General features: G+C 41.7%; 2 protein-coding genes across 17 annotated transcripts; both read left to right on the top strand.

The window, feature by feature from the left end:
* Positions 1–13,752: 13,752 nt before the first annotated feature.
* Positions 13,753–71,586, top strand: P2RY8 (P2Y receptor family member 8). 12 transcript variants are annotated; one of them, XM_087758900.1, is made up of 6 exons: positions 34,766–34,792; positions 36,552–36,615; positions 38,324–38,546; positions 49,634–49,738; positions 63,253–63,317; positions 67,024–71,586. In XM_087758900.1, exon 6 carries the CDS (start codon positions 67,092–67,094, stop codon positions 68,166–68,168), a length of 1,077 nt encoding a protein of 358 aa, XP_087615026.1. In that variant the 5' UTR covers positions 34,766–34,792; positions 36,552–36,615; positions 38,324–38,546; positions 49,634–49,738; positions 63,253–63,317; positions 67,024–67,091; the 3' UTR covers positions 68,169–71,586. The 12 variants fall into 12 exon arrangements, with proteins under 12 accessions (XP_087615025.1, XP_087615024.1, XP_087615022.1 ...); XM_087758903.1 differs by lacking the exon at positions 49,634–49,738 and having other exon boundaries at positions 63,253–63,357; XM_087758897.1 differs by lacking the exon at positions 49,634–49,738.
* A 15,303-nt stretch (positions 71,587–86,889) lies between these two features.
* Positions 86,890–116,304, top strand: ASMTL (acetylserotonin O-methyltransferase like). 5 transcript variants are annotated; one of them, XM_087757578.1, is made up of 14 exons: positions 87,036–87,150; positions 88,270–88,341; positions 88,829–88,960; positions 90,787–90,834; positions 91,475–91,539; positions 93,565–93,626; positions 95,082–95,190; positions 100,430–100,856; positions 103,794–103,956; positions 105,180–105,364; positions 107,359–107,488; positions 108,612–108,755; positions 109,330–109,452; positions 111,122–112,327. In XM_087757578.1, the coding sequence occupies exons 3-14, from the start codon at positions 88,952–88,954 to the stop codon at positions 111,337–111,339; spliced, it is 1,683 nt and encodes a 560-aa protein (XP_087613704.1). In that variant the 5' UTR covers positions 87,036–87,150; positions 88,270–88,341; positions 88,829–88,951; the 3' UTR covers positions 111,340–112,327. The 5 variants fall into 5 exon arrangements, with proteins under 5 accessions (XP_087613702.1, XP_087613701.1, XP_087613703.1 ...); XM_087757575.1 differs by lacking the exons at positions 88,270–88,341; positions 111,122–112,327 and adding an exon at positions 116,048–116,304 and having other exon boundaries at positions 86,893–87,150; XM_087757577.1 differs by lacking the exons at positions 88,270–88,341; positions 111,122–112,327 and adding an exon at positions 115,184–116,036 and having other exon boundaries at positions 86,893–87,150.
* The last annotated feature ends 237 nt before the right edge of the window (positions 116,305–116,541 follow it).

The following is a 116,541-nucleotide window of genomic DNA, read 5'->3' on the forward strand; positions in this document are numbered from 1 at the left end:
TTACCATCGGTGGATTCCTCACACTTGGGTTCGCTGCAAGTGGAGGATGCAGAAATTGCCACACATGCACAGGAGAAGGCCTGCCTCCATTCCCTGCGCCACCGCCCTCCAGATAGGTGCTCCCGTGTTCTCAGAGAACCCCAGTTTCAACACCGGGACTGTAGTTGCATGCCCCAGCCTACCTCTCTCAGTTTCCTGCTGCTCATCCCTAGCCCACGAGCTGCTCCTGCTGCTGCTGCCAACCTCCTGCCCCCATCCAGTGACTCGCCCACTACAGCACCTTCCTGCCCCTGCTCCAGCATTTTAAAACAGGCACCAGGTCCGACCTTGGATAAACTCCCACCACTTGAAAAACCGAGACTGCAGTAACCTTCGGCGGCAGGCTGGTGCTAACCATTGTGTGGACTTAATAAGTTTGAAACATCAGTGGAAACAGGGCAGGAGGTCACCATCAATCCAGCAGCTGCAGTGAGACCACAGCTGTTGTGCAGAGGTGCTATTTCACATTGCAGGTGCTGGTAGCTGCTGGTCCTACTCTGTTTCTTTTATGGTTAAGTACTAGTGTAAAGGCAGAATTGGGAACTACTGCTACTATACAAAAGTTTGAAGTAGTTTGTGCTTTGTAGCCTGACAGCCCCTGCATAGTATGTCACACCTTCTCCTACAAACTTGCACTTGGGCGCGCACAGAGCAGATCTAGTTACGTTCCAGACAGTTTCAGTAGTAGCGCAGTGAGACACTGTGTATGGCAAACATTTTGAATCCTGTGCGTAATGACAGCCCCACCCCCCGAGACTGTGCCAGAAATAAATATTCTGTATTTTAAACTAAAAGAGTAAATCGATGCTCTGAAAAGTTACAAAATGCCAGAACTGAGGTTACTCATGCCATGACATCAGCCACAACTGTGACAGCTTTCCTAGACTGTTTTCTGATATACTCAAAAGAACTGTTACAAGCATTACATTTAATAATTTTGTAAAACATATGGGCAAGAAGTAGTGATAATGTACGTAATTTATAAAAGATGTAATCAAGCATCAGTACTGCAGTGTGGCAAGGGTAAACAGTGTCTCTGCTCAAACGCAGTCCTCTGCATTGGGCAAATGCATAATTTTTATTATTATTTTTTCACTGTCATGAGATACCTAAATGAGTAAATGAAATGTCTGCCTTCAGGTTTCAGAGTCTGAAGTGAAGGTCAGTAAAGCCAGGGTATCACACCTACCACGAAGAGGAAGAACAGGCAAAGTAAACATCAGTAAGGGACAGTATCCAAGTGCAACAGTGTATGTAAATCTGGTTTTTACTGTATGACATTGTCTCTCCCCAACTCTGACAAATGCGTTGCGCTACCGACCTTAAAAACCATCTAGCATGTCTAAAAGCTTGTACCTTTTTTCTGACTTCAACAGATAGTCTAATAGAAGATATCACTTCTGCCTATAAACTTTTTCATCTCTATCTTCAGTAGTTACAACACTGAATCTCACAAAAGTTCACTAGAGGGAGCACTTGTTATTTACATATACGTAATAGATCTATTCATAAACACAATTAAAATAGGCTATAAACAGCAGATGCTAGGTTTTGTATTCATGCCAGAATACAGACCATTCTTCCTTTCTTGGAAGAGGATATAATTCTCCCAACTACGCATGGTCTTATCTGTGTACTACTTCTGCTCTTCCTGAAATGCACCATTTTCTTGACCTTAACAGACATTTGTGGTAAGGCATGCAAGATGTTATGTGGGTGTTTACATAAAATAAAACAACAACCCAGTATAATTCCATTTCCTTTCCTTCCATCTTCCTTCCTCTCCAAAACACACCAAAGAAGAAGAAAACATTTTAGTTTAAAACTTAGCTTTATCTATTGGAGAATGATCTATTTCCTGTGCTCATCTAAATCTTTTCTAATATATAATATCTGGAAATACTCCTAGTACATATCTTTTTAGAAACAGAGTACGTGGCACCCTGTGGTTACTTTCAATGTGATTTCTGTTGTCACTGAACAGGGGACATCTCTTTATTCTCTCTCACACTGAGGGAAAACAAAATGATTCACTGTGCAGTCGAACAGTGGAGGTGGAGGCAGCAACACAGAAGAATCTCTGGGGTGAAGAGATTGTGTAACTGCTGAAGAGCCATGACAATGTTGTTTTCTGACTCTTAAGTAGCCTCTCCCCACAAAGCAAAACTAATCCCTGAAGTGGGTAGGAACAGAGAAATGAACCTGGAGTATATTGTTTTATTTCCCGTGGTAAGAAACGGCTCCATAAATGGTGTGATTTCCTTTCATTAGGTCCACTCTGTTTTGGTTTTTTTTTTTTTTTCATCTAACTGAATGCTGTGTGTCAGTGAAGTGTGTGGGTGTGACAGGTTGTCTACCTTGGAAAAAATACATAACATTAGAAGTAATACATGTGCTGATGTGGGGCAATTTCAATTAACTGGAATTAATCATCACTTCCTGTGGCTGGTTCTCCACAGGCCTAATTGTTGTATTCTGTTTAAAGTGGCAGAATATGACAATATACAGAGACAGTTTCACTCTCCCTAACTTATCCTTATGGCAGAGAATTGGTCTTGTTAGCACAGATTAGGAGCACACAGCTCAAAGCAGGCCCTTTTTACCAATTTATCTCAGTGCACTGTGCTCACTGCCATCTATCTTACACTAAACATAAATGGCAAAATTTCTGCTTTTTGCTTTCACCGAGGAGGAATTAGCATCTGTAGTGGTACTGGTTTATGAAGTGTCTGGTCAAACCATAGTATGCTGTAGACTATAAAACATAGAAATTAGATTTAAGTTACAAAGACACATTGTACTATGCTCGCTAGCAAGATGTATGTTTTAAATAGTTGTAGTACCATGCTGTCAGATGCATTATTGATTATTTCAGTTTTTATACAGGCACCCCTGAGATGCTTTCACATACTGAGAGATTTCAATAGCTATCACTTAAAATAAGTCCAAATCTAAAAGATCAGGAGTTTTTTCTACTTTTTTCCATTAACTGTTTAGGGGAAAATATTTGAATGTGATTCAAATTAACATTTGAAAATTAAGTATTTCCTCCACAATATTAAATGTTACAGATTGATACCAATCATAAAAGCATCTCATGTTTTTATGTACACTTCTTAAATCCAAAATTTTTCTTAGCAATTTATGGAGTGAAATGCAAGAGCTGTTAGCCTACCTCTTTATCTGTTTCTGAAGCAGAGAAGAGCAACGGGTTAATACCAGTAACCCTCCTCAGTAGTATATTTCTCTTTTGACACAGGGAAGAATTCCACAAGAGTCAGTACTAGTGCAACTGTTGACACCCCAAAGACTTTTTTTAAAAGAGGTAAAACTGCATTATTACAATTGTAGAACTATGAATTTCTGAAGAGCTTTTAAGCAGACAAGATCCCCTCTGTAGGTTCAGCCTGCCCTCCCCTCTTATGTTTCACCTAATCCAGAAAGAGCAGAGGTATTTTGGTCAATCTGGCACAAGTGGAAGTGACTATGGCATCAATTCCATGTTTCAGAAGCAATGCCTGTAGCCCAGCCTTGCTTCCCAACACACACATCAGGGTGGTCAGGGAAATCAGTGGCAGCATGCTGTGCTGAGTTTCTGTTATTATTGCTTTTTGCACCTGGCAATCCTTCCTCCTCATTTTCCACGGTCTGATTGTGAAATCTGAAAAGCTAAACAAAGGGAGGATGACCAAGCTGGATCACATTTGGTTTGCTCATAACACTGCTCTTTTCATACTGACAGATACTGTCTATATATCTCAGAATGTGCTGCTAGGTCTCATTCACTTTAAGCTTTACATCTTAAAAAATATCTTATAGTCATTCCTGTTGACCAGACTTTTATCAAAGTTTGTTTCTGGCCCATAATATGTATATACTTCTATATCTATCTCTATACATCTATCTATATATACATACACATACATGTATGTATACAAACTGTACTATGCAAACTGATTGCCCCCTAAGCTCCCTCTGCAGCCAGTAGAGACAAGTTTCCCTACACAAACTTGTGCAGGGAAAGCCTTCAGGTGTTCTGGTGATTCTGTGCTAGGGGATGACAAGCCACAATAGGATGAATTTGTAAATACTCTCCTCCCTTCTCTCCCCAGTTACGTCAGTAGGCAGAGAGACCGCTTCTGAAGTGTTCAGATATGAAAAAAGCCTTGGTAGTCAGAATGAAACTCTTAAGTTATGTAGGTACCACATATGGCTAATATTGGACAGCAATCAACTTCCAGCCAGAGACTAAAAGCTCCCAAAAAGATTAGGTTGTTGAACTTGCCACAAGCGGGCAGATATTCAGGTACTGTTGCTTGAACACATCTCAGTGGGTGTCAGGCAGCCTAAATTGCCTACACCTGAAAAGCCTCCATCACACTCCTGGATCAAGTTAAGACCACATATTTCAGAGCAGTCTTCTAATTGTGGGTTAATTCAGGACATTTATTTTTATTAGCTATTTGATCCAGTTTCCTATCTCCACTTCCTTTGATTTTAGCAACTGGCAGATCAGGCTGGTAAATGTGATGCTGGAAGTGTGGATCTACACTGAACTATGCTCAAAGTAGCATGAAAGTTCAATCTGCCACCAAGATATGAGAGCTTGCAAAGATTCTCGTGAACCTTCCTGTTCCAGGTCTTCCCATTAAATCATGGGAAGAAATAAGTGATAACTGAGACTATGTACACTGAGAGTGGATAGAGTTTTGGGGAAGGCAGCTACAATGTTCTTACCTGTTTTGCAAGAGGAGAATTGGGATTTGTGAGTGACAATACATACAAGTGGCAGTCTCTGTGTGAGTTGTCTCTTTGTAAGCAATTTACAGGGGTTAGGATAAACTCAATCAAGGGTTATAGGAGAATCGGAAGATTCAATTTAGAGCAAAGCTTCTTGCATGTTTTTTGGTCTGTGTCATAGTTGTATTTTCTTATGAGAAGCCGTCAGCAATGCTGTCTATATAAAAGGCTGCTGTGAAGACTCTTAAAGAAATGTGATGCAGCTTTGGCCATCAAGCAAAAAGCCTTACATAGGAATTTATAAAATTCTCATGGTCTTTTTCAAGGGCCTGGAGTGTGCCTGCAGGCCTTAACTGCCCTGACCAGCATCACCTGGGTCCCCCACTGGTGGATCCTCTGCCCAAGGGCCCCACCTGAGCAATGGTGTAGGTAGTTCTGACTTGCTGACTGGATTCCTGGATTGACCTTGAACTGGACTTGGCACCTTGCCCTGGATGATGATCACCAGGCAGTCAGAGGAGCCTATCTGTCACCACCCTGGCCCTGCTTGGGTGCTTTGGGACAGTGCCCTGACTGGTGAAGGTTCTGCCCCATCAGCGCTGTAAACACCTGTGGCTCCTCTTGCCTCATGGAGAGACCACAATCTTGCTGTTCCCTGACAGCTGGCTCAAGCCTTGTGATAAGTGTTCTCAAAATAAGCTGTGACAGAAAAGGTGGGCATTTGGTGAATTTGAAAACTGTTGATAATCTATTTAAGCTTTACAGACAACTGGATGAAAATTGTGAGTTGAAGATGTCTTCTGAGCCTTCAGTTTATTGAGAACAGTATGAAGCAATGACTCTGCTAAATGCTTATTTGTGATAACAAATTCATAGACTACTTTCTGTTCAGCTCTCATTAGGATCTTTGATCTTTGACCTCTTACATAAGAGGTAAGTTAAAACAGGATTCAGCAGTTTTCTAAAGTGCTAGTGTAACTAGGAGGAGTGGTGGCACCTTCTCAAAGAAAGAGAAGGATCCACAGTGGTGCTGACCATCCACCAAAACCTGGAATGCTAGGAAGGGGCGAAATGCATCTCCCTGCCTCCACCTTGCCTGCTGGGCCTCCTCTTTTTTGCACTTCCCCTTCACTATCACATACAGAAAGGCAGGGTAAATGCCTTGTCATGAAGGAGGACTTGGTTTCAGAGGCACACTTCCTATGTGCAACCCTTCTCTCTTTTCTGGGACGCTTGACTGCATTCACAGCAGTGGATAAGCTCACTGTAGAAGTTCACCAGGCTGTTGATTAACCTGCACCTGGCGCAGCATCTTGCTGGCACAGCCTCCATCAGCCTGGAAGAACATCCCCATGGGACCACTGCAAGCACTGATACTGTGATCAACCTGCAGCTGGATGTGGGAGCTGCGGGAAGATGCAGCACCTAATTAGCCAGAGCTCCTGGTGGCCCATAGTATGGACAGATGTGGCTAGGTTCATCTGGGCCTGTGACTCCAGTGCTTGTACAAAACAGCCTCCTCAAACACCATGGTGTTTCTTGCAGCCCCCCCCCCCCCCTCCATCACAACTGTCCTTGGTAGCTTGTGTGTCGATAGATTCCACAGCAGATCTGTACCTCTTGCAGGGAGTCATCCTGTTTCACCGAGGTGGGTTGCTTCACCCTCCCACTCCCCCCGAAGAAGTTGCTGTGAACTGTCTGATTCTTCCTGCAACAATTATCTGATGCTGTGGCCTCTCAGACAGCATCTTACAGAGCAGTTCACAGCCATGTTTTAGAAGGGTGTTATGGGCCTCCTCCCAGAGCAAAACCACTTTGCAACACCCAGAGGTGAAGGAACGGATGGAAAGAGGACTTCCTGGATTTATCTCAGATTTGGTTTCTCACTTTGTCTTGTCTTATGATCACTCAACAGCTGAAGCAACCTGTCCCCAACCTGGCTCTGCTCAAGCGCTACAGGACAGTGAGGGCTCTGCCTACCTGTGAGGTCTGAGTTAACATTGGCCACCTGAACTTCAAAAGGAAAGAACTGCAGGCTTTTCATTCTGAGTCAGTTTGTGGCTATTTTGAAAGATTTCAAAGTAAGACATTGGCATCGTGCATCATGGAAGGACGTTTACAGAAAATGGCAAATGATTCTGCAAAGTTTAGGTACCGTTCTACCAAACCTCTGTACATAAAATAGTTCTTATACATGCTACTAAATCCCAATGACTAAAATATAGTTAGTAGTTATCGTATGTTTTTTGTTTTTGTTTTTATTTATTTGATTTTTAACAGTAGTAGTATTCTTTCATCAGGCAACATAATTTTCTGCAAGAAGAAAAGCTTATCTTCTGTTTCCTTTCCATGTTTTCAAATTTCTTTCCTTCTTTCTGTGGCCAACATTCAATGAAGACTATGGAAAAAATAGGTTGTATTCCAAATCTAGCGTAAAAGCCATCACTGATGTGCTTAAGAAGCATATTGTAGGATATATTGCATATAAGTACGGTGGTCCTTGGTACCCATAGTATGAGCTGTTTCTTTGCTGAGGTCTGTTAAAGGCTATTCCTTTTAATTTCTTCTGCACTACTGTTGCAATTCAAATCTCTTCAGTTTCACTTACGGCTTTCTGTAACAAGTCCAAAGAACACAGAAACTGTAGTCTGGGTTGTTCTAAATTGCTGATTTCTATGGTTAAAGGAGCAGCTTTGATTCTGTTGCTTGTTTTGCAACTGATTCTCATGTGACTCTGGGCAAAATACTTGCCTATATGAGCACTGTTTCTTACAGACTTTATCAACCAGAGTAGACCTGAAAGATGCTAGGCAGAGGCATGTATTTTCATTTTGCAGCTTACTTTGAAGTGTATAATAAAAATGAAAAATAAAATGGGTATCTAACATTTTTAAAAAAATGCTGATCCCTGTGACAAATAAATGAAGGTATTTCTGCAAGGTTTGTATGATAGAGCATGAGAAGTCAGACATTGCATGTCCGAGCAACAATTCCTGCAGCAGTCAGTAATGTATTGAACCCTATCAGTCATGATTGCTAGCCATCTTTATTGTGGGACAGAACTATGAAGAAAGATATGAGTGCTGTAAAAACTAACCTGAGTGAGAAATGATGTGTTATCAGGAAGTGGCAGAAAATGTAAAAGTAAGGAGAAATAAGGCTACTAGCTCTGTTCCAGTGACATCAGCTTCAGGTATAGTGTAGTTTGTCTTGACCTGCACCACAGGAAAATCTGACACAGCATCTCTGTGTAGGATTTATTCTGCCAATGTCTAGATACTCACATAAATCCTGGTAGTTTCCAGTATTCTGGCAGCGAGACCCACAACATCACTGCAGGTGAGCTATTTTTCCTAACTGGTGATTCTGCAACGACTGAATGGAATAAAACTTTTTTCATTACTTTTCTATTTGACCTGCACTTTCCTATTCTGTTTGCAGTAATATTATAGGCATGATGGGAAGAGGAGCCAGAAGGAGAAGGAAGTTATTATAGGCTGCCTTATATTTTATATCTTTGGGCAGTAATAATCTCTGATATTACAGACCCATTTGAAGGGTAAAGCGACAGTTTTCTGCAAGTGAGGAGAGAATAAAAGGATTCTTATCAAGGAATTTTAATTATAAAAGAAGCAATAAATTCTAGCTTAACAGTGTATTTTCATCTACATATGCTACAGTCTAATTGTTGTCTCTCTTCCAATTTGGTATGAAATAGCGACGTGAAGCAAGCTTTGTACTGAAGGAAGAGAAAAGTTATTGATGTTAGTGCAAGGGGACCTAATTATGAGTCACAGGTGTCATGGTTTAACCCCAGACAACAACTAAGTACCACACACCTGGGGGGCTGGGGGAGAGGATCTGACGAGTAAAGTGAGAAAACTCGTGGGTTGAGATAAGAACAGTTTCATAATTGAAATAAAATAAAATAATAATTAAAGAAAAAAAATGTAATGAAAAGGAAAATAACAAAAAGAGAGAGAAATAAAACCCAAGAAAGACAACTGATGCAAATGAAAACTATTGCTCACCACTCGCTAACCGTTGCCCAGCCTGTCCCCGAGCAGCAGCCCCCCGGCCAGCTTTCCCCCCAGTTTTACATGCTGAGCATGACGTCATATGGTGTGGGATATCCCTTTGGTCAGTTGGGGTCGGCTGTCCCAGCTGTGTCCCCTCCCAGCTACTTGTGAACCCGCAGCCTCCTCGCTGGTGGGGTGGGGTAAGAAGCAGAGAAGGCCTTGACGCTGTGTAAGCACTGCTCAACAATAACTAAAACAGCTCTGTATTATCAAGGCTGTTTTCAGCACAAATCTAAAACATAGTCTCATACTAGCTACTATGAAGAAAATTAACTCTATACCAACCAAAATCAGCCCAAAAGGATATGATTTAGAAAGGGAAAATGTCACAATTGCAAAATCCTTTAACCTATAAAAAGGAGAAGTCATGATAACAGCCAGATTATTTTGTTTAAAAAACTTTATAGGAAATAAATCTGTCTGGGCAAAGCCACAAAGCCTAAGAACTTTTTGTCTGTAGCTTCAATTGCCCACTTTACCCTTTGCTGGTAAACATAGGCAGTATAATAAATTGGTATCTCCACTAGATGTCAGTGATTTTTCTCTGGCTTCACAAGCTTGCTAGCATTCCAGAGCACTTGTTACCTCTATTAGAAAGCCTTTCCTTATTGAGCTAAGGGCTGGATTTTTTTTCATGTTTCTTTCCTTCTGATTACGAGTTTAAATATTTTACATATATATGGCTTATTGTATGTTGTGGATTATGGTATTGTAAGAGGACTTGAAGAACTGAAATTCTATGTCAGTGATTATCTACAACTTTATCATCCTTCCCTGCAGAGCTGGGCTACCCCAATTTTCTTTGAAAAGATGGATGTTGTTTCTGTAATCTCAACCAGTTTATCAGGGACCGTGACTCTTTTTAAGCAAATTCTCCTGATCACAAGCTTGCAGGAAAGTATAAAGTTTTAGGCAAACGTTTGCAGTTTGCTGAGCTCAGCACTCCCTTTTTGTGCTCTGCTTGTCTTTCACTGACATTCTTGCATGTTCTTACTAAAACAGTGAGTTTGGAGAGTAAAACATCAGTTTGAGAGTAAAGCAGCATCTTTGTAAGAATAAAATCTCGAGGCCTGCCAAGTCCTAGTGCATGACAGCTGATAGTAACTCTCTGCAGTACGCAGAAGAAAGCAATTTGATAGTTGAAATGCTTGTCCAAAAAACTGAAATTGAGTTTCCTTCCCTATCAAAACTTGTGTATAAAGCCTTTCCAGCTAAAGGAATTAAGCATTGTGATGCTTAAATTTGAAGTGTGAAGCCATTGCTCCATATGGGCACACCTGAATACAGTGCATGGAAGGAGACACCTTACATGAGGTTCTAAAAAGCCAGTTGGAAGGAGCCTAAACTAGTCAAAACTGAAACCAGGTATGGATTTTGGGTCTTCATCTCAGCTTTCTGCAGGAGGCAAGTGCTGAAGGTCTCTCAAGCAGTTGCTTTTTTTCCTTAGGATCCTTCCAGTGGGAGGATCACAGGAACTTCATGATTCATAGGCTCCCTTGGGTGAGGTGGGAAGCCTAAGTTCATTTCCCATCTCAGCCCAAAGGGAAACAAGCCCACAACTGAAATCATCAGGGCGCATTTTTACAACATAGTTAAAACAGAATATTCTTAACACAGAAGCAACTGCTCACTGTTATGAACCTGAGGTGTTTGGTTTCTAGCAAGCTCTACCTTTCAATACAGGCTCTGGGCACCAGAAATGTGGTAGTGTTTACTGCTGGTCGAACTGATGAGTTTAAAAGATAAATGAAATTGGTGTTAGCACCTAAATTGCCGAGTACACAAAATTTGTTGTGAATCCCTTTCTCAAAGGTCTGTTGCTCAGTCAGCAGTTACTGACCTCAAAGCATGAATCAGTGGGTGATATTCTACAGCCGTGTGATGCTGAGGTCTACGTCCGTGTGACACTACCTTTAAGAAGTACTTGGGGAAACTTTCATTTGCCTACACAGTGTTTTTCAATTATTTTCACATCAGCTTCATCTCTTTTTCAGGTATTTTATTTTAGACCGGGCCCAGGCATCCTCTGCTGAATTCAGTGATGCTGGTCAAAGACAACCATGTCCGCTGATCTGTCAGTGCAGCAGTTCCTATGAGCACTCTCGCATACAGAAGGCAGACGCCAGACAGCCAGCTCCAGCCTAGCTGACCCAATTGATTTTATCTGTGCTAATGGGGCGTCTTGCCCCATGCCTTCTCCTTCCCCCAGCTGCCGTCTGGCAGTGGACAGATGGTAACTAATTCCTCAGCCAGAGTTGGGCAGAAGTCGCTACCTCAGTTTAAGATGTTAGCAGCTGCACCTATCTGTTTGGCTCCTCTGCCGGAGATTAAATATCACAAGCAGAGGCAGGAAAAATCAATATTTGTTTACACCTCTGCTGCCCTCATGTACAGCCCAACTTAGTTAACTATGCAGGAGCTGGAGGCAAATGCCACATTTTAGTCTGCTGCAGCCAATGCTGGAAGAGGTCATTTGTAACTCTTGACACAAAAAGTGAAGTAAACTATATATGTAGCAATTGAAGTCAGTGCTTCTGTACATGACTTTGGGTTCTGCACTGCTGCCAGATTCAGAATCACTTTAATTAAATTGCGTACTAGTTTAAAGTAGATCTGGGAAACAGCAGAAAGACAAAACTTACCTGGTTCTTTCTCCATCTCTCTCTCACCACTTCTCTGTGCAGGAAACTGGCTGCAAATTTTGATGTTGCACCAAAGCAAAGAAAATTGCTTGTATAGAGCAGTGTCTTTTAGGAAGGCTTCTGTACATAGAGTGTGTTGCTCTCTTCGTTGACCTCCATTTATAATCTAAAAAACACAGGAGTTCAAGCAGTGTGCCCCAAAGTAACTAGGCTCTCACAGCAGCAGCTGAAAAGAGCTGTATTTGACTTATGATAAAACAAGAAAGTGAAGAGTAATGAAATACAGGCAATACACAAAGAATTCATAGATAACAATAGTATAAAAATTAGCTTATATAGATAATGACTAAGCAAGAAAACAAATATTAATATTCAAAACTGAAGTTTCACCTTGAAGATCACTAACAGGACAACAGCCTAATTAATAGAGGAAAAATTGAATGTAACTTAAATTGAGAGAGTAAACTTCAAAGAGGGTCTTGAGGAGTGCTAGGCATGGGCACTGTAGCATAGACACTAGCCCAGTGAAAGAGAGAGAGGCATATCTCCAAGCAAAGCACCTCTTTTACTAAATCAGAATTGTATTAATTAGGGCAAATTATTATTATTATTATTATTATTATTATTATTATTATTATTATTATTATTATTATTATTATTATTATTATTATTACCACTATTTTTACCAAGTATTCCTAACTGTTATCAGGACTAATACACCTAAAACTAACATGAAGTTTTCTATTCTATATAAAGAACTCTGAATATCTACTGGTTTTAATCATCACACTTTCTGACTTCTACTTCATGGAAAGCCCCAGCTTACTTCTCACTTCTGAATCTTCTCACCTCTGATGCTTTCAGGTTGTTGTATTTCTTATTAGCATGAACAAAGGCAAGCTGGACGTATGTAATTTTTTTTCATTTTTACTAATGCTGTGGAAGCTGCTATGTACATTACTACCCCAATCTATTTTGGTGCTATCTTCTACGGCTTAATATATGAAGTTCTCTTAGAGGAGCTCATGTTAAACAATCGATCTGCTAAGGAGCAAATAAATAGCTGGGGTAATAATTTCTTTCAGCATCCCAGCTAGACCTTGAAGAGGACATCCTGTTCCCAATATCTCAGATGTTTGCACCAGTCAGGAGGGATTCTTACCTGATGTGATTAACATGAGGCACTACTGCTAATGCAGACAAGTTCTCTGGTTTAACGAAAGAGGAAAACAAATGCAAAGGCTATCTTTTAGGAAGAAGCCTTAGCATAGGAATGGGATTTACGGGGACAACAAAGGTCTGCTAAGGATCCCATAGCCACTGTTGGCATTGCTTAATGTGATGTCTATGTCAGTTGTCTCCAAAGCAGGGTGCATACACCCCAAGGAGTGTGCAAGACAATCTACTGGGGTGCAGGAAGAAAATATTTTTGTACCATTAATCAGTGAAATAAAAATATAAGTTTTTAAAATAGTGTTTACTTCATCTTTATCTCATCCTTTTTAATTTCTATTTTTGTAGATTTTATAATGTGCATAATATATTAATACAGTAGTACACATATATAACTTATTTATAAATAAAGATACATATATTGGGGGTGTGTGCTCAAAATTTATTTAATGTTAGGGGCGCATAATCAAATAAGTTTGGAGACCACTGCTCTGTGTCATATTGGAGCCACCTTGCACTGGACGTCTGTCTGACCAGCTGCAGAGCATGAGGCTTGGTACAGTTTAAGACATCCTCATGTGGCTAATCTCAAATACGTAGCACTATTGAAACAGGTTACCTATTTTTTCCACTATGGAAAATTAATCTTATGGGTGAATGACAGAGACAGATCAGGCTGGTAACATGGAGACAAACATATTGCTTCCCTCATACTTGTGTTCATCTTCTTCTTGGATTGCACTTAATGTTTTAAGAAATTTTTTGCAGCTTTCCTTGCTTTAAAGAGAAGGTGGATATACATTGGAATGTCAGCATTGCAAAACCATATGCCCGTTCTGGAAAAATACCTCTGGTGGTGACTCCAGCATTTGTGATGCAAGGTGAGTGAAACAGCCATACAGCGCTCCATGAGTAACGGGTGCATCTTCCAAAAATAGATTTTTGAATTGGGGAAAAAAATATGTATCCTTTTAGCAAATATTCTAAAATAGCTTTGTCAGTGATTAAAAGAAATGAAAAGAGGAAGTAGGTGTTACAGTATAACACATGTTTTTATTGGCATCCTACAGCAGAAATGCATTCAGTGAGAAAAGACTGAAGAAATTCAATGTGTGTGAAAAAATCAGGTAAGAAAATAATTTATTTATTAAGAATTTATGAAGTCATTAGGAGCAGAAGTAACTCTTTACAGTTTGACTGACAAGAGTGTTTCATTTGTGGTAGTATTTATTCAGGTTTTGTAGTTTGAAGAGATTGAGTTTGTCTAGTCTGGAGAAAAAGAGTGTTTGGAGGGCTTATGCAGGAAGGAGCTCATTCTTTGTGTTCAGGGTGGGTAAGGCAGGACTCCCAGGCTCCAGACTGAGTAAAGAAGAGTCACATCTGGAAGATTTTTTCTTTTTTCTAGTTTAAAGGTGGCACTTGAACAAACCATCTGAGGAAATTTTACTCCCCATCATTCTTTCTAAGAAGAAGTTAGATAAGCATTTCATGTCAGAAATTGAATTGATTCTGCCATAAGGAAAGGATATGAACAAGTAAGACACCATCCAGCCCTATTTGTTTTGTGAAACTGTGATTGCAATTTCTTATGTTGTCATTTGAGTTATACAAGGCTAAACCAGGTTCTGGTCTACCTTTAGTTTGTCTGTCAGTGAAATAAATTCCAGAAGAGTAAAACCTCCCAGATGAATATTTGATTTATAAATTCCCCAAAGTCCCATGAATTATAAGTGATGTGCTTTTGTTTTGCTATGTTCATTGTATAATTATGTAACACTGTGTTGAACTGAGTACTATAACAAGCCACATTTTATTGAAAATGTCTGTATGGAATTTAGGCCTGACCATGGTTCAATAAAGGTGTGAAAAACTTCCCTATTTAAGGCAACAGCTCTTTTCTGAAAACAGGGTTTCAGTGTTATAACTACTGATCTAGTTAATTTATTTAGCTAACTATGTATTTAGCTCTTGCTGAGTTGTGTATTTCCGCTCGTGTTTTATGATGCCAAGTAATTGACATACATATATCCATCTCAGGAAAAGGCTGAAGTTTTCAGAACTGCCTACATAATTTAAGAGCCCAAGTCAGATTTTGCCTTCTGAAGTCACTTAGGCTTCATAAAGAAACACTTTACTCAGCATCCCTTTCCAAAGACCTGCTAGTGCGAAACGTGGGCAAGGTGCCCGCAACAGCAGAAGTGAGTAGGGTGGGGACGCGTAACAACGAAAACCAAAAGTCAGATAGCTGTTCAGTTTATTTTACTTGTGCTTCATGGGTTTCCTGCAGGGAGAGGGACTGTTCGTGTCTGTCTACATGCACATGTGTTCAACAAGCTGCCATGAGGGGAAGCGAAACTGGTGTGGTGAGAGTGAGGGAAGGTGGGCGAGATGTGGATGCTGGAGGGACAGTGGAGCAGAGGAAGGTGACCCAGACTGGTGCTGATGCACCGTGGCCAGCTGGTAAAGGTGGGGAGAAAATGGACTTTTCTGCAGAAAGCTTTCACTGTTCTGGACAGACATCTGTGACTTTACACTGTGAAGAGGCATCTGCACATTTGTGCAAAGCTGGTAAAGATGTCATCAAATTAATACTCACTGCGTTCAGAGCTTGAGAATACTCAGGTTGGCAATATATAGAGCTTTTCAAGTATTTCAGGTAGAGCCAGTCAACTATAATGAGGCAAAAGGTTCTTTCCACAGAGAAAGGCTATTACAGAAGAGGGTTTTTTGGTGTTTTTGTTTTTTTCCTCTGGAACAGTTAGTGGGAAAAAGTCTGGTTTCTGTCTTCCCTCCACTGTTTTCAGTGTAGGGCAATTACTTGACTGCTTAGGATAAACCCCAGGGAGCCACTGGAAAAGTACAGTAGTTTTCACCAGTTTCTATATGACTTTTTTGAGAAGGATGACATGTTAGGTAAGGGAATTGATATCTTCTGTAGAAAGTCCCATTAAAGGATTAAAGCAGAGTCTGAAGTCTTACAGCTTTTCCTCTCCACTTCTGTTTGGTATGATGCCATAACCAGGGAGTTCAACATCATAGCCTGATACCTTTATCTGTCTACTGAAAGGATAACTCCTAATGAGAAATCTCCAAAATACTTCCTTTTCTCTTCAGTTGTGCTCTTTCGATCAAGTGCTTGCATCTTCACACACACACACATAGTAGCTGTATTCTGATTTTTTTCTCAGTTTTTTTGTGCCCTGACTTTTATTTAGGAAATTACTGGAGCCTGTAAAACCAAGTATGTACACAAATTAGAGTAGCTGAGGAGTGAGCAGAAGAACACCCTTTTTGCTTTCACCATCCCATAAGGATGTCACAGGGGCCGTGAGGGTAGGCTGCCCCACAGGCACAAGCCAGGAGCCAAGGCTGGCAGGGCAATGCCCTCCCCAACCAGGGTCCATCCAGCAGCACGCAGCGAGGAAGCAGGGATGGGATGGGGATGGTGACCAGGGCCAGCCCTGAGCCCTGCAACTGCCTGGCAAGGCCACTGTGATGGGGCAGGTGCAAAATCCAGTGGGGTGCAGTAGGTGATGGTCAGCAGGTATGAGGCTGGGCACAGACTGTGCTGTAGCTCAGGCAAGGACCAGGGCTGAGGATTTGGTCACAAATGCAGTTCCCAAGAAAATGGGAGACGTAAAGCTGCTCCAGTGACACTCCCAGTTCTTTCTGCCCCGGCTCTTTCCCAGCGGTGTGATCCCAGGTTACCCAGCCGGGCTGCAGCAGGGCTGGCCTGAGCAGGGGCAGCCCGGCCCCAGGGAGTGGGAAAGGGCGGCAAAGCTGAGGGCTGCACTCAGGGCCTTTGAGAATGGGGGCTCAGCAGCAGAGCTGGTCTGAATTTTTCCTGCGAATATCACTGAGAAATGCTGTTGTTTTACCTAAAGTGTCTTCCTGGAAACATATTGCATTATCAACAAAGTCACTGGGTCCCAACTGCATCTCTCAGGGTCCAGGAGCCTGGGGCCAGCAGCGTGAAAAAGCTTTAGGGTCTGGCAGGGGCCAGTGTGGCCATGGCCTGAGGAGCCTGTGCTGGGAGGAGAGGGTTCAATGTATTTGGCTGTGCAGCAGGCAATGGGCATAATCAGTAACTCAGTAAAATCCTTGAGGGTTTGCTGCCCCAAATAAACATGAAACTTTCAGAAACATCAACCTCCTGGAACAGGGGCAGCACCCAAGGTGTGCTTCATCTGAGAAAACATCATAATTTCTTGGAATCTTCGGTTTGTGAGAAATTAAAAAAAAAAAAAAAGTGTCTTTGTGTATAGTTTTGCTCTGACTCAGACCAAACCCAAATCTTGAAAGCGCACGAACTTCCCAGAAACTTCAGAACTCTTTCTGATCATCTCTGGAAGGAGGCTTGCTCTGCCACTCTCCATTTTGTTCCTTAGAACAAAAAAAGTTGATTTCTGTACAAGTTTTTTTCAGGAAGCATATTGTTCTCTTGTGGCTGAACTTTTCAGAACAGAACATAAAAAACTTTCACAGTAGAGAAGAGAGAGGAGACTACAGCTGTAATGACGTAGGATAGATTGGAGCAGGTAAAATCCTTGAATGTTGAGAACATCATCCTTATTTGCATTTACTTCATACAGCCACAAAGCTAATGACTTTTTCTAGCGTGGTATGGACTTACTGCTCTCAGGAGGGGATAAAGGCAGATAATTTCAAAATATCTCTCTCTACAGGCAGTGGTTAGACCATAACAGAAATGTTAGTTGATAACAACGGGACTTATTTGTGTTTCAATATGAAGTTTCAATGTGCTGCTTGATACTTCAGTGCACTAAAAATATTGCTAAGGATATTACTGACACGAGTGTGCAAATGAGCTTCATATCACTCGTTTTAGATATTAAAGTGTCTTTCCAGGCAGTGGTGTAGCTCAAGTTTCACACAGGTAAAAGGTCTAATCTGAACAATGTAGAGCTTTTCCACTTCTCACCAGAGCAGCTTTTTTCTTTTTTATTTATTTATCACTACCTCACCATTCACAGGCAAGTGTAGAGATGTGATTTGGACTAAATCTGTGCAATAACAGCTGCCTTGCCAAAACCATCTCAATATAAAAGTCTTAATGGAGTCGAGGAACTGGTCTGTATAGTCTGGCTGACTCCTTTTAAATGGCTTTTACTTTGGGCAGTTCCATACAGGGAGGTGGGTTTAGCTTCAGCTGGGCACAACGAAGTAAAAATTAACAGTGTTTCGTTCTGGTAAGTTCCTACAGGGAGAAAACTGAACTTTGTTGGCAGTGTAAGTGCAGTTTCATTTATGGATTGAGAATGCGACCCAGCCATGCCATAAAATGAAAGCCAATAGACTTGGCTTTCTATTGCCTCATGCATGTATGTGTGGTGCAAACTACCTTTTCTATGTACATGGCAGGAAATAAATCCTGCCTTAAATAAATTGATTGAACAGTGAGCTTGTCAAATTGTTATGTGTCCTTGCTTGAAACAGCTTGAAACTGGTTCTGTGCCAGTGAAGCTGCTCAGAGGTAAGGATGGCTTGAAGTTTTTAACTGTTGGATGTTGAACTGACTTGGCAGTAAATCAAGATCCTGGCTGTAATTTATAGACAAGTCATGAGCTGGCTGCAGAGGTCAAGGACCCCATTGCTGAAACACAAGGAAGGGAAAAGGAAAGCAACAAATAATTTGCAATTCAGTGCTTCCTTTTTTTCTGCCTTCTCATGCAGATGATGCAAAGTCCATTTTTCAAAATCTGTTTGTGAAACAACTGAAAAACCGCTCATGGTCCTTACTAGTGAGGAATGCCTAGCAAAAGGAAATACAAACACTATTTTTTGTCTTGTGTTGTATTTATGAGTTTAAAGTTCAGCATAAAATCAGCATTAAGCTGTTATTAAGATGAAAAGACTTATAGCACCTGGTCCGAGCCAGAGAAAAAAAAGTCCCTTTCTTCAGAGGTGTTTCAGGTCTTTATTACTGTCACAAGAACAGTAATATGGGAATGAGCTTTCAGTTACAACCCTCTGTTTGGGGGTCAGAAACTTGCCATTTCAGTCATACATCAAAGCCATGGCATTAAACATGTTCTTCCTGTCCTGTCTCAGCAGCAGTTCCCTGGAAATGAACAGCGGGGGTTTTCAGCAGGTGCCACTGCCTCAGTCTTGGGAATCCAAAACTGAGTCAGCACTGTCTCTCTTGCTATGACCCCACTCAACCCGAGGCAGCCCTCCATCTAGCTGAGACGAGGGCACTTGCCCCTCTGTTCTCAAGTCTCTGACACCTTCATCCAAGGATCTCCTCTGACCTGACCCCAAGCCATCTGTGCTGAGCCCCAGCCCTGGGAGCGTGTCCCAGGAGCTCTGAGGCAGGTGCAGGTGTTTTGCTTCCAACATCTAGAAACTCTGTCACACCTCAGCTGGGCATTTTAGGAGCCTACTTTGAAATGGCTATATTCATGTTATCCCAATACCTTGCATGAGAACCGATTCCTTGCAGCATTTGCGAACAGGACTGGCTCACTTTGGAGTTGTTCATTGGACAGTACTGAATTTTGATAACTGTATTGTGGGCCATTGCTTCTTGGGCTTTAAGATTTTTCATATAATTTTTTTAAAGCTTTTTGAATTATACTTCAGGGCTACCTGGGCGAAGCTATCAGGGCTCAGCAATTTTTTCCCAACTCTCTTCCTCTCACTTGCATCAAAGCACCAAACAGCCCAAAGAGCCCCCCAAAAGTGGGATGTATGGAGCATCCCTTCTCACCTTCTGCCTATACTACATTATTCACCTCCTGCCTCCAAAAGTGCCAGATTTTCCTGCTGCTTGCAGCTCCTCAGCCCTGCGAATGAGCTCTATCCAGAAGGGGAAGTCAGACACCTTGGCAGGAATGAGTCAAATGGAAAAGGGACAAAAGGAAGTCAAATGCTCGGTATAGATGAGTAAACTGTCCTTCTTAGGGAGTTGAGGAAGGAAATGGAAGGCCAAGGGATGAAGATAACCTTCTTTTAAGTATTTTACTGTCTAAAAAAGATTGTTAAGATATGTATAGGGGAAAGGGCATGCTAGTAAAAGTAATTGTGAGGACAAGTGGAAAGAGAGAGTATTACTGGATGTCAGAGCTCACCTCCCACTCTAGGACAGCAGATATACATATTTCCATCCCAAGCTGTGTGCTGTCAGTCTTGATATCTGCTGACCAAAACCCAAAACTTTTTTACTATTATAACATCAGTTTTCCTGCTCATTGCTGATAAGCACAATCTTTTCAACACTGAAACATCAGCTGAAACTTTTATCTCAGGAATGAATACATACTCTTCAACACTGAAGGAAGGAGAAGTCAACGGGGACAGTGTCAAAAAATGTGTGAATTGTAACAATAATTTCTTTCTTGTTCTTTCCTTCATGTTTATATTGTTTCTTGAAAAATAGAATACAGCTCCAAAGAACAGGGTAACAACAAAGTTGCAAGAATTATCTCCTAGGGTTGATTTCTACTACAACAAAAAAAGAGTGCTTATATGTGGAATAACAGATTTCTACAGAGTCTGGAGGAGCACAAGGCCCTTGCTGGAGGTACCACTGTAAACTAGCGATGGTAACTCTTGTGCTTACATGGCACCACCTGGTGGGTAGCTACACATCACTACAGCTTTCAAATCCTACATGCATGATGGCAGTTGCTGGACAAGTTTTTTGCATTTTGTCTACAGCTAGACTTGCGCTCGAGCCCAGATGCACCCACACCCCAGCCCATGGTCAGGCACAGGTGTAGCCGAGTCCCCAGGCCTTTATCCCAGTGTCCCTCCCTTCTCTGGGTTTCAGAAGGATGGGGCACAGGTGAGGTCAAGTGTACTCCAGGCTTATCCTCTTGCAAATGTTTGAGCCTGGTTATCCATAAATACTGAGTCAGCACTATGGCTAGGCTAACGTGCAGATACAAAAGAAATGGCGTTGTGGGGCTGGGAGTGCATAAACCCAGCTCCTGCTTTGATGAGCAGTATCAACAAAACCTGGTTTTATAGCATGCATGATTGGCATTAGTAGTCCTTTACATCCATACAGGCAAGTAAAGCTGAGGTAGCCGAGCAATAGCCACCCTCTGACTGAGGCAGATGCACAAAGGAAAAGGGGGAATATGGTTATGTAGTTAAAGAGCAAACTTTCTTACAACATTTGTGCAGAGGGAGAGTGATTTTCATGCTATTATCTCCTAGTTTCCACAAGTTTGACATTCCAAACTACTTTTAAAAATGTCATTTTACATTTAAAAAATGCTTGCCTTCCTTTTGGCTTTTCCTGTTGATCTGGAAACATTTAGCTAGCAGACTGTATCTCCATGCTGCAGCTGCAACAATATCTTTCAGAGAAGGATTCACCTACATCTTGTACCAGCAGCGTGACTTCTCCTGTGTCAGTGCAGCTGCCTGGGATTCTTCCACCTGGTCGTATTCGAAATGGCTGGTGGTGCTGGATTTCTCTCTTTTCCCTGGACGGATTTTTTTTGTGGATAAATGGAACTGGTTTAGTTTCAACTCCAGATCACCTCAGATCCTTTTTTAATTGCATTAATTGCTTCCTTTTAATTATAATTTGAATTTTCTTCTTCCCCTTTTTTTTTGCTCTTAAGTTTTTCATCCCCATAGTTGCAGAAAAAGGTTTGAAGACATGAATCTTAGTGAATGACAACCCATAAAGGAAGTATTTAAGAAATAATCTGATCTTTAAAACAAACTCTTAGTATTTCTCACATTTAGGATTTCTAGATGCATGAGACTGGTAGTAGGACGTCCAGGTAAAAGTGTTAAGGAACAAAAATACAGTGTTACTTTCTGGTCCCATGCTCGAATTCTGCCACATTTAATTTGAAAGATCTGTAGGCATAACTAGCAATACCCTGGACTTAATCTGCTAGAGCATCAGTTGCACCAACTGGTACTAACTCGGATGCATGTTTTCAATTATTCTAACCTATACACCCACAGAAATGAAATAGTTATATCTCCTTATGAGAAATGGGGGGGAGGAAGGGGGAAGAAAATCACTTTTATACTCATCTCTTATCAGGTTTCGTCTAAGCTTAACTCTAAAATAATTTAGTTTCATATACTGAGTATACCAAGTTTGGGGAAGCTACATGATGAATATATGTTCAGCAATGGCAGTAATGAGTTTAACTCATTAAAAAACCAATGAGTTAAGACTTGCCTTTCTGGAGTAAGTCACAAAAGATGGGATTCAGCTCATATAAATTAAACAGTCTAAAATATAGGTGTCTGGGTTAATCTTGTAATGAGATGGGCACTTCTAGAAAGAGATTTCATTTTATTCCAGGACAGCTATTTCAGAGAGATGGGACAGACCGCCCTCCGGGCCATGCCTCTCTCTTCAAGGACAGAAACCTAGCCAACGACGGTCGGCAGCTTTTACACAGCTAATGTGATTCTTATCCACAAAACTGTTGCAATGTCAGTTGATTAGCACTTGAGCTTTAAAGTCACGCTTATCTGGCCTGGCAAGGTAATGGAAGATGAAAAGGAAAATGGTATTTTAGGTAACAAGACAAGGGTGAAGGTAGCTACAAGCTATAGCTGAGCCTAAGATAAATCGTTCATTGCTAATCTGACCATCTTGTACAACTGGCCAAGTCCGAGTCAAGTAAAGTAATGGTGGCAGTGAAGAGGAGGCCAAGGGAAGTGTTTGGGTTGCAATTGCTCCTGCACGTCTGCAGTTCAGTGCTAGCCTGTGTCTGGGCTGTGGCCAAGAGGTGGCAGGTCCCCGCCAGCGGTCAAAGCTCCCTAGTTTCCGTTGCATCTGACAGTCAAAGCAGAGGCTGGACAGGTCCTTGAAGACCTCTCAGGCTCCCCGAGTTGCAGTCTCAGCTGCCCTGGGAGTGGCACACTTCGGTTTTGCATTGGGTCAGTGGGGCAGTGTGTGCCCTGCAGCAGTTTGAAAATGTATTTCCCGGGACAGAACCCCGCATTGCATCCAGCCAGAACCTGCTGAAGGGAAAGAAGCTGGGGAGAGGGGGGATAAGGAGCAAAGACTTTGAAATCAGCAAATTTGATTTTCCTGAAGCTGACCTGGTATAAGTTACAACAGAGGAGCATTGCAGGCGCTTGGAATAGCGGTTGGGTTGGCCATCCCTCCTGCTGCTTCCCTTCCCTGGGAAAGCAATTGTTTGCTCCTGCCTTGTTCTGGCAGGAGCAGGAGGATGTTTGCTGTTAGGGAAGGGACATCTTGAAAGCGGAGAGCTGGGGACTTTTGCAGCGAAGGAGGATCTTGCTGCATATGGGAGCAAGGGTTTCATGCTCATGAAGGTGCATGCCTTTGTATGGGGGAGGAAGGTGGTGTCAATCAAAGCTTCTACATGTGTGATGAAGAAAATTGGCCTTCCGAACAATTAAATTTAGATGCATTCAGTGTAGCTCAATGAGCTGCAATTACTAGCCTTAATTTTTATCCTGTTTGCTCAAATTCTTTCTCCTTTATAAGTTTTGGTATTCCCTAATGCTTCCTCATTAGGGAATGCAAACTAACTGTGTCATAAAATTGCTGATTTAGAAAACACATTTCATTTTTCTCCATTGTTATGAAAAACAATAGATGGAGCTGGAACCGACAGGAAGTATCCCTTATCATTCCCAGCCACAGGCTCGTTAAAGACTCAGCCTCTCACATTTGCAGCTATGTTCCTAGAATCAGAAATTACAAACAGCCCACTGCATCTTAATAAAAGCTGAGCCTGCCCCTCATCTATGTGTGTGGGAGTTGACAAGGAAGGTGAATAATATCCCTCATATCTGAGGTGGAGCAGGAGGAATCTGCAGGGTAGGAAATCCAGTACAAATTAGTTCATGCTGTGGGAACCAGGGAAACACAAAATATTTTGATCTTCTGGTGGCTTACATGTGCTCGGAGACTTGAAAATCTACCTGCCTTCTAGCTGCCACTGTAAGTTCAAAATCAAAATCCTTGAATTTCCCACCAAGGCCCTAAAGTTAAGGTTAAAGATACTTCAACATTAGATGGGGAAAAAGAAATGAAACCCAGAGAAAGTTTGCTTCGGGTCCTAGCAGGGGCCTTTTCTTTTCACAAAGCCATAGTGCCAGACTTACAGAGGAAACAAAGAGTTCCTGGAAAGTAATTTTTTGGTTTTTTTTGTTTTTTTTTTAATTGTCCCTTTTCTCGTTTGGCTCCTAGCTGCTTCTTAGGAGTTTGTTCAGTGCTGAATTGGTCAGTGAGGACCAAGGAAAATGCTGATGCAGATGCTTTTGGACTGAATTTTTACTCTCAGTCAGCCAAACAGGCTTGTTTCTCTGCCACTGGATCCAGCTTCCCCAAAGGAGTCCAGGTCATGTATGAGAAGAAGTGGCTCATAGCAGTCCAGAAGGTTGGTCACCTCAACTGGGATAGCTATTGGTGGTTTCAGTGTGTCCATCAGAGCTACAAAAATATGCTGGGGCCTTCCTCCAAACATCTTCAGATTCATTTGCTCACTCACGGGTGTATTTTACTGCAGCTATAGTAAATGCTCCCACACTTGCCGCCGGTCAAGGAGCTGCGAGCCCCACTCAGTGACCTGCTCCCTTGCCTTCAGTGAAGGGTGACGGGGCTTCAAGCTGGCATTTGGCTGCTGCCATCAGGCCTGTAATATTTGCGTGTGACAGCATATAGCCTGCGGGAGGATTTCAGTGCCCATCAAATAATTGAAGACACCTGCGTTCATTGCTTCAGGAGCTTGGCAACACAGGAGAAGTCACCAGGAGGCACTGTTACCTGCCTCCTCTCGTGCTGGTTCGAGACTCACTTCACACCTCACTAACTTTGCAACAGCAGGAGCCATGGCAAGTGCAAAATTAGTTTTTCTGAGGTGGAGAGTGGGTCCTCTTGGGAGGAGGGACAAAAAAGTGAAACCCTGCACAACGCAGAGGGAGGAAACCCAGGGAGGGAGGGTGGGACCTTCACTGCATCTACACAAGGAAGGTGGGTTTCAGCCTCCAAATTCAGCCTCCAAATTCCTCCCACCCCTCTCCTCCGGCTGCTGTCATGGCAGGCTGTGGGGTGGGGAGCAGCAAGCAGTGACCCCCCCCACACCTTCACGGGGGTGATGGGAATCAGTGAGGCTGAGCTGCTCACTGAAAATGAGTGGCTGGGTGGGCTAAAAGCAGAAGCTGTCTTTAGGCTGATTGCCCACCTCTAGCATAAAGCAAGGTAGGTGCTGCAAAGGTATTCCTAGCAGCTGTGTTAACAAGTGGTTCCCCACCAGCACATTAACCTAGAATAGTCTGGTGCTGGGGCTGCGTGTTTCCTCCTGCCACCACTCCATTTTGCAAGCTGCAAAGCCACAAATGCTCTGGTCACAGGTGGGAGACAGGGGAAAAGGCACCTTGCAGTGCTGCCTGCAGCACTAGTGCCTGGTGATGCAACCCAGGACCGATGAAGTGCATCCCTTCGTGTGTAAACAACCAGGTTTTTACCCCCATTTGGGACAATATGCCTTATCCAAAACTAAACCATAGGTTTAAATCCCACTAAATTTAAAAAATCTAAACATGTAGAGCACCTTCTAACCAGAATCCTGTTAGCAAGAACTGGACTGAATCTGGGGTGCCAAGAAAAGATGGGACTGGGAGAATAGAGAGGAATAATAATTAAGTAGGGGTAAAAACATACATTAATGGAAATATTTATTTGGTAGAACAGCTATTCAGAGTACCTAGGAGAACATCCTTTCCTGAAGCACTATGTACAAATGCCTAAACTGCTATTACAATTGGGAGACATACTAAACACTGCAGAAAATAACTTTAAAAAAAATTATTTATGGATGAAAATGCATAGTATTCACTGAGATGAAAATAAAGAAGTTTAAAGGTTTCTGATGTGAGGGAACTTGTTGCTTAAATTTATAAATTTATAAAAATTTAAAAAAGAAATAAAATGTGTTTATTCTTTACCCATTTGGCCTTCTTTCATAAAAAAAGGTCTTCTATTCTTATCTAGAAGTGTAATTTCAGAAGAGATCACCAAATCCATCCTACCTGTGGCAGCATTAGCTAACAAAACAGGGGAGATGCCCGAGAGCGAACGCTGCACGCCGCCCTGCCAGGCCTCTGCTTGCTCGCTTCCCTGTCAGCCCAGGCTCCTGGCAGGTCCCCTGTGGCCTTGGCTCCCTCTGTGAAATTCCCCCTTAACCTGACCAGCAGCGCTTCGCTGCATAGCATGAGAGCCTACGTTGCCTGCCGCCTCCGGGAAACAGCCGGCTCTTTGTCCCTGCTATCTGTCACCCTGTGGCTGTTGCCTTCTGCAGAAAGAGGCGATGCTCTGGTTCAGGCCACACGCAGCAGCCTCAGCCGCTGCCCAGGAACTGGTCACTCGACGTTGCAAATGTGTTTGTTTTCAGCACAGGAATTGCAGACAGCAGCTCACTTTGATGTGTTTGTTGCCCTGAACTATGTTTTCCTTGAGAAACACTGCTTACCTTTGAGATGCTGCTTTGGCTCACAGGTCTTTTTGTGCTTTCGCCCCCCTCACTAGCAATGGCATCGCAATTATTCAAAAGCTTCTTACTGAAAACTTCTGACTTCTCCTCGTACACAATTTGGGGAAAGCAAACAGCACACTAGTGCTTTCAAGTTTGTTTTGTGTAAGATTTTTATGATGTGCTATATGCTTGATACAGTGATAACAGTAATCCAGTTAGCCTATGTTGCCAAACTGAAGAGTTTGTTTGGGGTTATATAAGCTTTCGCTGGCATTAAACAGTCTCCGCTTTGATCCTGTTGTTTATTATTGTGCTGCAAAAAGTTTCAACAAAAGGCACAAATGAAGATCTGCAGATGCATTCCTGAGACATGCAATGGAAATGAAGATATGCCAAGAACTTCCTGAGAGAAGAATTGCAGAACTGAAAATATATTTAATCTGGAATAGATACACATTACATTTTTATTTGGGACCTGAAAAGACTGCTATTTTAGAAGTCAGATTGCAAAAACCACAGAAGAGTGTACGCTGCTGTCTGCCACAACATGATTGCACCTTCTTTGGGAGACAATTATTGGCACTAAATACAGCTCAGTGTAAATAGCAAGAAAGGAACTGATCTTCCTTGGCATCAGAATACTCCAGCATATAAATGTCTCTGAATTAGAAATGCAAGGTATATGTTAGTGCGGGGGCCCTGCACCCTGCTGGCCTACATTTCTTGGGCTTAAAAAAATTCTTCTAAAGCTTCTTGCCCATTCACATTGTTAAAGGAAATGTCTGAAGACAATACAATAAACATTTGGTCATGCAGCAAAGAAATATCTGGACTGAGAGTAAAATTCATTGTTGCCTGAGTCAAGAGTAAGTACACTTGAGTTGCCAGAGCTGAATGGCAAAAAGACACATAGATTAGCTTTAATCTGTCTACATAAATTTGGTTTCCTCTTTGCAATCAGTGTTCGCATTGCTGATACATTCAGTGTTAACACATTGTGTGTCTGTTTTCTAATGGTGTCAGTGCTTTTATCAGCCGTTTACGGGCATGACCCATCATGTTATGTAGCCCCTGGTATCTGAAGTACATGGCAAAGCATAGCACAGCAGAAAATCAACCTGGTGCTTTCCATCTCTCCTCCCTGCAGGCACTGGCCTTACAGCCTCACCTGCTGCCCAAAGTTTGGCCCTAGGTCCGTGTCCGCTGCCAAGGAGCACCAGCCGCAAAAGCGGCTCCGTGGGCCTCGGCTGCGCCCCGTGGGAGCCCAAGTTGTGCTGCAGCTGGAGCACTGCGGGCGTCCAAGCCAGCAGGTTTGCATGTGAGGCCCCTGCTCCTCTGGAAAGCTGCAGCTGAGAGGACACCTGCCACAGCAAGCGCCCCAGACAGCTCTCCTCCCCAGATGCCTGGGCGCTCCTATAAAGGCTTCCTGAGCCATCCTGCTTCCTTCCTTGCTTCTTTCCCCTCCCCGCTGCCCTTGGTGCTCACTGCACGACCAGAGGTGCTGCACCCCTTGCACTCCCTCTTAGCTGTCTCCCTGCGCGCCTTGAGCATCCCAAGAGCTATGCGTGAACTGGGTTCTTCCCTGAGTCACCTTCTCTGCCCTGAGTGGGAGTGTTTTGCACGCACAGCTTTGCAAGCAAAAGCAACGAGGACGTAAGGAGTAAAGCTGTAGCCCCATGAGGATGGCCGTAAGCGTGGAATCATTCCAGGAGCTGCAGTAGTTTTACTCCCACCTCGGCAGAACTGGGAACACAATTTGACCCTCACTTTTTTTATCTGATGGTCAGCAGGAATAATTACAAGATTGAAAGCACTGCTTGATGCTTGTATCATAGGAGTAAGATCCAGGTTTCTGATTTGAGCTGCAATACAGAGCCCTTTGGAAATATGCATCACCTAACTTCTCTCTCTCTCTCTCTCACACACCATTTCCTTTGTGCAAGAAATAACACTAAATCTTTTTGTATCTTGCTGAAAGGATTTCTTAGCAAATGTGCAGCTGGAAAAATCAAAAGCTTTTTTGGGTGTAACTAACTGCCATACGATTAATAATTAATGAGCAGTAAGATCATCTGTTTTTTTTTCCCCTTTTCTTTGTCTTAAAAAGAAGGGGAAAAAACAGATTTCTGTTGAGACAGGGATGACACCTTTAAGCAACGGTGCATGATAAATTAAGAAACTGGGTGGAGTGCTTCCTTCCTGCAATCCGTTTGTAATCAGTGAGAAGTTAAGAGACAAATAGGACATCTTACATAACATCTGAAAAACAACCTTTCTACAGTAAAAAAAAAAAAAAAAAGGAAAGGGGGTCTCCCACCTCCTAAGTGGGCCTAATCCTGAGTCCTCTTAAAGGCCTGAATGGTGGTCCCCCTGCCTCGGCAGGTGGAATCACTGGTGCTGGCCAGCTGATAACTCTTTCACCTTTTGTTTTCCCTTCTTGTTCAGTAAGCAGGCTTGTTTCTTGCACACCTCTTATTGGGGGTAGAAGTAAATGTGTTTTCAAGGGATTTTTGGTGTCAGTCAAGACTTGACAGCATCTGCTTACCCAAACATGAGTGAATGTATTTTCCCATCAGCTGCACCACCCTGTATGAGACAGCCACAGCCTTGTTTTTCAGCACCCGCTGCTCTAGAGTTGATGGCTGCTCTGAAACATATACTCTGCATATTCCAATTTGTCACATCCTACATCTGGGCAACAAAACCAAAAAAACCCACTTTCCAAATAGGTGCAAAACAAAACTGAAACACTTTAGTTGTTAAAGACAAAAAACAAAAACAAACCCAAAGCATTAAAAAGCTATTATTTTTAACCACAGAAAACTACTTTGCTTCCGTAAGATGAGTATATTGACTTTTGCAGGAGCTGGCCATTTTCCTCCCTGTTTTGTCCAAGAGTTAGAGAGCACAGTTACAAGGAGCTAGGAAGCTGGGTAGCCTGAAGAAAGTCTTTCCCGCTTGTGCATCCTTCATTGGGGTTGGACTAGATGATCTTTAAAGGTCCCTTCCAACCCAAGCCATTCTGTGATATATCCATGAACTTGGTTAATCAGGGACCAGGCAGACAGGAAGCATTGGTTTCCTGACAGTCTGCACACCAGTCACTCGACTGTCTGGGTTGGCTGAGGTCTGGCAGAAAACAAGCCTTGCTTGTGGCTAAAGTAACCAAACAACCTTGGTGACCACCAGCAGAAGTGTTGCTAGAATCTATATGTCCCTAGTAACATGTTTTTTGACTAAAGCCTTGGCCTTACTGACTTCAGTTGGTCAGTCCCCAGGTGTTTCAAGGCATGCTCCCAGAAACTGAGACCAATATGCCCACTTTGGGAAAACTTTGGTTGAAGTGGTCTTACTAGCATCTCCTAGGAACTATGGGGCAGAGGACCAAGATGGAGTTCGGTTCTAGGGCAACACTCAATTCCTTCAACCGTAAGAGTTTAGAGGGACCACCAGACCACTGCCTTCTGCAGAACCATAGAGATTTGTCCCTTGATTTGACCAACTTTCTGGGAGAGCTTCAGAGAAATGGGTGTGTGGCCGTGTCAGCAGAGCGCATCCTGTCTGTCTGATCTTGGGGGCTCAGCTTAAGCAGGTGCCTGGAGAATGGCAACAAGTGAGTGCATTTTCCTCCAACCCAAGTTACATGGCTTCTGATCACTCTGCTTGTCTCGGTCTGGGAGAAAGTTCCCTCTGCAAAATGCAGCAACGCAATGGACCAAGGCCTGGATCCTGCCTCCTCCCAACCCTTCTCCCATGGAAATAACACTTGAGGTGCTCAGTCCTGAGTCCCGTCCTTAGGCTGAAATTTAAGTATATCTTTAACAAAGATAAATGACAAACAGAATTGGACTTTATATGACTGGTGGAAAAATACCTCCAATAATTAAATACAAAGGAAGAAATTTTGATCCCTGCTTTATTTCTTATGTGGGGATCATACCCTGAAATAGAAATCATAGCAAGGGGAAGTCACTTTTAAAGTCTGACTGAGTATCGGGATTATCAAACTGAAATCTGCCTAGTAGGGGTTAGTCAGACCAGCAATCAGTCAGCAAACATGCAGTTTTCTCAACGATTTCAAAAGCAGTTATTAGTTTTCTCAAAGCTGAGTCAATTCAAGCTAAGGCTCTAGCCACTTTGTGCTGTGCAGGTGGTTTTATTCAGAGTGAACTTGTGTACTGCTGCACTTCGCTGTAGTCTGCAATGATCAAAAGTGATCAAAACTGCAATGACAGGGTGGTCAAAACCTTAAAACGCCTGGCATACCGAGGATCTGGGATAAAATTTTCAAGAATTTTCAGTGAATCAAGAAATGTGTATTTTATTTTGAGCCGATGAAAATTTTATTTTCATCTTTTCATTTGGGAATTTTTTTCTAAAAATGTAAGTGCTAGATTCGCAGGGGTGCTGTGAGGTGGCAGCCACAAACCTGGAAGCAAAGCTCTGCTCCTTCACAAAGCGGGCTTCAGTTTCAGCTGCAGGAAACTGAGGCACCTCTCGGTTCTCGAGCCAAGCATCACCTCCCTCCCAGGAACAGTCACCAGTCACCAGACCGCAGATTCGTTCTGCACAGAGAGTAGTTTGATATTTTATACAACATAGAACAGGAAAGACAAATTCTGCGTCTGGACTTGCACTTTGATGCATGCCACAGTGCATCTGATGAGCCTGGTTATTCCTGATTTGCAGGCTGTGCTCCCTGCCTACTCCTACCTAAGGGCTTTTTCCCCTTTTGCCTGCTCCCCTGCTTTTCCCTCCCCCTTGGACTCCCCTCTGCCATCTGTCATCACTCTCCCTCTCTTTTTTCCCAGACTTTTTCGCATCCCTTGCTTGCAATAAGGTCTCACTCACCTGTTCCCACTTTGCCTCCACACAGCACAGGAACCCTTGCTCAGACTGCAAGAAACACACATGCCAGGAGTCTCGTTTGGAGAATGCCTCCAGTTTTGCGTAGAAACCAAAGGGCATGTGTGAGTGTGTTTGGAGGGGGAGATGTTGAGAATCTCAATGTCTTGAGACAGTTCGGTTCTGGGGTGTAACCAGGACACTCACCTCAGTGTAATAAGTAGAAAGTTTCCCTGGATGTGATAGAACAGATCTAGCTGGGGAGATCCTGACCCCAAACTACTTTGCAGTCCAGTGACTGCTTCTTCTGGGCACCAGGAGCCAGAGCCACATTCAGGTTGCCCTCAAGTTTGGTGCAGGTTCACCCTAGAAGAAGATCTCTGCACTGGAGATATAATGAGGAGCTTTCTGACATCACTTTAAAAAAAAAAAAAAGTCTAAAATAAATATTACTAGTCTAAAATGTCTTACACAAAAGTCATGTCCCTGTCTCTCAGAAGAACATATAGTCAAAGTGCAGATTCTTACCAACAAAGGCAGGAACCCAAACACTCATAGACTGCTTGAAACACCTCCAGGGAGGGCTCCAAGATGAACTCCTGACCCTACTGAGCTCAGTAAGAAGCTGACTATGGACTTAGAGATGGCTAGAACTTCATGCAAAGGAAACCGATCTATAAAAATTCACAGCATTGCTCATAATCATTCTGCAAGACATGATTAGTCTTCAGAGTGATGTTTTCTTAGCACCTAATTGCTTGCTGAGGAAATTTTTATATGGCTAAATGAGTCCTACCAAATTGATTACCTTGTAGTAGTAGTAATAATAGTAATAATACAATTATTAAATAACTAACTTTTAATTATATTATATTACAATATACTGTAGTATATTGTACAGCAGCATTAATTACTGCTTATACTCATTATATCATATAATACTCCAGGACTGTCAAATTTCATATTTTTTTACCAAAAGTAAATGCTGGGGTTTTTGTTCCAAAAGTTCCTTTCCTCAGTTTTATAGGGGAAAGGTTCTTTAAAAATGGTAGTGAATAAAAGTTGTAAAATTTCAAATATTTGCAGCCTAAAGGATCATAAAGTGGAAAAAAAGCTGTATTTCTAATTTCTATATTTGAACTGAAAGAAGATTGTTGTTAAAAAAATAACAACCTAGGAAGCAAACCAAATCTCATTAGTGTTTAGGAGGTCTGATTCAATATTTTTTGCATGCTTTGAGGTTATGAGACTGAAACTCCTTCCTGTTTACCTGTAGGCTCATGGTGAGAAGCAAGTCTGGCAGCTGACAAAGACTGACAGTTGATTCAGTTTTGTATGTGAAAGTGAGAGGAGTCAAGGCAAGAAGAACTTGAGCCTCTGTCCTGCAACCACGTTTAATGTAAAACTCCCCCATGATCCTGCATATGAAGCTATATAATAAATAGACCTAGCCCGAGGAATCACCCGAATGCTTTGGCCTCCATTCTTTTTTGAATGCAACTAAGCACCTGCTTACACCGAGGATCCCAAGTATGCCCATTATTTTTGTGGTAGACTGTGAAAGGATGAAAATCAAGTGCAGGTCACACTCCTCAGTGTCTTGCAGGAGCATGCCTCAGGAGTCATTATTACTGGAAATAATCCCTAGGAAGTCAATGGAAGAACTTAACTTCAAGAGAGTAAGGATTTTATTTGTTGCTTTTATAAAATCTTGATTCCATAAAAAATCGTACAAGCAGATATATATAGCAAAAGGAACTCTTACTTGGCTGTTAAAACTCCCAGATAAAGAACCTTGCAAAGGTCTGTTTCTCTCCATTGCCTATATTCAAGAATGCCTTGAATCACTAGCTCTGGTGTAGACATTTGTAGTGCAAATGCCCAGAGCTAAGTGAGATAATGCCACCCCTGTCTCAGATTACCCAAACACGAGGTCTCTGCACAGGCTCAGAAGCTCTGCAGGCTGCAGGCTGAGGTACCAGATGTGCTGTCATCTGAGGCAGGGAGGAAGCACGCACGGTGTCTGCCTGCCCGGAGGAACCTGAACCCTGTCCAACACGGGCGCAGCAGTGCTCTCCAGGCAAGGCAGGGTGGCTGTGAGAGGTGCTGGGGAAGGTGGTCCCAGTCACCCTCGGTGCAGCAATCAAGAATACTGGCCCAGGCAGTGGAAGACCCTTCAGTCTGGACAGGTTCAGGCTCCCTATTCCCACTTTCTGCGATAATCCCCTAAGCACACAGCTGGGATGTGTACTCTTTTCAGTGCTTTCAGTGAAGCTGGACAACTCTGCTGAGAGGAAACCAAGATCAGAGTGACCGGGTCTTGTAAGCAGTAATAATCTAAGGAGAAACCTCTTTCTGAAACCCACCATCTGCTGAGAGCTGGACAATGCTGAGCTCTGGTCCTTGCTACTAAAGTCATTTCTGTAGTTCATACAAAGCCTCTCCCATGGAAAAGTCTGTGGAGCACAGGCTCACTGACACATCAAGTCCTGCTTTGTCAGCTCAGCTTTCCTGAGAAGAATAGACTAGATCCCTACCTCTTCTAGCTTCTGTGGACTTTTGAATGCTTTATGCCCAAAACATGGATTTAGCTCTTCTCAGAGAGAAGACTAAACCCAAACCATCATAGCTGGGTGCTTGAGCTATGAAACCGTTGTATAAAAGTTCATGCTGGTGACATTTCTATTCTCTCTTCCTCTACCAACATCCCAAATGCAGGGAGTGACACTTCCCTCCAGCATAAGGTTTTTAAGATAAAACACACACATGCCTAGGAGAAGAGACTTCAAGGCTGTGGAAAGGACACATATGCACATATGTCCAGTGCTTGTTTTCTAAATCATAAAAAAAGGAGAAGGGCACAAAACACACGTCTGTCTTCAGTGTTACAGTCTGCATAGTTGGAAGTGTTTTCTTTCTCAGCCTGCTGTTCTGGAGGGGAGGTGGGGGGAATCCATTTGGGATGCTGAGCCCCCCTGCACCTGCACACAGAGACCGGGTGCCACCTTAGGTTCAGTGTGGAGGTGCCTGCTCCCCAAAGGCAGCCTGTCCTCCTGCCTGTGCTCTTGTGTGGAATTGGCCTTTACTAGCTTTCAGGCTAATGGTTTTATATAGTCCTCAGGCTCAGAAATGCCTTTCAGTCAAACAGGTATGTTCAGCCAAGGGAAACAGGCTTTTAGGGGCAGAAGGGTTTTTTATGCACAGAGGACCTAACTCCTGATGTTCCAGCATGCCTGACTTTCACCTAGAGACCCCCTGTGCATAAAAGTATCATACACCATATGTACATCAAATGCGTGTCCAGACTGCACTGGATGCTGCTCCTTTAAATAACTTTTTTTTTCTTGCTTTGTTGGGCACGGCAACGCTGAAGTCACGTTGAGAATATTGCTCTAAGCCTCTTCTAAAAATGAGAGTTAGGTGCTTGAGCCATTACTTTGTCATTTCTACACTTCATCACATAAGCTTCACTCAACAGTAAAATGTACTTGGTCACAGTTATGCAGAAGACACTGCAAATTCTCTCTTCCATGGAGGTGATCAGAGTTGTCTCCTCTGGCCACCTGCATATTTTCAGTGTGAAACAGAAATCATGTGTAGGACATGGCATTAGTTACCAAACTGAAGTGGAAGGGTAAGATGCATTTTTTAACTGTCCTTGAAGAAGCGAAGACATTAGAAGTGAGGAAGGAGTTAATCGTTGCAAAATACACGGTCATTTCCTGAGCCCTGTGGTTGGATGAGTGCAAACTTTCAACTATTTCTAATTCTTCTCTGTCATTTAAGAGGCTTTCAAGGTGCACTGTACATCCCAGACCAGGTAAGGAGTACAGCTTTTCACTTCTTGATTGTTTATTCAAAATTGTTTTTCAGTAGAGTCAGACTCAGTCAAGACTGATCTGTTCTCCCTCCTATTATTTACATCCGAAGGGAGAACAAAGTTCATTGCAATCCAAGAAGTACATGTGTGTCTTTGTGCCAGATGACTGTGAGCTGTAGAAATAAAAAAAGAACTGTATGGTTTAGTAATGATAATGAAGAAGTTATGTTGCACATAGTCAGAAGTCAGAATTATTACAGCAAATACTGCAGTAAAAGAGAAAGAAAACTCTTACCACCAGTTTTACGGAGTTCACTCTGCACAAACCACTATCAAAATAAGGCATTCTCAGGTGTACAGTTTGCTTTAGTAAGGAGAGTAGTAAAAATCACAGCGTATCTTCAATGGTATTTTTAAAAGGAGGAAGAATGAGCTTCTACATATTGGGGTAGAAAAAAAAAAAGATAGTTTTGGACCAGTTTTATTTGTAAATCTGGACCTGATATCTATCTTTAGCTATTGCAGAGTCACATATTGTAGTCATCCTGAGACTCTTCCTGAGGTTTGCAGCAACCAAACATACACAGAGAAGTGACTGTGGAACCATATCATAAAACAATATAATTTCATCAGGGTCTTTTGATGCATAAAAACTGAACTCAGACAGACGGGCACCAGAAGGAAGTCTTGTAACACAGTGCACTCTTGCATACGGCATTTGTTGTCTCTTAATAGACAGGGAGAGAGACTATTTGCGTGAAGGTTTTTTTAATAGTTCAGAAACAAGCATAAAATAGCCATCTGTAGGGCAGTTATTTTAATAATGTGCTGTCACCAAGTCATCCTACAGAAAGTGAAATTGTAGATGCCGTGAGGATCACTGGGTGAAGTCATACACTGGAGATTCAGGTTTTTGGCATTTGGGGTTTTTTTAAGTCTTTGCTTGTAATCAGTTTTAACGTTTGGACATTGGCTCCTTGACTGTGCTCAGTGTTTGGTATAAACACTTTCTGGATTTTATACATAGCGGTCGGGAGAATCTAGCTAGGGTTTTCAAAAGCATTCATTTGATTCAGACACATAAGTCCCGTCAATGTTTGGACTGATCGCCAATCCAATCACTGACACCTTACTTGTGAGATTGCTACTACGGTGGCACGGACCTCTGTAATGAATTGCATCCTTAAAAGACTCTGTGAGCCACAGAAGTTTTGTCATTGTCACCTACAGATGGGGAACTTGGATGAATCCCAGTTGACGCCAGACCTGTGCCCTGTTTTTTGCAGCTCCCCAGTGCAGGTGATCTGATCAAGAATCCCAGGTCTCCCCTTGCAAACAGCTGTAGGTCAGTTTAGACACAGCCAGAGAGCATGTCACCATTCTGCTAGGGAAGAGGCTATGGCATGGGTAGAAGCATTTGCATCATCCTTAGTTTTCTCTGTTTGAGTATCGATGCTAAGCAATTTCCTGTTCCTTCCAGCTCTGTATGGCCTTAGCTGCTAAATACTTGCAGCCTATGCTACAGCTTGCTAGATGAAAGCTGGCTGAGGCATGCCTACCCATCCTGCAGCCACATTTCCCAGTTACTGCATAGGCACAGATCAAGGGAAAGTACTCAGCAGCTTTGTGTGGGAAGAGCAAACTGAACCCAGGCCTCCCCTGTCGCCGACCAGCAGCTTACCCACTGCTTCTGCCTTCAGTTTTTAGTGTCCCTTCAGGTACATTTATAGAAAATGTGTATTCACCTTCTGTCTTTCAGGATGGGTTTGGGTTCAACTCAGATACATCTGCCTGTGGAGACAATTTTGCTCTCACTGATGACTGTAAGTGCAGAAAAGGCCAGCTTAGGTGATTTAAAATGTTTGCTCTCAGTGCATTCTTTCAGCATGAGTACCTTTGTTTCGTGTGGGAAAAGGGTGTACTCCTCAGCTCTCTGTCGGAGGGAGATGTACATTATATGTAGTGGCATAATAGGATGGAAAAGAAACAAATCCTAGAAAAGCCATTATTTGTATGGTAAATGTGGTCTCCCCCAGTAACTACTGTGTTCTGGTCAAGTGGCTAGAGGGGAGAAACCCAGCAACCCACAGCCCAGCCTCAAGAAGTTATCCTGGGCTCCCTCTGTCTTGCTCAAAAATGAAGAGACACCAAGACTGTTTCTCAATGTATTTAAGAGGTGTGGTGGTGTTTTGCACACGTATTGCCGTCTGACAACTTTACTTCATATTTACATAGTTTCCAGATAAAAAGTTGCTTTGAAGCAGAAGTCCAGGGGGCTTCACCACTGACAACTAATGTTTGCAAAGCCTCCAAATGGACAGAGGAATGTTTTTCATATCAGGTATATTTATTGACACTGTTGTCATGTTTTTAACAGTGTGCAAAATGAGCTTGAAAATGGAGCTTTCCTCTGAAAAATTACTTTATAGAAATGGGAGCGTGTGGCCCTTGACTACTGCCTCAAAAATTCCTGGATGAAATGAGGTCATTTTATAAGTAAATGTCTTTGGGACTGTTTGGGCTTGTTTACTCTTACTACCAGCTCTCGAATGGGAAGGTCAAGTTGGTGTTCCTCCTGGGCTTACTATTTATATGCAGGAAACCTGAGAGGGACTCTTAGCCTGAGAGTTAGGGTTGTTATTTTAAAATAGGTTTAAAATGGGTAATATAATCCAATTTTTGTCTAAATTTAGGTGCTAATCAATGAGAAATATCCCACAGGGTTCATTTTCTATATCCTTTGAATCTGGTAATGTCAGTTTGATCTGGTCTCTTTTCATAGATTTTTGATGGGAAGCCTTCCGTCCTTACTGAAATTTTCCATTGGTAGTCTTAGTTTTCAGTGTTGTTGAGTATTTAACTAAAGCTAAATACTCAGACAGAGAAAGAGAGAGAGAGAGATCTGTACACGCTTCATGCAACAGCTCAATTTTTTTAAATGCTGGATTTTAGCTCTCATTGATATCATAACAGAGAGATTCTGCTTTTTTGCACACAGACTGATGAGGGCCCATGAGTTGTTCAGGTTGGGGCAAGGCATCTATAAGCTTGTTCATCAAGAGCTGCACATTTTTGTCACATTTTCACACAACTGCATGAGGAATTTAGGTTCAGCAGTTGGTGAATTGAAAATAATTTTACCCTCAAATCCTTGCTCTCCCAACTGCTGATTAAGTCTTGAAATAACAACAGAAATTACACACTGGTACGGTCACGATGAAGTAGCTAGCGTTACTTACTACCAGATACGCTGCACCTGATTCAGATATGCAAAAATAAGAAGGGAAAACATCAAGTCATCAAAAAGTATGTGCTTTTTTATCTCTTCATCTTCAGATGTGGATATAATGCATCTTTAGTAACCCTGCACAGGTACATTTTACAGCTAGTGAACTGTGTTTTAAAGCTATGAAAGGCAGTGTTATCAGTGCTTGTCACTGTTCGGCATTATCTGTAGGTGTGCTCCTTTTAAAAGATTTCTTTTAGTAACCACTGATTCTTAAAAGATTTTTTCTTTGCTGCTTTCTTCAGCTCTTACTCATAGAGGAAATCTGATCTGCTGCAGCACGGAAGCATCAGCAGTGACCACGGCGAGACAAATTCCTTAGGGAGCTGCCTGTAAGTCTGATCAACATTTAAGATGAAAAGTTTTGCATTTTCTTTGGCAGGATGTTACACGCAGAGTTTAGCTGTATGAGGCAATTGCTGAAGCAATAAGAGAATATTCAGGAATACAAGCCTCTGCTTTGAGTAGGTGAGTAAGCACAAAGAAAGGAATCCTTTTGTAAAGACTTTTTATTTCTTCCCCCACCCCCTCATAACTTCTCAAAAATATGATCGATCTTTGAAATTCTCTAAATCATGCCCAATTGAAATCCTGTTCTCCCAGGATCCTGAGTACACTGAGTAGACCCCCACTTCTGGGCTACAATGGTTCAGCCGCTGAAGGCGGGGAGAATAAGCCTTTTATACTTTTTTTACTTCACCTTGTGACAGTCAAGCAGTGCAGGGATCAAAGGGAAATCCTCCTGGAGAACAGTGGGTGATGAGAGGTAGGGTAGGAAACTGGATAAGCAGGAACAGAAATGGTGAGGGAAAGAAAAAAAAAAAGAGAAGAGGAAAACTGGTAGTATGAAATCAAGGTAGATGAGGACAGAGGGCGGTGTCTGGACAACAGTTAACGGGAGAAAGACGGACTTCGGGTTACATGCTACAGAGGACATAAATAGGTTTCTAGAGGACAGCAAGGCATGATCCTTTCAGCTCTTTTCCTCGAATACTCTGGAGGAAAAACCTGAAATATCCAGGTCTCAGTAACCGAAAAATATATCTTCAAGGCAAAGTAGGTTTGTCTGCACCCTCTAGTGGTCTAGACAGAAAATCCGTTTTTACCCAACAGTATTTTGCACTACATCCATTTGCTGGGACCAGTCATATCCTGGTCTTTAGCTTATTTGACATATCTGTAATAACTGCTCTCAGCCTCTGAGGCATGATGGCTACATCCAAACTCCTTGTTGGGAATGGTCTTTGGTCTATGATAACTCGTAAACTACACAAGATGGTTGTGCGAGGCCCAGAGTTGTTTGAAGGAGCATTAGTTGGTGTGAAACAAAACTGCCAGAACTGTAACAGCCCAAGGAATTGAATTTCATGGCCTGAGCTCAGGTTCCGACAGTGATTAATTTGCTAATATTGACATACCCTTCATGTAGCAACATCTCCCTTGTGCATGTGGTATAGTCCTCAGCCTCCTAAGTGTAAATACTACAGAATTACTTCAGCACAAAAAAATCAGTCAACAGCCAATTCAGAGGGAGATCGTTGCCTGTCTCCTTGACTAGCTCTCATCTACTTGCTGCTGGAGGATACATGCTGACTGAAAGGTAGGACTACAGGAAAAGGCAAAGTAGCCTTGTGATTTTAGTGACTGAATGATGTCCCGGGAAATGAGATTCTGCCAATGATTCTGCTTGAAAGTCTTGTGTGATGCTGAGAAAAGGGCACCTCCATAAGAAAAGGATATATGAGAAATGCTTGAAATGGAGCTGGGGTGGAACTTCAGAGTTTCAGCTCCAAGTGGGGACAATTCTCATACAGCCTCTGACTGCTGAGGAATTATATCCTAGTAATTGCTTCTCATAACATAAGATAGCAGCACTTGAGGTAACAGTACTTAAGATACTTAAGGACGTGTATAGAAAAGGTATTCATCTGCAATTATAGAGCAATTGAATTTTGACAGAACTGAGAGAGCTGGCCTAGTGCCAGTTAGGAGCATGCTTAAAGCACATCAGTAAGACTATGTTTCTTCTTCAGAAATACAAGTACTTTCTCTTCAAACACAGTCAAGGAGTAGGAAATAGTGTAACTCCTCCTCTAGAGCGCTCTCCTAGGAGAAAGAGCATGCACATTCAACACTCTCTTTGGAAAGTATTTAAAGCCTTATCCACCTCCTTCCTTTCTACCTAGATAGTATGCTAGCTACCACAGTCTGGGCTGATTTGCACCTGGCCAATTGAACCTGGAAGGACAAGCAGTGGTCACTGGGCAAAAGAGAGGCAGATTCCTGAAATATCGTTCAGCTAGAAGGCAAAAGACCTCATCTCTAGTCTCGTCTTCAAAGACACTATTTCATATTAAGTAGTCACTGGATATCCCCAAAGGCCAAACTGAAGAGTAGATACCAGGCCACATCCTCTACCTTGCAGTTGATGACTGCCCCTGTCACCCGGCTAGAGAATCTCTTGCCCCCCTGCATAGCGTTTTCGTCTTTCCCTCAGTTGTCATATCTATAATTTTTTATTGCACATCTTTGATGTGAAATATGGGCAGTACCCTGCAGTTTTGTGGTTAAAACAACCTCCTGCTCAGATAATAAGTCCCATGGTCAGACTTGAGAGGCAACCTGAGGCATCTATTTCCTGACCTTAACTGCTACTCTATCATTTAGACAGGGAAGGGAATTGTTTCTCTTCTATCAACCATCTTAAAAGACTGTAGTAAATCATACCCAGTCCCCAGAAAGAAAAGGCAACAGGGAATTTCCATAAAAGGAATCTGCACAAAGAGGTTGAAGGCTCAGGTCTCCCAGTACTTTTCCTGCAAGAGAAAGGATGTTCTGTGAGACTCATTTGGAATTTTTTCCAAAGGCTCATGTTTCCAAGGCTCATCCATAGTGTCGTCCAGATGATCTATGTTTGTGGCATGTGAAGAGTGCTGACTTCACACTGTTCCTCACCATTTTGCTATTTCAGATCCCTTTCTGAGACACCTAAGTCTTCATTGGTGCCTTAATTCTTCCACCCATGTGATGTTTCTCTTACAGAGCCTGAAATCCTGTTTCAGATCTGGCTTCAAGAGGTTAAGCTTTCATAAACAGGCACCAACTGCGAGTTCCTCATTTTCAAATGCTTATTAAAAGACACCTGTGTCTGGCTTGCAGAAGTATTGAGTACTTACAGATCCAGATATAGTCAATAGAAATGTGGCTTTGAAACAGTAATGTTTTATATAATGCCAAATGCTCTTAGAAATCAGGTCCTAGGCAACTGAGGGCCTCCAGTCCTCACTTTCCTGTTTGTAATACAGGGTTAAATAATCTTCGTGTTAGAGGAAGGCTGCAAAGAAGAAATTTGCATGTCTCTCTGATGCTACAACACTGGATGCCACAAAAATGCCTGCAAATAAATTATTTGGTATTGAGGACAAGAGTTTGAACAGTGCACTGTAACTAGGGCACAGTGTCACTCATTGAACAATGAGGAGAAAAAGGTCTAAATCTTTCTAATGGGATATTTTGCCTTTGGAAAATTGCTGGGAGGGCATTGGTTCCAACAAAGATCAAATGGAAATGGGCAGGCTTAAACTTGTCCATTTTCCAGCCAGCTGACTTGTAAAGTGTCTTGGCAGCTGGGTTGATTGGCTCTCTTCAGCTTGTTGCTTCCAGCTTTTCACTAGCAGGATCATTAAACTGCAAAGCAACCAGGGGAACTTGGTGATGAAATTCTGGCTCCCAGGCTCTTCCGCTGTTTATTTGTCCAGGCTGCTAGAGCAGCAACCTTCCTGAGGTAGATGAGCATTGTGAGTATTTTGACAAGGAAGGAAAAGACAAGACATTTTCATAAGGGACGCCTTCCCCTCCCTTCCATCTCAGGTCTCTGCAAAGCTGATGATCTCAGTTACACAGTGCTTAAATAATCAGTGCATTGATCAGAGCTGTTGTGATCATTAGAAAAACATAGTCAAAAAGTTTGCAGCTTATCCATGATTGCAGATAACAGAAGTTGGCTGCTAGTACAAGAATGTGAGACTCAGTTAAGCAGAGCAAGATCAAGCCCTTAAGTTGAACTAAACGCTGCTTTGCACATTGCATACAGCTCTTTATCAGTCCAATTCATGACCTAAATCTGTACATGCTTGTCAAAGAAAATATCTGGAAACCACTCTTCACATGAAGATGTGCTTTCTCAGTCACACATTTCTCCCATGGGGCATAAAGATATCGTTAACACTTCTAAAAGGACGAAGAATGAAGTTTCCTGCTAGGTGTCTGGCTTTCGTGATCTCAGTAATTCTCTGCTGTGTAGATACATAACCTTAAAATCTGGTCTTGGTGGATAAAATAGCCTCCCAAACTCATCACTGAGATGTTTCAGGTTCAGCATATGTTAAATGTTTGAGACTTTAAATCATATAGACTTGTGAAAGTTTTTTTCAGCTTTTTAAATGAAAAGTTTGCCATCAACACCACTCCTCAGAGAAACTAACAGGACATGGCGCAGTTTTACATGTTATAGTAGGCTGATATAAGCTTGCTCAACTCACATGTCTATTTCTGCTAATGTTTGTGGGCTGTCTTGCATGAGTACATGATTACCCCCACATGAGAAAGGCAGAGATCATAAGAGATCTGGATATCAATAACATATATCGTTGGTCTACCCTCAGCTTGAAAATGTTTACACTGAGTGGGGTGGATTCTCAGCACCTCCCTGTTTTTGCTGCTGCAGTACTGCAAAAACGAACTTTGAAGTCTTTCACAGCAGTGGATCACTTTGTTACATGGCGAACACCAGCATGTGGAAAGATTATTCCTATGTCAGTTAGCAGTAGGAGAGCAGAGAGAGACAAATTGTACTACAGAAATATCAGCTCCTTTGGTTGTGCCTACTATTCTGGCTGCTCTAACTTGTCTCTGGGACTAGTGTAGTCACGAGCGTAGAAGGAAAAATAGGTGGCCAGAAACATCTTTACCTACTTCTAAAGAGCGTGGGGGCACCTGGGGATTTGATTTCCTCATGTCTGAAATAAAAAACATAGTGTTGCCGTTGCCATTGCCAACAATTTCACAGTTCAGACTAACATGCTACAGGAGATGTAAATGCTTCTCTACCCTCACGTGTCTCAGCAAAGAAAAAAGTTCTTACCTTCCATATATCACCAGCTTAAACTTTTCTAGTAAATCTGAAAAAAAAGAAATTAATAAGTAGGGGTTTGTTCACAAAGGACTGGCCAGAAATTCAAAGTGTGCCAGGCGTTAGAAATAAAGTCACACTTCTATATCGAAGATATTTTTGTGCCCAGCTGTGGGCCCAAGAGAGCCAAATGCTAAATGCTCTCACTTCCTGTTGCCTTCAATGGAAGATAAATGTATTCACTGGGTCTTGGCCAATTCATAAATGGGGTCTGTCATGTGTTGAGTCAAGCAGGATTTGGTGTAGGATTTGCAGACTGGTTTTTGTAACAACATGAAATACTCTGCCATTTATTCTGAGCTACAATTTTATTGCTTTGATCCCAGGCTGAAAAAGAGATGGGTGAGAGGCATTTTGAGCAGTTAGCATGAGACTCACAGTGACACTCTCCCAAAAGGGGAGATAACACCAACAAGCTCTCCAGTGGTTCTGTAGGCAGTAAAAAGCACTAGCCTATTTTTTTCCTACAATTCTGTGACTTACAGTGGATTACTATATAGTGAAGATTGTCATTATTGTCATTGCACATGTCTACAACCTTCTCCTGAGTTATTACAGCCATGACACACAGAAAACCATATGCAGTTGCAGAAATCAGGGAAAGGAACAAAAAACATTAGGTGGAATTATAAACCCCAGGCTTTCATCAAATTCACCAAATATTTTTATGCAATGCACAGAAACTTAGTTAATCTTGGGACCTACACCCTTTATCAAATTTGACTAGAATCAACCAACATGTTCACATTTATTGAGGGAGAGAGGGGAAATGAAGACCTGTGAATATATACCAAAGATCCTTTTCAAAAAAAGCTGAACAGCAGCTGGGCTCGGTAGTTGTTTGGTTTTTGTTTATATTCTTGCTTCTAAATTAATGGTAAAGTGAAAAAGTGGAAGCATTTGATGCCTGCTCTGGCTGGCAGTCACCCAGGACTCCCACATCCCCTTCTGGATTCTCCCACATCACATCCTTCCCCTACAGATGAGGCCACATGCCCACCCACAAACCTCATTTGTCAGGTAAGAAGGTGTACTGAAAAACCAGAGTCTTTCACTTTTAAGTCCAAGCAGCCTACGCTGTTTCTGTGAACAGTATTTATTGACTGGCTCATAGAAAGCATTGCCTGGCCCAGCATCTTAGTGCACATTATCCCCATGGTGGTCCACAGAGTCCTGGCCCTCGCCTTCTGTTTCTGCAGCCCAGTGCCATTGTGCCCGTTTATGTTCTTTTAGGAAGAAGACAAACATCCAAGCCTTCCCTGAAATAGACTCAGTCTCTGCTTTCTGTGTCAACATTAATGCCTCAATGCTCTCCTCCTCTGGAGGAGAAATGTGCTGTAGAGACTTGTGGGTGCTTATTTCCTTTTTCGAGATCTGAGCCGAAGCTTAATTCTCTTGATGTGTAGCCATCAAAGGCAGCGAAGATAGACAACTTGCAGTGATGTTGGTGAATAAAAATCTTAGACTGTTACGTGCTGTCTTATTGTTTCATGCACAAGTGTTAAATGAAATTATATAAAAGCAGAAAGTCAAGTTTGCAGCAATTAAACGACTAAATAGCTCTGAAGATCAAGAGGAAATATTTTCAATTTTATCTATTTATTTATTTTAATTAATTTTATTTACATTTATTTCACTTATGAAATAAACTAATCCTAAACCATCCCTAATCTAAGTCCTTTTCCATGACCACTCACACTGGTGAAACACTGTAACGTAGATTTTGGCAATGCCCTACGTACAGACAGTTGCAAATGACAGCACTTTTTTGAGCACACATCTGCAGGACACAGTGACTTTAGCGTTAGAACTTTTTTTTCTGTGTTAGGGCTACAATGATTGTACTGCTGCTGAATCACTACTGTCAATGATGACAAATGACAAGAGTATTTCCCCAGTGGAGAGACAGACAAGTATAGTATAATTTTTAAAAAGCCAGCATAGCGTTCTTAGATCAGAATTATAGAGTATATAAATGTTCTTTGCAAATCAGTTTGTATTTGTCTTTTTGACACTGACAGTCCAGCTGTCTTTCATGGCAAACCCCAAGGTAAAGTACTTTACTGCACTTTCTCTGTTTTATATACTTTTGATCTCATACATCTCAAATTAAATAACTGGGTAGAAAAAATGGTGCTGCCCTACACTGGAAGGCTTTGGAAACCAATCTCTCTTCTCATTATTAGAAATAGTCCCTTCACTTCATGTTTCAGTCTGGGTGGGTGAGAAACCTGTGCTTGCTCTTTAGCTAAAAGTGCAGAGTTTCCATTTCTGAAGTTCCCATTATATTTTCCACTAGTTCTGAACACCCCTGCCCCCCAGAAAAAGAACACCTAGTTTGGGACTCTTCTGTGTTGTTTATACACTCTCTTTAAAATGTTATCAAGTCTTTTTTAACTTTTTGTATGCTTAAAAGCAGATTGTTTCAACCACTACTTCCTTATTTCTCCTCCCTTCCTCTTAACTCTTTAATAGACAATCTCTTAGATACTTGTGCTTTTCTTCTTCGTTTACAGTCTATGAAAAAGTTGATCCATACATCTTCCCAACAACTGGGAGTATGAAATCCAAGCAAATTTTCAGGTAGCTTCTCATCAGAAAAACAAGATGGGGCCGAAGAGGTGACAACAGTTTGGTAGGAATGGGGTTTTGTCAGGCTTTTACCACTGAGAATCTTATGGTCTTCTCATTCATCCTTCTAATAGTGTTTTATTTTGACAAGCCTACATCACATCTGCATCGGAAGTATCAGGATGGTTTGCTATCTGCCACCACACAACACTAAAAATGACCTGATCATCTGCTACTTTCCTCAAACCCTGTCCTTCACAGTGATGCATCCACGCACCCGCTGATACGAGTTAGTCATACCAGCAATGACAGGATGTTGCAATAGATGAGGTCTCGTGCTGCAGTGAGAAGGTGTGTGTAAACTACTCCATGTATGCCCCATGAACCTAGTTAGGTTAGTCTCTGAGGCCACCCTGCCCCACGTTGTAACTCCATGAGCCCAGCTTTCATTTTTACTGAAGGTCTTTCCTCTGGCCTTAAAGCGGGAGAAACAGCTTCCTAGGTATCTCCCTGTATAATTGCCCCTCCTGGTAGGTAAATGTAGTCAGTGTAAGTATAGGCTCTTTATATTGTTCTCTCCCATCCTAGCCTGGGGGAGGGATATGTAAAGGACCTCATTAAGAGGCAGAGCAAGTAGATATCTATACGCCTGTGAGCCGAGACTCATCAACCTTCTCTAAACAACCCAGGAAATCAGGCACGTTCGTGCAACAAGAAACAGCCCTACTTCACTCCTGCCTGTCAGGAGGGAAAGAAACACGAGCACTCAGCCCGGTGATTTGCAGTGAAGGCACCATACGCACCTGCCAGACTCACCCTCGTCCACCCCAAGTCCCTTATATCCAGACTATTCTGTCTGGGAGAATGCTATAAAAACACAGAGTTGAGCCAGGTAGCTTTTGTCTGCTGAATGCCTTCCCTAGTCTGCTGGGACAGGATATATGGACAGGATATCTGTTCTGAAGGAGCTTGGCAAGGGAAAAGTTAAAATGTCTGTGGACATACCTGTTCTGGGAGGACTGGTTAGCTGATTGAGTGGCAGTACAGTATCAAATACCTGCCAGGATTTTTGCCCTAGAGAAAAGCCATTGGGACTGCCACAAAAGAAGTCAAGGCAAGTACTTTTACTTGACTGCCACTGAGGCTTGCAATAGACACTGCAGGCAATCCATCCAAGGTGGGACTACGCTCGACAAGGGATGATTTAGCTGCATAAGCCAAGGAGATTTTTCTGCAAAAGGGGTACAATCCCAGAAGGCAGAGCAAGGCAAATGTGCATTTGTGGCTCACATTATATGCCCAACATCAGGCCTCTGTGTGTTCATATGCCTGACCTACTTGTTGGCATTCACCCCAACCTCACACTAAAGGAGAAAAGATTTCTTCACAGGTGGAATTTCCAATATCTGACCTTAATGCTAGCATTGAAAAAAGGCTTTAGGAGCCTAAATACTCTCTTGTCATCACTGTAAGTGCTGAAACTCAAGACTGAGGTCTTCAACTGCTCAGCTTTTGCTAAGGGTGCCCAACATCAAAACTATGAAGCCCAGTCACTCAGTGCTCAGAAGCACATATATCCTAATACCCGACTCAGACTGAAAGCCTGAAATGATTCACAGTTGTGGAGTGGGGAAAAACTGTTCCTCGTGCTGTATCATTTTGAAGACCCAGTATACCATAAATAGTCAAAGCACTTACTGGAGTAGATCGTGCATGGGATACAGCCAGAAGAAAGGTGGCAATGCCATGTGCCCTTTAATCCTGTGGATGCTTAGAGCATTCTCTACAGACTAGGAATGTTTACCCAATCTGATTGGAACCAACCGTTCTTCCAGAAATGCATTAAGCACCACGTTGAAGTTATTTATCTACAACTTATCTTTACTCTTGCACCTGAATTTGTTCCAGTTTGCATGGTGCAACTGGGATATAAAGTCCATGGGCGAGAAAAAAAACTGCAGTGTTTTGTTCAGTACCTGAGAAGAGGACATCCAAACTGCAGTCCTATTTCAATGTAATTTATATGTTTTATATGAAGTGACTAATAGCAACTCTTATTGCTTGGTGGGAGGTGTAGATTCAAATCTCATCACTCTGAAGAGAGAAATGAATTCATATCTCCCACATCCCCATTGAGTGATATTTGAGAAATGTGAACAGTACTGTTGTTGCTGGTTTGGATCCTTCCATTTTTTGTGAGATAAGACTGATGGAAACACCTCGCTCCAGGAGAAATTTCAGTTGTAATACATGGTTGTAATACATGGTCTCCTTGAAACCCTCAGCAAAGTGTCGAAAGCTGCAGCTTTCTCAGGGACGAAGGTGTTCCCTGTTGTCTCGCTTGCTGCTCAGTGTCCTGGTTTTCTGGATCTCATTCTAAAATGCCTAATTGTGAGCCAACGAGGTATGGGACATCTCAGCTGGGACCATGGCAGATGCCTCTGTCTCCTTCTGTTTCTACAGCCCGGGGTAGAGGAGGTGTGGATGGTGGGTGCTCTAGGCTCTCTCCGTGGATTTGCATTCTGTATTAACTGCCTCTAGGTACTTGTTGCTTTCCTGTGTCTCTGTTGTTTTTTTTTTTTTTTTTTTGTAATTGAGCAAAACTAACCACAATCTCTTCTTACACCCAATTTCTAAAGAAACTCTTTTAACTGGTTTTCAGCTGAACTGTGCCTTTCTTGAGCTTGACTAGTGACAAGAACAAGACATCAGAAATCCAGTGTACAAAGTCATACCCTATCTTTTGTAATATGAAGTATTCAGACATTTGAGAACCAGAAAATCCTATTGTACCTTGAAGGTTATGGAGATTTTTGCCATTAGGATATTATTGCATTATTATAATTTGGGCAGAAAAAAACCCACTACCTGTAAAGAAAGAATTTTCTACTTTAATAATTGAATTGGGAAGTCTCATTAATTGGATATCACAATTTAAAGTACAAGAAAGTGCTCAATTTAAAAAGAAACATATCTGAACAGTTTTGACAAATGCAGTCCCTTGAATATGGCTTGAACTGGACATTCAAAAAGGTGGCGCAAAAACTCACTCATTGAAGAGCTTTCTGTCATAACTTTTGAATGATTTAATCAAGCTTACTGCATTGCTTTAAGAAGTCATTGAAAGGTTTGCAGAGATTATAGCATATGAGATATTGATGCCTTGTCTGGGGAAAACGTAGTTATAAGCCATGAGAACAAGTCTACTGATTCCAGTATATTAATGTTAATTAAATGGATTAATGCTTTCTGTAAAACTGGATACAGAACATATCTAACTTCTTGAGGCATTCTAGAAAAGAATGGAAAATCTTCTAAGTAAATGGGTAGCGTATTATGACACAGTTTTCATCTTAGAGTAAGCATGCAAATATGGTTTTTACAGATTGCTTCTTCTGTTAAATAAAAGCAGGTGCTGTGCTGGCAATTGCAAAAGCTGCTTGTTCTCCTTATAACACTTGGAGCATTTCCAAAGCAAGACACTAATATTTCTTAAGCCATCATCAGCGAGGTAACTGAGCAGTGCGAATATATTAGTATTATAAAAAAAAGGAAAATTAAATCAGAGTAGGAAAGTGAGTTTTTAAAAGGCATCAAGCAAGTGAAAGAGAGAGCACTGGAATTGAAGACGATCTGGTTATCATCCTCAAGGACACACCTACAGTCTTGTCAACTCTCAGAAGAGTCCTGCTTCTTAATCATCTACCTCTTGTTATTGCAAGGAGGCTTTTCACAAAAAGATATAGAGAAGTCGATAACATTTTCATCTCCTTATTGACATGGCTTTCTGCAGGAGTGATAATGAGGAAGCTCGTTGTGGGTGTTGTCCTCAGCCCAGCACTTTGGAAGTGCTCTTGGAGTGCCAGAGCCATCCTTTTACACAGGGATGTTCAATAAGGTGGGTCCTTACTCCAATCTAGAAAGTCATAGTGTTTTGGTTATCGTGCTATTGCAGAGGTCACTGACATCCTGGTCAAAGCATTGTTGCTACTTTTTCATTGACAGTTTTTGTAGCAGGAGACAAGCTTGCTTTTGCTTTTGCTTTTGCAGAAAGGTGCACGGAAACCAGTCAGGAATGCTACTGCTAAGGACTGATTCCTCAAAAATATTTGGATGCCTAATTCCTTTTGAGGACTTAGGCCAAAATTAGCATCTTTCCCAAATATTGTTTTGCTGCAGGTGCTTAAAGAAACAAGACAAAAAGGGCAATAACTACAAGGCAAAGAAAAGCCAGACATTTAATTAAATGTAAACTAGCTAGTTGTCACTCTTTGCTTCTGTCAGATTATGAATTTGAGTATAGCAAGTAAGAACAAAGCAAGAATGAAGTATAATCCTATTATTCTGGAAGACTACAAAATTTATTGTTTCATCTATAACTAAAATACGAATGGCAATGGCAAGGAGTTGGCATGTGATGTGACCTAAAAATAGGAGACTAGTATAAACACATGTTCAGCCTAAAAACTAGTCTGTCTTGTGATTAGTGTGACCATTTCAAAATATTTCCTGTTGTGATTGTATAACCTTTACAAAGAAAGGATAGGTTTTATGTGATGACTTGCTAGGTGTCTTCTCTTTCTACTAGTCTTGGTAGAAAAAGGATAAATTTCTTTTACATTAAAGAAACAGGTAGACAAAACTAAATAACAAGCCTTGTTTTTTTGTGTAGGGTAGTTTATAATGCTCTAAAAACTATCAGTCTATGCAGTGCAAACACAAGAAACTTTTATGTGTAGTTTATAGTACGTCTTAGAGGTAACATCTATAGAGATGGTGTGGGAGTGGTGGAAGGTTTGAACTGAGGAAACCGCTTTTGAAATGTGTTTTTTTGTGTTTGTGTAATTTTTTTTTAAAGAGTTTCAGAGAATTGAAAGAGGAACCTGCACTGAGCAGCTAGTCCTAACTGGTACAAAACTTTCCCCATATCATGTGATGAAATATCTTTTATCACTGCACACTTATCTTTGGTATCTGAGATGTTAGAGCACTATGGCTTTGCTTACCTGCATGGCTGGCTGGCTGGTGTCAGAAGGGGTTGTGAGAATTTATTTTGCCTTTCCAGGCTCTGTTATGAAAATGTAATGCACAACCTTTACTAAACCCCAATCCTCAAGAAAATGGATTTATTTTAAAGCTTAAAACTCTGCTTTCCTTTTCTTCCTGTCTCCCTCTCTGTATACGTGTATGACAATGCGGCAGAGCAAGAGACAGCAAAACACACATAGAAAAAGAAAGGATACTAAAGCTGCTCTCCTGGAATTTACATTGCCTTTGTGTTTTTATAAAAGACTTGCTGAGATGTTAAAATAAAAAGGACTTGGACCTGTTTCCTTCAGCTCCCTGAATGAGTTTCAAAACACAGGCTTTTTCCATCATTTGCTTGCCAAACCACATTAAACCCCCTGTGGGCTGTAACGCTAAGTGACTGTCACAGGCATCTGTGACTCCATCTCACATGCCCCGCCGGACCTCTCCACTGCCTGGCTGATGCCGCACAGAGAGGCAGGCTGGCCACCATGTGCACGTGCAGAAACTGTGCCCCAGCCGCAGGTGGTTTCAGCAGGGCTGGGGAGAGCATAGGCTTGGCAGGTCTGTGGGAAAACCCTGAGATAGCCCCGAACCCCTGAACTTCCCATGAGAAAGCACGAGCCATAGGTCCCAAAACAGAGCTGGGAACTAAGAAGTAGCAGCAAAAATTAAATGACCTCCACTATTCTCAAAAAGAGAAGTGAGAAAGTAGTTGATGCTGATCTTCCTTCACAGCGGGCAGGGGCACAGGTTGTGTTTTCAAAAGCACCAGCTCGTCTCTATTCCGAGGAAGCTGAGGGCATCCTTAGGGTTTCAGAAGAGAAGGTGGCTGCTGTGGGGGCTGCAATCACATTTCAGCCATTGCCAAAGCATCGGGTGCCTGCCAGTGAAGGAGCTCCCAGCAGCAATTCTCCTTCGAGATCTATGGCACTATAAGAGAGTGAAAAAGGGAACCAAAACCTTTCGAGAGGGAAGCCCTCACGAGAGCCCGGGTTTCAAGCCTGCTGTTTTCTACCAAGTCTCATTTCTTATCAGATATTTCCATGTATTATGCATTTCTTTGGGGCCAACAAGTTGTGGTTTTATGCTATGTCGATGCTAATAGATTAATCAGCTCCAGAGAAAGTTTTTGTTCGCTGGAACGTGCTTCTCTGCACCGTTAGCTCACAAGAAGGCTCCCTGGTGCAGATATGGTTTGTGCTAGCTGACTTCTCCCCACTGGCTCCCAAGCATGGTTCAGCAGCCAGGACCATTGCGAGCAGGCAGGCTGCATGCCATCGCCCTGCTGAAGAAGCCTGGTGGTGTGGGCAGATGCTGTCCCTGGCCAGCCGACCTCCACAGCAGAGAACGGCCCCAAGTGCATGTGGTTTATTAGTACCAAGCAACACTCAGAGTACCAACTAAGGGCCCTCTCTACCTTCAGTCAGAGCAGATGCTCTTTTGGGGACAGGAGAAGGTGTTTTTAAGAAGAAAAGGGATTCTTCAGTGATATCAGAATTTCCTTTAGTACTTCTCCAAGACCTAATTCTGTACCCATGTAGCAAAGGGCCAGGCTCACCAGTAGGCTCCCCTCTCTGCTGGGCTTTGCCATTATCCAGCGCTGCTTGTGTCAATGGCCCAAAGCAATGGCTGGGACAACCTGGTATGTATCTTCCAGCCAAGCACTTTAAGGATGCAGAAAAAAAAAGCAAAGGAGAAACTCTGTCTCCTTAGATATGTCCACTAAACACAGGTAGGGTCAAACCTCACACACAGACATAGAATACTATTTTTTTAATTAAGCAGCTGAAGTTGTAGACATTTATTTGTGATAGGCTACAGGCCAAAGCTCTTGGGTGTCCTGGGGAGGGAGCAGGAGACCCCAGGTCGGTGCTCCTGCTGCTGTGGAGGCCCAGGATAACAGGCCTGAGTCAAGAGCTGCTTCTCCTCATCTTGCGAGGAGCTCCCCTCTGGATCCTTGAACGGGTGGTTTCCACGAGGAGTCACACTTGTGGTGCCTGAACACACACATCACATCTTGGCAGATTTGCCCAGTTTGTTTAGGGGTATTGGAAGGGTTTTTTTATTTCCGTGTTGTTTGCTCTGACAGCTGTTTTTCTATCCCAAGCACATCGCTGCCACATCTACCATCCTCCTTATGTGATTGATGATACAGTCCTGCAGTTACAGCCTTCAGCCCATGGAAATTCTGTCTCATTTGTCGATGAAGCTGAGTTGTTTACTGGATGTGACACAAAGCTTCCTGTAAGACAATAGTACCGATCCTTCACTCACACGGCCTGTTTTGGCAGCGCTGTATCAGTGTGCGCCCTGGTCATACCGTTTCCAACAGCTACTTTCTTTCATCAGACTTCTCAGATGCCTAAATTAGGTCAGATTCCCAGCTGAAAACCAGGGCAATCAGCCTCAGCATTTTTATACTTTTTACGTATCTGTAGAGACACAAATATCTGGGTTTTTTTTCTGGCTGACTGTTTTATGTGATCTGCTTCATACACTTCACACGTAGAAACTGTTTGTCCGGTTCCTTCCTGGACTTTATTAATACCTCTTCCTGTCCTTTTTTCTAAGAATACAGAGGATTTAATAACATTCCCACCCCTAAGTGTGTGTCATCCTGAACTATATGCTTTTCTGTGCCAGTTGGCTTCCTCTAGTCTTTAGTTTAAAAACTATAACCTTAACTTTTAGTAACAGAAGCCTTGCACTCTTTTGGTTTAGGTCAAACCATGTTTTCCTGAAGAGGCACTATCTGCACCAAACATTTGCTTTATTCTTAGTACATTTATACCATTTTCATATGCATCTATTTTCAGGTCACACACTGAAGCTGCAGGAAAGCAGTACTATTTCAGAGCACGACACTTAGAGGTCTCTAGGGCTCCTAACAACCCAAATTTTGCCTCCAAAGAACTGTCTCCTACTGCTCTATTGTTATTAGTATCTTATTGGAGCATAATTGTACCAGTCTTCAAAACTACCTTAGAGTTTGCCTTTATATATCCCATTAGTTTCACAGTCTTCAGCTCCAACGGGCAGTTTTCACACAAATGGAAATATCTATAAAGCCCATAATCAGCTCCCCAAGGGCTAGAATTCCTCTCTTTTTTATCAGGTGATATTTTAATCTGTGCCACTGAAGGACCTCCCATCTGTAGGAGCTTTTTCTCCAGCTTGCCGTTCCTCTGTCAGTAAATGTCCGTTCTCCTCAGAATGGCAGGGACTGCTTGTCCATGGTGGGACTGCTCCTTTATGGTGTGCTTGCAAGTTTCTTCAAGCGTATTTCTTTTCTGCCAGATTATTGCATTGATTTTATTGTGTTAGTAGGTTTTAGCAGAACATGAGGAGTTTAGTTTCCTTTTCCTTTTAAACTATTCAGGTGAAGGGAAGAGTGTTTGTTTTGTCATTTTCAAGTGCCAGAGAGTAAGAATATTGTGTTTCCTTTTCCCACACCTGAATTCTCACCACAGTCAAGTTCTTCTCTGCCCTGTAGACTCATTTTGAGAGCTCATGCCACCCAGGGGCCCCCTTCTTCCTCTGATAAAGCCGTATATTTTGCTTGAGGTCAGACCCCAGCCTCAGCTAGACCTCAGCTAAACCTCAATAGTTTGATCCACAGCCAGGAGATGATTACTTAAGGGCAATTAATTAGCTGCCACAGTGTGTGGCACCTGACTGAAAACTGAGTCACACCAGACCTTATGTGTATAGCTATGTTTGGAATCACCTAAAGCTTGCATTGAAAATATGTGGATTTGTTTTACGATAAAACCTTAAAAATTCTAAGTTCTCCAGTCTAGGGGCTAAGCTAAGCAAATTTTTAAAAACTAATGCAGTTTTGTGCATTTGTCCTTGTACTGCATTTCACAGAGTTAGTATACTTTTCCAGGTGGTTGAATTGTAGGTGTCACCTTAAAAGAAAATTCTCTTTAAGACCGGCTAAGCTCTGGAGCCAACATTTTTCTTCATAGTGTTTTGGACCTGTGAAACTCAAACTTTAAATTTAGTCTGAGCACTTTTTACATTAGGACGTGGAGCTCCTCTACTGTAGGATTGCTTTCCTTTCATTTAAAGGTTTATCCTACTAACACTTAATATCCAAATAGCTGAAATTTCACTTAAACTAAGAAAGTTTAAAAACAGAAGAATGTTATCAACTCTATCTATACTATGAAACAAGAAAATAATATCATATATTATTATATATGGTCATACAATATAATATAAGATATATAATATCGCGCACATATATATGTACACACGCACACATATATACGATGAATCAGTAACACAGGCTAAACCATCATCTGATAAAAAAGAAAGTCTAGCACTTGAGGGGTTGATTATGGGGTTTATAGGTATTTCAGTTTGTGGTACCAGTGAAAAAAATATTTATAACATACATACATCGTATAAATGATGTTTAATATAAAATATTACATCAGTATATTATCATAATAATATCTCATACATAATATTCATTTTATAAGTTGGATAAATAAGAATGCTTACCTGTCCTCACGATGGCTTACCAGCTCTCCTTTACTTTGCTGGTGTACCCTGTCCTGAGGTGCTGCCTGCATCAGAATCACGCTAAGGCTGCTCTCACCTCATACCGGCCTGCGCTGCTTGCATGTGGTCACCATTTAAAATATCTCGGCTGTGTTTATTTACCTTAAGCATGTGAGCAAGCAGACAACTCATGGCAGAGACAAAATAGGGCACAAGGTGGTAGTATATTAGCTGTAGTATAGTATGTCCTATGGTATAGTAATGAATACACTTTCTCATGTGGTAACCTGGAGCCATTTTGCAAAACTTTATCCCAGAGGGGTAAGCAACTTCCTTTGTCTGTACGAGTGAGATCAGATACATGGAGTGGGTGATGAGATATGGATTCACACCTTTGCTTACATTGCAAGAATATGTTTGCTTGCCCATATGCTTAAGAACAGCAGACCACAGATATATATAGTAGAAGAGATTGTGAGATACAGACTGTTCACAAATGGAATAACCAGAATTCGCTCTATTAAGTCAGAGCTAAATGCCAAGGTCATAAAAATTACAGTTAAGACACTAATTTTTAGTGCACAGATCAATAAATAACACCCTTCAAAGCACAGCATCTTCACTTTCATTATTTTTTCTCAAGATGGCAAGATTCCAGTAATGATTTCCAGAGCAGCGATGACCCAGATATCTCAGGGCATTTTGCTAGCAATAAAGAGGAACTCAAGTAAAGCCAATAACAAGCTGTTGCAATGTATTGTCTGTTGATAAGAGCAGAGACTACCTCCTCCAACAAAACCAGCTGCAGAACACGTTTGACTTCTGCCTGTGATTATTTCATAGGTAACATTCATATACTAATATATCAACATATATCTTGACTATAATTAGGGCACTTATATACTTGTCAGTGCAGAAAGAGTATGTTAGACAAGGATAGAATCCAATTTTTGTCTTATTTATGGATTTAAGTTACCTAAGTGCAGTGAGGACTTGAGAGGAAGACCAAAGCCTGAATATGAGGGCACTTGCAGTTTGGTTCAGCTGAAGGGCTGAACTTCAACTTGCTTGTCTCACCTGCACTCGAGGACCTTCAGAAGAATGAAATGATAGCAGATGCGGTTTCAGGGTGCTATTTCTGTTGTATCTCTTTGTATTAGTTTGATAGCTCAAGTAGTCACAAAGAAACTGAACAAGAGGTGAAGCTTTTGTTAGAAATCTTTTTTGTTTTTTTCCCATTTTATAATATCCACTTCTTGTGTGTTACCAGTCATACCTCCAACTCGCAACAAATTGCCAAACTGAAAAGAAGTCAGGAAAAAAGTGTTAAGTGGTAAGTCAGGGCAAAAATAATAATAACGCTGGCCCTTTCTTTTTCCTTTGTGTGCACATACCAGACTGCTTTTAAAACTAGGTCATACAGTATATCTGCTCCTGTAGTTAGCTGTTTCTGAGGTTCCTGGTACCTGTGCACTGTGCCTTTGGGTAGATCTGTTCAGCACCATTCAGGCACGTGTGAATTTATACTGTGCCCTGTGGCAGCCACGAGCAGTGCAGCTGCAGTTATCGATGCTCAACATAAGCCGTGAGTTTTTGCAGAGAAACCAACTTTCAGTTCTTTCAGCATGTGAACGACGTGAGCTTGCATGAGCTCGGACAGGATGAGCTGGCTTCTGCCTATCGAGCAAAGAGCTCTGAGGTGCTGTGCACGTAGCACACAGACCTGCCTCAGACTTCACTGGGAGTTGCATGAATACCAGATCTGCAGGACTGGTCCTGAGATAAATGAATCCTGGTCATACCATCTGGGCTCCATGGCGGTACTGCATGTGCCCTAAGTTGCTCCTCTCAAGGTAGATCCAGGCGATGCATGGATATCCCAGTGACACATGCCCTGATCATTATATGACCATAATTAAAAGGCAGAATAAGCCAGGGTACCGCATGATTGTAGCTTGAATACTATTGACTGCTGATGGTAACGTTGAAAAAATGAAGACACTTTCTCTAGCAGAGAATCACAACCATTTGTAAGACCATATACACGGGCAACTGAACATCACTCAGGAAAAATACAGTGATACAGCTCAGTAGAACAGATACGACTGAGGGTTCGCACTCTCAGCTGTGACAATAAGCAGCAGGAGAAACTGTGCAAAGGAAAGAGTCGTGACAGAGTAAGATTTCTCATGGAGATCACCCGAGGTGAGACCCAACCACTGGTCCCTTCAGGCAAGGCTGGGAAGCATTGTCCACAGCACTAGGGAACGAGGAGACAACCACAAAACTCACACGTTTCTCACTGCCTTGGATTGCATACATTGCTGCCTACTGGCCCTTCGTCAGCCCAGGCACACCTCTCCTGCTGAATACATGTAGTCACCTATTTTCAGTGAGTATTGACAGTGGGTCCAGGGGAATGAGTGGACACAATATCAGTTCTAGCCACACAAAAGATCTTCCAGCAGCCCATTTTTTGTATCAAAGCCTTCCAGTAAGAGGCACACTTTGACAAGAAGAAAGGCTCATTCTTTCTGTACCTGTAGCTCTTCTGCCCTTTCAGGAGCAGAGAATCAGATATGGGAGAAAACTGCCAAGTACTTGTCATTTTAGCTCCTACAGAGCTCGTGTATTTTTCAGCCAAGACTGTTTTCACTAGTGCTGATGTGAGAATCACTTCTAGAACTGATGTGTGAGCCAGCAGAATGCCCAGTCTGCCAGGAGTTCACTGCCAGTACATTGCAGAAGGCATCTGGGGAGAGATCAGAGCAGTCAGTCCTGTAGGTGGGCTGTCAATAAAGGCTAAATGAGATGTGCTGAGCAAGTACAGCAACAGGACAAACAGAAGACAAAATAATTCTCATTCTGAGTCCCAGCTGTGGCATCTTTGCTACACAAACAGTTTTACGATCGGGTAAAACTGACTGTAGGTTTTGACACACAGGTGGAAGAAGACAGATGCAGGTAAAATCATGCATTTAGTCCTATTCTGTGCCAGTTCATTTTCACATGGAAGTTGGCCTGGTCATTTTAAAGTGGAAATTTAGTGGTCCAAGTGTGAATTACGTTTTAGTGGACTAGTTCAGATTTTGACAGAATCCAGGCAATTACAGGCCTCCAGGAAACCAGGATCTGAATCAACAGGATGTTTAAAATGGGCTGGATTCAGCTTCAAACACCTGCATTTACAATGGAAGTGACTACATATGAGCCTGTTACAGTCACTGGAGATCCACCCAGTACAGTCAGTGGCATCCACACTTTCCAACTCATCCTAAAATAGACACTTGGATTTCTATGGATGCTAAATCCATGGCTGTAGCAAAGACTGGGCAAGAAAGGTGGCAGCTATACCCAAACCCTGCTACTTAATGCTACTGCTCTGGAAGAAGAGTTGTATATTCATATAGATCTTAGTTAACAAGAGGAACAATAATTCAGTCTGTATTTACAAGTCAGCAGTTGTTATGGATCCAGTGTGGGCTTTTTGAAACGTGTATTTACCTAGGAGGTAGTAAGAGGTTTTGTACATACTGAGACCAACTAGTGGAAGTAGTGGAAGAAGGCCTATCTGAAGACAGCCTACATGCTCAGCCAAGTTCTTTGATTCACCCCTAAAAATACTGTTTCCAATTTCTGGCCCTAGTACGTTACATGAATGTTAGAATTACCCTACATTCTTTTCTCAAAACATTTCCCAATTATCATGCCAAATTATCCTTTCAGCTGCACCTGCAAAACTTGGTTGACTGTCCTGTTTATGGACTCCATCATATGTTAAATCGATCAACAGCTACAGACTGTCATATCCATAGTGCAAGTGCAAGAAAAAGCAATGTGCGAGCTTTTTTTTTTTCTTTTTCTTTTTTTTTTTAATCTCTAAAGATAATCTTCAAAAACACACACACAGCTCTACCTCAATTCCTTTGTGGACTGAACAGGAGAGGAAACGTTCAAAAAGAGTTTCACAGAAAAGTGAGATGAAAAGATAAAAAGTACAGATTTCAAAAAAGAATATATATATACACACACATATGTAAAATGCCAATTAGACCATACAGATTCAATGTAAGACCATAGAGTTTTCTGAAGATTGAGGGATTCTCTGTTGGGAATCTGTAATATTGTCTACCACAAAAAACCTTGTGCAAACAAACTGTTACTTCTTTTCCTGGCATTTGAGGTCAGAAGGAAAATGATCGACTACACTTTTTCCTCTGACTTTCACAACAGCTATGTGAGGCAATTACTTGTAATAGGAAGTAACTGCAGACGGGAAGCCATTGTCTGTCAATCCTGGACATAGACAATATTTGAAAGATTTAAAGTTATGAAGGAAATCAGTTCATGTGCTATTTAAATTTAGACTTGATTGGGCACTTTCTGTGGTCAAAGTTCTATACAAACATAAATCTTCATCATCTTGATATAACTCAACATTGTATAATAATAGTTTAGGGGCAAGCTACCTGCAGAAGAGCCCTCTGGCACAGGATAACGTCACACCACCCAGGATGTCCACCAGCGTGGTTAAAAGGAGCTTTGTGAGCTGGTTATCCATGGCCGTGCACCATCTGACAAAAACTGTGGTTGAATGAAATCAAGGTTCCCCACCAGGCATCAGCAATATTTCAGTAACTGCTTGCATGCACGCTCTTCCTCCATGATACATGCAAGATAGCATTATTTCACCAAGAGGCAAGTTACCTTGTGCTGTTGGGAAATAAGAGCATGCACATGGGCAGTGACCACAGAGGAGTGCAAAAGTCCTGTAGAATGAATTCGTGGGCTGTTACTTTGAATTCTTAAAAGGGGTTGCCTTAGCTTTCCTAATCCTTTTATAAGTATTGGGCTTGAAAAAATTAAGCTTACAAAGTCTGTGTATGTAGGAAAGACCAACATATATATAATATTCTAGTTATTAGCCCATAAACTGGAACTTCTTTAAATCCGGTTTAGGATGCTCACTCTGACTGAAATTTAAACCAGCCTAGAAAATCTATCAGTGGAGTTATACAAGTTGGGTTTCAACTGACTTAAGGTTTTGCTCACAGAATTTTTAAAAGCTGACTATATTGCACACCAATAAAGAAAACTGCAAACTGCTTCATTTTGTAGTGTAACTAGCACTCAAAGTCATAGAACCGCGCTTCCGATGTGAGAGGTTTTTGTCAATACTGGCCCACACCCTTACTATTTCCATAAACCTGACTACTGCAGAAATGAACTTTTTAAAGGCCACATTGACTAGTTTCACTCTGAACAGGATTATTGACACAGATGACAGTGGCTGTGTTTATGCAAACCTTATGCAAACTTTATCTAAATTAGTATGAACGTTGCTAACACCAGAACAGAATCCTGATTTTGATAATTTATGGTTAGCAAAGGTGAAGGCTCAAGTTAACTAAAATTCAACTATCAGCAAAGCTGCATAGTCCAGGACAGACACAGGAAGTGTAAAGGTAGCTATATACAGTTAATTTTACTACTTCGCTAGTTCTGAAGAATCGGTACAATATTTCCTTGTGATGTTTCTTTGCCTCTCACCCGTGTATTGCATATACATGCAATATATAACAATGTATGTATATGCATAACAATTCACTAATTCACTTACTAAGAGTGAATTTCACACTTAGGAAGACTTCTTTGGCTGAATCTTGGAAACTGCCCACTTGTACTCTCTGATGCTGGAGAAGAGAAGCACTCTCTAATAGGCAGAAATGATAGGATTATTTTTCTTCACTTTTGAATAAAGCTGCTTTTGTCTAGATTGATAGAGCTAACAAGCTCAACAGGCAGGTACCCCTCCACTACACTAAAGCTGGTAATACTTCTACCTTTTTTTTTACTGAAAAAAGAGGGGTTTTTTACCTCTCAATGTGAAATCCTTGTGGAGAGAAGACACTCTTGTTTTACCTTGCCCTAACTATTTGAGGTCAGAGCTATAACCACCATAGGGTTTACTTTGACTAGGTGTACTAAGATAAAGACTGAAGTTTGTCTCCGCAAGTGTTTTTGATTAATATAGAGATTATACAGTAACTCCTCCATTGTAAAAAATATGCCATCTTTTGCAGTGAAGGCATACATATGCTTTTCTTGTGTCCTTTATCTGAATAATCTTTGGTGAAAAATAAGAAATAAAGAACAGTTTTATTTTTCTAAAGCTAAATGACATAGAAGGTCAGGAATATTGCAGCTAGTTAGATGTTTTCAGATTTGTTTTGTTTGCTCAGAAATACTTGTACATACAAGTGCACAAAGGGTAGAAGTCTCATTTCCCAAATGTACTTATTCTTAAAAGAAGATAAGCTAAAGCCTAGTGTGAAACAATGCCTTTGCGATAACTACAAGCTCAGCAACAGTTTCCGATCATTGCAAAAATGATACTCAGAACAAAACAACAGAAACAAATAAAAGACATCAGCAAAAAGAACAGGGAAGGCCCAATACAAAGAATTTTCTTAGAAGACTTCTTAGGTTCAGATCTTGACTGAGTGAACCAAACCCTTGGCTTTTAGAGATGTACAAATGTAACCCTGCAAGCTAAAATTTGCATAAAAGTTTATTGCAAGGGTGAGAAAGAACCATCCAGACAAAACCTGCAGCTTCTTTCAGTAAAGCCCATGTTCAGTCTAAGGAACACACAAGCATAGATGCACTCATTTACATGCCTCACTTTGATGAACTTGAACATTTGCAGAAGTGTTTCTCTGAATTGCATCAATGATGCTTTAGGAACAATAACTGAGATGTGTTACAAAAGGGCACTTTTTCTTCTTGTTCCTCATATTAAAACACTTTATCTAAATATCAAAGTGTTTGTCACTTTTCCCACAACTCAAGATGACTAGCTCCTGACTCCTTGCCTTTCTGGCTCCTTCTTCTCCTCATACTCAGTCTATAATAGAAATTAAGTGTCTGTTTTCTGTGCTTGTCTAATATTCTTTCATCTCACTAGCAATACAGAGAGTCCAGGAGGGTTTGAATCACTGCACACTGAGGATCCCTAAGTTTTCACCAGTTTTAGCTACATTTAGGTAGACATAAACTATCTTAACCCTTTAGCTCTTGTTACTGCTTTGTAATAGTATTAAACTGAGCAAGTAAAAAAAAAATTCTTTTTCAAAAAATGCAGTCTTTTGAGAAAAAACAAAATACATTCTTTGGCCACATTTGCATCAATTAAAAGCTGTTAATATGATTTCTCTAAGTGCTTACAATAAGATTTGTACTTTTATTTTGCTTCATTCTGGGTGTTTGCAATTGAGTTGAAATTGCATTTCAGTTTGTTTTTCCTGTAATCTGAAACATGCCATCCTACATTCTTCAGCTGGAAGGGTGTCTTTCCAAAAGTATAGCAATGTCAACGAATTTATGAATTAAGACCTTTTTATTCTACACAGTAGTGCTTTGACAGGTAGTGAACCAAAAATGATGAAACAGAATGTGTTTTGGAGGCTTTCTGCTGCATTGTATGTTTTGAGATTTATTTTTCCATCTCAAATCACAAAACAAATCACAAAACTTTTTATAAAATGGTAATTCTGGTTTTCAGTTGGCTCACAGGCTTTTCAGTCTTTTTCACAGGTGCACTTGATATCGACAACAGGAAGAGAATACATCTAAGAGAGGGAACACATCAGTTTTATTTAGTAGTCCCCCAAAAAGAAAGTAGACACATCTCTATTGTTACTCTTCCACGGCAAAGAAATAACACAGTCCTCTTCTGATTTTTTACTGTTTGATTTTCAGTATACTCTTTAATGTTTTATTTGTCATCTTTTGTCAATTGAAGGGAAAGGAATCACCATTCCTGTCAAAAAGGCACTAAGCAGCTGTCACCTTTGCTTATCGTTACAGCTCGGATGAAAACCTGGTGTTACTGAATTTCCAAGTGAGCTTTCCGTTCAGTGTGCCATGAGCCAGTGAGTATGAAGAGGAGCAAAAAAATCGTCCCTGAATTTGGTAAAGGTTATTCCAGAGGCTGTAGGCGCCCTTAGTACCTAATACAAAACTAAAATACATCCATCCACTAAATGTTTCAGAAATGAGGCAAGCAGAAAAGCTTAACATTTCTCTTTCTATGTCAGAAGCTTGAGGACTGATATAAATGGCAATAAGACTGAATCTTCTCACTTGAAGAATATTGGGGTTTTGTTTCAGTCTACTTGTATGTCCATTTGTCTGTTGTAGTCTAAATATAGCTCTCCCCAAAATCAAAGCAAAGCCATGTCTTTCTAACAGGGATATTTATGTAACAGAACTATATTTTTACAGATTATCCATATGAAACTTTAGCTGAGGGTTGATGTTTTAAAATTACCCTGCAGCAAAGTTTCTCTTGCAGAGAATCCATGCAAGCTCCACTGATTTTGAATTGTGTTGGAAACTTGAAACCGAAAGGAAGTAACTCATAAAATGTAAGGGGAATCTAATTCTAATCCTCATAAAGATTACTTTCTTGCTTGATTTATGACATTTTCAAGTTAAACCACAAAAGACAGACAGAGATTGTGGTTGCAGTTGGGGAAGGACGTAAAGTTACCCTGAGCGAGATGAAAATATAAATACTGCGTTAACTAAATCCAAATAGACACAATAATGGGAGAGTTAAAGTATGTTGAAATTCTACATTGTGGTTCCATCAGCTTAATCTGGGCATTTATAAAGCAAAGCATCACACGTAAGGGTGACTCAGAGCAGGAATTTCTGTTAGCCCAGGCTTTCCTGAACAAGGAAGTCAGGATTAGGGCCCCAGAAGGATTTGGCAAAAGGAAAGGCAAAGTTCGAAGGAGGATTTTCTGTACTTCATATTTCCCCAAAAGGCTATTTGCCCTCAAGAATAACTTGCAACAACAGTCTTGTGTGCTTTGCATGACCCCTCCTACCCTGAAGAAGACACTAGGGAACCATTGCATCGTTCTTCTTTTGTTCCTTGTGATGGACATCTTTCTTACTGAAAACCATGCCAAGGGCACCTACCCTTTTTGGAGAGCTCTTGTAGGCACATAACCACAAAGTCTGGCGCCTTTCACCCCTATTCAAGAGATGGCTAAATTTGGGAGGCACTTGTGTTTTACTGACAGCAGTGTTCCACAAGTGCATAAAATTTGCCTGTAGCCAGGTCATGAATCCTGACACTGTTTTGCATACTGCAGCATCTATGCATGCATTTTTTTATCATCTCCTTCTTATCAGGATGTGCTCTCAGAAAAAGCAAGTTTAGAAGAAAATTTTTTTGTGATTTGCCCTAACACAAAACTGAATGTAAGAGGTATTCAATAGCTTTACGACCAGTGTGACAGATTTAATGGAAATTTTCACCTATACTCCTACTTCCCAAGTACATACAATTTCTACACAAATAGTATCTAGAGGCGAGATCCCTTAGCCTGTGAGAGCAAATATCTTTCATTTGTAAAGGCTTATTATTAGAGCTCTGTAGATACTTTGATATAGAAAAATTTTCTGTTTGTTTTGGGAAGTTTAGGGTTGTTAGGCACAAAGGGGTGCCACTTGAGAAAGATTTTTGAGGCAATAGAGTTCAAGAATAGGTATTTGCTATGGTAAGTCATAGGCAGAAGACTTGAAATAGATAGCATTAAGGGTTTTTTCCAAGAGCTTTATGTCAGTGAGTGCTTTTTCAAGTTCCCCTGAAAACTGAAGAGTTAGTTTCATTCTTGATATAGCTCCACTGACAAGAACAGAATTTCATCTGCAATGGATTTGGCTCAAAGGGGTTTTTGCAGTTGTGATCATGTGATGTGCTCATTACTTGGAACATGGTTGCTCTGCGTCATGTGCATGATATATTAGGAACACATCTCTGACTTCTTTGCAATTCCTATTTTCTTGTGCCTTTTTCTGGGCTTCCAACAACTCAGCTAGAAGCTCCTGAAAGACGGCAACATTAGTTAACATCACGTGTTTGATACTGACTCTCACTACTTCTGAATATTTTTAGCTGACATTTGAAGCACTACGTCAAATTGATCAGATCAAGAAACAACAGAAATAAGCCCCCACTGAGCTTCTTGCTGCCGTAGCTGTGCTTTTTCTCGATCTGCGCTCAGTTTATTTTTAGAATTGAGGATCTCTCTACTGCACTACAGCCTTCAGTAGAGACTTCACCTTTGCCAGGTCTCGGGAACCATCCATAGTTATTTAGTGAAAGGTCTAGCAAGTTATTCAGTAAGACCCTCTGCCAGAAATCACAGTTTCTGTCAGAATGGTTATTTCCAGCTAGAGTTAGACAGCATTGAGGGCTGACCTCTCTGAGGGACTGACCTGTTACACTGCTCACGGGCTATGACCACACAATGAAATTAAAGATCTTATTTAACTAGATCTGAGATTAAGTGACACCAAGCGACTGGCACCTACGTTTTTTTAATCTTAACTCCTACAGCAGGTGTGTCTTGCAAAGAGATGCTTGGATTAAACAGTGCAGGTGACCAGAGTCCACAAATAGGAGTGTGTGCCTGAACCCACTCTCTACCCCTCTAACAGAATAGATGTGCCCAGAGCGGCACCCTTTTCAGGCCCGGCACCCTTTTCAGGCCCCTATTGCCACTCTTCACAGAACTTACTGTAGCTCTGTCCTCTGCCTTTCTGGTCATTCATTGCCATTTCTTCACTTTTTTGACCCTGTACTTTTGTGAAATTGCATCCCTGTACTTGCAGCTTAATGAAAGTAAGTATGCATGCATATAGCACATTGAGGCTGAGTTCTTGTTTGCAGCTGCTAAGTGCTGCTACACCATATAAAATAAATAATCTAAACCATAAGCTATTGCGTCTGCCAAGAAAGATCTATATAGGCCAGACAGTGAAAGCATGGTTTTGCTTTGCAGACTGCAAAACTGAAACTAATTTTGCAGAATTACAGGTGATGCCAATAAGACAGCTGCAAACAGAACATTTTTTAATAACTTGCATCTTGCAGAAATTGAAACTCAATAGCTTTTTTTTTGTTAGAAGAGTCTTGTTACTTCTTTATTACTTCTTTAGCCTAGTCCCTTCAGTCTGCAAACAAGTCCAAGCAACTGCAATCTGTCCCTGGTTCTTGATTATACATTGTGTTATAGAAGAATTGATTGCATGTTCTCCTTTCCACAACTAAAAAAAAAAAAAAATTAAAAAATCCAGCACTTACTTGGAATAAATCACTGTTCAGTTGGCCAAAAAAAAAAAAAAGTCAGAAAATATTGTGTATGACAAGAAGCAAGGTCATGGCATCCAGTGTAGACAGGATGGATTTAGGTCATGGAGATCCTATGGCATAGTGTTCTCATGCAGACATCAATTTAATTTCAATTTTTTATATGTGATTTTCTTTATGCTACAATAATGTAAGAGTTGTGATAACATATAGACTGCAAAAAGTACCAGAAAGCCATTCAGCAAAGAAAAAGTAGCTGTTCAAAGCTAGGAAGAAATGAGACTGGTAAATCATTACCATGATTCGGAGGGAGGAGAGAGTTTTCAGGAGATAATTTTAATGGATTCAGTTCATTCAGAGATAATCTGTGAAACTACATAGGGCTTTTTCTTAGTTTGATTAATGGAAGAAGTACGCTCTTAATTTCTGTTTTGACATATTGCTTTTCTCTCTTGACATTTGTTCTCTAGGTTTTTAAGCCAAGTGTTCATGATATGATCCAGCTGGCTTATAGGGATCAACAACCCCCTTTTGAATAATGGTTGGAAACGAATCATCCCACCTGGACGTTGAAACGCTGGCAATGCTCCAGAATAAAGCTATCTCCATCACCCTCTCAGTTGTGTATACACTGGTGGCTATGATCAGTATCCCTGGCAATTTGTTCTCCCTTTGGGTGCTCTGCTGTCACATCAAACCCAAAACACCTTCTGTTATCTTCATGATCAACCTAAGCATCACGGACCTCATGCTGGCCAGCTGCTTTCCCTTCCAGATTTTTTATCATATCCAAAACAATCACTGGAGCTTTGGCAAGACTCTTTGCAGCCTCGTGACCGTGATGTTCTACTCCAACATGTATTCTTCCATACTGACCATGACCTGTATCAGCATCGAGCGGTACATGGGTGTGGTATATCCCATGAAGTTGATCAAGTGGAGAAGAAAAAGATATGCCCTGGCTGCCTGCCTAGGTATGTGGATTTTGTTGCTACTAGCCTTCTACCCACTTGAAAGCACAGATCTGACCTATGAAGTGAAAGAACTGGGGATTATAACCTGTTTTGATGTCCTCAAATGGGATATGCTGCCCAACTTCGCAGCCTGGGTAGCCTTTCTCCTCACGCTATTTGTCGTGCTCTTCCTGATCCCTTTTGTTGTAACAGTTGGATGCTATATTGGCACCATTCGGAAGCTTATTCAGACATCGAACAGATATGGTAACAGGCAGAAGACTAGATCCATATACCTGGCGATGATAGTCCTTTTGGTATTCATCACTTGCTTCGCCCCCAATAACTTTATCCTACTTGTGCATATGATCATCCGCCTGTTTTATGGCAGGAGTTTGTACCCTGCCTACAAGTTCACCTTGTGCCTCAGTTGCCTCAACAACTGCATAGATCCCTTCATTTACTATTTTGCATCCAAAGAATTTTACCAGAAATTCATGCAAGTGTTTCGCCCTAAGGTATTGCTCAGCGACAGTTTGGAAAACAGAAGGGAAAGCTTATTCTCTGGCAGGACCATGTCAGCCAGGTCGATGTCAAGCGGACCTATGGATGGGTTAGAGGGAGTAAAGGTCTATTTGCAAAGGCAGGAAAGTGTTTTTTAGCCTTAGACATCCCCAGAAGAAAGGCACCTGTGAGATTCATAGGTAGACACAGAATACATTTTTTTTGAATGGCTACCCTCAAAACACCTTGCTCCAGTGACGAACTCAAGCCATACGTATATCATGCATCCTACTTCTGTATTTTCTGGTAAGAAATGGAAGCATTGAAGGAACTGAGTTTATTCAAGAAGGCACTGAAAGAAACCCAACATTGATAATGAGGTGTTGGCCTGGAATTAGTCCTACTGCATGAAGACAAGGGATAAGTTTAGAACAAAAATTACTTTTATGTTGTATGATTTCAGTATTTAACCAAAGGCTTGTGATTCTCAGTGAATGTGAAATATAACTGTATATGAATTAGAGCATAAACTGAAGTTGGATTTGGGGTAGGGGAGTTATTTTTCTAAGCAATATGTGCTGCATTTTTTGTTTGTTTGTTTGTTTTTAATATATTGCTTTCTCTTTTGTTGTATTTCCATAAAAGAATGAGTAAACATAGCTTGTCATTTTACAGTTAATGCATAATGCATAGCCACTGTGAATTCACCACAACACTCACCCAACTCTTTATCAGAACCAAACCACACTAACCTTTGAAAAGGTTAGATTGACTCATGTTATTTATTTCAATTTTATATAGCAAAATTTCTCATGCAATGAAAGGAAAGCTAGAACTATCAATGTTTGAGACTACTTCAGCTGCTGAATGGATTATATTTTCATTTCTTGAAGTTATTAATTTCTCAGGACAGTGGGGAGCAGTTGATTTAAGAAAACATTTTCTCACATTGACCTACTACAGTAATAATGCTGCTGCTCATATATAATGGTATCAAATAGTCATTTTCACCAATTCACTATAGGTTATACAGAGAAGCGCCATCCTCCTTAGCAGAGAATTTAGCTTTCTATAGTGCATGAACAATGAGTTTATCTTCCTTATGGCAATGGTGTGGATTATTATCCAGATCTTCAACTGGATATATGAGAATTCAGCCACAGACTGGAGTGATTCTGTGCCAGCAGAAACCAGCTGAAAACCTATCCCTATGGCCAGATGTCAGAAACATACTTCTTTCAAATGGGCAAACAGAAAGAAGAAGAAAAAATGAAAGCAAGGCTTTAGAATGGGTGATGTACCAAATACCCTGGAAATAGGTAATGGCAGGTTGATTATGCAGTCCTCTGTTTGGGACTCCTCTCTGAAATATCCTTTTCCAGCTTGTCTGGATATACTGTGTCATGTTTTAATTATCCTCACATCTCAATAACTGCCTGTGTGCTTGGAAAGACAACTGCTACAGAATATGTACTGGGGACAGAAAAAGGCAAAGTTTTTCCTGTAGTATTTACAGTTTTTTACCTACCTTTGGCCCTTATTGACGGAGAAGAGCCAAAAAACACCTGACAGAGCCAGACAAGTTTCCCCTCACAAGTGAGACAAAGATATACGGTATCCTTTTGCTGCACTGCGCCTCCATCCAACGCTGAGTAGGAGGCTGTCTTCAACATCGTGGATAGTTGGTTCGGACACCACATGCTAGGTCTGCCTTGAGCAGACCCATACTGATTTCTGAGCTCCTGTGCCTAAGTAAAAGACAACACCCACGGCCCTTAAAATCTGCCTTTTTTCTTTGTATGTGACATGATTAACACACAATTTTCCACCACTAATCACACAAATTTCTTCACGATAGAGGCTGGATAACCACAAAATCAACTGTGAGATATTTGTATATCCTATCTTCTGCTAAAGTATCATCAGTTATTGGCACAGGATAAATGTGAGTGGACCTAGTACTACCTTTCAAAAGCCATCTGAAGTGTTTTGTGGAATTTCACAGTGTTAGTTGTAATTGATCTGCACATTTTCTGCCCACAAGGCCAACCTTAGTGATACATAACCCGTCCAAACCTTCCCATCAATTTGCCTGGAAGCTACCCTGCACTACCAGCGTGTGTGCTGGGTGCGCATGTGCAGTGAGATGGGCTTGCTACTTTAAATCACCTCACGTGTACTGAAAGAGAGGAGCCCACAGAATATGTTGCTGTGTGGGTCCAGGGCTCTGAGCTCCTGTTCAGCTCTAGCACATGCTCCAAAATGCCTGCTTGCACCAAGACCTCCAAAGAAAGAACAATGGCTCTTCCTAAGCCGTCCCACATCCGTCAAGCAGAAATTCAGTTAGTTTATTTATGTTTTGCAAACCTGTGTATTAATTTAGCAGTGCATGGTTTCACCTTGCTGTTCAAGTCCCTTCACCATCCACTTTCACAGAATTCCAGCTTTCTCACTACCAAAACTGTTTTCAGCATTTTGCTGTGGCAGAAACTTTTTTGGAGGTTATACTGAAATCTCTCTCTTTTTTTTTTTTTTTTTTTTAAACATGCAAGTATTTCTACAATGAAAACCATTACTTCTTTTAGCTCTAATGCAGATTTTCACTCTGTTTTATTTTGAACCTGATCCTCAAGCACTTAGTGCCTCCTAAAATGTTCTGCAATGTGCCTGAACTGTAACTGACATCATCAAATAGAGCCAAAAGGGCAGAAATGTTGCACTTTGGACATCAACTGCTATATTTTGAAAAATATGGAGTTGCTCCTTTTGCAAGAGAGAAAAGATGCTCACAACTGACTGAAAATGTTCTTCTCTCAAGCCTCATGCAGCTCTTCATAGCCCTTCATCCCTCTTCTGACATTGTCTAAAAAGGAACAGGAATCTCTTCACGCCAATTGACTAACTAGCCTCTAGTTAGCTCAGATTAGGCAAAATTCCCATTTGGGTCAGCAGGATTGTTCCTTGAGAAAGGAATACAGAAATTAACCCAATGACTGCAATCTTTTGAGTCCGACGGTGTATACTGTGAGGTTTTGTGGGGGGGTGTTTAGAGAGGAGGAGAAGAATTATTAAAGTGGCCCAACATACTGCTCTTTGACACTGGAAACATGTCCTTCTGGGGCACCAAAAGGTAGCAAGACTTCTACCCTCCTTGGTCAGTGGGTATGAGTTGACATACATATATATATATGTAAAAAAAAGATATACACATAAATATAGATTGCCATTTGAGAGGTTATTGAGAAGTTCATGTCTATATCACCTTTGGTTTGGGGAATACGGGTCCTGGGCGACACGCTTACTTGATTGCCTCTGTAGTTAATGTAATTTTACTCAGAAGACATGAATGCATAGGCTTCTGTTTAGTTTTGGGTTTTGTTTTTTTGTGGTTTTTTTTGTTATTGTTTAGCAATATTTAATCTATTAATATGCTTGAAATTTTTTATATCTATAATAAGAAAAAAATAAAAAGGACATGATTTAAGATTCTTTCCTTCGTTTGCACCTGCCATGTGTGAGAAAATTCCAAGCTTAGAAGAGGCCAGGGAAATCAAGTTATGAAATAAAATTAATCATCTCTTTCCCATTGCTATTGTGCTTTTTTTAGATTTCTGTATCATTTTAAGTCTTATTTTTCCCAAGCATTTTGAAGATTGATTCTTTTTAACTTGCATACCTATTCATCTTTTTCTTTTTTTATATATATCTTAGAAGCTGGCATTGGCATACCGCCTTCACACAAATTTTAAAAGCAGCAATATTTGAATGAGATGTTGGCTAACTTGGAATCCTTCTCCTTGCCCAAAACGGTGCACCAAATACATATATTTTTAAATTTCAATGCATTTCTGAAGGGGGCTGGCAGCCAGGGCCCGTTCCAGCCCCAGCCAGGCACAGGGCAGCCAGGCGGCACCGGGGCAGCCCCAGCCCTGGGCATCAGGCACCTCCCTGGGGACAGGCCGAGGCCAGGCTGGGACGTGGGCCCACAGGTGGGCCTGGCTCAGCGGGGCCCATGGCCGGGCAGGGCAGGGCTGCGGGGAGCTGGAAACCGGCCCTGCTGCGGCATCGATGGGGCAGGGGCTGACAGCCCTGCCATGGGGTCCTGGGCCCTGGGCAGGGTGCGGGGAGCCCTGGGGGCCTGGGCAGGGACAGTCAGGGTTTGCGGTGCCTTGATAAACGTTCCCTAGATTGACTGTGCTCCATTTTGGGTTCAGTGTCTGTTTGGCTACATCTATGCTGACACATGAGAGGGTCAGAGATCATCCTTAAAGTCATCTGATCATTTTTGTCATTTTTTCTGGTTCAAAGTGTTTAAAATAATGAGGTCTACATTGATACCCACCAGAGTGGTGTTTCTCTAAGGAGATGCTTAGAGTATATGCTACATACCCAAGGGTGCGCATGACAGCATGAATGTTCGAGGGTGAAATTCAGCATTTGTAAGTCTGAAGTAATGCACATGGGGTAATCCAGTCATAGCTTTGTGTACAAAATGATGTTGTTCTGCAGTGACCACTATGAATCATAATACATAATTCCATGCATCAGCTCGGCACTGTAGAAATCCATGGTTCACCCAGACTTTGTTTACTTTGTGCACTTCTGGTCTTTTCATCATAGATAGGATCTACAAGAACTGGAAAAGGTCAACAGAAGTGCATGTGGTATGACCTAAGGTATGAATTTAAAACCTTAGAGTTAAATAGTTTAGGACTCTTCAGCTCAGAAAAGAGACAATGTAAGGTAAGTAGGAAAGACGTCTACAAAATCCTCAATGGAGTGCAGAAGCTGATAGGGATGAGTTTCACTGCCTTTGCCCAAGCAAGAACTGGGGAATAACATATTAAGCTGTGGTGGGTTGATCCTGGCTGGATGCCAAGTGTCCACCAAAGCCACTCCATCACTCCCCCTTCTCAGCTGGACAGGGGAGAGAAAATATAATGAAAGGATCATGGGTCAAGATAAGGACAGGGAGAGATCATTCACCAAATACCGTCACAGGCAAAACAGACTCAACTTGGGGAAATTAGTTTAATTTATTACTGATCAAATCGGAGTAGGATAATGAGAAATAAAACCTAATCTTAAAAACACCTTCCCTCCACCACTACCTTCTTCCCAGGCTCATCTTTACTCCTGATTTTCTCTACCTCCTCCCCACCAGCAGCGCAGGGGGAGGGGGAACGGGGGTTGCAGTCAGTTCATCACACGTTGTCTCTGCCGCTCCTTCCTCCTCACGGGGAGGACTCCTCACACTCTTCCCCTGCTCCAGTGTGGGTCCCTTCCCTGGGGTGCAGTCCTTCAGGAACAGACTGCTCCAGCGTGGGTGCCCCACAGGGTCACAAGTCCTGCCAGCAAACCTGCTTCAGCGCAGGCTCCTCTCTTCACAGGGCCACAGGTCCTGCCAGGAGCCTGCTCCAGCACAGGTTTCCCATGGGCTCACAGCATCCTTCAAGTGCATTCACCTGCTGTGGTGTGGGGTCCTCCACGGGCTGCAGGTGGAGATCTGCTCCATTGTGGACCTCCATGGGCTGCAGATGGACAGCCTGCCTCACCATGGTCTTCACCACAGGCTGCAGGGAAATCCCTGCTCTGGCACCTGGAGCACCTCCTCCCCCTCCTTCTTCACTGACTTTGGTGTCTGCAGGGCTGTTCCTCTCACATATTCTCACTCTTCTCTCCAGCTGCAGTTGCAGAGGTTTTTTTTCCCCTTCTTACATATGTTATCACAGAGGCGCTACCACTGTCGCTGATGGGCTCAGCCTTGGCCAGCGGTGGGTCTGTCTTGGAGCCAGCTGGCATTGGCTCTATCGGACGTAGGGGAAGCTTCTAGCAGCTTCTCACAGAAACCACCCCTGTAGCCCCCTGCTACCAAAACCTTGCCATGCAAACCCGATGCATAAGCTAATGAGATCCAGGCTCAAAACCAGGAAAAGTTAGTATCTCATCTCATACCTCATAGTATAATTGGGGAACACCTTGCCAAGGATGTTGTGGATGCACATAGTACATGGGCCCGCAGAGAGACTGGGAAAGCACCTGAAAGAGAAATCCATTGTAGGTCACTAAATAGGCAAACAAGAACAGACTCAGGAAAACCCCTAAGCTTAAAATGGTCAGAGGTTGGAGGAGTATTAAGGGGAAGTGACAGGATATGATTGCCCTGTTCTTCCTTTTCTTGAAATGCCACTGCTTGAGGCAGGACACTGTAAGCTAGACAGCCCTTTGGCCCCACTCTAGTCAGTCTCACGCTCCCATGTAAGGCCTGCCTGAACTGCCTTGGAGCCTGGCCTCTTCCACCCTGCCTGCTGGGGTGCTGCCAGTGGGGATTCAGCGGGGAGCTTTGCCTGCTACTGTCTTGGAAGAGGCTATCCCAGAGTCAGGGAGGGAGCTGAGAGTGCCCCAGGGGGAGCCCGGGGCACAAGCTTGGCCCTCTTTCACTTACCCCTGTTGACAAGTGACAGAATCACAGGATGGTTGAGGTTGGAAGAGAACTCAGGAGGTCACCTTGTCCAACCCCCCTGATCAAGCAGTCCCTCACATTCAGGTACAGATGAACTCGTGTATCGCCCTTCAACAAACCCCTCTGGCTGCTGGTAACAGTTAACTCATTTTACTTCAAAGCATATCATTATTAATTCCATTTCTAACATCTTTTCTCACCTCTGTTCTCAATTTTCCATCACCTGACTCTCAAGGGCTGCTGCTGTTGGAGCTGACTAGCAGCAGACCTCATTGTCCTCTTGGGGCAGGGCCATTCGCAGTTGCTGGCTCTCTTTCAACTTCTCAGCAGCCTAGTCTACTGTTAAAAGCTGTCACAGCTGCATTAGTCAAAGAGTGTGATTCCCTGGCCTGAATTGTCACAAATACACTGGCAAGACCTCTAGTGTCCCTTTGCTGAAAGATCACGTAACACTAGTCTCTTTTTCAATGACCAGACAAGTTCTTCCAGAGAAGCTGATTTAAGATAGTCTCACAGTATCTTGTCCTGGCAAAGTCCATTAGGAGAATCAGTTTTATTGGGTAATTTTTTAGATTTAGCTAAAGCTGCAATTCTTTTAAGTGCCCAAAATGAAAATTCTAATATAAATGACTCTCACAAGAACTATTAGCATATAAGCCTTGGTCATTGTACTTAGTAATTAATTCCATCCTGAAAAAAAAAGGACCTCTTTATTGGAATAAATCTTAAAGTCTTAAAAGGAGTTATTGAGAGCAAAATTTCAATCATACTATTCATCTTGATATATTTGGATTACATTCATTCTGGATTAATTTTTTGCAAGTAAGTGTTCTCTTGTCAAACCTATAAAGTGTAATTATGGAGCGCATAATAGAGTAGAGCATAATGCTTAGTTGAAATATCTTTTTTAAAGCTTGCTTTTTTATTTGACAAAAAAACCCCCTGCCTGTCTGAAGTCTGGACTCCTACTGAACTCCTGGTCTTTCATGTCTTGCTTGCAAGTCTTATGAGTTCTAGTATTTTTCCTTAAAGACTAAACAGCTGGAATATGTTATCATCAAATAAGGAGACTCTCAGGCCTCTTTAATTATAAAACAAGAAGTTCAGGGCTGCCAGACAGAATACCTTTCTAGCTTTTAGCATAAATAAATACATCAACCCCCTGCTTGACTATCTTGGCTCCTGATGATGGCCTGCAGTCAGTCTTTTTCTTTTCCTTCTGCAGAAATTTTCAGCACTGGGATAGTGATGGTCCTCTTTCCCCAGTTTCTGCACCACTGCCCACATCACCTAGCTCTGGCATGCCAGAATTACTCAGATGCAGAAAGGAAAGTGTGCATGTTGTCCTGCTGGGAGCTGCCAAGGCAAATTGTCCTTTGAAGCTTTACCCGATATCTTCCACACCCTTAACTGCTATTGTTGGATACAGTGAGGTACCAGAAAAATGGGGAAGTGTTTTGTTGAGTGCCTTAAATCTGAGGAAACTCAAAGGTTTGGCTCCTCTGCTGTATACCTGAGCAGCCTTGTCAAAGGAGAAAGGACAACAGACTTAATGGAGTCTTAATTAAACAGAGTCAAAATAAAGATGGAGAAAGACTGAAGAAGTAACCTCTGCGGCAGTGGAGTGGAGAAATACAGTAAGTAAGAGTTTGGAAAAAGATCCAGAAAGTTAGTCTCTGCAAGAGGCCAACAGCAGTTAGAGAATGTCTGTAAATAGTTTTCTTCATAAACAGACAGTTTCATTTTAGAAACATGGAGCTCCTTCAGTATGAAAGCTGGAAGCAGCAGCAAATCTCCAGATCTCTGCTGTAAGGAATGTGATTAACGGACAAATAAACCACTACCTAGATACCAAGCAAACACCTCACAGAGTGACTCAGATCTCTGGAAGTGTGGGCTTGCCAGGCACAAAAGGTGCAACTTATCTGATAAAAAGTAGATATCAAGCGTTGCACTAAGCATCTTACTGCTTGGCGGCGTTCATGCTGACTGCCTTCTCTGTTTCCAAAACATACATGATAGTTGCTTTGGCTGTTGGTTGCATTCAGACATCCAGAGGTTGGTAGACTTCCGTGTTACCACAGACCCACACCACAAAAGCAATGTTGGTATCCCAGGACTCCTGCCACCTTCTTCTTGACAGCTGTCTTTGGATTTTGCAATCTTCATGCTTGTAACAGCAGCTTGTTCATCTGATGGAAAGCCACACTGGCTCATGACCTCAGAAATAATATTGCTGGGGACCTCAGCAAACACTTAAATAGGCTGCAGGTCTTTCTCACCTCCCCAAACCCATACGGCTTCAGAAAATAAAGGCAAACATATAAGTTAAATGACTGGAAGCCTCTTCCCATCACCTACCTCTACAAAGAGACTGTACCACCTTCCCAATTAGAAACTCTCTATGGAAGTGCAATGGCTTTTTCTTCTTCAAAAGTTTCAGCACTGCAACAGTGATGGTTCTGTTTCCTCAGTTCCTCATCACTGTCCACAGGCTGACATTTTTTCTTTCCCTATTTCACCTTGCTTTCCATAGTATATGCAGAATGCATCAGTATCTCACCCCATTCTCATGAATAATGCAAATCACTCTGTACACTTATACCTAAAATGTCAATATATTTGAGCTTTTTTAACAAGGCAAGTGTTCCCACATATTGCTGCTAAAACTAAACCTTTAAAGGAGTACAAAAATAAGATAAAATACAGCAAATAACTTCTCTTCAATTGATAAATCTGATCATATTGAGAATATAGAAGACAAATATAAAGCCTTTAATCTGACAATATTTAAGTTTTTAGTTTCATATTCAATAACGTTATTTGGGTCACAGGGTGGAATTATTCCTGTTCTTACAACCATGCAGATTTGATGGAGGGCCCTTAAGCTCCATTACAAACATATCTTTGCACCTGTTAGTGTGTTTATGATGTCCCTTTATAGCTCCAATCTCAAAGCATCTCTTTCAAGATATTGCTAGACCTATTGACATTATTAGCTGTGATTGTCCCTATACGTACACACACGCATACCCAGTGATATTAAGTAAACTTTATACATAAAACTAGGACTTCGAGTGTTTGTGGTGCGTGGTCTTTAGTCCTTAGAAGTTACAGCTCTCTACAGTTACGAGAAAGTTAAAAGTATACATGCAAATACGTAGAAAAATCATGGGATGCACTGCCCTCCTGTGGAGATTTAAGTAACGAACATATTCTTAAAAGCTCCACGAATGTTCTTGACCTTGGAGCGTCCCAAGTTCTTTTCTGGAAGAGCTGGGTTTCCAGCTGAGCCAATAAACCTTCTCTCTATCTTATCTTCACTTTCCCTAACTTTATACCGTTGTCTTTGCAGTAATCATTATAGTGCACAAGTAGATGGACGACTTGTTTTTCGTACTTAGGCAAATATGTATTTATATCTTACATTATATATGTGTACATGTGATTTATATAAATACACACATACATAGCATGTGCATATTGTGTATATAATATATACATTATGTACACACGCACACACATTTTCTAAAAATATTTTATGAACTTGTTTATGTGTTTTTCAAATATAAAAAATTCAGAAACAGTGGTCTGTATAGTTTGATATACTATTTATTTTTCTCTAGAGATTGTGTAAGTGCTAACAGGAGTGAGACTGGTGGAATGCTGAGATTAGAGGTGGAATTATCCCTGCAGCACAAGCCAGCCACGTGACTTTAGGAGAGGCTCGGGGATTCAGTATGATCCGCTGCCCCTCAAACACACAAACACACCGGTAACTAGGGATGTTGTCAGCAAACACTTACCCTCCTGTCCCAGTGGTTACAGGGTTATTAGGCACTGCCCTGTCTTCTCCTCTGAGGATGATTGTTCGCCTCAAGCTAACAGTGCAGAGAAAGCAAGCTGCAGATCAGAAGTTGCTTTCAGTGGCAGACGCTGGGCTGTGGCAACAGCTGGGAAAGTGTCCTGGTTTTGGCTGGCATAGAGTTAATTTTCTTCCTAGTAGCTGGCATAGTGCTGTGTTTTGGATTTAGTATGAGAATAATGTGATAAAACACACTGATGGTTTAGTTGTTGCTGAGCACTGCTTACACCAGTCAAGGACTTTTCAGCTTCCCATGCTCTGCCAGGTGCACAAGAAGCTGGGAGGGGGCACAGCCAGGGGGGCTGACCCCAACTGGCCAAAGGGCTGTTCCATACTGTGTGGCATCATGCCCAGCATATAAACTGGGGGGAGCTGGCTGGGGCACAGCAATTGCTGCTTGGGGATGGTCTGGGCATTGGGCAGCAGGTCGTGAGCAATTGCATTGTGCATCACTTGTTTTGTATATTCTTTTATCATTATTATTGTGATTGATTATTATTTTCTTTCTCTGCTGTCCTATTAAACTGTCTTTATCGCAACCCATGTGTTTTACCTTTTTTTCTGATTCTCTCCCCCATCCCACCAAGGGGGGTGGGGGGAGAGGGTGAGCAGCAGCTGCATGGTGCTTAGCTGTTGACTGGGGTTAAACCATGACAGAAAGGCAGCGCTGGAAGCATATGTAACTGTGATGCTTCTTCTATATCGTGTAAATTGGGATGTGCTTGCAGCACACCTTTTTATCCCAGATGGGGCTATAGCACACATTTGATATCAGAGGGAAACTAGCAGGAAGGAAGCATTCTTTTCTCTCTTCTCTCCTGTGTTACTGCTGTGGACCTGGCAGCTCGTCCTCTTGGACAACACAGGGACAAAACCTGTCATTCTGTGCCTCTCTCACTAGGATTTAGTTGTGTTCACAGTGAGATTTTTTCCAAGGGTCTAGCCTTCTCTGCCTTGCAACACCTTCTCTGTGGCAGAGGGCAAAAGCAAAGCAGTTAGTCTGAATCCCTGACATCCCTTCTTTAATAATTCTTGGAAGGAAACTCCTTACACACTATTTAAATATGCTGGCCAAGGATGCTGCACCAGGGCTTGGATAATGATTTCTGTGTTGCTAAAAGATGCTTTGTGAATGGCCACGTTCTCCTCCTGGGCATTGCTACATCCATGTTTGATGTAGCTGCTTCTCCTTGTCCCATGAGACAGACATGGAGCTGCCTGAGAGACAGGCTGGTGTTCCTCTGGTACTAGATATACTGCGCTCCCTTAGCAGTTGTGAAGTTTCCTCACAGGCAAAGTATAATGTCATTTGATAGCTATGTGGGATAAACATCTTGAAATTAAGTATATGTAAAAACATTTACAGGGACATTACATACTATACAGCCCATGTATTTAACTTAAAATCTTATTTAATCTGACTTCCTGTGGTTTCCCCAACATACCTCTATATGCTTGTAACACCACTCTACTTCAAACAGAAAGGAAATTACGGGAAGTGATCATGTAGACACACTGAGCTATTGCAGGCCTTCCAAGTTGGATCGAAGAGGAGGAGGGAGCATTTAGACCTGAGCTGAAGAAAACTGAATTGACAGGGGTTCTTAAAAACGGACTATGAGAACACAGAGCTAAACAATAAGACTGGTGAAAGAAATCTAGGGTACCCACTCTGAACGCGCTCCCTGAGTCTGGAAAAATGGCACTTGAAGTCTTACGATTTTCCAGTAAAACTTCAGCAGTACTCTGCAAGAAACAATGACTAATTTGAGAGTCAACATGTACTTCTGTTCTATATACCTTGCAAGGATATGAATTTATTAAAAAAATCTAGAATATCCCTTCATAACCCACAAATCTAGTTGAACATGTAAAGCAGTCTTAACAGATCAAGGAGATGATAGAATGTTACAAAGCGGGTAACTCTTTGCTCAGGAGACTGCTAGCTAAATACCAGTTGTACATAAAAAGATAAAAATAAAACATAGCACAGGTAATGTTGAATGATACAATGATGTTTTTAAACAGAGGAGAGTCCCTGATGATTTGCTGATGAAATAGAATCCATCTTTAAATCACTAATGTTTTTCTCCCTATACTAATAGAAACAAGAGATATTAATTACTTCATGAACTGTGCAGACACATTGGACTATGGCAAGGATTTCAATGGTAGAAAGAGGCTCCTTGAAAAACAAGTCTGAGCTCTTGGAATTAATGAGGTTATCCTAGAAAAGCCAAGTTGCCTTGTGAAAGGTGAAATGTTCATTCCCTTCATAGCAACGTCCCTAGGATTCACTAACTTCTTCACAATGGAAATGCACTGTTCCCCAAACAAGTTGATCTTGTGCTTGCACAGGTGACTCACCCAAATAATATATCCAGGTTGAAATACATACACTCACTGTGATACACATAAAAGCAGGCACAAGAATTTGATTATCATAGTGCTCTTTACGTGCTTGAAGGTATTACTGTGATGGCCATAGCATAAATACAGAGACAGAAAAGCAAAGAAGTCCAGAACAAAAATATCGAGGAAAGGTCTCTGCAGTTCAGAGCTCTAACTGCTATTTTGCTTTTGTTCAAAATACCTGGGTATTTGAAAAAGTCAACAGTTTCATAACCAACCTTGGACAAGCTAATCTTTGACTAGCATAGTCAGCCAAGACAGAAACTTTTCTGATAACTGCTGGTGTCATTGATCTTCACCCCGGTCAGCTCGCTGCAGCCTCACACTTGTTCTGCCTGACTCTTGCAAGGCTGCAATGGAGCAGTTAATAATGATTACTTGTCAGACCTCTCCCAACTGTGGTAGCTTATGTGATGTGATTTAGCTTTCCTCATAGGGTTCTTTGGATTGACATTTAGACTAGCATAAATAAGATAAAGGTAAATGAAAACATGTATTTCAACAGCTTCATGGTTTTGTCTTTTAAATAAACTAAATCACTCTTTGTCATGTAAGTTTATCAGAATAACAAATTTAGTAATTACCACTCCTTAAAAATAATAATCAAAAGGCCACATCTCATTTTCTTCACATAAAAAATTCTTTTAGTGATCTCCATTTTTGGACATTGTCTGAACTTTCGTGGAAAAGAATCTATAGAAATTCCACATATTTCTTTTATTTATTTATGTATTTTACTTCCAAAAAGCCTGTTGTGCAAATCAGAGAAGCAGTGTACAAGCAGAATTCAGCCAAGGGAGGCAAGTCCTGCTTGTCTTACTCTGGAGTTTATGGGATGCCACACATAAGAAAGATGAGTTATGCTGCATGCATCTCTACAGGCTTTACAGAATGACTAGAGACAGATCTGTATTCTGTTATTGTCTATCAAAACAAGCTGGCAGGAACAGAAGACATTCTTTCTTGTCAAGGCTGTTCTTTATACATATACATACGTTGGGTTGGAGTCACAACTTCATTGCTTCGTTTCTGTGCCAGTGAAATTATACTGGAAGACTGAATAAAATAAGAAAAAGAAGAAAATCAGGCCCATTGGTTTGAGATAGAAAACTTTGCATTATTGTCTTACTCTTTTGGAGTTTCTGAATTTCGTTTACCATGCTTGCTTATATCCCACACTCAGCAAGGCACAATAGAGAAAGATGACTCCAGGTAAGAAGTGTGTCCCAAATTCTAGGAGCATCCATGCAATTGCAATTTCCTTTTCTTTGGTTGGCATTGCAGTCACATTGAAGATGTACACATATTAGGATTTACAATTATGTCAAACCTGCAGGCATTAGGGGTAGGGACGTAATATTTTTCCAAGAGGAATAACTCCACATCTTTGTCCTATGAGTGCCAGGAGACATAGGTTTCTGTTACTTGGTGATATCCTTGTCCTTTTATTCAGTCAAAAATTATATTAGTATCATATGAAAGATACACTGATTTCCATTTCTGTAGTATCTTTCAAGCCTCCTTGTTTGCAAGGATCAGTGTCACAGTTCACAGCCCTGAAAAAAGAGCAGTGAATTTGTTCTGACAAGCTCTACGACAAGCACAGACTATTCCTCTGTCTGTTTCACACAGGCCCTTTCTTTCTAGTCAGCTCTCCAGCTATCCCAGAACTATTTCCAGTATTATGGATTTGCTGAGGAAAGCTGTCTATATTCACAGTTGTATTTAAGCATTTTATTTCCATTTCCAATTTAGTATAATTTCCTTAGGTTATTAGCATTTTTTAATTATTTGAGCAAAAATGTCTTTAAAGATAAATTTCCAATTCTGCTCTTCAGTCACTGCTGCCCCCAAAAAATCTAATATTCATAGAATCATAGAATGGTTTGGGTTGGAAGGGACCTTAAAGATCATCTGGTTCCAACCCCCTGCCATGGGCAGAGACACCTTCCACTAGACCAGGTTCCTCAAAGCCCCATCCAACCTGGCCTTGAACACTTCCAGGGAGGGCGCATCCACAACTTCTCCGGGCAACCTGTTCCAGTGTCTCACCACCCTCATGGTGAAGAATTTTTTCCTTATATCTAATCTAAATCTACCCTCTTTCAGTTTATAGCCATTACCCCTTGTCCTGTCACTATGTGCCCTCGTAAAAAGCCCATCTCCAGCTTTCTTGTAGGCCCCCTTCAGGTACTGGAAGGCTGCTATAAGGTCTTCCCCAAGCCTTCTCTTCTCCAGGCTGAACAACCCCAGCTTTGGTCTTCTTGGTCAGGTGGCCTGTAGCAAACCCCCACTATAATGCCACCTATCCCTGCCCTCCCTTTAATCCTGACCCATAAACTCTCGGTCGGCTCCTCATCCACCCCCAGGCAGAGCTCCCTGCACTCCAGCTGGTCATTGACATAGAAGGTGACACCCCCTCCTCGTCTCCCCTGCCTGTCCTTCCTAAAGAGCCTGTATCCTTCCATTCCAACACTCCAGTCATAGGAGCCATCCCACCATGTCTCCACACCAACAAGATCATAGCCCTGCAGGCATGCGCACGTCTATCTCCTCTTGTTTATTCCCCATGCTACGTGTGTTTGCATAGAGGCACTGAAGCTGGGCCCCTGATGAAACTGACCTACTGGCTGGAGTGGTGGGAATTCCTTTGTGCTGCTCTCCAGGTGCTCTCCTCCTGACCTGTGATCCTTCTCCAGGCTCTGGGCATCTATTGCTGGCACTGGCATCAAACTGGTAAGAATGGGATGGACTGAAGTTCCCCTACCCTAACAACTTTAGTTTAAAGCCCTCTTCACCAGCTTGGCAAGCCTGTGACCGAAGATGCTCTTTTAAATTCTAGTACTCAGGATAATGTACGACCTGTTAAGTTATGGTGACAAAAGGCTGATCCCCATGCACCACGACAGCAGCAGGAGGCCCAAGGGTAGGGGAAGGCCCAGCGGCCCCACAGGGGCAACAGAGCCCCTGCCCCAGCCCCTTCTGGTGCCACAGGAGCCCTGTCTAATGTCTGCTACCCGAGGGGTCCACACCATGTATAGGTAGAATCATAGAATGATAGAATGCTTTGGGATGGAAGGGACCTTTAAAGGCCACCTAGTCCAACCCCCCTGCAACTGGCAGGGATATCTTCAACTAGATCAGGTTGCTCAGAGCCCCATCCAGCCTGGCCTTGAATGTTTCCAAGGATGGGGCATTTACCACCTCTCTGGGCAACCCGTTCCACTGTCTCACTGCCCTCATTGTAAAAAATTTTTTCCTTATATCTAGTCTAAATCTACCCTCCTTTAGTTTAAAACCGTTACCCCTTGTCCTGTTGCAGCAGGCCTTGCTATCCCCATCTTTCTTGTAGGCCCCCTTTATATATTAAAAGGCTGCAATAAAGTCTCCCCACAGCCTTCTCCTCTCCAGGCTGAACAGCCCCAGCTCTCTCACCCTTTCCTCATAAGAGAGGTGCTCCAGCCCTCTGATAATTTTTGCGGCCTTCCTCTGGACCCTCTCCAACAGGTCCATGTCCTTCCTGTGCTGAGGACCCCAGAGCTGGATGCAGTACTCCTGGTGGGGTCTCACCAGAGCAGAGTAGAGGGGCAGAATCACCTCCCTCGACCTGCTGGCCACGCTGCTTTTGGTGCAGCCCAGGATACGGCTGGCCTTCTGGGCTGCGAGAGCACATTGCTGGCTCATGTCCAGCTTTTCATCTATCAGTACCCCCAAGTCTTTCTCCTCAGGGCTGCTCTCAATCCCTTCATCCCCCAGCCTGTATTGATACTGGTAATTGCCTCAACTCAGGTGTGGGACCTTGCACTTGGCCTTGTTGAACCTCATGAGGTTCACACAGGCCCACTTCTTAAGCTTGTCCAGGTCCTTCTGGATGGCATCCCATCCCTCAGGCATGTCGACTGCACCACTCAGCTTGGTGTCATCTGCAAACTTGCTGAGGGATGTAATTACCTTGCTTGTAGGTATGTATGTGCATGTGTGTATATATACATATATATATATGTATTTCCCACTAAGAGACTTTCATCCTGAGCAGCCAGCAAGGGGAACAGGTAGAGATCTTCGGTGTGTTCATGTCTGTGTGAGCGATGAGCGTGCCTGCCCGTGTTGCCCTGTCTGGTTTGCCGTGCATCCATGTATACGTGTTGCACAGTGCGCGCGTGCCTGCTGGCAGTACGCACCCAGCCCTGCTGCTGGCGGCACCTGGGGCCATGGAGCTGCGGCAGCCTTGCCTCCACTGGGCTACCAGATGTGACAACCCCTAACACAACCCGTGAGACATACGGTCCATGAAACAGCTGTCAAGAAACCTGATTATTCAATGCAAACTGCTATTTTAATGAATAGATGTATTTTTTAATGGTACATATTTCACTTTCTTACTAGCTGACTGTGAAAACACATAGCATCACACTATTTTTGGGAATAAATCTGAGTTTTTATGTTGAACTTTTTCTACTTGCTTAAAAGGCCCAATAGGGGATATCTACGACTTGCATCTAATCAGCTCTCCAGCCACTCCTCCCCAAACCTGTAGTGTTGCATGGGGTTGTTGTGACCCAAGTGCAGGACCCGGCACTTAGCCTTCTTGAATCTCATACAGTTGGCCCCGGCCCAACGATCCAGCCTGTCCAGGTCCCTCTGTAGGGCCTTCCTGCCCTCCAGCAGATCGACACTTCCACCCAACTTGGTGTCATCTGCAAACTTACTGAGGGTGCACTCGATCCCCTCATCCAGATCATCAATGAAGATATTGAACAGGACTGGCCCCAGTACTGAGCCCTGGGGAACACCACTCGTGACCGGCCGCCAACTGGATTTGGCTCCATTTACCACCACTCTCTGGGCTCAGCTGTCCAGCCAGTTTTCAACCCAGCGCAGAGTGCACCCATCCAAGCCGTGTGCAGCCAGCTTCTTCAGGAGAATGCTGTGGGAGACAGTGTCAAAGTCCAAGTAGACAACATCCACAGCCTTCCCCTCATCCACTAAGCGGGTCACCTTGTCATAGAAGGAGACCAGGTTAGTGAAGCAGGACCTCCATTTCATAAACTCATGCTGGCTGAGCCTGATCGCCCGGTTGTCCTGCACCTACTGTGTAATGGCACTCGAGATGATCTGCTCCATGACCTTCCCTGGCCCCGAGGTCAGGCCGACAGGCCTGTAGTTCCCCGGATCCTCCTTCCGACCCTTCTTGTAGAGGGGCATCATGTTTGCTAGCTTCCAGACATCTGGGACCTCCCCGGTTGACCAGGACTGCTGATAAATAATGGAGAGTGGCCTGGCCAGCTCCTCTGCCAGCTCCCTCAGTATCCTCGGGTGGATCCCATCTGGCCCCATGGACTTGTGCGCATCCGGGTGAAGGAGCAGGTTGGTGACTGCCACATCTTTGACAACTGGGACTTCACTCTGCGTCCTATCTCCATCTCCCAGCTCAGGGGCCTGAAAACCCTGAGGATGACCAGTCTGACTATTACAGACTGAGGCAAAGAAGGCATTAAGTGCCTCAGCCTTCTCCTCATCCTTTGTGGCAATGTTTCCCTCTGCATCCAACAAAGGAGGGAGATTCTCCCTGGCCCTCCTTTTGTTGCTGATATATTTGTAAAAACATTTTTTATTATCTTTAACGGCGATGGCCAGTTTAAGTTCTAGTTGGGCCTTTGCCTCTCTAATCTTCTCCCTGCATAACCTCACAACATCCTTGTAGTCCTCCCGAGTCGCCTGCCCCTTCTTCCAAAGGCGGTAGGCTCTCCTTTTTTTCTTGAGTTCCAGCCAATAATAGTTCCTTCCGACCGAAAAAATGAATGATATCGCCTCTTTGCCAAATACTTCATTCAAGAACGACTGGCGCGGGGGAGGCAGGGTGCTAAACGCAGCTCCTACGACGTGAAACCAGCCTGCGGTGCCTGGCCCTCTACCCTTGAGCCTGCCGTTTGGGGGGTACAGCCAAGGACCGGCGAAGCCGCAGCTTCCCGTGAAGTTACCCCGCCCTCACGGCGCTGCGGCCGCCAAGCCGCCTTCCCACACGCCGAGCCCGACAGGGGAGGCCGCCCGCTGGCCCGAGGCTGCCGGGGCCCAGCGGCCGAAGCGAGGGCCCAGGCAGGGGCGGGCCGCCGGCCGGCCGGCCGAACCCGCTCCCCTCCCCGGCCCCGAGGGCTACCCGCCCGCCTTCGCCCTGCGGGGCCTCCGCGGCTCGCTGGGACTGTCCCGGCCCGGCTCCGCCCCGCGGGCCGGCGGCGTATAAGGCCGCCGCCACCACGCCCTCGCCCCCGATCTGCGCGGAGCGGGAGGCGGAGGCGCGGCCGCCGCCATGGTGTTGAACCCGGTGCTGGGGAAGCTGGTCAGCAAGCGGGTGGTGCTGGCCAGCGCCTCGCCGCGCCGGCAGGAGATCCTCACCAACGCGGTGAGTGCGGGCGGGCCGCTCCCCTCGCCTGGGCAGGGCAGAGGGCCGGCGGTGCGGCCCCTCGGGCCCCCCAGCCCCAGGCGCTGCGGGCTGCGCGGGCGGCGGCCGGCCGTCGGCCGCCTACCGCCGGGCCGGGCCGGGCCTGCGGGGCCCGCCGCCTCCCGGCCCTGCCGCCCGTCAGCTCCCGGGGGCTGCTGGCAGAGGGCGGGCACAAGCCCGAGCCGTGCCTGCTGCCGCAGCTGGGTTTACTGTGTTCGGGGGCGACGGCGGCGGCCCCACCGCCGGCCTTGCCCGCGCCCGCCTGCCAGCCTGGGCAGCGGCCTGCAGGGCCGGCGGCCTCGGCAGCTTCCGAACCGCCGGGCCGGCCGGCTGCCGTCGCGGCTCTGGCCCCTCAGCTGCACCCCGGCCTACCTGTGAGGTTTTTGGTTTTTTTGTTTTTTTTTCTTTTTAATCCCAATTTTTTTTGGTCAGGTTTTCTCTGTAAGCAAGTACATGTGCATCTGCTTTTTATATAATCAGATGAATATGAGAGTGGATTAAAGTATTCTGCTGACTGGGAGATGGTGTAATCAGACAAATAAAAAGACTTGCTCAGGCTGAAAAATGCCGGTGTAATTACTTCTGGCATATAATAGAAAAGTTTGGAAGGTCTCACAATAGACTGAAGTAATTAAAAATGTACTTCCGTTGCCGTTACTTTGGATGCTTAACATCTAAACTTCTGAAAATTCAACTTAGGCTTCTGAAACGTATGAAAACTTAATGGGATTAGTAGTATGAGTAGGGGCGGGAGGCAGTGGGAATAAGGTAGCTGTTTCTTCTTTCTGTGAAGCACTTGTGGTGCACAGAGGAAGCCGTGGTCCGTAATTCAGATCATTCAGCTCCTGTGGAGGAATATGTCGACCTCACTGGGCAGGCTGCAAGAGGCTATGGAACAGCACTGGACTGTTGTAATGCATCTTTTTAGATTCAGATTGCTTAGTGTTATTATTCTTTATGGGAGAAGTTGAACTTAAATGGGAAAAAGTATATTCTTTTCAAAATACAGAGATATGGGAAAGCACCAAGGTTCAAGCATGCACTGAGTTATTAGAAGCATAATTTGTCTGCTGGGTATAGTAAATTTACAGGTATAACCTGGAGGCAAGAAGTAGGAAGAATATTTTTTTTGACAAAACCATACAGAAACAGGTTGGTTCTTCTTGTTTTCTGTTTCTCACATGTATAATAACACATAAAGTGTGGGTGGTAAAGCGCCTGTAAGAATGTGAACTCACAGTGCACAAGTAGTGCTGTGGATGGATTCAATAAAAAAAAAACAGTAGTAGAGTAGTCTATTTATGAAGTGTGTAAGTTTTATACTTTTAGATTTTTATAGAAGAATAATGGTGAAATTAATAATGCGATTAGGTTCTAATAAATAATAAGGGTAAAATCAAGGAAGGACGCCAGTTTAAAAGTTCTTTCTGGTTGGGTTTTTTGTTTTGGACTGCTTGCAAATTATATGTATACACCAAACACTGTAATAGAAGCAGTGTTTTTTCCCCTGTGTGTTTGGGGTGGGAGAGTGTGTTAAAGTGGAAAGAGCAAAAATCAGATTTGTCACTTGCTTAATATGTCTTGGGAACAACCTTTAATAACAAGATGAGGTTGACTGCATTGCTTTCCTTTGTTACAGGGCCTGCGGTTTGAGGTAGTTCCATCCTGGTTTAAGGAGACACTTGAAAAGTCATCTTTTGCAGCCCCTTATGAGTATGCTGTGGAAACAGCAAAACAGAAAGCTCTTGAAGTAGCAGACAGAATGCATGTAGTAAGTTACCGGCTATTTCAGCAATGAGATTTTTGTCTTTTAAGTGGTGCATGTTACTATGACTTAATTTGCATGTGCTTCTTAGGTGGTCTCTGAGTGCATTTTCCCCACTAAAGGGAAATGTAAGTTTTCTGTCATTTGTGAAAGATAGCTTCCTGAAATTAACTCACCTAATCAAAAGAAGGTCTCATGCCTGCAGTTCGGGCTTTCCACAAACAGAAGTGGCCTGCATCTCTTGTCAGCAGCGCAGCTACTCTTGCTTGGGAGATATATACTTGGTTGTTCCTTCCAACAGTCAGGTGTGTGTCTGGATCTTATTCTGACACAGGACCTGTTCATTCCAGGTATTTGTTGACTGTGGAGGCAGATTCTGTAGAAAAACACACTGATGTGAATCCAGTGCTTTGCTGTAGCTTTCATTGAACAGTAGTTCAGTTGAAGAGTTGTGACAAGAGAATAGCTCAGAATTTGTGAGTATAGAGGTGCTGGGGGAAAGCAGAAAAAGAAGACGCATTCTGTTTTAGTTGTGGACAAAGAAACAGGGAATTTCATTTTAAGAAGGGAGAAGCTGATGTGATTTCAGGTTCTGTAGTCAAGGCATCCATTTTGTATCCTAAATGTTACCAAAACCAGTGGTACAACTTACACCATCAGTGGCATATTTGACTTCTGCCCTTAGCTGTGATCGCTGTGTTTGAGCACATAAGGCTGTTCTCTACCAGAACATATTTAGAAGTCTAGCTGATTAGGTCTCACAAAATGTACCATAATAAATTCTTAATGTAGCTCTGAAAGAGAGGAGTAGGTTTGTCGAACCTATACTGATGGCAGAAAAGGAATGTCGAACACTTTAAACCGACACTGTTGCCAGATGTCATCATTCTTCAAAGCAAATATTGCATGATCTCCAATGTAAATCGTTATCCAGGTTTCCGTCTACTTCTTTTCAGAGACTCGTGTGACATTGGGAGAGTGGATTTTAAACCCAGCCTCACTGACTGACTTATATTGGGCTTTTGTTGCAAAACGCTATGCTGGCGATAAGCTAGTTCAGTGGATCTCAAAATGCTTCTTCATACTAATGATAGCTTTAGTTAGTTCTACTGTTTAAAGCACATCAACAGCCTTTCTATAGAAGAATCACCTTCCTACAAAGTTTTTAATATAATGATCACAGTTACAGACAAATTGCCTGTCTTGCTGTACTAAATAATAACTATGTACCTCATAACATGCAGGTAAATCAAAACTCAGCTGTAAGAACAGATTACAGTTTAAAGCCAAGAAAAGGCTGCAAGGAATCTTTATATGCCCCCTACCTCTCAGTTCCCCAGAATGGACCATATGTGTTCCCTTTTGAGAGAGAGAAGCAAAGTGTAGCTAAAGAAAGTTTGGAGGGTTTTTTTTTTTTCAGCAAAACTTGGCTTGGAAAAATGATCCTATAGGGCTTCAACATTGTACTCCCTGATTTCCATACACCGGGCACTTCCTTTAAATGAATTCTGTGTGCCACCTTGAAGATCAGGTTGACCTTTGAGAATGCGGTTATTTCTTTGATGAATACATTTGTTCATTAGTAACATATTTGGGCAAAATCGTGACCTGATAATGGCCAGCTCAAGCCTCCTGTTTTCCTCACTTTTATGGTGATATGAATGATTACTATTTTGTAAACAGTGCAAAAGGACAAACAGTGTCTTATGTTCAGGTCAGTGTAGAGCCCTACCTGTAAACCAGCAAACTTATGTTTTCTTACGTTAAGTTTTAAAAGGTTTTGTTCTTTCTACCTCTTTTGAGAAATACCTTCTTTCTTTATGCCTTTGCAGAAACACCTGAGAACACCTGATGTTGTCATAGGAGCAGACACTATTGTGGTAAGAAGTCTTACGTAGTTTAGCATTGTTTTATTTTATGACAAGTGTAGAAAATACTTGTATGCTTAGATTTAAAGTTAAAGTTTGAAAACTATCTTCACTGAGAAGTTATACCTGCAATATGATGTGTCTCTTGAGTTTTGTGGGTGCGGGTTTTAGTTTTTTTTCCCAACAAGACAATTTTTGGTATCTTGAGTGGTAGAAGCCTTGCTGCTGTTTTTGCAGAGACACTAGTATTGCATAAGTATTGCCTTGGATCCTCTAGTATGTAATGGGAATTCTTTTCTCAGGCCACTGTTGAATGTCAAGAAGTCCTGATTATGTGAACTGCTCAATGTTGTGCCTTGTAGTGGCCATCACTTTATACCTGTCATCTCCACAGAGACAGTGAATGGTTAAGGACAGAAGAAGTTGCATTTCCCTTTTGTTCGAGAGCTGCAGCCACTGGAGGGTAGAGTCTTGCACTCATTATGTGCTTGACACTAAATTGCCTGTTGTGGCAAAGTACCTGTGCTTCTTGCTCTACTCTGTAGACTCACGTTTGAAGCCCTGGCTGAAATCATGGTTTAAACGTAATTTCTGACCTCAGTTGCTGAAAAGTAAGAAAAAGCAGCACACTCACTCTGTCTTTCTGTTTTAGACTGTGGATGAGCAGATCCTGGAGAAACCAGTTGATAAGCAAGATGCATATAGGATGCTGTCCAGGTCTGTAGTTTTAAGTCAGATTCCAAATGTGTGTATTAAGCTGTTTTAAAAGGAGCTGTACAGATTCTTTGATGTATATGAAGAACTCCGTGGACATAAATTTTTCAATCATTTTTAAATAGTGTAAGCTAGTTCTGCCACTGAAAAAGTTAGACCTGCTTTTATGTTACCCACAGCTGCTTGCTCTTGCCCATTCACTTTAGGAAGCTGTTCAGGGACATAATGAACCGTTCTGTTTTCACTTGGATTAGTTTTCAGTGTCACTTACCACAAGACTGTATGTATGCTTCAGCTGGTACAGGAGGGGGAGATATGGAGAGAAATCATGATGGGAAAGAGGACAGAACCATCCTAGAAGTGGTCTGAGGCTTGACATTTAATGGAAAAATATTGTGTGTACAAGAAAGTACATGGTGATACGTGTCCATGGGCAATTGCTTTAAATTCTATAGTTTAACTGAGGAAGAAAAATCTATTTCCATCAGTGTTCTCCATGGATGGTGGGCTGGTGTTTTTAGAGGCTTCTGCTTTTTTCCTAAAGGATGCTTTTCCCTACGCACTTATTGTTATCTTGTAGCACTCTATTTTTTAAGAAACACCAACTAAATAACTCTAGTCACCTCCTTTCTGAAGGATGAGATGTGATGAATCCACTAGTTATGCTTCTGTTTTGTAGGGGGAATACAGAGAAAGTGCGCTGCTTGTTTCATCAGTTTACATTCTAACTCAGGCATCTCCTAAAGATAGGATACAAGTGGCGTGGTAGTTTTTGGATAGTAAGTCTATTTTAGATTTTTTTTTTTTTTTTCATTGATGACTTAGAGTGAATTTTTGATCCTTTGTGGCATGTTACTGACTTAAAAGGAGTAGTCTTAAAAAAAAAAAAAAAAAAAAAGTGGCAGCAGCATATGTTATTAGTAGGAGATTCCCAAAGGAGCCTGTCTGGCAAGAGATTTCTCACAACTGTTTGTGCTTGAAATCATGCCAAGTTTGGTTAATTCAAAAATAGGACTTTTTTTTTTTAACAGCACTTAGTCTGCTTCTAACACACGCAAATGTTTTGGCTTTTTTTTTTTTAAGTTCAGTAGGTCAGTCTCTTAATCATGGATATGAAATACACTTAAAATTTAGTTTTTTAGAACTCATCTTAATTTTTTTCTGTATGAACAGGAAAAAATGCAGACGATATATATTTGCATATATCCAAGGTGTCAGATTAAAATTTTCACTCAGTGTTTCATCTTACAATTTATTATGTGGAATCTTGTGGGGGATAGTAAGAGTGCGACATGCTTCTGATATATCAAATAATAGCCTGGCTAATCTCTAGGAGACTATACCTTAATTAGTCTCTTCAAAGATTCAAGTTCTCATGCTATTTATTATACTTGCATTGCTTACACATTAGATTAATAAATTTAAAGCCCTCAAAATTAATCGGCCACAGTGTGGCGCTCTGAAGCCACCACCAGAGAGAGCACATGGGTCTGGGGTAAGTGAATATAGGCTCTCTCCCTCTGTACTCTGCATCTGTTACTCTGACTTGCCATGGGATCCCTGGGGGCCAGTCTGGATTAAATAAGTAAGTTAACTCTAGTTGCCTATCACTTTTTTAGTCTAAGTTGCATCACCTAGCTATTTATTGCCAGCTTTCAGTGAAGGTGCCTGTAATGGTAGTGTTTATGCTGATTGGCTTTTTCTTATGCATTTGAAATAGTCACTTCTCTTTATGTATACTAAATAAGCTGATACCATGGACTACTTTTCCAAATTGTGGACATCAGTACAAGTGAGATTTTGGAGACTTGAAATGACTGAATCTCTTTATAGTATTTTATTATTTTGCCAATGTCTTTTCACCTATAATTGAAATAAAAAAAAAAGTATTTATTTAGGATACATGTCAAGTGGTGTATTAATATAATAGTCTGTTTCTCAGGCTGCAGCAACATAATCACGTAGAACACTTTTGCACATGACAGATTTCGTAAAAGTGTTGCTTAATGCACATTTTTTCCCTGGCAGGTTGAGTGGGAAAGAGCACAGTGTGTTCACAGGAGTGGCTATTATACATTGCAGCAGTAAAGGTACATGTGTCATTTTATTAAAACTCGGTATTTTCATTAAAAATTATTCTCAGAAGGGCTTGTACAAGTGAAGAAAAAGGATGGAAACTGTGCTTAACTCTTGTTACAGGAATAGTCAGTGATCCAGTATCCTTCCTAATATGCTAGCACAGTAGAAAGAGAGCTGCTGCAAAAAGTAAAACATGTTATCAAGGGGTTCCTGTGAGCAATCCAGCAAGAATAATAATGCCTTTCATTGCTTACTCTCAGAAGACACTGAAAGTGCACACAACTGCGGTACTGATGCTATGACAGCACGTCTCATTTGAAGTTTACAAATTTAAGCCACATCATATTTAGATGAATAAAAATACCATAAGTCTGCATATTCCCCAAGTGATGCAATCAATGGAAGAGTTTTCTAGTATATATTTTTAGTTTTAGTTTATAGTTACAGTGCTGTTGTTAAGTACCACGTATATGTTACAGATGGAATTTTCATCTTGAGCTGATTGATTTTTATTTTTTTTTATCAATACTGAAAGATGTAGTAGTCTTGTCTTCATATGCAACAACTTTTTTATTTCATCTGGGTCATTAAATGTTTTTTCAACACTAACACCATTAGCAGTTGGCTAGTATTCTTCCCTTGGTCTGTCCTGTGGGTCTTTCTTAGTCCTCAAGAATTTCCACTGCTGTCAGAACACTGGTAACAGGAGATGCTGACCTTGATTTTTATAGGAAAGAGAAGAGAGAAATAATAATCTGTAATGTGCATGCAAATTTGTGCAAGGCTGTTTCCTTTTAGACATGTTTTGGAAAAGCCTCCATCTGCAATGATACCAGATTCACAGTGTACCACATGCAACAGGGTCCACACCCAGGTGTGCAGTGCTTTAGTACACCTCTGGCCTTCTCTCAACCACTTTCTAGATACAGAAGTCTGAAATAATCTTGTTATTTCTTGAGAGATGGCATGAAAATGACAGTGATGGTTACTGATGGGATTGCTGGATGCCTGAGTTTGCAGTACAGATACAGCTGCACATTCACGTTCAAGCATTTGTAACAGCTACATGTTTAACTATGATGTGTTGTTAAGAGTTCTTTGACAACAGTCATGAAGTTAGAAGGGTGTTTGTAATCGTCTTTGTACTCAGTGCTGGATGCATATGCTGGATGTGTATGCTAGCTCTGCATAAGCATTGGTAATTTAAAAGTGCATCCCACCCAGGGAGAGCAACCTGTTAGCCCCAAGACAGGACTGCAGAGGTTGAAAATGCAAGCTTTTACTTCTTTGGGGAAGTTATGAGTCCAGTGTCCCTAAAGAGCATTATTAGTCATTTCATACATCTGTGTAGTGTCTTTAATTTTTCCCAAGCAAAAATGTCGAATGAATATGAACTGAAATAAAACTGATGTTGTGCTCTCTAAACTACAATTTCTGTTTCTAATAAGACCTCTTCCTTTCTGTAGATAATCAGCTAGAGACAGAAGTCACTGATTTCTATGAAGAGACTAAAGTAAAATTTTCTGACCTGTCCGAAGAGCTCTTATGGGAGTACATTCATAGCGGGGAGCCAATGTAAGTAAGACCCTGAAGCTATCACACAGTACTTGAAAATAGGCCTTAGGGTATGTTGTTAGCCACCAGCATAAAACATTTTGTCCTGTATTCTGTGAAATTTTTCTGTTTGTATATGATAAATTATAGTATGGGTGATGCAAGGTGGGTATTTCTGCTCTTCTTGTCTAGAACTATCATTCCTCCAGGGAGAGTGAGCTACCTTTTTGGTACCCTAACAAATTTGAAAAGTGAAGACTGTTGAAATACTCTGGATTAGAGCAAGCACTCATACGATATATGATTACCTCTCTGTTAACAGAGGCATTCAGGGAGTTTGGATACTTGAGACAATGGATAGTTCTCATTATAAAACAGGTGAATAGAGTGAGCATTGGATAATCAGGGTATTGGAGAACTTTACTGAAAGAAGCTAGAACTTGTTTTATTTAGTTTATCAAAATGGCACTGCTCTAATGCAAGAAACACCAGCTTAATTTTCACTTACTCTCATGGCCAGCTTATACATGTTCTTATGCCATAATTGTCTCTCAGCTTATGTGTTTCCTCTACCTTTGCAATATACTAGTTACTTACAGACAACATTGATTCCACAGAAGAAAAAGGATGAGAACAGAATGCCTAACTACTCCTAAGATGAAGTTGGCTAGGTTGTTTAAAGGAAAAAAAAAAAAAGAAAAAAGTACTTACTTGGACACAAGAAGGGAATGTTTGTGACTTTATGGAATTTGCCTTTCCTTTGTGTTAGTTGAAGCTTAGCGAAGACAAATCAAGTCATAGTTACCACTATGGACTGCATAGCTGATGATCTGAGGTGGACTTTTGACTCTGTAACTTCAATTCTGACTGTGTAAGAATATCAGTTGTGGTGTTTTTTACACTCATTTGTGCTATAAAACAGTACAGTCATGTTTTACTGGGGAAAGATGAACCAGTGTAGACTTTGGATTTATTTAAGTGCTTCTGTGTGAATGAGGCATACTTTCTGAATGTGTAAGGTTCCCAGCTTATTAAAGAGACTGAAGCAAAATTAGATTATGCAGAGAAGAATCTTTTGGCAAGAATGCAATTTGGAACAGAAATTCCTAGTTAGGATTTTGGAAGGTGATCTTTAGTATGCAGCTGATCAGAAAGTTGCAGTTTGAAGGAGAAATGGCCATGGATTTTTAGGAAGAATATCAGGTTGAAAAATATTTTTGAATATTCTGATTATTTCCTCTGGAATAAAATATGCTTTAGTGGCGCTGTGCTGCAGCAAAATGGCTCATGGGCAGCACTGGGTAATTCTGTTCGTTCTGCTAAGCAGGGTGTGGGACAGCAAGGGTTTCTCAGGGACCAAAGGTTCAGAGAATGTATTTCATTACTTTCTGGAGCAGAAGCCAATCAATCTATTCATACAATCAAGAGGAAAGGCATTTGCTCTGGCCTTGGGAAGGAACTACAAAATATAGTGCCCTATAAATTTTGCAAAACAGTAAGGAGAAGTCTCTCAAAGGGTTTTGTTTTGGTTGGGTTTTTTTGTCCCCTCCTCTGTGGCCACTCATACTGGTTACACATTTATGTACATACAGGTTTTTCTAAACACTATTGCAGTTGAAGTGACTTATTTGTTTCTTTTTTTTAATGGCGACTTAATTTTGTGAAATCATACAACACTTAATGATCACATGAAAAATTAAAAGAAAGTTGACTTTTCTGTGCTGTTGAGGATTGGATTGAGTTCTTTTTATAGCAGGGACAAAATTGGCATATAGTAGTTTAAAAGTCAGACATTGGTGACACAGGAACTAATTCTAAAAGTATATAGCTGACTTAAAGTGTGAACAAGGGAGGAAGGAAAAGCACTATCTCAAGGTAGACTGTGATGAGGCTATAAAAATGCTCAAAAATTTTGGCTGCAGAAAGATGGCCTTTCCCTTTCTGGTTTATTCCTGTTCCTCTTAACAGCCAAGGATTTTCCTGCTGGCAGGGTCTCTCTCTTCTTTTCTGGGTCTCTGTAGAAAGAGGGCTGGACCATAGTAATCCTAACTGTTTTGGGCTTGTGTAATGACCAGACATAGTTTCTGCCAGCCTCTTTGACCCAGCTTTTTATTTTGTAATCTTTCCCTTGTGAACAACTTCCAGTCTGAGCATCCTCTGTGGTTTTTGGTAGCTCTGCTCTGAATGGTGGCAATGAAACCAAAGGACCCTACTGCACTCTGGGAAAGAGGTGATTACATAGGCTGGAGCTCTACAGTTTCAGACTTAACTATGAAGCAATAAAATGTAGAATGTAAATGTCTAACTTTCTTCCCTTGTATGATTTCTCTTAAGAGTTATTTCCTTCAAAGCTATAGCAAATGTATCTTTTAGATTTTATGAATAATTACACTCTCACAGCACAAATTAGCTTATGGATAGCTTGAGGTTATCAGCTCTTAGAGCATAAAAGCAAAAATCTTCCAGGTGCAGGATTACAGAAGTAAGGAGAGCTGCACTGTTCTCATAGTAGAATTAACTTTGAATATTGTTTTCAATCTATCAAGTTGCTACAGACTCCTCTGTATGTAATAGTGGTTCTACATTCACCAGAACTTTCTGGCAAATCTCTTTCTTGTACCTGCCTACTTCTGTTCCTTTGCAAGTTTCTTTGCAACTGGAAATGCATCTCTGACTGGTTCCATGGTGTGTGTATGCTGACCGGGCATCTAGCTGTTGCCTCTCCCAAGAGACAGGTGACCAAATTCTGCTTCTCCTTACCTCTGTCATGCCATTAGTTTTTGTCTCTGCTCTACAAAACCACTAACTTTGTATTTAAAGGAACTAAAGGTGGGACCTGTCTAATTTGTAGACAGGTAAATTGAAGATAACTAAGCTTGGGTATCCAGTCAACTAACCAAGAGCTGATAGAGATGCAGGAAATCAGTGTACAGCTTCTAATGTATTTGAAATGTTTGCTTCAGTAAAGATGAATTTTGTCAGTGATGTATCTATATCTTTAGTGAAGCCCAGTCACTAGCTCAGATGGACTATGTCTAATGTGGCTGAAATGTGTCTATATTTCTACTAATGCGACTGTACGGGCCAAGACACATGTATAACTGTCATACATGTGTTACTGCCTTTGGAAACCCACCTAAAACCCAACCAAGCATCTCCTTTCATCTGTAGCAGCAGTAGTGCTTGTTAGTGCACCAGTGGTTTATTTGATCATTGGCTCTGTGTTGAACAATGGGATATTGTATACATGGCTATACCATTTTGTGGTATGACTAAAGTTAAAGTTCTACAGCTGATAGAGGTAACTCTTGAAAAGCACATTTCCTTTATTTTACCTTTCTTAACATTTTTTCTCCCATTGTATTGTGTGTGATTGTTGGTTGGGTTTTTTGGTGTTTTTAAATCAGTGGATGTTGCACACATTCCTGCTGAAATCATGTATCCCCTACAACAGTCAGTTACTGAAAAATATTTTGGTTGCAGCAGTGATCTTATTGTTTATTAAAAGGTCTTCAAAGTGATTTGTATTTTCTTTTATTATAATACAAATTAACTGATGCTGTGCATAGTGTTATAAATGAAGCCTTAAAGTTAGTGCTATGCTAATAAAACTTTCCAGTTACAAAAGCCAGTCATACTAGCCAGAGCTAGTTATGAGAACTCTTTAAATACTGATATATTCTCGGGTTTAGTGTGGAAGACACTTGTTGAAAAATCAATGAAACTGTTACTAACGACATAGCCTCATGCTTTTAGACTAGAAGCTGTAGTAAAGAATCCTACTCAGGATCCAGTGCCAGAATGTAAAGTTCTGTATAAAAATGAACAAGGTGTGGCCAGTTGTGTTAATGTCCTTGCTGGCAGTATGATACCACTACTTCTGATGGTCACGATGTTTTTTGCCTCCCTGTCAGCATATACCAGAATGACTTCATCCTACTGGACTGCTACATCATTTAAAAATTAAAACACTTTTTAGTCACTAGAATATTTCTAATTTAGATGGTGTAAGTCTTAATGTTATAAAAGAAGGAATAATTTAAGCAATAACAAAGCTATGCAGTGGTGCTTAAAATGCAAGATTAAATGAAAAGCCCCTTTCCCTAGTTTATAGCAATTGAAAAATCCCATTTGCTGTGATACTGATTCCTCTGTTTCCCTTAGGAGATGATCTGAAAGGGAATCCAGAAATAAGCTCTAAAAATGTAAAGAGCAAGTTCTGATCAAATCGTAAGATGAAAAATCTGCAATCTTCTTTGTGTAGTAACCTTCTTTCACAAGTAGTTTGTGTAATTCCATCCTATCTGAAGTTAATAGATCTGAGACTGACTGACCTTTGCTTTCAAAGCTTGCTATCTTAGGCTTTCAGATTCTGGTGTTATCATGTAGTAAGCATACTTCTAACTGCCTTGTTCCTTAAATGTGAATTGTTGGGTTTATTGCAGCTTATCTGCCTGTATGCATTTCCGTTCCACACAGTGGAATTTGCCTAATTACACCTAAAGACAAATTAGATTTCCAAGGTTACTTTCTGTGAAAATACATTCCTGTGCCAAATGAATAGTATTACCATGACATCTAAGTGCACAGTGTTGTGAACCGCAACTCTACTTGTATCTCAGAGGGTTGCACAAGAATTGGGTACGGCTGAATGGGATAGTAGTGGATTTTGTGTTTGAATAGGTTGCTCCTCCCCAGGAAAGTCCCATCTTCCTGATCCTCATTTTAGATATTCCTATGACTGAGATCCTCAAGGTGCGTACTGAAATCATTTGAGTTCTGAGTTGTCTTCTTCAGTGTGAGCTCCTTGTGGAGCTAACATATTCCTAAAGGCCCTTCAGCCTCTTGTGGAATAGAGCTAGTGTCAGTACGCAGCTGGGTCACCCGGTGGCAAAGTTGGTCTCAGTGATGCTTGCTGTTACCTTTTTGGTAGCCAGGACTTGGAGAATGCTGGGTAGCCTATGGCAACACAATCTAACTGCAGTCAGCTGATGCACCTCCTGCCTAGGTGACTGTGGCACTTGGACTGTCTGAAACAAAGACCTTTAGACTACTCAGCCTTGGTAGAAATACTGATCCATATATTTGTCTTCTGATTTATAAATTGAAGTGTTGAGCCTAACTAGTAGATTTAATCCACCTTTAACTTGAGTACACTAGTTTTTATTCCAGACTGTGCCGTACCAGTGGATTATTTGTGTTCTGTGCTGCCATTACTTTTAAACTTAGATATATGTCATTTTTGCTTTCTCTCCTGCAGGGACAAGGCTGGTGGATATGGAATCCAGGCCCTCGGAGGAATGTTAGTTGAGTATATCCACGGAGACTTCTTGAATGTGGTGGGATTTCCTCTGAATCACTTCTGCAAAAAGCTAGCAGAATTGTACTATCCACCCCCTAAACATAATGTACAACATAAAAAGTATGACTCTATCCCTTCTGTGGACACTTTTGAGAACCTAAGTGATGGAGAAAGTGAATCTTCAAATTTCACAGAGCAGAAAGGTGCTAGTAAGTTGGACAGCGGTGGGATGTGTTCCTCAGGAGCTATTTACAATTCTGAAAACAGTTCTAGTGTCAGAACCGGTTTTATGGTACCTTTGGAAAATCAGAATGGAGTGTCGGAAAGTGCAGCAAAACTTCCATCTAAAATTCTAGAGCTGATGGATGGTTTTAGAGCTTCAAAGGTAAGGGAAAAAATAAAACTACTCATTATATTGCTGATATGATTGTTTCATTGGACTTCAACATATAGCAGGCAATGTGAAATACTTGAGCTGGGGTAAGAATGTATTAATAATTAGTATAAAAGGACCACTGAAGTACCAGAGAATCTAAGATAGCTGAAACTTCTGGTGCAGCGCAAATGGGTTTTTTTGGTATTTGCTTTTATCCGTTCTATGAAATTTCAGTTACCCATTTGATAAAAATTTTTGTCTCTTGAGTTGAGAGGAAAAACGGGGGCTTTTGGTTTGTTTTTTGTTTTATATATTTTTTTAAGTGATCACAAGAGCACAATCAAGCAGGAAGTTACCTGTATATACTCTGCAAAGAAAGCATTTAATATGATTAACTTACCTGACTTAAAACTGTGACAAGAATTGTGTATATTATATTTCCTTTCTAACTTTTAATGCTTAGCATTAGGATTCTGTGGAAGATCTTAATTTTTTTTTATTCCCTGTTAAAGAGATTATTTTTTTTATACCCTGTTTCATGTTCCCTGGTGTGTTTAGGTGATAATCTCCATGCAGTATATGATGGAGACATACACATACGGCTTACAAAGAGAAGGTCACATGCTCTGTGTAGCAACCTAGTGTGATGGGAGATGAGTAACTGGACTTTTTAAGTGCTGCCAAGTTTTCTACTCACAGCTCCAGTGTAGTGAAGACAGTGGTGAAGGAGAAATGAACACCAATCATTCTAATAGATCACTGATCTCCATCAAGTCATTCATGTTTTAGGAAGAAGTGAAAAAACTGCTAAAGTGGCAGTGAAATGACAAACCTGGAACTAAAAATATAACAAATTTGAGAGGGGATGGAGGGAAACACGCAAGACAGTGGACAATGGTTTTGCTGAAACAGTGGAAAGTTCTACATGGATCTGAAGGAAAACCATAGTGTGGTCACTGTAGATCTGCGGGCATGCTGCTTGCAGGCATGCAAAACAGTATTGAGAGATTTGGAATAAAGCAGCCTTGAGATTGCTGCGTTTGTGAACTTCCTTGTGTATCTGTAGGGAGCGAGTTTTGATGTATATGAATGGGTGAGATGATGCTTAGCGTTTCTCAATTTAAGTAAAAAAATACGGAGAATCATCAGCATTTTCTTGCACATTACATACACTGTTTACAGGGACGCGATGCTGAATTTGGTTTTGTGCAGTGAAAGATGGTGGAGGCTGTAAATAGAAGTAGAAGCTTTCCTTTCCCACTAATCCAGTGTAAAGTCATAGTATGGAGTGCTGAGTTTCATGTTGAACTAGTGGGAATTTTTTTTTTCCTCATGGCTTGCATCTTTGTAAAATTAATTACCAGTTGCAATGAACACTTCCTGTGATCTGACAAAACTCATCTCTCCACTTGTAGAATAGGGGTAAGAGCACAAAAGCATTTAGTTTCACAAAAGCTCTCAAGTTCTATTTCATTTTGATCCTTGAGTGTTGTTTGAAGGACTTCATAAAGCAGAGTGACATCTCCTGCAGGTGAAGATGTTGCTGCCTGTTTTACTCTGAACAGCTGCTGTTGCAGAACAGGAGGGGATCAGGGTTAAATCATAGTTTCTCAAACTTAATATGTTTTGAATTTGCATAGTCTGATCCGTACTCAGACATTTGGGCTTTTTTCTTCTTTGATTTCTGTGCCCCCCCCCCCCCCCCCCCCCCCCCCAAACTCAGAATTGCAGAGTGGTAGAAAGAGTGATTTGGGTCAGCCAAGTTTTTGACCCTACCTTCTCACCTTCTCTTTCCTGTTCTTACAGTTTCCAGGTGGTATCAGTCCAAAGATTTGGCAGGTCTTGGAAGCCAAATGGTTGTAGACTAGATGCAATTGGCTCAGTATCATGAGAGCCTGGATTATAATAAATCCCAGCTATACGTTCTTATTAAACTAACAGGGGAAACTGTAAAAAGAGGATGAAGATGATAAAATATATAGACATACAGTACCAGACCTTCTTCTCAAAGTTAATCTCTTTTTCTCCATTTGATTTTTATTAAACAGAATGTTGATCCATTTTTTTTTTCCTTGACTGCCTTTGATTTTTAAGTACATTATAGTTACCTGCAGTTGCAAAGAAATGGATTCTGTGATTGCTTTCTGTGCTTCCACTCTTGTGCTCTACATAAGTTCCTTGGTTTTAGGTGTTTTAACTGTTTCAGAATACTGAAACTGCAGAATTGCAAATTAATTTCAAATGGAGAGGTGTATATTACCACATATCATTAACTTTCCCATCTGGTTTGGTTAGCATACCTCTACGAGTTCAGTTAAGTTTTTCAGCTTAGACAGCTGCATTGCCCATGGGTTTTCCTTCACCATCAGGCACTAGCTGTTCTCTCTTCCTCATTCCATATGTACATGTCCTATTAAGGTGTGCATGTAGTACAGTTGTGCTCTGAAGTTTTATTCTTTTTTTTTCTCCTTAATTTTTATTAAACAAAGACCAATATTATAGCAACTGAGGCTGTTACACTGCCTTAGTGGAGTTTTCCAGTTCCTTACATTTTGGGTAAATCAAATTTAATTTGATCTTTTGGCATTGGTTCAGATGCTTGAGAATGTTTGACCTTATGGGACAAGCTTATAGATAGGGATACGCTAAATATCTGAATAAAGAGCTGGTCTTCATATGAAATCTGTAGGCTGCATTCCAGAATATTTTAAGTTCCCTTCTCACCCAAACACCTCTGTTAAAAATTCTGTTACTTGACTAAGATAGTGAAACTCTCTGAGAGGGAAAGAAAGGTATAGCAATTTTTAGTAGCTTTGTTAAACTGTTTTGCCCTTCTTAAAGAACAGTAGTTGTGTAGAATAATTCTAGGCAAAAGGTATAGTTCTTCTGCTTCTTGATTGTAGTCTTTTAAATGCGGCATGCTAACAGTTTTTTTCCTACATGTAGGCTCTGTTTGTAGCCTCTAAGCTGAAGATGTTTGATCATCTGAAAGATAAAGGTCCACTGAAGGCTGTGGATATTGCAAATGAGGTTGGAACCTCTGTGTGTGGAACAGAAAGACTCCTTGATGCATGTGCTGCTCTTGGATTACTGGAGAAAACACCACAAGGTGACTTAATTTCTCCTCCCCCCAACTCCATATAGTACTGAAAGACATAGAGGACTGGAAGAGATGCTTTGAAGGTGACAGGGTCTGACTCGATATTGTGGGTAACTTGGATTTGGGGGAAAGAGGAATGGACTGTTGCTTCTTTGCTTTCATTATTAGTAGCTGGAATTGTGTCATCTGGGGGCAGGCTTTATCTAATGAACACATTCAGGTCACCTTTGAGGAATCCTTAGATTGCTTTTGTTGTCTGGGCATAGTACTGACCAAATTTCTAAGAAAAAGTTGCATGGGCAGTTCCAGGGAGCAGCATAATAGCTCAGATGTATCATCTGCACTTGGGTCACATCAACCCCATGCAACGCTACAGGCTTGGGGAGGAGTGGCTGGAGAGCTGCCTGTCAGAAAAGGACCTGGGGGTGTTGTTCAACAGCTGGCTGAAAATGAGCCAGCAGTGTGCCCAGGTGGCCAAGAAGGCCAATGGCATCCTGGCTTGTATGAGGAATAGTGTGGCCAGCAGGACCAGGGAAGTGATCGTCCCCCTGTACTCGGCACTGGTGAGGCCGCACCTCGAGTACTGTGTTCAGTTTTGGGCCCCTCACTACAAGAAGGACATTGAGGTGCTGGAGCGTGTCCACTCCAACGGTGCTTGAAGGTGTATGTAGGTGAGGGAGTCAGTAATAGGATTAACTTTTTAAGTCTGCACTATCTACTTACAAGTTTCCATATGCATCATTTACATAGTAGGACTTGAAATGGTCAAGAGCCAAGAAAAGGAAATAAAGGAGGCTTTCAACTCTGTTAGAGGACAAGACCAAGGAGAAAGCCCTAAAGGCAAAACATGCTGGAGAAAACTTGAATTAAGGGAAGGAGAAGCCATAGTCTAAAGAAAAATGCAGTCAAGAATGAGGAACTTCTGATACTTTCCCTTGAATATCAGGTGTAGTAACTGAGGTACTCTGGTTTTAAAAAAAACAACAACAAAAAAAATTGGTGCCTATTTGTATCCTCCAGTATCTAAATGCTTTTTATAAACAAAATACCTGCTCCTTTAAGAAGACCTTTAGAATTGTCTCACAGAAATCTTTGCACAAACAGTAATATGATCCTAAGATCAGGATTTGCTGACTATTTAGCAGCTACGCCGGAAAACATGCCTTCAGATTTTAAATGATAGTTGTAAAGTACTGAAACAAAACTGGTTACAATTGTTTTCTTCCCATAAGGTTACAGTAATACAGATTCAGCAAATACCTACCTGACCTCAGATGGTCAATACTCACTTCATGGCTATATTATCCACTCTAATGACCACCTTTGGCCTCTCTTCACAAACTTGGAGTCTGCTGTCAAAGAAGGCAGCAGGCAGAACCATCGAGCCTTTGGAAAGAAAGCAGAGGATTTATTTAAGGTAATGTAAACTCTTACTAGTATGAAAACTACCTGTGAGGAGCCCAGAACCGATCTAGGGGCAAATGGAGACTGAGCTGTCCAAGAAACTTGGTCAGTCTCAGAAATGGTAGAAACACAATGCAAGTCACTAGTTCCAGACTTCTGTTCCCTTCAATTTTAGTCTCTAAAGTGCTGGAGCAATCACAGAATGTACTGGGAAATTCGAGTGCTGACAAAAATTTTCTGTCTAAAGTGTTGTCCGTCCATCCATCTAACACGCTCTCAGAACAACCTCTGGCCCTGTTTAATTTACATTTATGTGGCCTTTTTATAACACCAGGTAGTACCTTATCACACATGCCCTCCTTCCATATTGGATGCCAGTCACTTGGTACTGATGTGCATCCAGTTCAATCAGTGCTGACAGTGTAATCAAAGCTGCTTTGTGTTGATGCATTGGAGAAGGGATCCAGTCTCTTATGAAGGTTTGTGGTTTTGTATATGTTTCAAGCTGGTATATATTGCTGATAAGAATTGTAATCCTTTCTTCCATCTGTTTCCATCTCTGTAGCATTCCTTTTCCAATGCTAGCTCAGGTAGATGTTTTCAGACTGGAGAATCACTTAGAGTTATAACTAGCCTAACTTGTCAAGTGGTGAAGCAGGTTGCAGAGTATAAATATTTGTGCCTGTTAAGGAGAGGGCTAGTCGAGTGAGCAGGAGAGTATGTCAGGACTTGATCTCTGACAGCAGTGCTGGCTTGAAGTGTACTTCAGACTACATCCTGAGGTTCTTAATTTATACTTAACTTCTAGATGCTGGTGAAGTCAGCCTCCTAAAGGAGATGTCTACGTCCCTCATATACGGTTGATGGAAGGAAATAAGGGCTTTTGGAGACTTAAGAAGGTCCTGTTAGCCTAATGTTAGTACCCAGATTACTGGTGGACAGAACCTCCTTTAGTAATCCTTCAAAGGCTCTTTTAAAGGGAGTTTAGATACTTTGCTTTAGCATAGATACTGCAGTAAATGCTTAAATTTATGTGCAAGTTAAGTGTTTTCACGTAGGTGAACTGGATCTAATCCTCGGTTAAACATCTGGATTACTAATTTGAGTTTGCTTGGGTGATGTTTGTGGCAGAAGTCACTACCAGTTCAGGCCTAGGCTCCCTATGTGTACAGGGTAGTATGTCCAAGCAGAATGTACGGGCTGTCTATGGCTCTATGCGTACCACAGCCTGGAGACACTTCCACTTCATGGTAGCTGTAAAGCCAGACATAAGTGATCAAGTCTGTATGAAAGTGAGACATAAAGGGATTCATGCTTATGTATCATTTCAAAGGTAAAGGCATGAGGTTCTGGTACTGAATGCTTGCATCTCACCTAATGAAAAAACCCTGTGTGAGCTTTAATGTTTCTGGTTTAAGTTACGGTCCAAGCATCTTGTTATTTTCCCATCACGGGAAAATAAATGTCAGAATTAAGTGAAAGCAATTTGTGAGTATATCAAGAAGAAGGAGGAACACTTCAGGAGACTGAAAGAAAAAAAACTCAGTCTGTCCTTTCAAACAGTTTAAAGTCTGGAGACATCTTGCTGTGGAGCAAATGTGTTAGTAAATGTATATCAAAGGCACAGTATTTCTTTGAAAAGTACTTTTCAGATTACCCCTTCTTCCTGCTATGCTGTCCCAGCTTCAGTGGGCAGAAGTGTTGAATTTAACAGCCCTTGGAAGATCACCAAGATCAGGTTCAAGCCAGCCAAGTATATGTCCTTTGAGACGCACTGCAAAAGGTGTCTGTGTAATCAGAATTTTGGAGAGGATGCAAAAATCTGCTTATCAATACAGTGAAACAGCAAAGGACTTGGATGAGCAACTAGTCAATGGCACTTTTAACTAATCTTTTAATTTTAGAATTCTAATGTTAATGGTGTGCACCTACTGCCTTGGTTGTGCATAGTTTTAGTTAAATAATGAAAATAAACTTCAATTACTGTGCCTTTTTTTCCCTTTTTAGGACTATTATCACAGCCAGGAGGTGAAGCAACGTTTTATGGCTGCCATGCACAGCGTTGCCCACCTGACAGCAAGAGACGTGGCTACAGCATTTGATCTTTCACCGTTTAAATCTGCTTGTGATTTAGGAGGTATTGCCTGTAATTGAACTTGTATAAAAATTAAATGGAAAAGCTTGATTTCAGTTCTATATTTTATTACTTAAAACATATGTATATTTTTTACTAGAACTGCAGTAATAGTATCTATTGTTATTTTTCTGGTGTTGTAATGTCAGAATAAAAGGACTAAGTGTAGTTAACTGAAAGCAGAGTTACTTAAATGGTATTTGAGTAGTTTGAAATAAGTGAAAGTGTCACAATCAGTTACATACTGACACAGCCCAACACAGAAAATGAGATGGTTTGTGGCTCAGCTGATAGAATATTGGGCTGGGAGCTCCATTTTCAGCTGTGCTGTTGCTGTCCTTTGGCATGTCCAAGATTTTCAAAAGTAATGAAGGATTTATTTCTGAATCCTTCTATATTGGGGCATCAGACTTGAAACACTGCACTGCTAGAACAAAAAGGTTTGATTTTTTTTTTTAGAATGGGTTTGTTTTGTGTGTTGTTTTAATTATTATACAAGATGACCACCAAAATGTTGACAACCAATGATACACCTGAAGAAACTCTTCTTGTTAGTGTCCTCTTTTGCCCTGTGCTTGGAGTTGCGCAGAGGGAGCATTATTACATAGGGAAAGATCCACTGAAGGAAGAACACTTTACTTAGTGCCTGGGGAGATGGACAGCATGTCAGAGGAATTAACACAATGCTGGTGCAGCCTTTGCCACTTGTGCAGAGACTCCAAGACTTTACCATGCCTATCCTTCGCCACGCTGGAGAGTATTGTCAAACTTCATATATCAGTGCTTTGTAAATGGTAAATAGTTCTAGTGCTCTTCATCCACAAATTACAAGTCCTTGCCCTTTCATTAATGTTCTTCTACCCACAAAGAAACCCTAAGGTACTGGTATCAAAGGTCATATTAGCAATTCTATGACAGTAAGGAGTCATGCCTGCATTCCCCAAGCTTTAAAGCATTGCTCTATCCACCAGGAAGTGCTATTGCCCATGTTAATTGTGGAGCTGACTGTCTACCTCTAATTCTGATTTGATGTCTCTATTTTAATGTTATATATAGCCTTGTCTTTTAAAATGTCTGCAAATGCTTGGAGAAGAGACTTGATGTGACTTTTTTGAACTTCCAACAGGTTGCACTGGAGCTCTGGCTCATGAATTAGTACAAATATACCCAAATCTCAAGGTCACAGTATTTGACCTTCCAGAAGTCATTGCAAACGCCTCTTACTTTCGGCCTTCAGGACAACACACAGCTCCAGTGACATTTGTATCGGGTAAATGTAACACATGATCTTTTTTTCTTATTTCTGTTATCCTGGAGCACAGAACAGGCTCTTTTGCTGTAGAAAATGGTACGCTACCCCGCTCCAGCCCCAAACGTGTCTTAGTACGAGGCAATGTAGGCTCACCCATGCTAAATGGGGACATTGTATTTCTCAAGCCTGTGGCAATAAAAATAAACTGGCTGTGGTTGGAGAATGTGGATAAATAAGGAAGTACGAATTAGTCATTTTTGAGTACTACTGGGAGTAGAGGCTGCATGTCCTTGTCTCAGGCTTTTCTTTTCTAGGCAAGATCAACATGGTGGCTACAGAGGTCTTGGATGTCCCCTTCCTTACTTTATGCTTTCTTTCCATTTTTATGTTACAGAATTCTTACCTGTGATCTGCTTTCCTCTTTAACTATGCTTTCCTTATCTGCAAATCAGTGCATCCCTATACCTGTTCATTCTTGTTTCTTTCTTTACCTCTGCTGAAGCTCCTAGTTCCTCCGCAATATTTTCATTTCGTTTTGTAGGAATGTACTCTGTGGTTTCTGTAGGAATGTACTAACTCTGCTTTCCAACAGGTGACTTCTTCAAGGATAATCTTCCAGAAGCAGATCTTTACATCCTTTCACGTGTTCTTCATGACTGGCCTGATGAAAAGATACATGTGCTGTTAAGCAAGATATCAGCTGTTTGCAAACCAGGTAAGTTTTTTCACCTTGTGGGCTTAAAGGTGCGTGTTAATGCATAAACATGATGAGTCATCATAAGTTCATATTAAAAAAGCATATTTTTCTGTCCAATCATAGTAGCCTTTGCTTGAATGTCTATGTCTGCATTATGGTAATACCTACTAAGAAAAAAAGGAAACAAAGCTGCTAATAAAACTATATAAAATAAGCTCTTACTGTAGTTGCAGGCTTCACATACGACTACATCATCTCCCCTATCTCTGCCATGCCCAGTTGTTCTTACTAAGCCCTGTATCATCAAATAACGAAGCATGTGCTTATTTCTATACATACAAGTAGTCTTAACTAAAGTTCCTTTAGGTTAATCAAGAAGCAGCAGTTTGTTTTGCTATCTTTTTGCTATCTCAGTAGTGCCCAGAATATGGTAAACTGGAGTTCAGCACTACTTTATGTACAGATTTCATAAGAAATATGTAGCTGCTTCTGCTTTCTCCTACATTTGAATCATAGAATATCTCAAGTTGGAAGGGACCCATAAGGATCGTCAAGTCCAACACTCTGCTCCTCACAGGACTACCTAAAACTAAACCATAGGACTAAGAGCATCATCCAGATGCCCCTTGAACTCTGACAGGCTTGGTGCAGTGACCACTTCCCTGGGAAGCTTCTTCCAGTGTCCGTCCACTCTCTCAGTGAAGAACCTTTTCCTAATGATGTCCAACCTGAACTTCCCCTGACACAGCTTCATTCCATTTCCTTATGTGCTATCGCTGGTCACCAGAGAAAGGAGATCAGCACCTCCCCCTCCACTGTCTCCCTTAAGGAAGCTGTAGACAGTGATGAGGTCACCCCTCAGCCCTCTCTTCTCCAAGCTGAACGAACCAAGTGACCTCATAAGCCTTGCCCTCGAGACCTTTCACCATCTTGGTTGCCCTCCTCTGGACTCACTCTAGTAGTTTGATGTCCTTCTCATATTGAGGTGCCCAAAACTGCACACAGTACTTGAGGTGGGGCCTCACCAGTGCAGTGCAGAGTGGGACAGTCGCCTCCCTCAAGCAGCTAGCTATGCTGTTCTTGATGCACCCCGGGAGATGGTTGGCCCTTTTGGCTCCCAGGGCATACTGTTGACTCATATTTGGACAGTATTGAAGATCAAAGGAGAAGACAAAAAGCAGAAAAGCCTGACTGCTAAGATCAACTGATTCCTTAATCCAACAGGATTAACTGTAGCTATGAAGTTTGTTTCATAGGAGAGCGTTCAAAATTAGATTTAAGCCATAAAGCATAACCCTGTTTATAAATTATGAAAGAAAATTGTGGGTGACTGTCTTATTCTTATGCAAAGATCAGGGTATGACAGATGCTTACAGAAGTCGCTTGGTTCAAATGGAAACAAGACTGAGTTTAAGAGCATAGTCAGGAAGTGATCTGAATGTCACTGAAGTAGAGACAGTGCTCTAAACTCCCCCTTCCTTGTAACAATTAAACAGTTGCTTCCAGAAGGCAATTACTGAAAGTAAAGTTCTGTCACTGATTTGCGCTGAAGACCATTAAAACACTAGGCTGAGTGTCTATATACACCTCTGAGTGTCTATATACACCTTTGTCTCTGAACAAAAGACTAAAAACTTGAAGCTAGAAATACTTTACTGAACCACTTTTGGTTGTTTTGGAAATGCAGGAAGTGCCTTGCTAGTGGCAGAAATTGTGCTTGACGAACAGAAGATGCACCCTCCTAGAGCTGTACTACAGTCCCTCAGTATGACTGAAGGCAAGCAGAGAAGTGGCTCAGAATATAAACAGCTACTGGAGAAATATGGATTCACAAATGTACAAATTAAGATCACAGGAAACTTGTTAGATGCTGTTTTGTGCTTCAAGAAGAATCTGCCACCATAGCATGCCCAGAAGCAAACTGGGATGCTCAGTTTTTGCAACACTTGCACAATATACCCATCATCAGCCAGCACATATTGTCAGTTTAGGATCGTTTTGACCCTTTATCTGAAGCACAGTCGTTACAGGCCTTGAATAAAAGTTGGACTGCAGCTTCTGCAGGAGTGAGTTCTATGCATTTAAAAAGTGTCTGGTGCAGGCTGAAACTCCTATGTATTAAATACCTTCGTGTCCAGTTCTTCTGCCTAGTTTGCAGACCGTATTAAGCGTAGACTTGACATAGCTGTATAGCATGGCAAGTTAAAACTACAGGCTGTTATAAGCCACATTAATACCTTAGTTTTCTTGGACCTTAAAATTAAAGAGAATTCTCCCTCTGCAGTGTATTCAGTGGTTAATGCTCATTTTTATCAGAAATGAAAAAATAAAAATGAATACTGTACCATCTCTCTGAATTTGGGGATGCTAGTCCTCTTTTTCACTTTTCTGTGGGGCTTCACTCAAAAACATCTCAAGGATACTTTTTTTTAAGCACTTCTGCAGGCAAAAGTGAAAATAGGACAAACCTCAAACATGTTCCTACAGCAGCTATAATGTCATAGAGAAACTTCAGCAGCTTCTGACCTCCAGCCACAGCACATACCCACACAGGCTGCAGTTGAGAGCTGTTCCTATTGGTTCCTATCTGTTTCGGGTTTTTCTGCATGTGGTTAAATGGCCGTATATGCTTTCTGTCTCATTACTTGAGATGAGTTTTAGGATTTATGTATAAATTATCTTATGAAAATGAGAAATAGAAGTTTCTTCATGTTCCAGTCTTTAATTGGAGAAATACATACTGTATCCCATCTCTTCAAGTAATTTGTGACTAATGTCACCTCCCCATATGTTTATTTTTTTTCCTGCTACTTCATTGATATTTATTTTTTCTATTTAAAGTGTACTTTGTAGTGGAAGCCTTCCTGGAGATTAAAATTGCACTTTCAAACTAGCTTTCTTCTCTACTAGTTGTGAGTTTCTTGCCCATCACACTTCTACAGCAACAATCCCAATAAGCCAGTGTGAAAGAGGCCGTGCCTATGCTGAATCACCAGCCTCAGCAAATTAAGGAGTTGCTGAGCAAGGTCAAGAATTGCATTTGCCTGGTAGACTCTGTCTTATGTTACTTAATCAGAAGTTACTTTGCTCTTTGGGCACTGAGTAAAGCGAAAGTGCCACAGTGATGCAATTCATCATGAGAAACATGCTGACTACAGAGCATTTCAGCTGCACAAAATCAGGGAAATGTCAGACTTTTACCACATTGGGGTTTTTAATTATTAGCAGAAGGTTTTTATGAATGGGAATTTGACTGACCTCATCTGTACAGACATTCAAAGAGATAAGGCAAAATATTCAACAACTGAATAAATTTAAGATGTTTCTTTTCCATATTGACATGAAGCTTGCCGTTATGCTTAACAGGTTTGTATTTTGAGAGACTCATTCCAGCGAGCAGGTGTTTCTCATCTCATAGTTATTCATGAAGTTCATTACGCTATTCCTTAAGCTGCTATAAGCTGTTTGAGTCAGAAAATTTCAATCCTGAAGTTAGCACACCTGTAACTGTCATGGACTTTAAAACTGTGCCTCCAAGTGCTATGTATCTGGCTGTAAAATTTGAATAGAATGCGCATGGCTACCACACAACCTCAGCGTACTCTGTGATTAAAGCACAACGCTCTACACACTAAGCATTAGTCCCCTGGGCGTGGTGTCTGTGGTAATGGACCGCAGCTTTGCACTCTTAGGATAATTAAGCATTGGAGCAGGTTGCTCAGAGAGGTTGTGGAATCTCTGTCCTTGGCGGTTTCAGGATCTGAGAACAAAGCCCTGAACAACCTGAGCTGACTGTAGAGCTGCCCGGGTTCCAGCAGAAGGTTGGACTAAAGATCTCCTGTGGTCCATTTCAGCCTAAGCTGTTCTATAATCATTTGACATAGCCCAGTCACCTGAGAAATTATAAACTCCTTCTCTCATTAATGTCCAAATTGAGTTTTTCAGTTGCTCTGGAGAAAGCTGGTATCTTTTGCTGACTGGTAGAAGTGGTGGATTTAATGGTGTTACACTGAAAAGACTTCCTAAGCAATAGGCATAACTGAGGAAAATTTGGGCCTGTTCGCTAATCAAGACATGAAGAATGAGGGGACTTAAGTTTTAAAATCCAAATGAACTTCTGCCAATAAAGCCTGTAGGTTTTGTGTTACTGCTTGGGAAGTGGCATTCAGCTATGCCTTCTTGAGGATGCTGTCTTTTACCCACATTCTGCCTCAACAACAGTATAGAGGAAATGTGATGCACAGAAAACAGAAAAAAAATTTTGCGGTGGAGAATTGCGGGGGTTAACAGAATGATAGATGGATAATAGAAACAAGAACTTCAGCACTTGCTCGCTGAACGCTGAGGTAAGAATCCTTGAGGAAGATAGAAGGAGTAGTTTGCAAGAAAGAAGAGATACAACTTGGTTGGCTGTCCTAGCTCAATCATTTTTATATCAGTTTTTGACCTTGTTACAGCTATTAACAGTACTTGTGCCTGGAAAAGTAATGGGACAGAAGCGAATGACAGTACGTCACCTGAGCCACCCAGCACAAAAGCTTAGGAAGAGCTATTTGATGGCTAAGCCCCTTTGTGTGAGATCTGAGTTCAGTTTTGGATGTGTTAGCTGACTCCTGGAGAGTGGAAGTATTTAATGTGGGGTTTTGTGTTGTTTTTAAAAAAGGAGGGTTTTGGAGGCCTGGCACTTTACCGCCCCCCCCCCCCCCTCCCCCCATTCTTTTGGCTGGAAATTACGTCCTTGCTAAACAATGATAATCTGGATTAAATGACTTTCTAATTCAGAAAAGACTGTTATGACCATTAATTTTTAACTCCTATAAAACCATGGCCAAAATTTCTTCGTCAAAGTATGCTTCCTGAAAGGGCTGAAAGTTAGCTCTGTTTCAGTCCCTCTCATGAAGAAATTTCAAATTACACTAGTAAATCTTCATTAACTGTAGAGATATTTTTTTTTCTTTTTCCCTGTACTAACTTAATTTACTGTGTCTAATTTTTGAAGGTGTTCTTCCCACATTGGTTGTGCTTTCTGGGTATATTTTTGCAGATGACCCTGATGTTATCTGGATGTCCCAAATAACTTTCCATGGCAAATTATAATGACCGTTCTATTTGTGTCCTCCTTTCAGAGTGTACAAAATTTGGACACCATCTTCCAAAGCTGTAATATAATGGTGACTTAGAAATGATAGTCCTGCATTACTCTACCTAGCAACGTTTGCTGTGTAACCAGGAACAGCGATTCCCAGGTCTCTCTGTTGAAGGCAAAGGAGAATCACACGGGAAGGGGGGGGAGAGAACAGAAACTCACTGAATCATAACAAATGGGCTTCATCACCCTAACTTTAGATACCTAAGTATTAGGCATTCAAATCATCTGGTCACCTTGAGCTCTCCAATCAGTAGAAAAACAGGCATTTTGAGAGGATGATTTGTCTCCCCTGTCTGTGAGAGGGAATTTCCTGGGTTTCCTAAGAAGTGTGATTATACATTTCATAGTGGATAGAGCATATTTAAGAGGGTTAGCTGAAATACAGCTGTCTAATCTATGGATGACTGAATTAGGGCAGAAGAGTCCTACTGGACACATAATGTAGGTTCAGGCTCACGTCAGACATGCTTGAGGAAGAGGCTGTGTGTAAACAGGATCATTTAAGTTCTGCTCACATCCCTAAGTCAGTCCCACCACAGAGACCTCAGTTCCTACAGAAATAATGTGCAACATTGATGACTTCTCTGCTTTTTGCTACAGGAAGGACATCGAGGTGCTGGAGCGTGTCCAGAGGAGGGCAACGAAGTTGGTGAAGGGTCTAGAGCACAAGTCTTAGGAGGAGCAGCTGAGGGAGCTGGGGTTGTTTAGCCTGGAGGAGAGGCGGCTGAGGGGAGACCTTATTGCTCTCTACAACTACCTGAAAGGAGGTTGTAGCGAGGTGGGGGTCGGTCTCTTCTCCCTAGTAACGAGTGATAGGACAAGAGGAAACGGCCTGAAGCTGCGCCAGGGGAGGTTTAGGTTGGATATTAGGAAAAGCTTATTCACTGAAAGGGTAGTCAGACACTGGAACAGGCTGCCCAGGGAAGTGGTTGAGTCCCCCTCCCAGGAGGTGTTTAAGACGTGTAGATGTGGTGCTTAGGGACATGGTTTAGTGGTGGACTTGGCAGTGCTGGGTTAATGGTTGGACTTGATCTTAAAGGTCTTTTCCAACCTAAACAATTCTGTAACGCTCGCCATCCACCATTTGTCTGCTTGGCACAATTTCAGTATGCATGCGAAGCAGCAATATATCCCAAAGAGATGTAACTACTATTCCTGTCTTACTGTTTTCCACAACCTTCATGCCAAGTCTACAGAAGTCATCTCCTCTTCCCCTGAAAACAGAGCCATGACTTGACTTGGGAGTGTTTGATCCCTCCATGGTGTGGAAAGGAATTTCCTGGGTTTTGCGAGGAGTGGATTAGGCATTTAATAGCAGAGCAAATCCATAAATGATAAAAGCAAATCCATAAATGATAAATGAAATCACCTGTGTCTTGTAGTTTGCACTCTTATGTATGGTAGCAGAAATTCTTGTGCCTGATAACAGATTAGTACTGTTGCATGCATTTGTTTTTAAATTAGGCTGTGGGATTTTGCTGGCTGAAATGGTATTGGATGATGAGAAGAAGAACAGGAGCACAGCTCTGCTGCAGTCTTTGAACATGCTTGTGCAGACAGAGGGAAAGGAGAGAAGTGGCTCTGAATACCGAGGCTTACTGGAACAACATGGATTCACAAATGTTGAAATCAGGTTGACAGGAAATTTGTTAGATGTCATTCTCTGCATTAAGACCTAGAAAACAACGGATTTCCTAGTAAAAACTGGATGTCTGTAGTCACATTTGGTGTTTTGTAATTAAGCAAATACATTCTCAGTTTCCCATCAATATCATAAACCAGAAACGTTATGTCAGCTTTCTGAAGTTCCTTTTAAAAAGGGGGGAGAGATTGATTGCATTTATTTTGAATTTGAGTAAAATGATGACAGAAGATTCTGGCATCATTTGATGACAGTGATACTGTGGCTGCACAACACTTGTAGTACCCTCAGAAACAAATCTCCAACCACAAATGGT

The sequence above is a fragment of the Nipponia nippon genome, unplaced genomic scaffold (assembly GCF_047370975.1).
Source record: "Nipponia nippon isolate SJK-2023a ecotype South Korea unplaced genomic scaffold, ASM4737097v1 scaffold_2, whole genome shotgun sequence".
NCBI classification, from domain to species: Eukaryota; Metazoa; Chordata; class Aves; order Pelecaniformes; family Threskiornithidae; genus Nipponia; species Nipponia nippon.

What these genes read in the sequence shown, in the direction of transcription:
- P2RY8 (XM_087758899.1), top strand. Translation starts at nt 67,092, where the DNA reads ATGGTTGGAAACGAATCATCCCACCTGGACGTTGAAACGCTGGCAATG.
- ASMTL (XM_087757574.1), top strand. Translation starts at nt 87,058, where the DNA reads ATGGTGTTGAACCCGGTGCTGGGGAAGCTGGTCAGCAAGCGGGTGGTG. An exon ending in ATGGTTTTAGAGCTTCAAAG is followed by an intron (nt 100,857 to 103,793) that starts GTAAGGGAAAAA and finishes TCCTACATGTAG; the next exon opens with GCTCTGTTTGTAGCCTCTAA. An exon ending in TCCAGTGACATTTGTATCGG is followed by an intron (nt 108,756 to 109,329) that starts GTAAATGTAACA and finishes GCTTTCCAACAG; the next exon opens with GTGACTTCTTCAAGGATAAT.